We start from the raw sequence: 144,179 nt of genomic DNA, 5'->3' as shown, positions 1-144,179 counted from the left end.
AAGATGACTCCAGATACATTATAATAGTGTATACCATTGAGTCTTCTTGGAATGTCTTGGCTCCTTTGCACTTCCTCGGACTTCTTTGGCTTGAGTGAACATCTTGACTTTGCCTTCGCTCTTGTGACTTCCTCCAATCTTCAAATCATGTTGAGAGGTGCATGAGGAGTCACCAAGGCATGTTCAACTCCAAGCTTCTTCTTGACACTTGTTGGGAACTTGTGGAATCTTCATGATGAGCTTCTTGATATGGACATCTCCAAATGTTGATGTCTCCAATGTAGGTGAAAGCTCTTGGTTCCTTTGCTTTCTTGATCCATAAGCCGTGTGTTGATAAGAGTTGTGTAATGGCGATTATGACATGAAAATTCTGTATATGACACAACACCTCAAAGCAACACATTAGTCCATAAAAGCTAATCAATTTGAGTTTGCTAATCATCAAAACAAGAAGGTAAGATGAATGATTAACCCGTGGGAACCCTTGGGCTTACAAAAACCCTGGCCAGGCAGATTTGATAAAATATTTATAGGAAAGTTTTATGAAACATTGAATTGTTTTCGAATGATTTTACAAATGCATTTGGAGACCGAACACCGCTTGACCAAAATGATATACCAAGAGTGGGCCAAGGAGGTAAATGGTGTCCACCTCCCATATGGCTCAACTCAGTAGATGTGGTTACGAAGAAAGGACTTGCACAAACATGATGTGATTAGGGGTAAGATGATATGACGGTCATCTTCAGGGTTACGTCTCGATTGAGGCCACTGACCCAATGCGAGTGCAGTTTAACTACAAAGCGAGATCGCAGTGGGGCCACCCATAGGGTTCTCCAGGAATGACCGTCGGATCCCTGCGACGATCCCACTCACAATTCGAATGACCTGGTAACATCCAAATGGATCAGGGTTCCGCTTTTTATGTAATTGCACGGACGGGTATGATCCGTTAGATTAATGTGGATATTAATTATATATATATATTAATATATATATATATATGAGAAAAGGTTTCCTACACACTTGTGTAGATAAGTTACCTACACACTAGCTTAAAATACAGTGGGGGCCCACATTGTTTGGGTGATCCAAACCATTCATTTGAAAGATCCTCACATAGATAGGGTGTCCACAAAAAATCAGATCCATAGGATATGTCTTTGTAGGAAAGTAACAAAAGACATAAGGAGAATTTTTTGAAGACAAACTGGTGTCGAAATAACTCCCATTAGATTTGAGTTATTACTCGATTAAATTATTAATTAATTATTTAATTATTATACATTATTATGTATTATTAATTTGATTAATAATTATCATAATAATGTGTAATCCAAATGAGGATAGTTATTCCCAAACCGGTTTTGCAAAAGTTGCGGAATTGGAACGGAATTGGGAATTGGGATAGGACTACATATTTGAATAAGGTTTGTGGGGCCCACAACACTCTTAAATCAGTTGGAGAGCTGGGGAAAAGAGTCCCAATTGCTCAAGGACTTTGAGTTGCACTCAAACTCCTTGTTGGATAAGAATTGCTAAATTGTAGAATCTACGAAGCAAGCAATTTGTTTCTAACACCGATAAGGCCACAAGGACTGGAGGGAGGCATCCACACATGTTCTCCCATGTATCTTTAGTGTCCCCACATAGCCTTGGAGGTTTGGGAGAGTCCCATTCACTCGAGGAGTATCAATTCAAGTTGGTTTCTCAATTAGATTGGAATTGGGAGAGAGAAACAAGGATTTATCAAACCAAAACTCTACTTTATATAAAAGAGAGGGGGAGAACAAAATTTCAAGTGTGGAATACTCAAAAATTCATTCTTCCTCGCTCTCTCTCTATCTCTCTTCCAATTGAAATAGTTTCAAAGGGAAAGGCTTCAAATAAATTTCTCTATTCTTTACAACAAAGGTACCGATTAGATCAGACCTTAAATATGTGAATAAGAGTTATTCGCATTCACAATAGTCTAAGCAAAGAAAAAGAATCCATCGGTTCAACTTGCGGGGTCCGCGGTGTTTAGAACGATCGCAACCGTTCGAGGAGTAGATCAAGCAGTGTGATTCCTTGATTTCTTCTTCAAAGAGGTATTTATTTATGTTTGATTAACTTAATTAACTAATCTAGACTCCAGCATCTTGGGCAAAAGCAAGATCAAAAGAAATTTTTAAAATTCTATGCGATTTTTGTTCCGCTGCGCATAGCGATCTTGCCGGAAGGGGATAACCCTCCTTCACAAATAGGCTTAAAATAACATCTAAACCCTAGCTTTCATTATATTGATTATTTTAACGAGGGTTAGATTAACTAGTGCTTAATTAACAAATTAATTTCTAATAATCCAACTAATTAAGCCCAAAATTTTAAATTGACCAATTCACCCCCCCCCCTCTTGGATTGTCACACCTACATTTTATTTGGTATCAGAGCAAAGGCTCTTAAAGAGATTTTCAAATTTAATCTACAAGAGAGATCCGTGACAATCCAAATGGATTTCGAGTTAGGCCAATCCGCTCTAATTCCTCCATTCTTTGATAGAACGAATTATAGGGCTTGGAAAGTAAAAATGCTTGCATATCTCAAATCCATAGAATTTGACATTTTAAATGTCATTGAAAGGGGATTTCTATTTCAAGGAAATATAATAGAAATGATTTAAAATTATTTTCCTTGAACTCAAAAGCAATGATTTTATTGTGTTGATGTTTAACCCCAAGCATCTTTGAAAAAATTTCAACAAGTTTAAATACAAAGGACATTTGGACCACACTTGAAATTATTTTTAAAAAAAATATTTGTCTCTTTTCAAATGATAAAATTTTTGAAGAAAAAGAGAGTCAAAAATCTTTTACAAATAAAGATAATGTTGAAAATTCAATTTTCAAATTCAAGAATCAAATTGAAGATTTAAAAATAGAAATTGATGAAACTTTAAAAGAAATGAAAAATTAAGTCATTTAAGCGAAATATTGATAAATAAAGATGATGACTTAATCCAAAGATGCAATGCTTTTGAGAAAGAAAATAAAGGCTTTGAAAACACAAACAAGGATTTGAATGAAAATTTTAAACTTGGTTGTTAAAATGAAGAAAAATTAAAGGATAATTCTTCTCAACAAATAAATCATTTTAAGAATCAAATAAATGAGATTGAATTAATAAATAAAAAGCTCTCTATTAAGAATCAAAGACTACAAGAAGAAAAAGATAAGCATCTTTGCTTAATCTCAAAGTCTTATGATTCTATTTGTTCCTCATCTACCAATCATTACTCATGTACTTATTGTGGTAGATTTGGACATCACAAATCTAGGTGTAAGCATAGATTTGTGAAATCTAATAAGTTTGTTTGGTTAAGTAAAGATACACTCCCACAAACAAATTTAAGTGGAACCAAAGTGATTTGGGTTCCAAAGTCCCCCATTCAAATCATTCATTGAATATATTGATATATGGGGTTATGCTTAACTGTCATATCATATGAATTTTTCATTCTAGATACTTCATTTCGTAATTAATATTTTTGTATCTAGTTTTCATGAGCTTAATTAATATATCTTGTTATTCATGAATATAGATATTCATAAGTGTGAAATTCTAACTTGAATATATCTATGTTCATAAGAGCTTAGTGATCATATCATTTATTATCTATAGTCTATAAAGAAAATTATGTAATATTTATTTTTAGACTATATTTGTGCTTTAATGATCATATCCTTTAGAAAATCCATCTAAGTGCAAAATCACATCATTATGCACTTAGTACTCATCAACAAAGAAAATCCATATTAGAAAATTCAATGTGAAAACCATGTTTGTGCTTTCATGAAAATCAACCCCACCTTTAGCCCTTGAGTTCAACCTAATCTATCAAGTTCATTTCTTTCATATTTGAACTCTATTTTGGACAAATCTGGCATTTGCTAGATCTTAGAATATTTAACTTGTCTAGTGTATTATTTCTAGTAAAATTAAGAAGCTAAAAGCCATGTCTAAGAAAATCCACTCAAAATCCTTTCTTAGACATCTCTTGTGCCTTAGGTGAGTACATATGTCTATTTCTTACACCTAGTTGTCCTTCAACCCATTCTTGTGTGCTTAATGATTATCATTAAATGTATAAGAAATCTTAATGGGTTAAAGTAGATGTGTTCCAAAAGCTTAAAGTGGATATCCTCTCATGACTAAGATGAACTTTAAAATTTAGACGAAATTATCTAGTCATGATAGTTCATTTTGGAATGCATGTGTCCAAGGTGTTTATCACTTGATATTCTCAAAATCCTTGAATCATTCGCTAAGTTCATATAAGAATATATTATTTAGGGAAGTTGAAAATGAGTCTAGATTCAATATATGATACGCATTTGAGTAAAATTAAAAATCTCATATGAATCTAGTGTCATTTTTGGGCATTTACCCATGATGGTGTTTGACATACAATACATTGTGATGGGAACACTTATCTCCCTCACACTTTGGCTTAGTGCCTTATCTTTAGAGAGGTGGTATGTGGATATAAAACATAGATGTTTGGACCATGAACCTTATGTGTCATGTTCCTTGTGTCAAAACATGGTAGACTATCCATGAATGCTTTAAAATGCCATATTTTGCTCATGATTACCCATAGTGGTATGCTCTCACTTACATGAGCTATGGATGTCTCTCTCAGACATAGTCATCTATAGTCAAATTTCTCTATTGTCTAAGTCCTATAGATTTGAGCTAAAATAGCTTATCTATATAATCTATAGGTTTATCTCCTTGTAAGGCATTAGCTACACGGTAAAGATGGTAAACCTAAAGTTAAAAGCTACTCAATTGGTACTCATAGTCCTCTTACCTAGTAAGTTGGAAAGTGTACACTCATCTCTTTAATTAAAACATCAAATCTCTTTGGCTTCTAGCCAACATCTTAACCATGATTAGCCATATGTGCCTAGTTAGGGGAGGATGGTATGCTAGGCTGTCATTTCTTTTGGTATTGCTTGATTACTCCTAGCAATCATGAATTTGTAGCCCAAGGGTTGATTGTAAATCATTCACCTCTGAATCTCTTGGTGCTTGTGTTGGACAGCCCTTTGAATTCATACTATATATGAGTCCTTAACAAAAGGGGGAGTTTTACATGTAAATATCTGTCCATCTATCTTATCATATGTTGTTTGATATGTATACAACATCACATATTATAAGTGCACCCATTTGGAGCCCCATTGCTTCATTTGTGGTGCAGTTAGGGATTGTCTTGTGTTTTCACTTTGAGATAGCTTCTCTTTTATGACAAGTTCCCTTAACCTGAGCCTTAGTGTCATATCCGTAAAGGCTTTATACTTATCATGGATGAACCCATGTGATTTCATTATTTCCAATGATAAGTATCTTATTCTAGAGTTTGAAAACTCTCTAGAACTCTCCTTCATAGGATAGGCTTAAATTGATCATATCATTGCCTATGAAGTTGTCTCTTATCATGTGATTTTGAAGATAATGATATCCTTCATCATGATAAGATTTTGTGGCTATACATTCACAGTCATATCTATAGCCACTCTGTATTGTCATGCCTTACATTATAGGCTTTACCAAAGGCTACGACAAATACTTAGGAGGAGAGCTGATGGCCTGAAGAACTTCAGTAGATTGATTTGCTCATCAGCAGGCTTGTCTGTAAAAGAAAAGACCAATTCAGATAACCGGTCCTTCACAGCTTGTTTAAGGTACTTGTCTCCCTCCGTCATGCCAGATATAATAAGATAGTCGATGTACACAATTTTTCTCTGTCCAACTCGACATTCTTTCCACAGTGAAGGATGAACAGAGACTAAGAAAATTAATAATGCATGACTATAGGTTAGCATGTGCATTTCGTAATTCCTCTCAAGGCTGGCTGACCTTTTGATGAGGAAGAAAGATTTAAAACAAGTACCCAATCTCTCAATCTGGGAAGATTTGTTAAAAATGCTCTCTTACATGGAAGAAAGGGTTAAGCATTGATCTAAGCTCTTCTAAACATTCATCAATAATCTTGTATCACAATCGTTTGAAGAAGAGCTCCGGATAGATTCTTTCGAGAGATTTCCAAATACCACTTTATCATTTCAAGAAGTAATAATTGAAATGTGGTATCAATCTTCCATCTTTTGTTCATGTATATGAAGCTTTATGGTTCTTATCTATATATACATGTTTCTTGGTTTCCATGGATATGTACCTCATTAGTTTGATTATTGTGTCCATGTGCTTATTAGACTATACTCTCTTCATTATCATATCTTAAGTCTAATAATGATCCATTCCTATTCAAATTGTAATTCTTATTTGAATGGAGCAAAGATTTTGAATGGTTAAGGTGATTTCAAATCAAGGGCCTATGTGCTTGGAACTCACATTTAGACTGGATGCACATAGTCCTAAAAGTTATATTATACTTCAGAGCATATCCATGCTCTGGAAGAGACTTGTCTGCTTACTGTCCAGAGATTCCCTCATGAAGCAACTTGTGAACCTAAATGGTTGTGTCATAGATTTGAGCATATCCTTGCTTAGGTAGATACTTACATACTTAAAAAGTTGCTAATTAAGCCCAACTGTTCAAATCATTCACCTTTGCCATCATAGTGTCCTGTCATGCCCTATCGTATAGGTTTCACCTAGGGGCCTCTGACAAATTCACAGGGGAAGCACAAAATGGTTTCTTCTTCATATTTATATAGACCATTGTGATGTGCTCACATGGTTTATTGCCCCCATACTTGTGCTAAACTTATAAAATCTTAGATCAAAATAAATAAATAAAAACTGTTTATCATACACTGTACTTGATTTTTCCTTGCAAATCTTTATGATAAGCATTATATGAGCTAAAATGTCATATCATTAGTAGATTCATGGGCTATAGAAGTAATGTGTAGTATATATTCTTCATCTATACCAATTCCCAAATATAGAAGTATTTTACACTGTCATTTCACATGTCTATGTTTGGTTAGGCTTATCAAAGCATTTCACTTTTGTTTTCTACTTTGATAAGCATCATGAGAGCTTAAATGTCATATCATATACCCTATATATAGCTTATATAAGCTATCATTCATCTTGACACCCCACTTGCACTTTCACTTGCATATCCCAACCTTTTTGCTGCTGCCAAAAGGGGGAGAGTTTGGGAATTAATTAAGTAGTCAACATTGTATGTGCACCATATGCTTTACATTCATTCATTATACATGTGCATATAGTGAGGGGGAGCTATGCTCTATTGTTTATATCATATCATGCTTATTCATCTATTTGATTGACATCTCCTTCATCCCTAATCAATTTGTTTGCCATCTTCAAAAAGGGGGAGAATGTAAACCCAAGGGTTCCCATGGGTTAATCATTCATCTTACCTTCTTGTTTTGATGCTAGCAAATTAAATTGATTAGCATTTATGGACTAATGTGTTGTTTTGAGGTGTTGTGTTATATACAGGATTTTCATGTCATAATCGCCATTACACAACTCATTTCAACACATGACTTGTGGATCAAGAAGCAAAGGAACCAAGAGCCTGCACCTACAGTGAAGACATCCTCATTTGAAGATGTTCAAGTCAAGAAGCTCGAATATGAAGCTCTCACAAGTTCCTAGCAAGTGTCAAGAAGGAGCTTGAAGTTGAACATGCCATGGTGACACGTCATGTACCTTTCAACATGCATTGAAAATTGGAGAAAGTCATAAGAGCCAAACATGTTTAAGAAGTTCACTCACAAGCTGAAGATGTCCAAGAAACTGTAAAGAAGCAAAGACATTCCAAGAAGACTCAAGGTTCTTTACTTGTAGAATGTATTTAGAGTCCTCTTGATTTTATGATAAATGCACTTTCAAAATGTTTTCAAATAGTTTTCATACTTAACTTTTTATATCTTTGGAAACCATCAACACACCCAAAAATGTGTTTGAAAACCTAGGACTAAAGCCCATAGACCATGGCCCAAAGCCCTTGAATTTTAAAACTTAAAAAGAAATTTCAAGCAAGGCCAGTTGACAGGGGCGTCCTGGGCGACCACGGAAGGATGGCTGGAATTCCAGCATACTCAGAACAAAGTTGGGGCGGTCGACGGGGGTTAGCCGGGCGACCACGGAATTGTTTCTGTCGAAACACAAACAATCCGTCACGGTTTGGGCGGGCGACCGCGATGTGTCGGTCGACCGGGATAGTGTTTTGAGCTTAGATTTAAATCAAACAGATTGCCCTCGCCGGGGACCCCCACTGGCTTGGTCGACCGCGACGGTTTGAAATTTGAATTTACAAAAGAAAGCCCGATAAGGGCAGGCCACCGCAGTACCTCGGTCAACCGCCGCGGCGTAGAAAACTAGCTGTTGGGGCTTGCGCAGGTTGACTTTTTCAACCCAGTTTTTTACGGTTTGACACCCAAACGGTCATATTTCCTTGTGAGCTATATATACGCTATCTAAACCTTTCTAACTAAGCTTTTTAACATTTTTGAAAGATCAAATCCTATCTTTTTGAGCTTCAACTTTTCAAATCAAAAGCAAAACCTCTTTGAGCTTGTATTTCCACATTTTATCAAGAGGCACTCCATAGGCTTTACATTTTATTCTTTCTTAGAGTGTTTGTGAGCTATAAAAGTTTATAATACGCCTATCTAGAGGCAAAGAGAGTTCTATTTTTTATTTTCTTCATTCTTCTCGAAGGTCTTCTCTTCGGACCTTTAAGAAAGGTGAAGACATAGAGAGGGTCTACTCTTCGGCCTGTTAGCAAAGGTGAAGATATTGTAAGAGGGTGTGATCCATCGCCAAGGCTTAGTGCAGAAAGGGTTTGTTCTCTTTGGAGATTGGAGAAGTCGGGTGTACGGCTTGGAGATTCGCCCTTTGATGAATCTCATATTTAGTGGAGCACCCAAGGAGGAAAACTTGAAAGAGTGGAGTAGGTATTGTGATAGACCGAACCACTATAAATCTTGCGCTTTGTGGATGCTTTCTCTTTTCCTTCGCTTTGCACATCTTGGTGATTGGTAAACTCTAACCTAACTTATATTTATGTTTTATCGTATAAGGGTTAGCAAAAATAGGCTTAAAATATCATCTAAACCCTAGCTTTCATTATATTGATTATTTTAACAAGGTTCAAATTAACTAGTGCTTAATTAACAAATTAATTTCTAATAATCCAACTAATTAAGCCCAAAATTTTTAATTGGCCAATTCACCCTCCCTCTTGGATTGTCACACCTACATTCCAGTAAGAGGTGGTGACGCCATAAAATCCAAGGTTGAACTGCCAGGCAAATTATGATCTAAACCCTTCTGCCTTTCTTTTACTTTTTGCAATTTACAGCTTTCTGTACTTTCCTTTACAAAGTAAGGTACAAGGTCATGAAATAAGATCTCCGGCACATGGCTTGCCCCCAGATTTTACTATGTAATCCCCTCTGCCTTTCATTTACTTTTTACACTGTCTTTTTCCGTTATATTTTGGGGGCCTACTTGGGATTAGTTGCAGTACCCCTTTGGGGTTTGTAACATATGGTCTCAAACAGGATCGAATCAAACCGCTTATTTTTAGATTTTTTTGTAAATTCATTTCATTTACATTGCAAAATTAAGCATAACCTAACAAGGGATAAAAAGACCAATTATTTTGTTTCAAATCCTTTGAAAAATACCAATCTAAGTTAAGAGACCGGATTAACCCAGGCAAGAGGGGTACCTAACACCTTCCCCAATGTAAGGACCACGCCTTAAAACAGAGCAAGATATAAGGTTCAAAAGCTCAGACCAAAAGAATCCCTTTGGTTACTGTTCTTTCAACAAAATTCGAGCCCCAATGCTCATTTCCTTGAAAGAACAGGCACGGGTCCTACGCCCTAACCTAGGTGGGCACTCTGAATTCTCTATCTCCTGAAGTTAGGACCCCGGTCCCGAGTTCGTAAGATACGCAGATCAACAATCAACACTTTTCTCTAAAAGGGTACCTTTCCATCTCCTGTGATGAAGGGGATACTATCGTTTAATCAACGGGACCTGTGGAAATGGACTGTAATTGTGATGGCCACAAAGATCAATGGCAACTGCTAATGTTTTCATCCTTTTCCATGTAAAAAGAATACGATGGCCACAAAGTAAAAATCATTCGTTGAGAGAGGAAGTTTATCTTTGCATGTTTATTGAGATCCTCTTAAAAATATTAAGCCTTCGATATTTCCCTATTTTGAAAACAAAGTGGAAACTTAAGCATCAATGAATTCCTTGGAAGCATGCCATTGATCTTTAAACAGATTGTAAAAGGAAATGCAAACATAAAACAAGAAACGTGGAAAGACAAATTGGACTACTGTAGGGACCAGAAATGAAAAGTACAGGTCAAGGGGTAAAAGTGAAAAATAGAGGAAAAGAGTATGGTAAAGGGCAATATATCTCATATTTAATTTTTCCAACTCGCAATCCGCATACTTCACTTGCAATGGAGTGGGAGCGAATGGAGAAATAAATTCAAAAATGAAATATGTTAGAATAAAAAAGAAATTCAAGGAAGACGAAAAAAATTGAAGTATGACCTCAAGGATCCTGAAGGTGCCTTTGGAGGCAGGGAAGATTAGTAGGGGTGCAACTCTGGTCGGGTTCAACCCGAATTTGGGTTAGGTAGGGTTAAGCTTTTCGCAAATCGGGTATGGTTAGGGTTGGGAGAAATCAACCCGAATTGAAAATCAGGTTGGGTCGGGTTGGGGTGTCGGGCAACCCGACCCAACCCAACCCTAATTGGAAATTTCAAATTCCCATGTGGTAGTGATGTTAATTCCAACATATACATATAATCCTAGTTTATATTAATATTACTGTATTCCATCTGAAGAAGTTCTGTATGTATTTTTGTAAGCCCAAGGGTTTCCATGGGTTCAAACATTCACCTTACCTTATTGTTTTAATGCTAGCAAACTAAATTGATTAGCATTTATGGACTGATGTGTTTCTTTGAGGTGTTGTGTTAAATACGGGAATTTCATGTCATAATCGCCATTACACAACTCATCTCAACACATGGCTATGGGAGCCAGTTTTTCCCCGTCTTTGCGGAGGACGACAGGGGATCACCACAATCGGGTTTTACGTAGGGGATGTTATTTGATCTGTGCTACTTGCGGACTCGGGACCGTAGTCCTAACTTTGCGAGTTAGAGAAACTCAGAGTCGCCACCTAGGTTAGGGCCTAGGACCCGTGTCTATTCATCCAAGGAAATGAGTAACGACTCGAATTTTGTTGGAAGAATATTGATCAGGGGTTCCTTTGCTCTGGGCCTAGAACCTTATATTTTACTCTGTTTGCTTAAGGCATGATCCTTACAGATATCCAGGTAAGGGTTGTGGTTACAATTAGGGAAGATTTTAAGCACCCCTCTTGCCCGGCTTAATCCGGTCTCTTAACTTAGATTGGCATTTTGGAAGGATTTAAAGTAAAAGGATTTGATCTTATTTCCCTTGTTAGATCATGCTTAATTCTGAATGTAAATGGAGTGAATTTACAAAAGAAAACAAAAATAAGCGATAATTAACTTGATCGGTGTTGTAATTTGTTTACGGCTCGAATGGAACTCGCAACTACTCACGATCAGGTTAACTTAAATCAAACGAAAAATGACTGTACAGAAAGTAGAAGTAAGGCAGAGGGGTTTATGTCATAAGTTCAGGGAGCAACTTGTGCGGCCGAGATCCTATGATGTCAGCACCTCATACTTTACTGTGCAGAAAGCTGTAAATTGTAGCAAGTAAAGAGCAAGTCAGAGGGAATAATGTCTCAAGCGCTCGGCCGTAGTAGAACAAGTCTCTTTGACACCTCAACCTCGTATCTTACTTTGCAAATGTAAGAGTACAGAAAGCAGTAAAGTACTGAAATTAGTGAAAGGTAGGTAAAGGGGCTTTCAATCAACGTGATGAAACCCACAGTACCCGTTTTGGAAATACCCAACAGAAAAGTAAATGAATTACTTTTTTAGGTTTGTATCGTAAGTTGCTTTCGGCAGAGCCTGATTTTGCAACTTACTTTACGACAGAAAAGTAAATGGATTACATTTTTTAGGTTCGTATCGTAAGTTGCTTTCGGCAGAGCCTGATTTCGCAACTTACTTTACGACAGAAGAGTAAATGGATTACATTTTTTAGGTTCTTATCATAAGTTGCTTTCGGCAGAGCCTGATTTCGCAACTTAGTTTACGACAGAAAAGTAAATGGATTACATTCTTACCACTGGAGAGTTGGGCGGCGTAACCGCACTTGTTTGAAGAAGGAATTTTCAGAGATTGCCGAAATTTTAGCAGAACCACGGCGCTATATTGCGAATAGGGCGTTAGGTTTTCTGAAATTCGGCAGTGCTACCGCGCTTGTATTGAAAAGGGGGGGCTTTGAGGCTATGGAGAAATCGGTGGCGCAAAGGCGCTGTATAGCCGAGTTGCCTCCTAGTTTACCGAGATTTTAGCAGAACAACGGCGCTACTATGGAAAAGTAGCTCGTAGTTCTACGAAATTTAGCAGAACAACGGTGTAAACAAAAGAAAAGACGCTCTCAACGTTCATAAATTCGGTGGAGTGCCGACGTCTGAAAGGAGCTATCTAGTGTTTCTCTACTTTCTCTCTTTTAAAGAAAGCTAACTAGGGTTTCTGACTGATTTCCTACAGGGGTTTGGGGTTTTGAAAAAAGAGAAATACACCGAAAGAAGATGTATATACTTAAGGGGAGAGAGAGAGGAGAGGAGAGATAAGTGTTAAAAAATATCTGGGCTCGATCCAAATTCGTCTCAGACAAATTGCAATTCGTCTGGAAAGAATTTGGTGATGACATCACCCATAAATATCTAGGTGATGTCATCCCTAGTTGCCATGATAGTTCGTCTCTTCTCCGTTTTGTTTTGTAGTATTTTCGTCTTTTATCGGTACTTTCGGTCATCCATATCCCTTCCGATTGGACTCCGATTAGCACGCGGTCAGGTCTGTTGGATTCCTTGTGCTCAGGGCTTTCCAATGAACTAGAAATCGGGTGCTTTCGAAAAACCAGGTGCCCTTTGGATGCCAAAAGAGAGTTTCAGACCCAAAGTTAACCTACCGTTTGGGAATGTCGTGTGCAGATGGGGTCACCGACGAATGCCGTAAATGGCGGGTGCTGAGTGGACAGGCTTCTGGATTGACGACAATAGCGTTTGCTGTGTTTAAACAGGCTTATGGGTGGTGGTGGGTTTTTCTCTTGCTAATGCATTCGGTCGTCCATATCTCTTCTGATTGGACTCCGATTCGCACGCGGTCAGGTCCGTTAGATTCGTTGCGTTCAAGGCTTTCTAATGAATCTGACATCGGGCGCTTTCGAGAGAGAGGGTGTCCTTAGGGTGCTAAAAAGAGAGTTTCGGACCCTAGGTTAGCCTACCGATTGGGAGTGACGTGCGCAGACGGACTTACTAGTTTAAGTCGTAAAAGACGGGTGCTGTGTAGACAGGCTTTCGGTTTGCCAAAAAGGCGGGTGTTGTGTTAAAACAGGCTTTCGGTGGTTGAAAACATTGCTAGGTACCCTAAAGAGAGATTGAGAGAAACACAACTGGTGCTCTGGAACTCGTCATAAGGTTCTTCCTTGCGTCACCTATCACTAATACATTCTTGACAAAATTGGGTATCTACAGATGCCCCTCTTTGGTAGAGGGTGCAAGGCACCTGAATGCCAAAGTAAGAAGACAGCAAAATTTTGTCAATGGAGACTAATGATAAGCTTGCAAGATTCACATCGAATCCTCAGGTGTACAACCTTCACCGAGGAGTCTTGCTGTTAGGCCATCAAGTGGAAACCTCTCGCTGACGGTTTTTTGGAAATACGACCATTAGAACAAGCCCTGGGATGGACGTCATTACTAACAGCTGGGAGGGACATCGGGAATCAGGTGAAGGATACCTGATTTAGGGAGGGACCTCTGAGGCAGGTTAAGGACACCTGACTTGGGGCGGGACCTCAGGGGATGTCATTTTGACATCCAGTGTGGACACTGATAACAAAAAATGCCAAAGCGACATCTGTTGCTTGATACTGCTGATCATACGCAAGATTTTGATACGACACTGTGTTTTAAATAGCGTATGATTTTGATGAGTTACCGTGTATAAACTGACTTACTCGGGCTTTCATTTGATTTGCAGGATCATTGTAGGAGCAAAACACTTTTGGTTTGGAAAGTATTGTGTAAGAAAATAACAAACGTTTCCTAGAGAGCTACCATGTTATTACGGGTTGGCTCGATTTGGATACCGTGTGATAACGAGTCGAGCTGGGAGACCTAGTGCATCAGAACAGGCTTGCTCAGATTAGATACCGCGCGGGAACGGATTGACATTGGCTTAAAAAGGGCTACCATGTGTGGACGGACTTACCCTGGAGAGCTAACGCGTCGTAACGGGTTAACTCGGGTTAGATACAACGTGGAAACGGATTTACACCGGCTTGAAAGGGTTACCGTGTTTGGACGGACTTACCCTGGAGAGCTAACACGTCGTAACGGGTTAACTCGGATTAGATACCCCGTAGAAATGAATTTACACTGGCTTGAAAGGGCTACCGTGTTCAGACGGACTTACCCTGTGTAAGCCTAAGGGTGCACATGGGTTCAATCATTCACCTTACCTTCTTGTTTTGATGCTAGCAAACACAAATTGATTAGCAATGACAGACTAATGTGTTGCTTTAAGATGTTGTGTTGTATACAGAACTTTCATGACATAATCGCCATTATACAACTCTTCACAACACATGACTTATGGATCAAGGATCAAAGGAACCAAGAGCTTGCATCTACAGTGAAGACATCCTCATTTGAAGATGTTCAAGTAAAGAAGCTCATCATGAAGAAGATCCCACAAGTTCCCTAAGCAAGTGTCAAGAAGAAGCTTGGTCTTGAACAAGTCATTGGTGACACCTCATGCACCTCACAACATGCAGTGAAGATTAGAGGATGTCACAAGAGCCAAGACAAAGTCAAGATGTTCACCCAAGCCGAAGAAGTCCAAGAAAGTGCAAAGGATCCAAGACATTCCAAGAAGACTCAAGGTTCTTATTTTTAGAATGTATTTGAAGCCCTCTTGATTTTATATAAAATGTACCTTCAAAAGGTTTTCAAAATGATTTTTATTCTTAACGTTTTACATCTCTGAAAACCATCAACACAGCCAAAAATGTGTTTGAAAACCTTGGACTAAAGCCCAAAGACCATAGCCCAAAAGCCCTTGAATTTTAAAGTTAAAATAGAATTTTACTCAGGGCCGGTTGACCGGGCTAGGCCGGGCGACCGCGGGATGGAACCTGGAAATCCAGGCCATCTTAAATTCTATCGGGCCGGTCGACAGGGGCAAGCTGGGCGACTGCGGATACGTTTCTGTTTTAAATAGAAACAATCTAGTATGGTGTGGGCGGTCGACCTCCATGGGTTCGGTCGATCGCGATAATGTTTTGAGAGAAAATTTAATTCAAACAATAAGCCCTCGTCGGGCGACCGCCATTGGGCTGGTCGACCTGCCGGTATGAATTTTGAATTTCAAAAGAAGAGCCCGATAACGGTGGGCGACCACTGTGCCTCGATCGACCGCTGCGACTAGGAAATAGATCCGTTGGGGCTTTCGCATGTTAACTTTTTCAAGCCGGTAAATTACAGTTCTACCCCCAAACGGTCATATTTCCTTGTGGGCTATATACACTATCAAAAACTTTTCTACACAACCTTTTGCAAGATCAAATCCCATCTTCTTGAGCCTAAACTTTTATTTGAAAGGTTAAACTTGTAATTTTACATTCTATCAAGAGGATCTCCATAGGCTTTACATTTGTATATATTCCTTGGAGAGTTTGTGAGCTTTAAATATTGTAATCAGTCTATCAAGAGGCATTCAGAGTTTCATTCTTTTTATTTCTTCATTCAATGTTTGAGGGTCTCCGATTTAGCCCGAAAAGAAAGGTAAATCAATTGTAACAGGAAGGTGTCCTCGGAAAGGCTTCGTGCAGAAAAGGGTGTGATCCCTTTGAAGAAGGAGTTGGTGTAAGGCTTTGAGATTCGCCATTTGAAGAATCTTATTGGTAGTGAAGAATCCCAAGGAGGAAAACTTGGAAGAGTGGAGTAGGTCAAGTTGTGACCGAACCACTATAAAACTTGTGCCTTGTGGATGCTTTCTTCTTCTCCTTCTTATTTGCACATTGTGGTGATTGGTAATCTCTAACCCAACTTGTGTCTATGTTTTAATCAAACAAGGGTTAGTAAATGCATGCTTAAAGTAATATCCAAACCCTAGCTCTTAATATCTTTATTGATTAATCAAGGGTTAACTTCTTAAGGCTTAATTTGTAAATTGATGTTAGTAATCCAATTAATTAAGCCCCAAATTTTTAATTAGCCAATTCACCCCCCCTCTTGGGTTATCACCTTGTATTTCACTTAGTATCAAAGCTAACGCTCTTAAAGAGATTTTTAAATTCATAATCTACAAGAGATAAAGATCCGTGACAATCTAATGGATTTGAGCTAGGCCAATCCGCTATAATTCCTCCATTTTTTTATGGAACAAATTTTAGATGTTGGAAAATTAGAATGCTTGCCTATCTCAAATCCATAGACTTTGACATCTTAGAAGTCATTGAAAGGGAATTTTCTATTCCAAGGAAATGCACTAAAAATGATGCAAAATTATTTTCATTAAAAGCTATTATTATAATATGTTGTGGACTATATCCCAATGCTTTTGAGAAAATTTCGTCATGTTCCAATGCAAAAGATATTTGGACTAGTCTTGAAAATTTTTATCATAAAAATACGGTTTTTGAAAAAAAAAGAATCAACAAAGATCCTTTGCAAAGGAGAATTCTTTCAAACATTCAATTTTCGATTTAGAAAAACAAATTGAAATTTTGAAATCAGAAGTTAATGATTGCTTGAAAAGAAATGAAAAATTAAGTCATTTGAGAAAAATTTTGATTAACAAAAATGATGACTTAATAAAACAATGCAATATCCTAGGAAAATAAAAGGAAAGCCTTGAAACCACAAATAAGAATTTAAATGAAGAATATAAACTTGTTTGTGAGAATGAAGTAAAATTAAGAGCTAATTTATCTCAACAAACAAATTGCTTTGAAAATCAATTAAATGAGATAAAATTTGTTAATAAAGAACTCTGTATGAAGAACCAAAGAATACAAGAAGAAAAGGACAAACATGTTTGTCATCATATGTATTCTTGTGGTTCTAGTTGCTCTTCATCTACCCACACTTATTCATGTTCATATTGTGGTAGACTAGGGCATCACAAATCTAGGTGTATGCTTAGATTTGTGAAATCAGGCAAGTTTGGGTGGATAATGAAATTCCAAAGGTAGGCCCGAGTACTATTCTAAGGGCAACTTATGAGGAGGAAAAATTAGGTTTCTAACAAGTTTTAAGCTTTTGAAAACTCTAACACAATTTTGAAGATTTAGGAGATCAAAAAGGCAATTAAGCATACAAGTTAAATTCTAAGTGCAATGCAAATGTAAAGCAAGAGATAAGAGAGAGTGCACCCGAGATTTATAGTGGTTCGGTCCTCAAAACGCGAGGCCTACTCCACTCCACCAACCAAACTCGTTGATGGCTTCACTATGTTGATCTTCTTAACTTCGGTGAAGATCGGTGCCAATTACAATTCCAATTGCCTTTAACCTTGGTGGCAATCCTCACCATGGAGAGTGGGCTTCGCTTCTCCGAACACTCGCCCGAATACAATCGTTTGAATAAGAAAGAAAGAACAAAAAATCCCTCACAAGGGTTTACAAGGTTTGTAAAAGATGTACAAATTTGAGCCTAATGATCCAAATCCTAATTCCAGAGGATGAGAGGCATAAACAAGCTTGATTCACTCTTAAAATGTTCAAATAGAGTTTTTGAGTGTTAGGATTCATCATTGGGAAGTTTAGAATACCCATATATATAGAAAAACCAAAATATGACCGGTTGGGGGCATAGTCGTAATTCTGGCAAAGTTCTCAATGGATATATTTTTTCCCGTTATAGTGTTCTCGGAGTTCCGAGAGATTTTCTCCGAGTTTCGAGAAATTCTTGGAGAGAACTTTCTCTCGGAGTTCCGGGAATTTAAACAGAAGATGGAAAATGTTACTGGACAAAATCTTGGAGCTCCGAGAAATTCTCTCGGAGTTCCGAGAAGCCTATTTCCAGCAGATTTTCAATTCTTGTTTCTTATTTGTGTTGGGCTTCCAAATCTTCACCAAGTGGGATTGTTATGAGGGTTCCAAATTGTTGGAACACCACAAGGACAACCATTTAAGCATTTAGGGTGTGTGGATACTTATTTATGCCTCTTAAACTTAAGCTAGGATTGAATCAATACAAACTAAAAAAAGACTTAAAATGGTCTTCACTTGCAATGCTTCAAGTCTTCTAGAGTCTTGGATTTTCGACGACCTTGACCTTCCGAATGTGGTCAAATGAGTGCTTCTTGGCCTCAATCCAAGCAATCTTGTATTAACACAATCATAATCTACAACTTAGACATTCAAACACATTAGTGATATAAAATCACTTGTGTATTGGAATCATCAAAAGAAGATGGGAATGCCAAGGTGAGAACCATTGGGCTTACAATCTCCCCCTTTTTTTATGATGACAGGCACAAGAGATTTTCCAATAAAAGCATACATATATTTTCTTACACAAGATTTTTCTCCCCCTTTGGCATCAATCAAAAAGATGGGGTAAAAGAAAATCAAAGGGATAAAATTTTCAATTTTAAGCTCCCCTTTTTCAAGGAAAAAAACAAACATAGAACTCCCCCTATTTAAAGTTTTTATTCAACACAAGAGGGGATATTTAAACAACCATACAAAGATATTCAATTTTAAGTGTAAGCCCCTAATCTAAACACATATGAAGAGAATCATATGGGGGCTTTAGGAACCCAAGCTTTCTTGGTTCCACCACAATCCCTAATCTTAGATGCACATTGGAATTAGTAGTCACCATTGATTCCACAATAATGGCATCTAACATGAGGGTTAGATAGACTAGTCCTATCATAAAATACATGATTGGATCTATGACTAGCCTTTTTTAAGATTATGTCAATAATTTTATCACCATTTAAGAATCCATGGAGACATAATCTTAACCTTTCATTTTCATTATGAATATGGGTTATTTGATTTAGAAAATCATTAGTGTCATCTTTATAAGATTTGGAAGAGCTTGCTACATTATGAAATTGTACTAATTGGCAAGATTTCTCATCCAAAATACCCTTAAGGGTTTTAATCTCAAGTTTAAAATTTTCAATTTGTGCTTGAGATTTAGATATGGAAAAAGATGACTCATTTTTAAAACATCAAGTTCATTTTCTAATTTTGACTTAGATTTTTTAAGAACTTTATTTTTTGAAATTTGAGAATGCAAGGTAATGCACAATTCATCATAAGATATGTTTTCACTATCACTACTTGATGAATTACAAGAGGGGTTAGAATTTACCTCATCTTCATGGGTGAGTGCCATGAAGCAAAGATCATCCTTATTAGCTTCCCCTTCACTTGAGCTTTTTCCCAAAGTGCTAGAAGCATCCCAAGCGGCTACAAGACCCTTGTTCTTCTTCCAATCCTTCTTCTTTCACTTGTACTTCGAGAAAGATGAGTTGAGAAGAGGGTACTCCGGTCTTTTGTGTCTCGCCTTCTTACAATTATAGCATCTTATACCACCCTCAACTTCACTTTCTTCTTTCTTCTTCTTTTTATTCTTTTTGTGCTTCTTTCTCCATAAGCTTTTAAATTTTCTCAAAGCTTCTTCTTCATCACTATCCGCCTCACTTGAGGAAGATGAGTCCGCTTTCACCTTGAGTGCTAAGGATCTACTCTCTTTTTCTTTCTCTTTTGGCTTCTTCTCCTCTTGTCGGCTACTGAGGAGCATCTCATGAGTGATAAGAGATCCTACAAACTCCACCATAGTTAGCGTCTTGAGACCTTTGATTCTTGTATGGCGGTGACCTTTGGATCCCAATGTAGAGGAAGTGACCTAAGCAACTTACCCACAAGCTCATCAGTAGGATAAGATTTACCAATATTAGCTAATTCATTTGATATTTTAGAAAATCGGGTATACATTTCGGCAATACTTTCATTTTGACCCATTCTAAACATTTCATATTTGCTCTTTAACAAGTTTATTTTGGAATCCTTGACTTGTGATGTTCCCTCATGGGTAACGGCAAGAGTATCCCAAATAACCTTGGCGGAATAAAAAAGAGCTACTCTATTAAACTCCTCCGTAGATAAGGCGCAAAACAAAGAGTTTATAGCTTTGTAATTTAAATTTGCATGCCTTTTCTCTACAACATTCCATTCTTTAAATGGTTTGGAAGGCAAAGTGTATCCATTTTCAACAATATGCCAAAGCTCCACATCTATAGAGAGAAGATAGATGCGCATCCTTGTCTTCCAATGTCCATAGTTGGACCCATCAAAGAAAAGAGGTCTAGTTGTGGAATGGCCTTCCGGAAGTCCAGTTCCATTTATGTTTGCCATTTCACAATTAGAAAGTTGCCAATGATCTTATGATCTTTCCCTTGTTAAAATTTTAAAAAAATTACCTAAGATTTTAAGAAAAGAAAATCTTTTAAGAGCTAAGGCTCTGATACCAAGTGAAATTCCAAGGGTAGGCCTGAGTACTATTCTAATGGCAACTTATAAGGAGGAAAAATTAGGTTTCTAACAAGCTTTAAGCTTTTGAAAACTCTAACACAATTTTGAAGATTTAGGAGATCAAAAAGGCAATTAAGCATACAAGTTAAATCCTAAGTGCAATGCAAATGTAAAGCAAGAGATAAGAGAGAGTGCACCCGAGATTTATAATGGTTGGGTCATCAAAACGCGAGGCCTACTCCACTCCACCAACCAAACCCGTTGATGGCTTCACTATGTTGATCTTCTTAACTTCGGCGAAGATCGGTGCCAATTACAATTCCAATTGCCTTTAACCTTGGTGGCAATCCTCACCACGGAGAGTGGGCTTCGCTTCTCCGAACACTCGCCCGAATACAATCGTTTGAATAAAAAAGAAAGAACAAAAAATTCCTTACAAGGGTTTACAAGGTTTGTAGAAGATGTACAAATTTCAGCTTAATGATCCAAATCCTAATTCTAGAGGATGAGAGGCATAAACAAGCTTGATTCACTCTTAGGATGTTCAAATAGAGTTTTTGAGTATTAGGATTCATCATTGGGAAGTTTAGAATACCCATATATATAGAAAAACCCAAATATGACCGTTTGGAGGCACAATCGTAATTCTGGCAAAGTTCCCCAACGGATATATTTTTTTCCGTTATAGTGTTCTCGGAGTTCCGAGAGATTTTCTCCGAGTTCCGAGAAATTCTCGGAGTTCCGAGAATTTCTCTCGGAGTTCCGAGAATTGAAACAGAAGATGGAAAATGTTACTGGACCAAATCTCGAAGCTCCGAGAAATTCTCTCGGAGTTTCGAGAAGCCTATTTCCAGCAGATTTTCAATTCTTGTTTCTTATTTGTTTTTTGCTTCCAAATCTTCACCAAGTGGGATTGTTATGAGGGTTCCAAATTGTTGGAACACCAGAATGACAACCACTTAAGCATTTAGGGCGTGTGGATACTTATTTATGCCTCTTAAACTTAAGCTAAGATTGAATCAATACAAACTAAAAAACGACTTAAAATGGTCTTCACTTGCAATGCTTCAAGTCTTCTAGAATCTTGGATTTCTGACAACCTTGGCCTTCCGAATGTTGTCAAATGAGTGCTTCTTGGCCTCAATCCAAGCAATATTGTCTTAACACAATCATGATCTACAACTTAGACATTCAAACACATTAGTGATATAAAATCACTTGTGTATTGGAATCATCAAAATAAGATGGGAGTGCCAAGGTGAGAACCATTGGGCTTACAATCTCCCCCTTTTTTATAATGACAAGCACAAGAGATTTTCCAATAAAGGCATACATATATTTTCTTACACAAGATTTTTCTCCCCCTTTGGCATCAATCAAAAAGATGGGGTAAAAGAAAATCAAAGGGATAAAATTTTCAATTTTAGGATCCCCCTTTTTCAAGGAAAAAGACAAACATAGAACTCCCCCTATTTAAAGTTTTTATTCAACACAAGAGGGGATATTTAAACAACCATACAAAGATATTCAATTTTAAGTGCAAGCCCCTAATCTAAACACATATGAAGAGAATCATATGGGGGCTTTAGGAACCCAAGCTTTCTTGGTTCCACCACAATCCCAAATCTTAGATGCATATTGGAATTGGTAGTCACCATTGATTCCACAATAATGGCATCTAACATGAGGGTTAGATAGACTAGTCCTATAATAAAATACATGATTTGGTATATGACTAGCCTTTTTCAAGATTATGTCAATAATTTTATCACCATTTAAGAATCTATGGAAACATAATCTTAACCTTTCATTTTCATTATGAATATGGGTTATTTGATTTAGAAAATCATTAGTGTCATCTTCATAAGATTTGGAAGAGCTTGCCACATTATGAAATTGTACTAACTGGCAAGATTTCTCATCCAAAATACCCTTAAGGGTTTTAATCTCAAGTTTAAAATTTTCAATTTGTGCTTGAGATTTAGATATGGAAGAAGATGACTCATTTTTTAAAACATCAAGTTCATTTTCTAATTTTGACATAGATTTTTTAAGAACTTTTTTTTTGAAATTTGAGAATGCAAGGTAATGCACAATTCATCATAAGATATGTTTCCACTATCACTACTTGATGAATTACAAGAGGGGTTAGAATTTACCTCATCTTCATGGGTGAGTGTCCTTAAGCAAAGATCATCCTTATTAGCTTCCCCTTCACTTGAGCTTTTTCCAAAGTGCTAGAAGCATCCCAAGCGGCTACAAGACCCTTGTTCTTCTTCCAATCCTTCTTCTTTCATTTGTACTTCGAGGAAGATGAGTTGAAAAGAGGGCACTCCGGTCTTTTGTGTCTCGTCTTCTTACAATTATAGCATCTTATACCACCCTCAACTTCACTTTCTTCTTTCTTCTTCTTTTTATCCTTTTGTGCTTCTTTCTCCATAAGCTTTTGAATTTTCTCAAAGCTTCTTCTTCATCACTATCTACCTCACTTGAGGAAGATGAGTCCGCTTTCACCTTGAGTGCTAAGGATCTACTCTCTTTTTCTTTCTCTTTTGGCTTCTTCTCCTCTTGTCGGCTAGTGAGGAGCATCTCATGAGTGATAAGAGATCCTACAAGCTCCTCCATAGTTAGTGTCTTGAGATCATTTGATTCTTGTATGGCGGTGACCTTTGGATCCCAATGTGGAGGAAGTAACCTAAGCAACTTACCCACAAGCTCATCAGTAGGATAAGATTTACCAAGATTAGCTAATTCATTTGATATTTTAGAAAATCAGGTATACATTTCGGAAATACTTTCATTTTGACCCATTCTAAACATTTCATATTTGCTCTTTAACAAGTTTATTTTGGAATCCTTGACTTGTGATGTTCCCTCATGGGTAACGGCAAGAGTATCCCAAATAACCTTGGCGGAATAAAAAAGAGCTACTCTATTAAACTCCTCCGTAGATAAGGCACAAAACAAAGAGTTTATAGCTTTGTAATTTAAATTTGCATGCCTTTTCTCTACAACATTCCATTCTTCAAATGGTTTGGAAGGCAAAGTGTATCCATTTTCAACAATATGCCAAAGCTCCACATCTATAAAGAGAAGATAGATGCACATCCTTGTCTTCCAATGTCCATAGTTGGACCCATCAAAGAAAGGAGGTCTAGTTGTGGAATGGCCTTCCAGAAGTCCTGTTCCATTTATATTTGTCATTTCACAATTAGAAAGTTGCCAATGATCTTATGATCTTTCCCTTGTTAAAATTTAAAAAAAAATTACCAAAGATTTTAAGAAAAGAAAATCTTTTAAGAGCCAAGGCTCTGATACCAAGTGAAATTCCAATGGTAGGCCCGAGTACTATTCTAATGGCAACTTATGAGGAGGAAAAATTAGGTTTCTAATAAGTTTTAAGCTTTTGAAAACACTAACACAATTTTGAAGATTTAGGAGATCAAAAAGGCAATTAAGCATACAAGTTAAATCCTAAGTGCAATGCAAATCTAAAGCAAGAGATAAGAGAGAGTGCACCCGAGATTTATAGTGGTTCGGTCATCAAAACGCGAGGCCTACTCCACTCCACCAACCAAACCCGTTGATGGCTTCACTATGTTGATATTCTTAACTTCGGTGAAGATCGGTGCCAATTACAATTCCAATTGCATTTAACCTTGGTGGCAATCCTCACCACGGAGAGTGGCCTTCCCTTCTCCGAACACTCGCCCGAATACAATCGTTTGAATAAGAAAGAAAGAACAAAAAATCCCTCACAAGGGTTTACAAGGTTTGTAGAAGATGTACAAATTTGAGCCTAATGATCCAAATCGTAATTCTAGAGGATGAGAGGCATAAACAAGCTTGATTCACTCTTAGGATGTTCAAATAGAGTTTTTGAGTGTTAGGATTCATCATTGGGAAGTTTAGAATACCCATATATATAGAAAAACTCAAATATGACCGTTTGGGGGCATAGTCGTAATTCTGGCAAAGTTCCCCAACGGATATATTTTTTCCCGTTATAGTGTTCTCGGAGTTCCGAGAGATTTTCTCCGAGTTCCGAGAAATTCTGGGAGAGAACTTTCTCTCGGAGTTCCGGGAATTGAAACAGAAGATGGAAAATATTACTGGACCAAATCTTGGAGCTCCGAGAAATTCTCTCGGAGTTCCGAGAAGCCTATTTCCAGCAGATTTTCAATTCTTGCTTCTTATTTGTTTTGGGCTTCCAAATATTCACCAAGTGGGATTGTTATGAGGGTTCCAAATTGTTAGAACACCACAAGGACAACCACTTAAGCATTTAGGGTGTGTGGTAAGCTAGGAATGAATCAATACAAACTAAAAAAAGACTTAAAATGGTCTTCACTTGCAATGCTTCAAGTCTTCTAGAGTCTTGGATTTCCAACGACTTTGGCCTTCCGAATGTGGTCAAATGAGTGCTTCTTGGCCTCAATCCATGCAATCTTGTCTTAACACAATCATGATCTGCAACTTAGACATTCAAACACATTAGTGATATAAAATCACTTGTGTATTGGAATCATCAAAAGAAGATGGGAATGCCAAGGTGGGAAACATTGGGCTTACAGATAAGAAAAGATACACTCCCACACACAAACTTGATTCGAACCAAATGGATTTGGGTTCCAAAATTCCCCACTCAACTCATTATTTAAAATTAATATATGGGGTTGTGCTTCAATTGCTATATCATATGAATTCTATCTAGATACTATTTCAATAGTGCATTCAATGTATCTAAATCACTTGTGCTTTAATAACATATCATTTTATAATCAAGCATTGATACATATCATTATTTATGTATTTAATAGAATGTATCCTTGCTTGTTGAGCTTCATGATTACATCATATGTATCTCATAGTTTATGTAGAAAACAAGAAACTACTTTTCTAGACTATGCTTGGTCTTTATTGAAAATCTTTTAGTAAAATCAATGTAAGTGCAAAAACACACTCATATGCACTTAGCATCCACAACTAGAAGAGCTAACAAGTCAAACATTGCTAGACATAGATCAACATGTATCATACTGTGTATCTAGCAAATTCATCTAGAGCATCCACAAAGAACTCCATTGAAAACATGTCCATTCACCCATTTGAGCTTAAATGATAGTAAAATAGTAATGAATTTTTAGGAGTCCTCACATTGTCTTGGGATTGAGTTTACACGTTCATTAGAATCCCATGAAGGTGAGAAAATAGGAGAAAATCGATTTGTCCACAAAATTCCTTGAAAAATATTAAGAAATTGAAAACATGAGTGTGGCAGTTGACCGAGGCTCGGAGAGCGACCGCTGAAGGCAATCTGGACAAAAATAAAAAGGAAAACAGATTTGTCGCGGCGGACGACCGCTGATGGTCGCGAGTGAAAAATAAAAATAGACAGTAGCATCACGGAGGGCGACCGCGATAGCCCTGTCGACCGCGACGATCGAAAACTGCTTTTATAGATGGTTTTGAACGGGGTAGACTTTAATTGAACAGTGCTTTGCTGTTTTGAAAAGAAACAGCGAGGTCTGACAAGACTGAAACTGAGATAATCTGGTTTGACGAATGATTGAGGGATTAACTGAAATACAGGTGTGACAATCCAAGAGGGGAGTGAATTGGTCAATTAGAAATTTTAGGTGTAATTAAGAGAGATTAAAAATTAATCCGTTTAATTAAGCACTAATTAATCTAACCCTTGTTCAAATAGGCATATCAATAAAATCTAGGGTTTAGACTTTCTAATCATGCACATTTAGCTAACCCTTGTTCAAATAGATATTAAAATGCAATTTAGGGTTTAATAGACATTTAACTTAAGTTCATTCACTAACCCTTGTTCAATTAAAGCATATAAACATAAGTAAGGTTAGATATTACCAATCACCACACATGCGAGAGAGAGAGAAGAGCAAGCATCCACAAGGTAGCAGATTTATAGTGGTTCGGTCACAACTTGACCTACTCCACTCTTTCAAGTTTACCTCATTGGGATCTCAACTAAAATGATGAAACCGTACACCCGACTCCTTCATCTCCAAAGAGAATAAACCATTTTTTACTTCAAATAATCAAATCACATTAAAAGGGGAGCGCATTATCCTAAAGTGGGGGCGAAAAACAAGAAATCAGACAAAAGAAGAAAAATCTCGTTATAAAAAGGCTCCTCAAGAGCGCTTTCTACCTTGCGCCCATTTTCCTCTCTCTACCCTTCAGATTTTATACTTCTTTCAATCAAAATAAACCATAGATTTTATATATCGTTGAACGATTTCTTTAAAAACCTAAAAATTTCACCCTATTTCTTTGCATTTCTCCGTTTCATCAGTTTAGATCTTCAAATTCAGTTTTTTTGTTGTTGTCTCGATTAGATCTATATCTGATCTTCATCTCGCTCAATTGATCTCTCTACAAAATGCCTTCCTATGGAGATCGAATGACAACATTTGAGGATTCAGAGAAGGAGAGCGAGTACGGATATGTCCGTAAGGTATATTTTTTTAAACACTTTTGTTGAATTTTTAGGTTTTGGTAAATCGAATTTGATGAAATTCACTGATTTGGCTATTTCTTTTTGCTGTCTATCGATCGGATTGATCGATTTTGTTTTTTTAAGCAAGTTGTAAATGTGATCTTTATTGATTTTTTTTAATGATTGCGAGAAAGATTTGAGTTAGGTTTTTTTTTTTTTTTACAATTTTCGAGTGTTATAGTATTTAATCAAGTAGTAAATGTGATTTGTATTGATTTTTTTAATCATTGCGAGAAAGATTTGAGTTAGGTTTTTTTTTTTTTTTTTTATGATTTTTGAGTGTTAAGTAGCTTATTCTTCCTGTTTTTTTTAAATGATTGCATGAAGAATTGAGTTAGGCTTTTTTAAATTTTTTGAGTGTTTAGTAGCTTATTCTTCCATTTTTTTTAATGATTGTGAGAAAGATTTGAGTTAGATTTTTTACGATTTTCGAGTGTTGTAGTAGCTTATTCTTTCGTTTTTTTAATGATTGCGCGCATAATTTAGTTAGGTTTTTTTACATTTTTTGAGTGTTTAGTAGCTTATTCTTCCATTTCTTTTATGATTGCAAGAAAGATTTGAGTTAGATTTCTTACGATTTTCAAGTGTTATAGTTGTTTATGCTTCTGTTTTTTTTTTAATAATTGCGCGAAGAATTGAGTTAGGTTTTTTACGTTTTTTTGAGTGTTTAGTAGCTTATTCTTCCTTTTTTTATAATGATTGCGAGAAAGATTTGAGTTAGATTTTTTACATTTTTCGAGTGTTATTGTAGCTTATTCTTCCGTTTTTTTTAATGATTGCGCGAAGAATTGAGTTAGGTTTTTTACATTTTTTAAGTGTTTAGTCGCTTATTCTTCCATTTTTTATGATTGCGAGAAAGATTTGAGTTAGATTTTTTTTATGAGTGTTATAGTAGCTTATTCTTCTATTTGCTACTCTTGTGATCTCCATTTCTGTTTCTATTTGTAAATTCAAGTTGAATACAGCTTAATTTGTGTGTAGAAATGGATAATTTATGATGCATGTATTGGCATGCTTTATGCATGATTTTTTGAAGACATCTGAGGGAGTGTTTCAGTAGGAAGGCTTATTTTTTCAAATAAAATGACTAGAACTACTACCTATGCAATTACTGAATGCAGTCAGATTTTACTATATAGTTATATTCTACTTTCTGTTTTGAGCTTCATATACATCCATTTGTGGTTTCATACTGAAAAAGTTAAGGTGGTTTATTATCTATGAGTATGAGCAGGAATTTAAAAGCAATGCCTTTTTGTATGTGTATTGGTTAAGAACACCTGGAATCTATCAACATGAATTCATAGGTAGTTATATTACTATCACGATCTGTTTTCTCCCCAGCATTTCTGATTTCGAATATTATAGTGAAAACTAATTGGTATTCTTGTATTGAACTTTGGGATCGAGTTCTAGCATTCCTTAGTTTATTAAATTTCTCATTTAGTTAATAGCTATTAACGTTCCTTAGTATTAGTTTTTTATTTGTAAATGTATGTTTCCTGGTACAGGTATCCGGGCCAGTTGTTGTGGCAGATGGAATGGGTGGTGCTGCTATGTATGAGCTTGTTCGTGTTGGTCACGACAACCTTATTGGAGAAATTATTCGGCTGGAAGGAGACTCTGCCACGATCCAAGGTATCTGACATTTGTGTTCCCTGCTAATGACTTTTTTTGAAAGGTAACAATTTTGTTCCAAGAGTTGAAAGGTAACCATTTGTGTTCCCTGCTGATGATCTGTGCCTCGTTTTATATTATCCAATCCCTATCTTGAGTTATTATTCTTTTATGAATCTTTTGGTGCTCTCAAGTCTTTCTTTAATCTTAATATCAGTTCTCTTTTACCTTTTGATGTTTTTTTTTCTAGCCTTGTTTTTTGAAACTGTTATCTGGTCAAAAGAGAGGGGGGGTTGGGGTGGAATCAAGCCTTGCTTCATTAAATTCTTTTGGCAGTTTTTACTGAGTTGAAATCTGAGAATCTTAAATTTAATGCAATTGCCTTTCAGTTTATGAAGAAACTGCTGGATTAATGGTAAACGATCCTGTTCTACGTACAAGAAAGGTACCTTTGATTGGTTTTCTCTGCCTTTGTTAGAGGTTGATTGTATTAGGAGTTTCATTTACTAGTTGTGCATTCTTGTTGTTGCAGCCTCTTTCTGTGGAGCTAGGACCTGGAATTTTGGGCAACATTTTCGATGGCATTCAGGTTTACTTAAATTCAAAATGCTAGGAATTTCATTCTCTTGAATCATACTGTTCCACATGATTTGGTTTGAATAACAGTTCTGTTTAAGTCCCTGTTAACTATTGAAAATACTGTAGCTATCTGGCTTGTCAACTGGAAAGTTTTTAATGTCTATTATATGTATGTGTTTTCATTCATTCATATGATCTCTTATTGTTTGGTACTTCCGCTTTGTAAGTATTAGATGTCCTAGTGTCTTTGCTTTATGCATTTCTTACAATTTTTCTCTTTGTTTGCGTGATGACCACTTTCCTTTTCTTTTAATGCAGAGACCCCTGAAAACTATTGCTATAAGATCTGGTGATGTTTATATTCCTCGTGGTGTTTCTGTCCCTGCCCTCGACAAAGATGTATTGTGGGAGTTCCAACCTAAGAAATTAGGTAAGGCCATTAAAGTTCTTGGAATTTTATTGTAATATGTCTTCTATTTTCAGTTCTCACTTAAGATAAGGATGGCTATATTAGTAGTGGCCACTGGTCCTTTTTTTTTTTTTGAAAAGTCAGTAGTGAGTGGCTACTATTTGTTATTGATCTTAGTTGGTAATTCCATTGTAATGGGTGTTTCATTTTGTCCACCGGAATGGAACATACCATTGTTTTATTCGTTCCAGTGTTCTATTTCGGAAAAGGCGCTACAACCAGTATGTTTTAAGCAGTTATAAAATTTTAAAATTAAAAAATAAGTAACATTTAAAAAAATAAAAAAACCATTACATCAACGAAATTTAACAAAAAGACATTTTTTACTTAAAACATCTACCGAATGAAATAGGCTCTTGATAACCCTACTTAACATCAAATTCAGTGCCAAATATCAATAAAACCCACCATCATATAAAATGCCAACTATAAATATTTCAAATATAAATTAATTTTCAAAAAAAAAAATTTCAAATATAAATCAAGTTTGAAATTGTTCAAATCTCTCATATCATCTCTTATCTTCTATGGGTTTTTGTAAGCCGGATCATCATCATACTCAATTGATTGGTACCCCTCCTCATCAACACAAAAACTCCACCGACTACAGTATCCACATTGATGTCCTCTTCCTCGTCCGTGGCAACAAGAGGTTGTTCCACTTATTGCCTGAATCCTCCGTGGTGAAAACAATAAGAACATCCTCTGCTGTCCAATCCATCATGACATTAAGACTGTCTAGGCTGATGGGGTGGTGAAAACAGCAAGAAAATGCTCTATTGTCCAGTACATCATGACATCAAGGTTTTTTAGGTTGATGGGGTCGCTAGTGGTTGGTGTCTTTCTCAATAAATTTCTATTAAAAATATTAAAAATTGTAATTTGTTTAACTTAATGTGTGTGCCTTGATAAGTGAGAACATTAATAAAAAACATTATAGCTCTGTCGAAACTTCAAGTTGTACATTTCAAAATAAATAAATAAATTATAAGTTGTATTAGACAAATGCCAGATCTTTAAATCATTAGTGTTCCAACCTGTTCATCTTTGCTGAGTGGATGTGCTTGGAAGTTCTCTAATTCCTTTTGTATCGTATCACACTGCTAAATATCCTAGTTGCAAAGCTTTGCAATTCTATAATGTCCTTATCAAGCTATGTTTACCATGCAACTATAGTGATAAAATTCTCACGGGCAGCAGTGCATCACTAAATTTTCAAATGAAATGAATGTCAAAACATTAAAAAAATTACTTTACCTAGAATCAGCTTGCTTTGGTTGTGGATTGCCATAATTATGCCGAAGTAACCTAAGACTTTGTGATATTCCTCAACCCGAGCAATGTTGATATCATGCATACTTTCACCAAGTATCAATTAAAGATGATCCTCTGGAAGGTCCTGAATCCATTTTGGACGAGCGGTTAATGTAAAATGCAAGATACGGAAAAAATCCTAAATAAATGCAAAGAAAATCCTTAGGGTATGTTTGGTTGTGCGGGAGTGACTAGAAAAGTAGTGGAACAAGAAGTCAAAAGGGAGGGGACAAGCATTTTGATTTGTCTGGAATTACCTCAGAGAATAGTGCAAGTAGTGTTTGTTTGCATAGCATATACTCGGAGAGTAGGAGAATAAATAGGGGGTGTCATTACTAATATAGGGAGAGAGAGAGAGAGAGAGAGAGAGAGAGAGAGAGTCATAAGGAGGGGACAAGGAATCCATGTCAGCAGACAAGCAAGGAATCCATGTCAGCATATAAGCAATTATTACATGGGAAGCATCCAAGGGAGTCAAAGGGGTGTCCAATGCTATTTTGGCTACCAAACGTGAAATGGCATTCCAAATCCAAGCCAAATTCTGATGGCTGGCAAGCTTTTGTGCCACCAAACACACCCTTAAATAGTGTACCTCTTTCAAGTCACCTCTTTGATGGGAGTAAAGAACCCTCCCCTTGGTGTACTGCGATGTACTAAGAGATTGCACAAGAAAATAGTAAAAAAAAAAAAAAACTTGGTCTTTAAGCTTTAGTTGGATTTTAAAGAAATGGGTTTGCAAGTGTGTAAAAATGAGGAGCTTAATTTTTTAAACACTCCCATTCGCATGGGAGGGTTAAAAGAACAATCATAAAATGGTCACTAAAGGAGGGTAAAGTTGGTAAACGAAGAAAAATCCCCACAAAAATAAGGTTTGGAATTTTTGTAGAAAATTTTACAGTTTTTTTTAATGGAGTGTTCGGCATTGTTTCTTTCGGAACGATTGAAACAAAAGTCAACACAAGTAAACACACTGAAACTGGACCCAACATAATGAAATCCTAAATGGTACGGTTCATTTTGTTCTTTGTTCAGTTTCGTGAAATGGTACGAAATGTCTGTCCATTCTGGACTAGAAGAAACGAAATGGAATTAATAATTCTGTTAATATATGTTCCGCTCCTAGATGGGCTGCTTGCCCCAGGGTTCTGGAAGCTACATTTTGACGGTTCCTGTTGGGGGAATCCGGTCCTTGTGGGAGTTGGTGGTCTTCATTGCAACTAGGAGGGCGTTATGTGTTAAACTTACTCGAGGCCAATTGGAGTTTGTGACTTCAATGAAGTAGAGGTACATACTTTGCTCAGAGAGATTCATTTTACTGACCATGAGTTGTTGGGCTCGCTTACTTTGAAGGGGATTCTCTCAACGTGGTTCAGTGGGTTAGAGACGGTGTCCCTTATCCTTGGAGATTTGGTAATTTTAGTGAGAAAATTTTGTATGTTGTTGAGGTCTCCATGACACGGTTTTGAAAATCGGAATCGAATCGGAGCAAAACTAAGAGCACCAAAGAAGGCTCAACGTTAGATGGAAGCATGAGTCTTCTTTGCTGAACCAAAGATGCAATTCAAATAAAGGGGAAAAACATGATGAATAGTCCCAAATCCCTAACAAATCTAACGGGATCCTTGTTTTAATAAATGCTACAATAGCGATGGGGAGAATGGTCGGAGGATTGGCAATGTTGTAACTGCTCCTATCACAATTTTAGATGGAGGAAAAGGTGTAGAATATGTTCGCGGGATAAGCTAGCTCTAGCTTTCCCCCATCATCAAGCCGGGATACGGAAATCATTCAACAATAGGTTTCCCTTGAAAACAAAGAAGGATCCTGATGGGTGGCTGTGCTCTCCGTGTAAATATGTTAACTTTATATGGAGAGATAATGTCGATGGTGCCTACGGACTGAACACCCATCCAAATGGGTTGCCCGTGATAGTTTAAAGTTGGATCTGTCGGAAAAAGGGGAGGCGGATACTTGTTGGCCAGATTCAGGAACAGTTTCTTCTCATAAAGATAGTGGAGTCTGGCCTTCTCCATCTCAGGCAAGGAAGTGTTTACTCGCATGGACTCCCTAAAAGCTTGTCTAATAGGAAAAACAAATGGTAAACTCCAATCCTTGAAGGCCCTTTGGTCCTGGGCACAAAAGGATTGGGACTTCCCTTCTCTGCCTTGCCGTTGTACTCTTGCGGAGGACTCAGTTCTTTTTATGTTTGAATCCGAATCCCAAGTATCTAAAATCCTCGGCATGGGATCTAAAGCCCTTGGAAATCAACTAATTTCTCTCCCACCATGGGATAAAGACTTTATTCAAGGGGAGGAAACTCTCTGGGTCAATTTTTATGGTATTCCTTTACATGTTTGGGTTGTCTCAACAGTGGAAGCCCTAGGAAGTTTATTTGAAAAGTCCTGGAAACCAAAATGGAAGGTAAGAATAAGCATTGCATGAGCTTTGAATCAGCCACAATTTTGGCCCCTCGGTGGCATTTCAATGGCTCATGTGTCAATAATGGCGATTCTCAACCCTTTAATTCTTCGGGTCTTGCTGCTCCGTGTGCTTCTCTGCTGGGAGGGGACTTATCGCCGATTGGGGTCTCCGGGCCGGTTGCGGATGAGCCTCCTGTGGATTCAAATTTCAAATTTTCAAAAGGCGTCTACAACGGCTCTAAAAAAATCCACGTGAATCCAGTATTGATGTGTTTGGGTCAGAGGAGCAAAAACCTAGACTATGTTGCCCCTAGGAAAAAAGTTTCTCGAACGGATCTTTCTGGGGTTTTGGAAAAGGAAATCGCATCTCGATCTTCCCCACGATTCAGGGGCAGGCCCTTAGGAGCTGAAGGTGAGTGCTTGTCGATCTCCCTTCTCCAAAGCTTCCTTGATGAGCTTGGAAAATGTTCGTATTAATTTTTGAGGGTAACAAAGATAGTTCGGGCTAGGGCGATGAAGTTGCAGTCATGGATCTTCAATGTAATTTACATTTGCGAGAATGCTTGCAAGATACTGATTAATGGCCGGCGAGACCAAAAGTTAACATGGAGAGTCCATGCTTTTTCGCCCCTGTTTAATTCTCTTGAATTTATCGGTTGAGGATGGGTTTAGGAGGGTTTGGAATTCTTGGAAAGGCTGGGTGGTGGTGGTGGCTATTCGTAGCTAGGTTTTGAAGAATTCTCGGACTTTCATGCTCAGGGATATAATCCTGATTCTTATTTGTTGACTCTATGTAATGTATGTAGGGACTTCTGGTCCCCACTGTAAGCTTCATAGATTCAATAAAATTGTCATCTTTCAAAAAAAAAGAATTGGAATCGAATCATAAATCGGGTCGTAAATCGTAAGATTTTTTTCCGATTTATATTAAAAATAAGATAATATTAAAAAATAAAAAAAAGGTAAAAAAATAAAAATAAAATGAGTAATTATCTATTTTTCATTCAAAAACTTTAAATTAAATATAAAATTGTATGATTATTAAACCAAAGTACGAACTATATTCATCATACAATAAAGCATCATATAATTTATCACAATAGTAAACATAGCACATACTCAATTCTATAGTCTTCATCATACAATTAATCATCATTCAAACAAGTGTGAACGGTAGATAAAGCATATTGAAATGATTTCCATATTGAAATCACAATCAGTTCTCAAAATCCAAAACAAACAAAATCTAAATGATTGAAACATGGGAAAAAACAAACAGGGGCTAAATCATTTAATAGATTTCCATATTAAGGCCTTGCTTGTGTTGGATTAAGTAACCATCAAATGTCCCTGTTTGTTTTAAATCTTGAGGACGAATTGTGAGTCCAATCAGTTCTCAGAATACATAACAAATAGGACCTAAGTCATTGTTGAAACAGGAAAAAAAACTTGTAACAGGAAAAAACATGCGACTAGTATTGGTAAGTAGTAGGAAGGATGTAGAGAAGGAAAGAAGAGAAAAGGAAGAAGGAGTAGAATAGAATTAGGGTTTTCTTTACTTGTTTTTAGGTTATAAGTTGGGGTCTTGGGACTTGAGGTAAAAGGTTTATATACGATTTATTTCTAATCTTAAAGGGCCCACCATAGGAAAATGAGTAAAAAAAAACGAATCGTAAAAATCATGCGATTTTTAGGGAAAACGATTCTTCCTTATGGTTTGAATCGTTCAACCCTCGATTTGATTTGAATCGTACAATTCAAATAATGAATCACTCAATTTTAATAACTATGGTTTTCAATATGTCTTTCGTTTGGCCAATGGGAGGCAGATCATTTGGCTCGATTTGGAGTTGAGAGAGCATCTCTTCTGAATTCCGTTTATCTTCCCCCTTGATGTATGTTGTTTTTTTTTTTCTAATGTTTATTTTGAACTTTTGATCAGCTCATTCATGGAGGCTTCCTCCATTCTTTTTAATTTATTCATCACCGTTAAACAAAATATGTTTCTGATTCATTTCAAAACTATTGTTCTTTCTTTTAAACTCATTGCAGGTGAGGGAGATCTTCTTACTGGTGGAGACTTATATGCTGTAAGTTTAGTGGAATAAGCTTCTTTTGTTGGCACTGTAAAACTTTCTTATGAAAAATATGGTTTATTACATATGTACCTGTTCTGCGTTGCATAATTAATCCCTCTTTGGGTCACTTTGCAATGCAGACTGTCTTCGAGAACAGCTTGGTGCAGCACCGTGTTGCACTTCCTCCTGGTTCTATGGGGAAAATCACTTATGTTGCCCCAGCTGGTCAATACAGCCTAAAGGTTTGTGTGTTTAGTGGTTTTACAACTGTAATGGCCATTGTATCTACTGTATTGTGGGCTTGCAAATAGCATCAGAGTTGGGTTTTCTTGTTCATAGGTTTTCCTGAAGTGTGTTGGTTCTTCTATTATTTGATTTAGGGTATGTTTTTATGATTTTACAAGTTCTAATTTAAGTAGAGGAAATTGGAACTTCCTTTAAAGAAAAAGTAAATGAAGCTGGAAATTAGGTTTATAAAAGCAGAATTTATTGCCAACTGTGCAAGCCAAAAACCTGGGACGACTCTGAGTTTGTAGACCTTTGCCAAATTTTTGTGATTTTTTTCTTAGAGGGAGTAGTCTCTATTGGAACTTGCACAATTATTGTGCGCTTACCCTCTGCCACCATTTTGACTCGACTGAGTTGAATTTTGTCTGTTAATGTTTTAAAATTTGTACTCCACTAATTTGGGTTTGTCATGTTTCTTTGTGTGTTAGTTGGGCATTGAACATGGGTGTTGATTCCTGATATGGATGTTGGTGTATTTTAAACCTTTAATGCGAGTTAATTTTTTTTGAAAGATGACTTTATTGAATAACCAAAACAGGAAGGGGAACAAGATGTCACCCTAACCTGCAATTACAAAGCCCAAAGGCTTACAAGATAGAATATAAAAGCATTCCACTCCATTATTCCCCAGTGTCTCTTGCCAAAAAATAGACACCGAGTCCCTAAAGACGCCTTCCTTAGCCAATTCTTCTGCCAATTCATTTGCAGGACGCCTTCTGTTCTATAACATGCTTGACAATCCCCACCAAATCTTTAATTTCTGAAATAAGATGTCGAATCCGCCACGGTCCTTTCGAGCCAGAAGATGCCCAAGTTATAGTGTTTGATGAATCACCCTCAGCGATAAATGGATCCCTTTTATTTGAGGCAAACCACTTGAGTCCGAAGAGTAGTGCCCTTACTTCTGCCTCGTTAGCATTGCAAATTCCCACCGGTCCCGAGTATGACATTAATATTGTCCCTCCCGAGTATGACATTAATATTGTCCTGCCTGAGTTCCGAACCACACCACCGATCCCCGCTCTTCCTGGGTTGCCAATTGAGTTCCCATCAAAGTTTAGCTTCAGCCATCCATCGGGTGGTGGCTTCCATTTGGGGGTCACCATTTCTTTCATTTTCCTCTCCCAAATGATTTCATTCCAATTTCTTAGTATCTCCCCAGTTCCATAGTGGATATGTTCTCTTTGCTTTGATCCAAGAAATTATCTCAATCTTGGTTTGAAGTGAGACCCAAGCCGCTGTCCTATCCTTTTCTTCGAAGATCCTCCTATTTCTTTTCTTCCAAATATTCCATATTACCGCAACTGGTAGTAGTTTCCATAGTTCTTGTCCCGTATTCCCGAAGATTCCACCTCGCCAATTTAGTAATACCGGTCGGATACCTTTTTGAAATACCCATGAGATGCCAAACGAACGCAAAAAAATTGTCCAAATGTATCTTGCAAAAGGACATTGTAGCAGTAGATGATTTAAATTCTCCTCCGCTTGCTTACAAAGAACGCACCGACTTGCCAGTTGAAAATGCCTCTTTTTTAATCTTTCACAAGTGTTTATGCTCTTAAAAACCATTGTTCAAGCAAAAACCACCACTCTTGGTGGCACGCGAGACTTCTATATAATTGCCCTTCGCTTGCCTTTTCTTTTTCCGTTGTTGAGGACATTGAAGGAGGACCTCACCGAGAAACAGCCATCCGGATCAGGGACCCATATTCTATCATCTGGTACAAAGGCAGGGCAATAAGTGGCGTTTAAAGTTTCAAGCAAAGTAGTGAAACACGCGATTTCCTGGTCTTTGAGATTCCTTCTCAATATAATGTTTCAGAATCCCCGCCCTTGATTGATGCAAGTGAGCGTTCGCGGAAGCTTTGGTATAAGAAGGCAAGAAGTGGAGCACTTGGAAGCTCGGGTACAAGGTAAAGATTTGTTGTTAAATTAAGGGGAGGTTCGAAGTTGGGGTTTTAGGAATGAGGTTCAAGATGGTTCCAAGAGTTGGGGTCAAAGTGGTTAATCCATTGATGGGTTGATTGGATTGGGTGAAGAATATCAAGAAAAGAATTCAAGTTGGGTTTGAGTAGCTATAAAGAATGGAATGGGTAATGGTGAGGAGGTTAACAAATCAAGGGTATGTTCAGTTGTGATTAAGGATGGGTTTGCTGTGGGAGTTTCGAAGGCTGTTATGGGCTGAAGTAGGGCGTGAGTGGACTGTTAGAAGATGGGAACAATACTAAGGCTATATGATTCTGGATGGCTTGGGAGCAGGGTGCTTATTTGCAAGATGGCCAGCAACAACGCACAGTTGGGTGAGTAATTGTGTGGCTGATAACTGGGGGCTGAAGTAGGAGTTTTTTTGTAGGTCCAAAGGGGCTGAGGTTAATGGGAAGAATAGAGTTTCGGGTGGTTGTTTTGGGTGTAGAAGATGGGGAGGCTGTTAGGGGTGTTGGGGTCTCGGATGGTATGGGAAATAAAGAGTTTGCTAGTGGCGTTGAATTGTTTTCCACTAGTCGTAAATCATGTGCCACAAGCTGCTACAATGGAGATTGGTAGAACTGATCAAGGGGATGATCAGTTAAGAAAATAGCATAAGTTTGCATGAAACAAGCAATGGTGAAAAGAGAAGAAACACAAACAGAATCGTTCAAAATCCTGAGATTTGCAATCTTCAAAGAGACAAAACCACATACACATTGATAGAAAACGAATCAATTGATTTACTTGTCCAAGGCTTCCTCATTTCATTTCTTCATGTCCTTATATAGAGTTGCATCCTTACAATCTCATTAAAAGCAAGTAAAATAAAAAAAGGCCAATTAGGCAACGCTTAAAGTCTAGCATGGGTGACCGTTACAAAGCTTTTGAAAAATAAAACTAGCTACACCAACTTGACATATTGGCACCTCTTCCCTATGATTTGTAGCAGCAAGACCTTTAATTATCAAATCCTTTGAAAGGAGAAATAAAGTACCTAATTTAGCACCCATGATATTAGCATTGTGCATCACGGTTACAATTCTTTTTCCCCCATCATAGCTAAGTCAACATGCCAATCCCAAGTAATATCCTTGTTGGCATATTGGAGATATCAATAGTCAACTTTCAAGCCCAACCCTTTTGAACGTTTTTTTCTTTTGCCACTTTTATTATCTCCATAATTCCAACTAGCTCCCTAAAATGCAAAAAGTCCTAAACTACCCTTATTTAATTGAAGATGGACAATTATGTACACCCATTTCGAGTGCGCATTTGACGAAGCCGTTCGGACCGTCGGATGGACTTAGGATGATTAAGTCTTTGATGCACTTCCTCGGCCATGGATTCCGCTACATCATCTTCGGGAGATGCCCCTGCATAGCTCTCTCCTTCTTGGTATGAACTTGGCCTTGAGTTCTCTCCATCGTCATCATAGAATGGAAAAATGTGGCTAACATTGAAGAGGTTGTCAATCAACCAACCTTCTGGAAGAAGTACTCGGTTAGCATTGTTTCCAACTTTGGTGAGGATTTCAGAGGCGAATTTCTTACTTTGGAGCTTGTTATAATGGCCGGTGGGGAATCTCTCTGGTGGTACATACACCCATACTTTGTCTCTAACTTCAAAAGTGACATCCTTCCGCTTCAAATCTGCTTTGTCTTTGTATTCGGCGTTGTTTTTCGTCAAGTTGGCCCTCACCTGGGAATGAATTTGTTGCAAACTTTCCCATAGTTCCTCCACCTTCTTGGGAGCTTTTATGGCTGTAGTAGGTAGTGGGAGTAATTCTAATGGGCCTTTAGGATTTTTTCCGAAAACAACTTGGAAAGGTGTGAAACCGGTGCTTCGGTTCTTGGAGCTATTGAACTCGAATTCGATCTTTAGCAAGACAAGGTCACAATTCCCAAAACTTTTTACTGTGGTCCTCAACGTGTTCCCAAGAGAGCGATTAACTACCTCCGTTTGTCCGTCACTTTGAGGCTACGGACTAGAGAATTTCAAAGTAGTGCCAAGCCGATTCCATAAACACCTCCAAAAATGACTTATGAACTTCGAGTCACGATCCGAGACTATGGAATGTGGAAGACCATGATAACGGACCACCTCTTTGAAGAATAGGTCAGCAACTCTTGTGGCGTCAAGAGTCGTTTTGCATGGTATGAAGTGAGCCATCTTTGAAAAGAGATCAACGACAACACAGATGCTATCCCATCCCCTAGGTGTCTTGGGTAGTCCCAACACAAAATCCATGGATATATCCACCCAAGGGGCTGCACGAATAGGTAGGGGTTGATATAATTCGGCATTTGAAGTGTGGCCCTTGCTACTTTGGCATTTCCAACACTGTTTCTCAAACCGGTCAACATCTGTGTCCATGGCCGGCCCATAAAAACTTTCCTTCAAGGCCGCTAGAGTCTTATCCTTACCAAAGTGTCCCGCGTCATGAGTTTCCTTCAATACCTTCAAGCGCAATGAAGTGTCCGGTAGGTAGCCATCAAGCAACAAATAATCCATTCTCTTCCCACTTTCAACTTCCTCAATAAGTGTGCTTAAATGTTGGTCTCCTTTCAACTCTTCTTTTCACATTTCGAACCCTAGGACTTGAATCTACAATACGTTCAAGAGAGTGTGTCTCCGGCTCAGAGCATCAGCAACTTTATTATGAACTCCGGCCTTGTGTTTAAGAAAGTGAACTCTTGGAGATATTTCACCCACTTTGCATGCCTTGGGGGTGATTTTTGCTGCATATTGAGGTACTTGAGGGCTTCATGATCGGAAAATAGGATGAATTCTCGTTGCACCAAGTAGTGCCTCCAATGGTGCAACGTCCTTACAATAGCATATAACTCTAGGTCATATGTACTGTAATTCTTCCGTGCTCCATCAATTTTCTCGCTGGAATATCCCACAAGCCTTTTTTCTTGGCTAAGAACGGCACCGATCCCAACCTTGCTTGCGTCACACTCCAACTGAAGTAATAGATCGAAGTTGGGCAGCGCAAGTATCGGGGCTGTGGTCAAGGCTCTGTCAATGGTTTCAAAACTTTCTTGGGCGTCCTTAGACCACTTAAAATCCCCCTTCTTTAAGCAATCTGTCACTGGCGCCATGAGGGTACTAAACCCTCTAATGAATCGATGGTAGAAACTCTCCAATCCATGAAATGCTCTAACTTCCCTGATGGTCCTTGGAGTCGGCCACTCCACAATGGCTTGGATTTTGGATTCATCAGGTTTTAGACCTTCATTGGAAACCTCATAGCCCAAGAATATCAGATTATTAGTGCGAAACTCACACTTCTTTGCGTTGGCGAACAGATGGTGTCTTCTTAATGCGTCAAACACTTGTTGCAAGTGTTGCGAATGGCTATGGACATCCTTGTTGTACACCTATATGTCATCGAAATACACTGCTACAAATACTCCTATAAAGGGTCTAAGTACCTCATTCATGACTCTCTTGAAGGTACTGGGGGCGTTTGTCAAACCGAATGGCATAACCAGCCATTCAAACAAACCTTCTCGCATCTTAAACACTGTTTTCCATTCATCGCCGGGTCTGACTCTAATATGATGATATCCACTCTTCAAATCAACTTTGGAGAATATATTTGCACCACTCAGCTGATCTAACATGTCATCCAATCGTGGGATTGGAAAGCGGTACTTGACGGTGATGCGATTGATGGCCCAACTATCTATGCACATTCGCCACGTCCCATCTTTCTTTGGCACTAGGAGAACAGGAACAACACATGGACTGGTGCTTTCTCTAATGAATCCCTTTTCAAGTAACTCCTCCACTTGACGTCGCAATTCCTCGTTCTCGTTGGGGCTGATCTGATAGTGTGGGCGATTGGGCAAAATTGAACCTGGTTGCAACTCGATTTCATGTTGTATCTCGTGTAGAGGCGGTAGTGCATGAGGAAGGTCTTCTGGAAATAGGTCAGAAAATTCCTCAATGAGAGGCTTGACAATTGGTGGAGCCTCCTTTACTTCACATATCAGCCCTCTAGCTATTAGAGACAACACAATGTCATTGGCACCATCTTGGAGTTCACCTTCCATCTCATGGCGGGATAAAGAGAGTATGCCCCTGTTCTTTTCATCTTTTGGATTTCCTTCCTTGACCTTGTCTCCCTTGGATGGCATCAAAATAAACTTCCTTTTGTTGATGTAGAATGTATACGTGTTTGAGAACCCATCATGAATAGCCTTCCGGTCATTTTGCAACGGTCGGCCCAAAGAAGATGACAAGCGTCCATTACCACAACATCACCATACTTCATCTTTATATACATTTCCAACAGAAAAGGAGACCAAACAGTGAGTGGAGACCTTTACCTCATTTGTATTGTTGAGCCATGCCAACTTATACGGATGAGGATGAGGAACTTCTTGCAAGCCTAGGCAGTGGACTGCATCACTTGCCACGACATTCTCGCAACTCCTCGAGTCTATAATGACTTTGCAAAGCATCCCATTGATGGTACAGCAGGTGGAGAAGATGTTATGTCGCAGCCATTCTTCCTCCTTAAACTTCGGAGTCAAGTAAAGTCTACGGGAAACCAAGTTTTGGCCTATCTCATCCTCTTCTAGGACATAGGTCTCTTCTGTGTCATCAAAAGTCTTATGCTCTTGATGCCCCTCATCTTCTTCTTCCGGAGTCATATCTTCATGGATGTACATTTGTTGTTTCTGTTTTGGACAATCCCGAAGGTAATATCCAAGATTTCCACACCCATGGCAATGCACCGGAGGTCTAGGTGCTGAAATTTGGCCTTGGGCACTTTGCATTGCCCTTTGAGAGCGCGTTACTGGGCGGTTTGGATACGTGGCAGCAGCTTGGACCGTTTGTTGAGGCTTGGAAGGAGTGAAGGATAAAGAAGCACCTGGTGCCATAGGTCGGGAAGGCGCTTTATAGCCATTTGTTTGCGAACCGGCCCTAAGCGGTGTCCTTTGAGATTCCTCCACCAATTTTGCTTTGGAAAACACCACTGACACCGACGTAAATTCCTGCACTCCCAGCGTCGGTGCTTCAAGGCTTGCCACCAACCGGCTACCCTTCCTTCAAATCGAAGTGCCACTAGTGGTACTTGTTTGTTGGTGGGCACCTCTTGAATTCGAATAGTTCTTCGACTATGTTGATCCAATCTAGGACCTCTTCGGCTTCCATTCCTCCATAAAATTCCGGAATTTCAAGCTTGATGCCGGATTCCCATCGTCAGTCCTCGTGCGACTGCGCATTCGGCCTTGTAGCTGCCCTCCTTGGCAATCTTGCTTCCAAATCGACCGACTCCCCTTCTTGGAAATCTTCCTCTGTTCTTGTCCGCAGGCTATTCGGCTGTAACATTATCCTTTCCACCTTTTGATTCAAGCTACGGATCTCGGCAAGTAGATCATCTTGTTTTTTTGTCCTTGAACTAGGAGTTCAAGTAACTGAGCAGTATCAACAGTCCCCATGGTCATTTCAGGTACGGCTTCCGTGGTTTGAAGTGATACACCCAATGAACTGATCCACAGGATTAGCAAAGTTGAGTAACTTCGCAGCGTGGCTCTGATACCACTTTGATGTAAGTGAGCGTTCGCGGAAGCTTTGGTATAAGAAGGTGAGAAGTGGAGCACTTGGAAGCTCGGGTACAAGGTAAAGATTTGTTGTTAAATTAAGGGGAGATTCGAAGTTGGGGTTTTAGGAATGAGGTTCAAGATGGTTCTAAGAGTTGGGATCAAAGTGGTTAATCCATTGATGGGTTGATTGGATTGGGTGAAGAATATCAAGAAAAGAATTCAAGTTGGGTTTGAGTAGCTATAAAGAATGGAATGGGTAATGGTTAGGAGGTTAACAAATCAAGGGTATGTTCAGTTGTGATTAAGGATGGGTTTGCTGTGGGAGTTTCGAAGGCTGTTATGGGCTGAAGTAGGGCGTGAGTGGACTGTTAGAAGATGGGAACAATACTAAGGCTATATGATTCTGGATGGCTTGGGAGCAGGGTGCTTATTTGCAAGATGGCCAGCAACAACGCACAGTTGGGTGAGTAATTGTGTGGCTGATAACTGGGGGCTGAAGTAGGAGTTTTTTTGTAGGTCCAAAGGGGCTGAGGTTAATGGGAAGAATAGAGTTTCGGGTGGTTGTTTTGGGTATAGAAGATGGGGAGGCTGTTAGGGGTGTTGGGGTCTCGGATGGTATGGGAAATAAGGAGTTTGCTAGTTGCATTGAATTGTTTTCCACTAGTGGTAAATCATGTGCCACAAGCTGCTACAATGGAGATTGGTAGAACTGATCAAGGGGATGATCAGTTAAGAAAATAGCATAAGCTTGCATGAAACAAGCAATAACAAAAGGAGAAGAAACACCAACAGAATCGTTTAAAATCCTGAGATTCTCAATCTTCAAAAAGACAAAACCACATACACATTGAAAGAAAAGGAATCAATTGATTTACTTGTCCAAGGCTTCCTCATTTCATTTCTTCATGTCTTATATAGTGCTGCATCCTTACAATCTCATTAAAAGCAAATAAAATAAGAAAGGCAAATTAGACAATGTTGAAAGTCTAACATGGGTGACTGTTAGATAGCAGCAAGGCCTTTTTTTAATTATCAAATCCTTTGAAAGGAGAAATGAAGTACCTAATTTAGCACCCATGATATTAGCATTGTGCATCACAGTTACAATTCTTTTTCCCCCATCATAGCTAAGTCAACATGCCAATCTTAAGTAATATCCTTGTTGCCATATCGGAGATATCAATAGTCAACTTTCAAGCCCCTTTTGCCACTTTTATTATCTCCATAATTCCAACTAGCTCCCTAAAATGCAAAAAGCCCTAAACTACCCTTATTTCATTGAAGATAAACAATTATGTACACCCATTTCGAGTGCGCATTTGACGAAGCCGTTCGGACCGTCGAATGGACTTAGGATGATCAAGTCTTTGATGCACTTCCTCGGCCATGGATTCCGCTACATCATCTTCTGGAGATGCCCCTGCATCATTGATCCCCTTCCTTGCGTAAATAGTCTGAGATCTTTGCATCACAGTTTGTCGCTAAACTGTATAGATTAGGGAATTTCAAGTATAATGGCATGTCCTCAATCCAGAGATCAGTCTAGAATCTGATCTTGTCTCCCTTCCCCATTATGAAACGTACCTGATTTTCAAATTTATCTCGAGAGGAGCAAATTGACCTCCACGCCGCCGAACCCATCTTGCCTCTCCCTGGATTTTTTTTTTTTGCATTCATTCCATTGCCCCCATTCGTGACCATATTTTTCCGCAACTATTTTGTGCCACAGTGATTTCTTTTCCTCGCCATATCTCCACAACCACTTTCCCAATTGGGATTTGTTCCGCAGTCTTATCTTTCCTATCCCCAGTCCTCCATGTTTCTTAAACCTTGACACTCTCTTCTAGTTTATCAGATGTTTTGATTTTTTCTTGCCATCCCATGCTCATTGAAAATATCTCTGTAAATTTTCAATTCTTAGAGCAATCTTCGCCGGTATTTTGTAAATTGACATGAAGTATATGGGCATGTTTGCGTGAGCAGCTTTAATCAGCGTGGTTCTTCTACCTAGTGGATATGTATCTCTTCTTCCAGGCATAATATTTCGGGTTGCGGACACGTCCGAAACGAAATTTTCATGAAGTCGTTTCTTTACAAGATTTCGACTAAATTTCACCGAAATTCTGAAATTTCATTGAAATGTCGCCGAAATTTTGGTTGAAATTTCATTTTTAGCCCTTTTTTTTACAAAATTTCCACCAAAATTTTAAAAATGTCCACCAAAATTTATGAAATTTCCACCGAAGTTGTCAAAATTTACACTGAAGAGTTTTAGACATTTCAGTCGAAACTTTAAAAAAATGGAATCATTATCATATTTTTTACATGGTTTCGGCCGAAACCAAAATATTTCAGTTTTGGAGGTGGTCGAAACCGACACCAAAACTGAAATTTAAAACCTTGCTTCCAGGTAGCCAGCTTTCATTCGATCCGCTCTGCCACTGGATCCCACTGTGCTTCCTTTGGTACACCAAAGCCCAGTGACAGTCCCAGGTAGGTGATCGGCAATTTCTCCTCTTTGCATTCAATACTTCATGTAAAGGGACATGAAGTATACGGGCATGTTTGCGAGAGCAGCTTTAATCAGCGTGATTCTTCCACCTAGTGATATGTATCTCTTCTTCTAGGCAGCCAGCTTTCGTTTGATCCGCTCCCCCACCGGATCCCTTTGCACTCCCTTTGGTAAACCAAAACCTAGCAGCAGTCCCAGTTAGGTGATCGGCAATTTCTCCTCTTTGCATCCAATAGTATCAGCGTATCCGATCACCAAACTGACGTCCACATTAACGCCCGCTAGTGAGCTCTTTGCAAAATTTATCTTTAAGCCGGACGCAATTTCGAACCATCACAACACCCTCTTTAAATTTTCTACCGTTCGTTCAGCTTCCTCAATAAACGCAATAGTATCATCTGCAAATTGAAGATGGCTAACCGGCTGTGAATCAAGACTTGATTGCATTCCCTTATGTACCCTTTCCTCTCTGCTTTAGATATCATGAGGCTGAGCGCTTCCACGATCATGATAAATAAGTATGGAGAAAGAGGGTCCCCTTGCCTAAAACCTCTAGAGCTACGGAAATAACCTTCCGCCGTGCCATTCAAGAGAACAGAGAAACAGGCCGTGGAAACACATTCTCTCATCCAGCAACGCCATTTTGGCCCAAAGCCCATCTTTTGAAGTATATGATCCAGCACCTGCCAGTCCACATGATCATATGCTTTTTCAATGTCTATTTAAACAATCAAACCTCGTCTCTCATCCCTCTTAGCTGAGTCGAGGACTTCATTTGCTATAAGGATTCCGTCCAATATCTGCCTCTTTTCAACAAACGCTCCCTGAAATTCTAAGATGATTTCCCTCAGTGCTCCCTTTAGTCTTGATGCCAGAACTTTTGCCAAGATTTTGTACATGCTATGCACCAAACTGATCGGCCTAAAGTCCATAATTCCTATAATTCCCTCCTTCTTAGGTATGAGAGTGATAAATGTAGAGTTTATTTCTATACATATAACCCCCGCTCGTGAAATTTATGTAAGAAAGCCATAACATCATCCTTGATAATACTCCAGTAGTTTTGAAAGAAGGCCATAGAAAATCCTTCCGGTCCCGGTGCTTTATCTTCGTCATAGAGAAGATAGCCTTTTCTACTTCTTCCTCGTCGAACGGCTTTTCCAACTCTAACTGTCGCACATGGGAGATAGAATTGAATTGAAGTCCGTCCAACTTCAGTCTCCAGTCAAACTCCTTAGCATATAGGTTTGAAAAATATGTGATAATTTTGTCCTTGATACCTTCCGTGCCTTCTACCCGTGTCTCGCCCTCCTTTTAGCAGTTGATTGTGTTGATTCTTCTTCTTACGTTAGCCATCCGGTGAAAGAACTTAGTATTGTGGTCCCCTTCAACCAAATAGCTCTAGATTTTTGCCTCCATGAGATCTCCTCCCTTCGCAGGATTTCTTCATGTTCCCCCAAAAGGGGCAGTCTTTCCATTTTCTCAGCATTTTCCAATACCGATTCTTCTTCTTTACATTCCAAAGCGTTGAGACGGACTTGGACTCCTCCTTTCTGAATCTTTTGGTTTCAAGGTCCTTTTGTGCCATTCCTTAACCCTAAGCTTGATGTGTTTAAGCTTCTTGTATAATACAAAGCCCTTCCATCCCTCAAACTTCTCCTTATTCCACCATTTACAATCTAGGTCTTCGAAGTGTGGGGTAGTCACAGAATGCTAGATTGAATTTGAAAGGCTGCGGCCCACCGTTGAACTCCAATACCTCCAACAGCAAGGTGTTGTGATCTGATGTTGGCCTTGGCAACGCTCGTTGGAATATCAACGGAAATGCCTAATCCCACTCAGCCGAGATAAGAACCCGATCAAGTCATGATAAAATTCTCTTGATTATTGTCCACGTAAACCCCTCCAAAGGCAGATCAACCAGCTGACTATCTTGGATGAAACTGGAAAAATTCTTCATACTAGCAGTAATTCTGGAGACCGGGTAAAAGAGGAGGCTTAGCGTCAGGTTGGTAGCCGGCCGTAAACTTTGCCGCTTTTCTATTAGCCAACCCCAACTAGTTTGGGGCAAAGGCTTAGTTGAGTTGAGCCATAATTCTTGAGACCGTGTTTTTCTCCGCTGGGAATCGAATCGTATCTAAGTCCCCACCCACGATCCAAGGACCTTGCAATTGCCCGCTTATCTCCCTTGGCTCTGCCCATAACCCACTTCTTTCCCTAGCTCTAGCAGGTCCATACACAATCGACAACATCCAATTCTCTGTCCAATTAGTGGATATTTTTTTTGAAAGATGACAAGTTTCATTAATATTCAAATAACAATCGGGACCAGGGGTCCCATCCTGCAATTACAAAATATTAAGGTGAATTAGCACGGGCATACCCAAAGCCAATTACAAAACTCAACTATTCCTTTCGTCTATAATACTGCCCGTATCCCTGTATCTATACATGATTCTATTGTATACGTAATCCTTTCCCTTGTACATTGTTCATTTCTTTCCTCAACCCTTTCTCCTGTACCTTTTTGGACTGCACAAAATTCTAATTTTCCCAAGTACTTCTTGAGATTATATGAAGTTAGAGTTCATGAAAACCACCAGTGCTACAAGATTCTGAACCAGTACCCGAACTATTTGAGATTCTAAGGCTCAATATTTATCATAGAGTTTCAAGGGAATCAGCTGGTTTGGCGCATACAAACTGGATAACCTTAGCGAAAGAACGAATCTCTCAAGCTTTGGCTATTTGGAGGTCAAAAATGTTGGATGGCAACCAGTAATCACATTAATTCTTAAGCAAAACAAACCAATTAGTGGATATTACCACCATTGATACCGAGAACTGTTTAATGCTTACCTCTTCAACCTCGAAGTATTTGCTTTTCTAGACAATGATTATCCCTCCCGCAGTTCCTACTGCTTCCTTCGCCACCCATGTCCTGTTGTTTCTGCCCCATATTTTGTTTATTACGGACTCAGTTACCCCCATTATCTTTGACTCCACAATGGCCACCATATCCACCTTTCTGCTCTGGACCAGATCCTTCACAGCAAGGCATTTTCTATTCGACCCTAGTCCCCTTACATTCTATATACATATCTTCATTTTGAGAAAATTTTCTTATTCCCAAAACCCGTCCATAGTGTAAATCTAACTACGGACCTCCCGACCCCCTTTCGAGTGCTCCTCCTTTTCGGCACTTTAGTTCCATCCCTCTCCTCGACAACTTGCAGCATATTCCATGTTTTTGACTCATTCTCTTAATAGTTTACCCCCAAGTTTTCCCAATTTCCGCCATCTTTTCTTGTTCTTGTGAAATCGAGAGGCCGTGCACTTCCATTTCAGTGTGATAGGAATCCTTTGATCATTCATCAGATTGCCCCACTTTCGCCATAGCCTCATCTATCTTGCGATGGAGATCCTCTTCGAGGGAGTCCTGAAGAGTTTCCAGTATTCTTCTGTTGTGCAGATGTCTTGTATTCTAGCATAATAGTTTCCAGTATTACTTCTGTTGTGCAGATGTCTTGTATTCTGGCATAATACAGGGTGCAGATGTCTTGTATTCTGGCATAATACAGGACCCTGACAGACTAATGTGCGCGACGCACACCTTAGAAAAATTTTACTTTCTGTTTTTTTTTCACTAAAGGGTATTTCGGTAAATTTCTCCATGTAGCGGCGTTGATATATAAGCCACATGTTAGGGTTACATGATTAAGGTTTTCTTTGTGTTTCTTGGCCAAGAAGAAGAGAGTTTTGTAACCCTAGACCGAAATAGTGAAAATATTCCCCCCGTGGACGTAGGCAGTGCAGAACTACGTAAAATCTTGTGTTTCTTGTGTGATTGTATTCTTTGCATTGTTTCTTGACTTTTTTTGCTGCATATCGTGTTTGATCCGTGTTGAGAAGATATTTCTCGGATTTTTCTACAACTTCATCCCCTTCCAGGATAACGGGCTGATGATGCTCCATTACCTCCATAGTCTCCTTGTCCTCCATGTCAATCCCGTGGTCAGACGTGCCTTTGACAGCACAGTCATCAGCGATGTTACCCGTGCCATTCATCACTTTCGGAAGTTCACACCCTTCCTTCAATTGCATCCCTTTATCAACAACTTCTTTCTCTGGCTTATTCCTTTTGAACTCCGCTTCATGCTTTTTTTGCTCCATCTTCCCTCTCGTATCAATAGCCATGTCTCCTTTCGTGGGTTTTGAGCCATCTTCGTTTGATTTTCTCCACTTGAGCCATCTTCCTGAATAATTTCATCCCTCGAGGGTGACTTATCATTCTCCTCCCAACATTTCTGAGGCTTCCCGGCAAGTTGGATAGTTTCAGATAATAGATCATGAAGGATTTTTTAATACTTCTTCCTCATCGATGACAAACTCCGATCTTTATCTCCCCGAGATCTACGCAAACCGACACCAGTTAATTTCTCTCTACTTTTTCTCCATTTGTAAGTTTTAAAGTTCCTTCTTGAAATGGCCATCTTACCAGCTGTAGCTGGTCTTCGGTAGAAGAACCGTCTATCATTCAGGTGTCCCGCATGCACAACGCCTGATCTAGATGATCGCCTTTTTTTCCATCAATTAGGGACGTGTGGCTTTTGTATGTCCTCCTTTACGTAATGCCTCACAGCTGTGTTGCACCTTTCATCTCGATCAACAACGTGTATGCTCTCATTCATCGATGAAAGCCATTTGTCCTCTTTATCTTCTTTCAAAGAAATACGTGGCTTGTTATCCCCATGGTAACTTCTTCTTCTTAGAATTAATGCGAGTTAATTTTGGTGCTTGATATTCCATTTAGCTGGGGTCAAGATCTTATTCTTAGAATTGGCATGCCCTGTTGAAAGTTAATATTTGATGTTAGATTTTATCTATTTGGTTTGCTATGATTACTTTTGCTTGATTATTTACAAAAAGCCTTTTAATATATTTACAGGACACAGTGCTAGAGCTGGAGTTCCAAGGTGTAAAGAAGCAATTTACTATGCTCCAGGTTTGTAACTTGCTAATTCTGTTCATTAATATCGAAGCTTGAGATGCATTAAGTATTATTCTGAAGTAATGAAAATTTATTTAACACTGGTACCCGCATTTTTCTGCAGACTTGGCCTGTGCGTACACCAAGGCCTGTTGCATCAAAGCTTGCTGCTGATACACCCCTCTTAACTGGGCAGGTAATGCAGCAAACAAGGTCTTTTTTTGGGAAATGATATCAGCACAACCATGTTTTGATATTCTCACTAACCCATCTTGTCTTTTTGTATTTAAAGAGCTGTCAAAAGGTTATTACATTTCCCAAAAAGCTTTCACGAGCCAATTAAAAAAGACAAGACAGCTGGGTTTGTGCAAATATTAAAACATGGTTGTACTGATATCATTTCCCTTTTTTTCCTTCTAATGGTTTATCATATCTGGCTGTTGTTTTTCCCTTATCTTAATAGCACAACATTTGTTATAAAAGTGTTTTGAATTTTGATCCCGAATGTTTGTTTGGATACTGTCTGTAGCGTGTACTTGATGCTCTTTTCCCCTCAGTGCTTGGAGGAACTTGTGCTATACCTGGAGCATTTGGTTGTGGGAAAACAGTCATTAGTCAAGCTCTTTCAAAGGTAGGTTTGTAATTATTTACATAGGACCTTATTTGGAGATCCAAATGTTGAAATGTTCTGATTAATGGAGCTCCTGTACCTAATATTTGTGTTTGAATGCAGTACTCTAATTCTGACACTGTGGTTTATGTTGGTTGTGGAGAAAGAGGAAATGAAATGGCAGAGGTATTTGGTAGTTTTGTCTTTCTTTATCCTGTATCATGCCTTTTCTGGTTATCTTGTCATGTTAGATTTTGAATTACTTAATTTATCCAGGTTCTTATGGATTTCCCTCAACTGACAATGACATTGCCCGATGGTCGTGAAGAATCTGTCATGAAGCGCACAACACTTGTGGCAAACACTTCTAATATGCCTGTGGCTGCTCGGGAGGCATCCATATATACAGGTATGTCATGAATGTGGCTTATTGGAAACTATGAAGAGAAATCCTTAGATTCACTCAATCTTAGGTCGGTAGAAAGACCCTTCTATGCATTCTTGAGATGTTTTGCTTTTCTGGCTTGCAAATATCTTGGGGTATGTGCAGTAAAGTTTTGGGAAGACCATCTTGCACAAGGGTTTTTTTATTTTTTTTAATGGAAATCAAGAACTTTATTAAGAAAAAAGAGAAAGGGAGCAACATTGACCAAGCTGGTCAAGTGAAAGGAAAATAAAATAAAACAGCAAAAATTAAATCAGCATCCTCATGAGGAAAACAAAGGTTATGGTCTCTCTGATCACACCCCTGCAGGCTAAGGAATCTGCCTTGGCATTAGATCTGCCTTGGCATTAGATCTCCATTTAGAGGCCCATTGTTGTAATTGTTGTGCTTAGCAGTGTGTGGGTAAGCAACTAAGCTTTCTATAATAATCTTTTGAGCCAACTGAGACTGAATGTACTCAAGTATAGCATGTGGGTTAATAGGCATGACAGACTGAGCTTCTGATTCAATTAGAGAAAGATAATCTGACTCAGGAATTACTTATTTGACTTCGGCATAAGCAGTGTTTAAAAGTGCAGATGCGGCTGAAGAAAATCCTAGTCAACTCGGCACAATGCGGCTGAGTACTCGGTTGACATGGTCATAATTTGGGAGAGTCAAAGGTGTTTTTATTGACTCTGTAGGGCAAAACGTGGAACGTGGATGCGGCGCAACACTGAACTAGGCCAAGGTAAAAGGGAGTCAACTCGGGGAAGTCGAGGTGGACGTTGGGGGAGTTTTAAAACTATGGGCATGAGTAATCTTGCTGTTGGAACACTTAAAACAACCTAAATCCTTGATCATTCCTGTTGCTATCTTATATTTTTTTGGGGAAAACGAGGGCAGGGGAACTCCAAGGTTTTGAAAAAATCAGTTTGGTCACAAAGGTTTCACAAAATCAGGGTGTGAGAGAAGTGAGGATCATTTGATTAGTGCAATATTTGGGTGTGCTGGTCTCCAATCGTTTGGGAAGTCCAAATCAATGAGCTCTGTGCCGCTTGTTAGTGATGTCTATGTCAAAAAGTGTCGGCAAGTTATAATTTTTATGAGCTGCGAAAATCATTTCCCATACCGCAAAATATAATTTATTGTGTGCATTGTGCACATAAACACTCCAATATATGTATGGTCCATCACAGCATGTTAAGGGTGCACATTTGGTGTGGTGCATGTCTGCTGGCATAAATGATAGCTCACGGTGGCTACTTCTTGGCATGGTTTGAAAATTTGGTTTCGGCCTCAGCCGAAAACAAAATCTCGGTGAAAATCTTATAATTTTGAAATTTCGGTTCCGGCCAAAATCTGAAATTTCAGTCCGAAATTTCAGATTTCGGCCGAAATTTAAAATCATGCTTCCTAGTTGCGTATCTTGCTTCCCGATTCTACTGAAATTTGATCGGATGCTTATCATGAGTGGATTCACTGGATACTTATTTTGGCACATATTTGCTTCTTGTAATCTGAAGGAGCTCAATCTTTTGCTTAATTCCTGAAAACATCATTTTACATCCCTTGGACATGTAACTCTAGGGTCTCTAGTGCACCAGTGTGGGCTTATGAGTGCATGCTGTATCCAGTAGCCAATGCTCAACAGTTCCTGTCTCATTTATTTTCTTATGCAGGATCTCATCTTTCTGGTATTGTGGTGGCTATTTTGTTTTATCGAATGTAATAATTTTGGGTTTAATTCATGTAAATATGGTATTTTTCAGGCATCACAATTGCTGAATACTTTCGAGATATGGGTTACAATGTTAGCATGATGGCTGATTCGACATCTCGTTGGGCAGAAGCATTGCGTGAAATATCTGGACGGCTGGTAATGTGTATTATTTTATCTAATCAGTGCGATACATCCTTTTTCTTTCCCTTTTTGGTCAAGGTCTTCTATTTTATTTCTTTTGATCAAGGATTTAAATGTCGGTTTCTGTGTCGAAACCGGTGGAAATTTCGGCCGAAACCATGTAAAACCTTGATAAAAAATTTTGGTTTTTTTAAATTTCATTTCGGTGGAAATTTCAGCGTTTTCTGTGGAAATTTTGTAAATAAGGGTGAAAAATTAAATTTCATAATTTCGAGGAAATTTCAAATTTCGGCTAAATCTTGTATTTTCCCGATTCAATTTACTTTCGGTTTCGGTCCAAACATACACCGAAATATTTCGGCCGAAATTTAAAACTATGCTTTTGACATCAGCAATTGAAGGATGTTATTACTGATCTTTGTTCCATTTACGGTAATGCCATTCATCATACTAGTGTTACCTTTGGTATTTTTATGCTTTATTTGCTGAAAAGTTTTGCCGTTTGTATTTTGTCTCCAAGATTAATATGTAGACCATCTATTCTTGCCTTTGTTTTATAAATTTACAAAACCTAAGAGAGAAGAAAAGAAAAGAAAGCCTAGAAATTATGGGACGGGCAAAGACTGCATACAAAATAGTGTTGTAAAAATACCTTCATTAGAATGAGAGCCCTCTCGTCACCCCTCTCTAACACATGATGAAAAGAGATTTCTAGCTATGGCTACTCTGTTAGATCTATAACCTCACAAACCGTGGAAGATAATATATATCTTTTTTGAATGGTAACAAGAAACTACATTGAACAAATGATGCAACTTTTACAAGAAGAGCTTGAAGAGTTAGGTGGTCTTACACAAGAGGAAAATGAAACAGGGAAGGAGGGAAGTGCCTCAGGCCCCCTTATAATACATCGTCTATAGGGAAGGAAACAGAAATAGTAATAGACTTCCAAGCAAGAGAATCTGCAGTCTCATTAGCAGATCGAAAATGAGACACTAGGAAACTTGATAGCCAGCGCTACCATCTATGATATCCTCTTTGGTATCTGCAAATCTTTAAGAGTAAAGATCCTTAGATTGTAGCCATCAGGTGATGTTCAAGAGTCCCCATCAATAATGAATAGCTTGAGATATAGGGCAGAGGACAACTTGAGTTCCCCACTTTACACCAACACCTCCGCCTCATTGGAGTCCTTTATCCCAATAGGACCTGAAATGCCAACCTTCTACGATTTCCCTCTCCTTAACTGTGGTCTAATGATCCTCCAATGCCAGCAGGGCTGAGAGGATTTTCTCGGAGCATTTGGTTGCACTACGAGAGTCTTCCTATGCAATAATAGGCCTCAACCTAGACAAAGAAACAATCCTTAAGCCCTCTATGAATGTCCTTGCTTTGTTACTTGGATACATGGGAACATAAACTTTCTGAAGACAACCCAAATATTGTGCCAATTGAGTGTTCCTCTTCTAGAGTTCCTCATGAAAACAAGATTTCTTGCTACCTCCCCTTGCCATTTCACAGCTATCCTCCTTTGAGACATATATAGATATCCATAAAGGCAAACGATTGAATACGAAAACCTCTAATTCTGATCATCACTTCACCCATGTACCGCCTCTTCTTTTGTTTTTTTGTTTTGCCTTGTATCCTTTTGTGCATCTTGTCCCCTCTGGTTTCTTTCATTTTCAATAAAGCTTTACCACATAAACCTTAAAAAACAAAACAAAGGGGCTAGATACTCAACCCCACCCCCACACACCTCCTCGCTCTCTAACATGCCCCCAATAATTTTAACAAATAAACAAATAAAATACACACACACACACACACACACACACACACTCTCAATATTTCCTTTCAAGCTAAAGAGTTATCAAATTTTGCTCACACACACACACTTGGGACCACAGAAAGCTCCAGTCTCAATATTTCCTTTCAAGCTAAAGAGTTATCAAATTTTGCTCCATGGAGAACACAATTGAACAAAACCTTGGCTTAGCGTTACATTTATGAATGATATCCTGCAAAGTATCTTCCTTCAACTGAAATTAGCTGCACTCCTCACCCAATAATAACATTTAATGAATCCCCTTCGACCACTAGAGGCTCGTCGAATTGTTGGAGAAATCTGCTACGCCTTGGAGAAGAGCAAGCATTTGCATTCATTAGGGACTGAGTGGATAAAAAACAGCAGATGAATTCACAAGTACCAGGCACTCTGATAGGCCTAAAGCTCCTAGCAGACATGTGCCTTTTTATAGTGGACCGATCCCTCAAGTTTCTTTTATAGAGAGTTGCAAAGATCCTCAAATTGTTTTGTTAAATCTGGTCAGTTTTTTTTTTTTTAAATTTTATATGGAGGATCTAGAGTTACGTAAGTCCGTAATTGACATTTTTTTATTTTTCTTCTTTTTAGTTATTAACATGGTTGACTTGGCGTGCCAACCAATGACCAACCAGAGTCAATCTGATTCAACTACGGCTTGTAGTCAATTTTCAGTGACTTATATAACTCTTCTCCAAACATATTCAATTAATATCTTTGTGCTTTTGACAATGAAGCAGGTAGTCAGGTTATAACCGAGGCTTGTCAATTACTGGTTGAAAACTAGTTTCAAACTTGTTCAATTCATTTAACTTCTATGCCATGTTTGATTATCCCTTTGTTTCTGTTAGATTCTATTCCGGCACATCTTGATATTCTGTTTGTGATTTATTTCATATGACCCTTTGATATTTTCATCAAATTTCATGATTGAAATATCCGCTTTGGATTATTTTCCTCGAGTTTCTTCTGCTATTAAATGAGTAGTTTCTGAATCTATTGTCATGAAATATTGTTGACTACCTATTTATCCTCAATTCAACAATAATGATCTCTGTGCTGGTTGATGGTTAACCATAACTTCTTATCCAGGCCGAAATGCCGGCAGATAGTGGCTATCCAGCATACCTCGCAGCACGTTTGGCATCCTTTTACGAGCGTGCTGGTAAAGTAAAATGCCTTGGTGGCCCGGATCGTAATGGTAGTGTAACTATAGTTGGTGCTGTTTCCCCTCCTGGAGGGGATTTCTCAGACCCTGTAACATCTGCAACCCTTGGTATTGTTCAGGTAATAAAAATGAACTGCATTTTACGTTTCTCTCTTTTCTTTCTAATCATTTTTCATTAGCCTTGATACAAGTCTCGACACTCTGTTGCAATCAAACATCAGCCTTCTTTACTTATTTATACATTTTGCAGGTCTTTTGGGGTCTGGATAAGAAACTTGCTCAGAGGAAACATTTTCCATCTGTAAATTGGCTTATTTCTTACTCAAAATACTCAAAGGTTTGTTAAATGATTCCTGAAATTACATGTTAGATGCTATTGTTCTCTCTATGTTTTTCTATTTATACCATATATCCTCCCGATGTTTGTTCGTTGTATATATTTCTTATTTCTGACATATCATTTTGTTTCATTGTAGGCCTTGGAGTCTTTCTATGAGCAATTCGATCAAGATTTCATTGACATCAGAACAAAAGCTCGCGAGGTTCTTCAGAGAGAGGACGACCTGAATGAAATTGTCCAAGTATATGCACTCTCTTTTTGAATTCTGTGTTGGCAACATATATGTGTTTTGAACCATCCCCTTAGCATTTGGACATTCCTATAATTTAGTTAAAGTTGTATGGACTGCTTTCACCATTACTGCTAAATTCTGAAAAAAAATTGAAAGATCTTATATCTCTAATCATTTGAAAATTTGTAATATTTCAGCTTGTTGGTAAAGATGCCTTGGCAGAAACTGATAAAATTATCTTAGAGACAGCAAAGCTTCTGAGGGAGGATTATCTTGCTCAGAATGCTTTTACTCCGTAAGTATCACTTACTATTTCGTCATCATCTGTCAAGGAAAAAATCTAGTTTCATCACATATTTGTCAACTGTTTCCTTGTTTTTATATTGACTATTCTACATTGCCTTATTTGTTTGCTTTGGTTGGAACAGATACGACAAATACTGTCCATTCTACAAGTCTGTTTGGATGATGCGTAACATTATCCATTTCAACACTTTGGCGAATCAGGTTGAGTCTTCTATTTCAACTATTATTTATTCTTAACAACCTTTTTTGAGATCCAGGTGTATTCTTTTCTGAAGATTTAATCCCATTTTTCAAAAACCTGCCGGCTTGGATTTGGGGAATTGGCCAAGTAAATCTTTTGATGAGGGTTAAGTGTTGCATTGAAAACTTGGAGATTTATGCATCATTAAGAAGAAAGAAAATGAGAGAGAGAGAGAGAGAGAGAGAGAGAGAGAGAAAGAATTGGCCAACTCTCTCTCTCTCTCTCTCTCTCTCTCTCTCTCTCTCTCTCTCTCCAGCATTGTGTCTCTTCTATTAAATAGGTGACTTTTCAGAAACAAAGATGGCGAGTTATTTAAAAAATTAGGCAAGTTGAGACAGGAACATCTCTCTCATTTTTCCATTGTTGTGTCTTTTCTATTAAATTGGTGACTTTTCAGAAACAAAGATGGTGAGTTATTTAAAAAATTAGGCAAGTTGAGACAGGAACATGCAGAAGTTTGGCCTTTAAAGGGTTGGTTTACCCTCTGATAGGATGTGTGAGTGAAATCTTACAGAATGATCACTCTTAATGTTTGAATTTGATAAGTTTCAAGTAAAGAATAGTTTAAAGTACAGAATTTTCTTGGAAATAAAACCTTGTTCTTTAGTTGTAAGATTATGACGCTCTGTGAACTCTGTAACATTGTGATATTAATTTTCTTTTGCACTTCCAAATTCCCAAGCAGGCAGTGGAGCGAGGAGCAGGAGCAGATGGCCAGAAGATAACATACAGTATTATCAAGAATCGATTGGGTGATCTCTTCTACCGTTTAGTGTAAGTATTCTACATGTTCGCTCATTTGTTTTGTAACTAGTGCTCTTTTTCCTCATATTGGGTTTCCTTCTTGTTAGTCGTTTATCTACGGTTTAAATTTCAATATCTGGAACTCAAAGAATGTTTCATGGTAAAATTGTACTTTTGTCGGCATATCTCCATCTTTTCCAAAATGGCATATGTACATTTGTGATGTAGCACAAGCAGTGAGTTTACAAATTTCCAGAAAGAAACAAGGGAAGAAAAAAAAAGAATGGTTGGGATGCGTTGGTAGCAGCTATATAGGTTGCTATGCTCATCCCTCATATAAATCTTCGAATAAGAAATCTAACTTTCATAAAAGTCGAAGTTCTCACGGTTAAATACTTATCTAGACCTCTATGAGGAAGACACGAATATGTTTGCTATCATATAATGGCCAAACTTAATGCCTACATGAAGTTTCTGTGCTGAATATCTTACGAGAGGAACCTATCGGAAAATGACAAAATCCACCCTAATTATGAATTTTTGTCTCCTTTTTCTGAAAATGGTGTGGTTGACACCTCTTCGAGTTATTTTTGTTATCTTATAATATCAAAAATCAATGTCAATGCCTCTAAATGTCGAATACCTTTGCGACTCAGAATTCCATTTGTGTTTCATTTGACATTTTCTTAATTTCTATGAGAGATAGTCAGAACTAGAAGACATCTTGTATTTGTTCATGTCAATTGGGTAGACTTGTATAATTTGAGAAGCACACCATAACTTAAATCTGGTAATCACTGAATTTCAGATCTCAGAAATTTGAAGATCCTGCCGACGGAGAGGAAGCTCTGGTAAAGAAATTCAGTAAACTATATGAAGATCTCACTAACGGTTTCCGCAACCTCGAGGATGAATTACGGTGATGTTTGAAGTCCGATAAAAGTTGCCCGAGGAAGATCATAGCCTTCTTGAGACCCATGTTCAGTCCGGCAAAAGATTAGGGGTTACTTCTTTTCCTTTGTAGTTTTGGTGAACTGCGCTATTTAGCTGGTCAACATTGTGACTTTGTGCCTGTTTAGCCTTTGCTTTGTTTCCTCTTTCTTCTCTGCGTTCTTTGCGAAATAAGTTGGGAAATGGTTTATTCCTTATTTAATTTTGAAATACAGATATTATTGAGTTCTCTTTGCTTTTTGAATTTTAAACTGAGTGACTGAGATATGTATTGCCAATACACTGACGAATACAGCTGATTATCTTTATATTTCAGGGCTTACATGAGACATTCCATTGTAGTTTGATCTGTATCATTTTACAGTCTTTGTCCTTTTGACTTGCTTATGATGGTCGCCTCTCGCAGGGTCACCATTTTCCGGCAGATCACCAATTGTATTCGAACTCGTCAAAAAAATCGAAATTTCAGGACTTTCTTCCAAATTTGGGATTTTGGCCAAAATTTCAGTTCAGCCAGGACTGAAATTTTACCAGAATCGAAATTTAAAACCATGTCTATGATACACATAGTTTTAAATTTCGGCTGAAATATTTCAGTTTCAGCCATGGCCAAAATGAAATGCACCATGAATCGGGTCTTTCCAGGATTTCACCGAAATTTTATTTTGCATCCTTATTGGAAATTTTAAACATTTCTACCGAAATTTAAAGATTTTTACTGGATTTGCTGTAATTTCCACCAAAATTCTAGACATTTCCAGGGAAATTTAAAAGGGAGATTATATCACACACCCCCCCCCCCCCCGCCCCGCGCTCCCCTTATAAGGTGATTTGACGTGAAAAGTGTGCAACTTTAACGCTTTTGGACGTCAAACCACCTTATAAGGGGAGCGTATGTGTAATGCAAGGGGTGAAAATATCATCACCCATTTTAAAAATACCAAAAATTTCAAACTAATCTTATATGATTTCGGCCGAGAACCAACGTACAGTCTGAGTAGAGGTGTGAAACGGATCCTCTTTGGATCGGATCCACCTATGTCTTATTGGAGTGTGCTAGGTTTGTCTTACATTGTTGTATACGGTTTACATTCTCAAAAGAGGGTGAGGCTCAGAGAAGGAAGAGAAGAGGATGCTTGATAGGGATCCTCGTACGCTGCAAATAACCAAATTCCAATTGAAATGAAATTTGTATATATGAAATAGGAAATGACATCAATTCAGATTCTTGATCTTTGAATTGAGAGACATATTAAGAGATCCAAATTCCAATTGAAATGAAATCTTTAGAAAGAATCAATGAAACAAGATGGAATGAAATAGGAATCAATGTAACAACATGAATTCAAATTAACTTGAGAGAGATGAATGACAAAATAAAAATAGGTCAAGTGACAAAGATCATAGAATCGAGATGGGGTCTATGGAAATGGGGCAGACGTGCAGTTGCCAATCAAATTAACGGACCCAATCACATCTACATGGCATATGTGGGGTCCAAAATGTGACTTATTGGCCCGGCCCGGCCCAACTTGTATCCCCAAACAAGTGAAATGATATGGTGCAAGCCCTTTGTACTGTGTCACGGGGGCATCCTCATTCCTCAATGTATTTTTCAAGTGGATAGATTTCTCCAATGATCGATTTGGACTGTTTGTCTGTTGGGCCCACTACAAAATTGCATGGGGCGTTTTTAACCATTTGATCAAGAGCTTGCAAATGGATTTCATCAGTGTAATTTTTGAACTATAATTAAGATGGGGTCCACACAATATGTAGGGAAAGATTACTAGCAGACAGAATTCCCCATCACACAGGAGCTTCAGCAGTAGAATACAAAAACTAATTGCACCGGATCATTACATTATATTAATATAATATATTTATACACTATGCACGTAGTGGGATTACGACATAGTTGCCGGCTTGCCGCCCTTATAATTTATAAAGTAGGTTTGATCTAAAAATATCCTCCTATAAAATAGGATTTAAAAAAAAATAAAAATTGACTAGTATATTCATACCATGGAATATACATGGGACTAGGGGTGGCAATGGTTCGGTTTCGGTTCGGTTTGACCCCCAAACCGAAATTTGAATCTGTTTGGTTCTACGGAACCGAAACCAAACCGAAATTTGAATTTTCGGTTCGGTTCGGCCAATTTTGCCACCCCTTACTCATAATCATTGAAAATCAGGGGCAACGGTTCGGTTTGAAATTTGAATCGGTTTCGGTTTGGTTTTGGTTGGATTGCCACCCCTACATGGGACCAGTAGGCCCACCAGATTTACATAGTATGAGGGTCGAGGAGCATACTCCAAGACTAAAAAGTACAAAAAAAAACCTAATGATCTGTAAAGAGACTCCCACAATCATCTAAAACTTCCTCCTGCATTAACAATGGACCCGGACGGTCTGATGGATCTCATGGATCCGAACATAAAATGCACAGGATTTGGGAACAGCTGTTGGATCTAAATCGAGTCCATTGGATCTGTATCCTAGGGTCCAAAATTATTTTGGATCATAGCCGAGACATAGCCAGCAAATCTGATGGAGCGTCCTGAATCCAAATGAAGAGTCCCGGTGCCAAAAATACGCTCTGTATTTGCATTTATTTATGTCTTTATTACTACACTCTTATGGACGGTCCGATAAAAAATGGATAGTGACCCAAATTCAGAAAGTAGGATCCGAAAAGCACCCCTAAAAGAAGTGGATCAATTGGCACCCCTATATATAAAAACTCTATATAATTAAGTGAAAGCAACTTGTGATTAGTAAAAGAAGATGGTAATACCACTCTTAATATTAGATTCTAAGGCATCCCACTAATATTAGTAAAAGAAGATGGTGTCCCATGTGCAGAGGAGAAAAAAACCAATTCACAGGAGACAAAGGTTGGAAAATGCCTATTTTGAAGAGTAGTGGCATACCATTTCTTATGTGAGTTGAAGAGAAAAGATTCTTAGGCCATGCTTGGCCACCATAAAAAAAATATTCCTGGAATATCTGTGGGGCTTGTTGAGAGAGATTGGTGGGAGTGAGGGGAGTATGAAAAGCTCCTTCAAACAAATTCTAAATAGATATTTTTTATTCCATGGAATAATTTTTCATGGTTGCCAAACATTACCTTAAAATAGATGGCTGAGTAAGTTTCATTTGGACGGCACAAAGGTTAGAATAGCAACAAGTAGTAAGCGTTCAACAGATAAGAAGACCAATACCTAGTAAACCCCGTCCACCTTAACTTTTATTGAATGACTTTTCTCGTACAATAAGATGTACGATAAGACGGGATGCTCAATCCCTGTTAAACTTATAACAATGCTAATCTCTTTATAATATAGGAAAACACTTCCACAGCCCCATTTTGTTGAATTCCACATTTCCACAGCTCTATCTTTCTTTTTTCTGCACGTTGTCTGAATAGGAGCTCACTTCCTTGTATGTTACGCATGTGTCACAACATGGGATTTCGTCTTTATTTTCCAAAGGAAATCTCGGGTATGTGGCATACTTTAACTATTAACCGGTTAGAGTGGACGTGGGTATGTGGCAGACTTTATCGCTGGAGTTGTTGATTCCCTTTAAGGCTTTATTTGGATGCAGATGGTTACCATGTAGATTAGTAGTACAAGTAGTCAATAAGAAAGAGACAAACTTTTGTAATGTTTGATCTACCAAGGATTTACCTGGTAGAATAGTGATAAGTAGTGTTTGGTTTTCAATCTTGTAAGTAACGGGAGGGGGTGTCATTACCAATATATAGAAAGATAAGAGAAAGCAAAATTCTACTTGAAGAATTTTACCATTTTAGAGAAATGAGGCATGGAGCATATAAGGAGTGCTCATGGGTGCCACATCACTAGAATATGCAGCCTGACCCCTATTTGGTAAGGAGTGCTCTGGGGAGGGCTATATTATGCAGCCTGACCCCTACTTTGGGGAGAGGCTGTTTTTGCGATTCAAGCCTGTGTCACAGTGCTCATCCATCAAATAAAAACCCATATTAGGAGTACCACTTGTCACAACCCTGACCCAGGTGTATGTCTCCGTACTATTTTTTAGGAAAAAAGAAACATTAGATATGACTAGACTTGGCAAAAAGTGACCCGGACCCGCGGGTCCACCCAGCCCGCCCGTAAATTACGGGTCCGAGTAACCAATCAGTGACCCGTCTGAAATTGACCCGCGGGTCCACCCGGCCCTTCAAAACTGGGCCGGGCCGGGTGGACCCGCGGGCGCCCGTAGAGAAGTGCAAAAGGTTTTATTTTGGCACCTTTTGGTCTTTTTTCCTGTAATTGTCATAATTTTTGCTTTTTCTATGTAGTTTTTCTTGTAATTGTCATATTTTAGAACATTCTTTTATTTTATCTTTCGTAATTTTTCTACTTTGCTACCATTTTTTCGTAATTTATCATTTAAAACTTAGTACCCCATGATTATTATTTATTGCTAGCCACCTTTTCACAAATCGTACTTCTGCCAATCTTTGCAGTTTGCACCACGTCGACAATAAGACAAATCTCTCAAACAATCAACATAAATAGTTGGTGAACTTGGCTAGCAAATCTCTATACAAACAAAAAACATCTTAAAAATATGTCAAAAATCCGGGTGAACCGTGGGTCGACCAGGACCGTACTGGCCAGGTGCGGGTCCAAGCTCAGTGACCTGTAAAATGTTCTGGGTCATTTTGATCCGGCCTGTTTGACTTGGACCTGTACGGCCAGGTCAAACCCGGCCCGGCCCACCCGTTCGCCACGTCTAGAGATGACCCTAAAATCTGACATCCTTATGGGGGCCACCAGATCAATGGCTCTGACCATTCCACATGTGCTAGATATCCTGTCGGGTCAAACCGTCAAAAGCGAAAAAGTTTCTGGTCAATTAGTAGGTAAACAATGCATTCTGTCCTTTTCTTCCTGGGCCACCCCTTCCAGTAAAAAAGTTGTCATAATGGACAGGAAGAATATAATAAATTATGAGAATTGCTGGCGTTCGTCGCAAAAGGGTTTTCGCGGCTGGTCTGTCCCACATCAGACCAGCCACCTCGTTAATGAAGACAACAACTTTTGTCTCCATTAACGAGGTGGCTGGTCTGACGTGTAACAGACCATCCGCGAAAAGCCTTTTGCGATGGAGATTAGCAAATCCTTTAAATTATTGATCCCTTTTCTCATTAAAAGGTGGGGCCCATTATCCTATTGGGGGTTTGAAAAAATCATCTCCCTATCTTTTTCGGATCTATATTCCCGAGATTTCCTCGTGTCTTAAATTGTGTTCTTTTTCTCTTCTTCAGAAAATCCGGACTTCTTCCTGTACAGCTTTGAATCAAATCATTGAGGCGGGCCCTCTATTACATTGTGGGACCCTACCTTTGGTTGATCTAAACCGCCTATTTGATGAAATTATATCTCATCTCTCAAACGGCATTTCTCGTACCGGTTTAGCATGAGAGAGCAGCCACACATGCTCATTTTTTGTCCTTTTCAGACTTTGTCTTTTTAGGGATAATTACATTTACACCCCCATCTGACACATCCACTTCAACCCCTATAGTTTAAAAAATGACAAAGACATCCCCTCCAGTTTCGTTTTGTTTAAGGTTTGCCCCCTCAGCTGAAGGTTCGTCCATAGATTGAAGGGTTAGGATGATCCGATGGATCTGATTTTTTGGGCACACCCTATCTATGTCAGGACCCATCAAATGAAAGCTTTGGATCATCCAAATAATGTGGGCCCATACCCGAATCCAAAGCGTTTGGTAGTGTTTGGATTCGGCTATGGGCCCACATTATTTGGATGATCCAAAGCGTTCATTTGATGGGTCCTGACATAGATAGGGTGTGCCCAAAAATTCAGCTCTATTGGATCATCCTAACCCTTCAATCTATGGACGAACCTTCAGCTGGGCGTCAAACCTTAAACAAAACGAAACTAGAGGGGATGTCTTTGTCACTTTTTAAACTATAGGGGTTGAAGTGGATGCGCAAAAAACTAGAGGGGGTGTAAATGTAATTATCCTTTTTTTTTTATTATCAAAACATGAGCAAAACGATGTTTATAAGTGCCCTAAGCAAAACCCTTTTTAGATATTAATTTTTTTAAAAAAATAATAATCACGTGACACTTGGATTATCAAGGATCCAACATGATCATATATCAGACGGTTGAGATCATCCTATGGAAATGATTTTTGGGACACAACCTATTTACACAATGGCCCGGACAGTTTGGAGTGTCTCCTTTTGTGAAAAATATGGGGTGAATTCATCATGGAAGGGGCTGAATTTATCATCCCTATATAAGTAAATAATATAATATTATTCGCCGGCTGCTAAAGTAGAAAACAAAAACTTTTCTTATATTTTCTTCTCCCTCTCCTCTCTTCTCTTCTTCTTTACTTTGGAGAAGCTACAGTGGGTCAAGACATCTAACCCAGGTATTCTTTTTTCCTTTCTACACATTCTAATATTTTTTTTCTTTTTTTTTTTTAATGAATTCGAGTTGTTGATTCGTTGAGGCATTGGATTTTGGTTTTTTTTTTTTTTTTTAAATCATTAATCGGATTTATTTTCCTGTTTTTGATGGAGTATTAGTGGTTTTGTTCTGTTTATATGTTTTTCTTTTGGTGAAGAGGCTTATGTTTTGATTGATTTTGGGAGAGTTTGTGCTAAAAAAAAGAAAACAGTTCTTGAATAGTTTACATTGGTGTTTGCTTTAGTTTCTAATGTTTTTGAGCGGAGTTTTTTTAGTTTAGGAACTAGAAAAGTAAAAGTGAATTAATTTTGTTCTAAACCTCTTTTCTACTTCTTTTTCCAATATTGGTTTGATTAATCAATATCAGTGTTTGATCTTTTTCCCTTTTGCTTGTTAAGAATCTGATTTGGACTTTTCAATTTTCTAGCTGAAATGTTTGAGGAATGGACTTGATTATTATTATTATGATTATTGGTTTGTTTTTATTTGGTTAATGAATATTAAGTATTTTTCTGATAGTTTTTTCGGTCTTAACTCTTAATTCCTTTAATTCAATTTTTTTGATAGTTGTTTTGGTTGAAATCAACATCCATTTTGAGTAGGGATGAAACTTTGTTAGATTTTTAGTAATTCGGGTTGAGCTTTTAGCTTAAAATAGGGTCAGGTTCAGGTTGATTCCAAATAAGTTTTTACCAAAAGCTCAACCCAACCCGACCCAAGTTGTGGCCCTTATTTTGAGATCCTTTTCCATTGGATTAATAAAATCTTTTTATCCTTTTTTTTTTCTCCCTTTTTTTTTTTATCTTGGAATTTTAAATGACCAAATTCACATCTCATTTGATCTTGTAGATGGTTTCATGGTCGACTAGGGTTGTTTCCAATTGAATGGCGGATAGGACATGTGTTGATTATTTGCTCTTTCTTTGGGCTGGGACTTGGAATAATGCCTCTGCGAGTCTTTATCTTCAAATAAGCTTTCTATGTTCTTATGTTTCTTCATGTCAAGGTTACATTTTGCTAATTTAATAGCGGGTATTAGAATTCTGCCATTTATCGTTTTGGGTTTAGTTCCCTTTGAAATTTGACCCTTTTTTCAATTATTATTATTATTATTTTTTCATTTTGAAGAGTGGGTTTTGCTCTACCTATTCTTTCCCATCCCATGATAGAGTGAGACTCGTGCCAAATTGATGGAGTAAAAAGAGGTAGGGGCACACCGAAAACAACTTGGGTAGAAACAGTGAGGAAAGACTTGATAGCTAGTAACATAACAGAGAACATGACCTTGGATAGGATAGAATGGAAGAAAATGATCCACGTAGAAGAACCCAACTAGAGCCAAGATTAGAGCCAGGTAGATTCCTTCTTCATGAAATTTTTCTAAAGGATTCATGTAGCCGACCCCAACTAGTTTGGGACAAAGGCTTTGTTGAGTTGAGTTGAGCTGAGTGCATATGTTTTCAGGGGCATGTGCTTCATCTGAAATTGAATGTGTTCTCCATTTGTCCTCTTGTCCTTTTTTTCCTTTACTTTATTGGACAATAGGAAGCTCGTGACTTGAATCCACAACTCATAGAAGTTAATATGAACTGTTATCCATCCTGTGTATCTTTGTGCAGAATGAATGTAAATCTGTGCATCAGATTTGCATATCCAGATCATTTTTTTCCTTTTTTTTTTCAAATTGTTAGGTTTCCAATGAATTGCCATCTTATTTTAATTGTGTACTCTCTTGGTTTTCAGAATGAATTTTTTGGTTTTAAAGGTGCAAATTTACAGTTTCACCACTGATAACAAATGCATTCTCTGTCTCGTTCTTTTAGATCTTTTGCATGTCACTTGAGGGAAATTCAACAATTGAATTCATTGGATGGTAACCAGTCCAACTTAAGTCAGCTGGCTCAAGGATTCAATGACAAGGAATACAAATTGAGTTACTTCTTTGATGGGCTTCATTAGATGAAGATACCTAAGGCGTGGCGGCTAGGCATTTCAGAGATGCAGATCATGCCGGTGCTGCGCCACAGACCTCCTTCTCGGAGACCACTATGGATTATTGTGTTGGTTTCTTTGGTTTGTGTGTCTCTCATCGGGGCTTATGTTTATCCACTCCGACACTATGCCACTTGTTACTTCTTTGATTCAAGCATTTGTAGTCCATTTACACAATCGCTTCCACCTGCTCCTGCCAAGGTTCTTACTGATGAAGAGATTGCAGCTTATGTTGTCATTAGGGACATTTTGGAAACACCTTCTCTTCAGTCAAAAAATCCCAAAATTGCATTCATGTTCTTGACTCCGGGTTCACTGCCTTTCGAAAAGCTGTGGGAGAAGTTCTTCCTTGTAAGATGTTTTTCTTTATTTGATTATACACCTAGTTGCATATTCAAATTCTTATAAGTTTTTTTTTTTGCATTAATAAGGTTCCATTTTTTTTATGTTTGCTATGTAGATTCACATGGATGTTTGTATGCCTTTATATGGAAACAAACCTGTGATAACAGTATATGTTCAGTAAATGTATGTGGAATTAAAGCAACTTAGCAACAAGCACAAAAGTAACTTAGTGATGCGTAGCATAAACACAATATATGATAGAATCTCATGTTTGGGTTCTCCCGGCCATCCTTTTAGAAACATCATTCATAACATTTGTTTAATGTATAGGATCATCCCTTTACGTCTTCAGTACCGATCTTTTCTGTATAATAATAGCTAGCTGATGCCATTATTCACATTTTGAACTCAAATTTAGGTGGATGGAACATCATTGTTAAGCCAAATAAAGAGGCCACAGGTTCCATTGTACCTTCAATTGATCAATTCAATGCATGAACAAGTGGACACAGAGTTGAATGAGCAAAGCAACAATGTTTGGAAAGCAGAAAAAAAATAAAGGTCGATAAGGGAGTACTGCTCATCATTTCGAGGTTGTCAATCCGGAATTCAATGTTAAAAAGTTCAATGTTTTCACACTGAAACTAAACTACCCCTGGCAATTAATAATCCGTTACCCAAAGTTGCATAGTAAATAATGAAAGCCCAAACTACCTTAGTACATCATTTTTTTTCTTTTTGAATGGTTAAACTTCCCAGGAGGTCACCAAACTTAGTACTTCATTACATTACAAAATAGTATTACCATGCTTCCCTAATGATATACAAGTTTTTAAATCTCGGTCTCGGTTTCGGTTTCAGTACGAAATTTCGGACGAAATCTTGTAAAAATTTCACCGAAATTTCACATTTCAGAAACGTTTCACCGAAATTTCAGAAATTTCGGGTGAAATTTTGTACTTCACCAAAACGTTTCACCGAAATTTCCGAAACATTTCACCGAAATTTCCTGCGAAGTTTGGTACTTTTCCGACTCACTGTGAATTTCGTTTCGTTTTCCACCGAAACCGAAATATTTCGGCCAAAACGAAACGTTTCGGCCGGAAATTAAAACCATGATGATATAAGCTAAGGTTCGAAGATCAATTTTGGGACTTTGGAGCTTAGGAATGGTTTCTAATTCAAAATAATAGCAAAATGCATTCCCAAATCAAAATAAACAGCACACAATAACCAACAGTAGCTAGAATTTCACAAAGATCCAAAGCTTTAGAAAAATCATCAATGGAAAACAACTCATCCAAATAAAGTTCCAACAATAGGTTATAATCAAAGGAAATTCAACTAACTAATAAAAAAAATATCTCTATATAAGTCTATCAAACAAATTAGATCTGCTAACTATTTCCTATTGCCCAAAAGGTGTCTAACATGATACAAGCCTAATGAGGGTTGATAGGTTCAGGGTATGAACCAAGGGAAATAAGATGGGGATGATTTGGAAGGTTGAGGGAAAAATTCAAGGGAAATATGGGTAGGCTAATTAGGCTAATAGGAAAAGAAATAATTGATCCGTATCCTTGACGGCGTATTGGGCTCGGGCGTCGTCCTACTGCAAGTGGTTTCCAAGAGAAGGGAGAGCGATGCCTAGAGCCAAGAGGCAAGGGTTGGCCTTAGCTAAGATGAAGAGAGAAAAGAATAGATAATCAAGATCAAGAAAGAAGGGAATAAAGATCATGAAACCCGAAAAATAGGGGTAGAAATGCGAGCAGTTTATGAACCTAATCAGGAAGGGTGAAGGAAAGGAGAAAAGGAGGGGAAAAGAGAACTAGGACTAGAAAGAAAGAGAGAATAGAAAAAGAGGGGAGATGGTGAAAAGGATATAAGAAGGGAGAAAGATGAGAGAGGGGTGGTTTAGGACGATAAGGAGAAGATGAGGGGAGGAAAGAAAGAGAATGGGAGTGAGTGGGAGAGATCAAGCGGAGACCGTTGCGTGCGTGCGAGTGTGCAATCATTTTCTTCCAAGTTGGGGCTTAAGTGAGGGGGTTGTTGGGTATTTGTAAAGATGAGGGGAGGAAAGAAAGAATGAGAGTGAGTGGGAGAGATGAAGCATAGACAGAGAAAGAGGAGGGGGGGGGGTGTGCATTCAATCATTTTCTTCCAAATTGGGGCTTATGTGAGGGTTGTTGGGAATTGTAGGGAGGGTTATGTGTTTAAGTGGTGGGCCCTGCGGCTGGCTAATCAAATATAAGATAAGTCACTAAAAGGTTAGGGTTTTAGCCAATAAGGAACAAGGCAAGTGGGCCACAGGTAAAAGGTTATAAATTGTGGTTTTAATAAGGGTAAGTCGGTCTTGGGAAAAAGGCTTATGATGGGCCATAGACTACACCTAGGCTAAATAAATGCATCTAGATCAAAGTAAATCCTGCCTAAAAAATAACAAATGTCCCATAAAGAAAAGGAAAACTAAATCTAATGGCTAAGTTGATTAGATCACATAATGAGTACTTGTAGTTCTAGTCAATTTTACCAAGGGCTTTGCGAAACATATGGTCTTTTGATTTTACATATAGAGTAGAAGTCTCCCCTGCTGCAACTGATTAGCTGACAACATTCTCGATTGTTATGAATATTAAATTTGATGAGATGTGAACTTGTGAAAAAAAGAAATTTAATGAGCTGTGAATGGAATGGTTGCCTTATTGTCACAAATTAACATTACAGTCATTGTCAGGGTCAATTCCTCTCCTATACCTAGATACAAGAAAAGAAACTTCAGCAATGCATAATTGAAACTAGATGCAATCTTAAAAGAAATTTAGCAATGTATGTTAAATAGAACGAACAGGAATCAGATAAGCTGGAATTTGCAAATAATAAGATTGTACCAGTACGCTAGCATCACACCACCAAAGCATGTACATTGCACCATATTGATCTTGAGTTGCACAGTGAGCAAAAAAATCGTAGTCCTTATACGAGCGCAAAACCCCTTAAAGCCCTACTTTAATGCTGGTAATTGATTTTAGATTAATTTCAGCCCCTAGAAGAACTTATACAAATTAATTTTTAAATTAGGGCATCCCAAAATAAAATATCAAGTGATTTGCGTGTTGCCGCTTAAAAGCATAATCTGCTGCCTTTTCTACGAAATACTGTCTAAATTAACTTTCTGCACTTGCCTAAATGCTGCCCTTTTCTACAAAATACTGTCTAAATTAACTTTCTGCACTCACCTAAATGCTAAACCTGTAAGAAATCTAGCAATGTACTTTCAATAGAACAAATAAGAATCAGATAACCTGTAATTTGCAAAGAATAAGATCATACTGGTAAGATAGCATCACACCACCAAAGCATGTAGCATTGCACCATATTGATCTTGAGTCGAACAGCGAGAGAAAAAAAATCATAATCCTTAAATGAGCGCAAAACCCCTTAAAACCCTAGTTTAATGCTGATCATAATTTGCTACCGTTTTCTACGAAACTGTGTCTAAATTAACTTTCTACACTTGATTAAATGTTAAACCTGTAGTTATCAAATATGATCCAAGGACATCTTTTTCAGATCTTAGAAACTTTTCAATAGGAACAATTCTATTTTTTCCAAAAAATATGATTCACATTTTTTGTTTGGTAGTGACGACTAACACCTACACTTTATTAAAACTTTAATAAAATTTCTAAGAACCATCATAAATCATAATTAATGGGCCGGCTAAATTTTGTTACTAATGGATCCCTCTAGAACCCAATAAAGTCACTCAAGTTACCTGTTAGAAAGACTCCAAATTTCCTTCATTTATTTCTTCATTATTTTGCTCTTTCCCTTTCATCTTTGAACCTTGAACCTTGGGCATCCATGAAGGTTTTCATACATCATTCCTCTCAATAGTTATTTCAATGAAGCTTACGGATGGTATGAGCTATAGCTTGATCTTCTACTTCTACATTGGATTTTGCAATAGTAAAATGTTTCTAACTTTTTAGTGTCACTTTTTCAAAAAAAAAAAAAAACACTTTTTGGTGTCACTTGATTGGTGTTAAACAGATGTTCAATATCTGTGAGTAGATAGTCTATCCCAAGAATACTTAGCAGATTTATTTCTGAATAGGTGTCTATTCATAGAGCAAAAGGATCCATCTGCTAGGTGATACCTTCAGATATTTAAGGATGTTTTGACAATTTTTACTTTGGTCAATAGGGTCATTTTTTCCCTCTTAGATTTTCGTAAATTAGACGAGGCTCACCTGGTTATGTTGCAAGTTTTGGGTTTTTTTTGGTCTAAAGTCCATGTTAGTTGCTTTTTGATTAGAAGTTAGTTTCTATAATTGAGTTAGTCTAAGTTAGGAAGTCAAGGTCTGCTTGGATTTGTTTCCATTTCAGTTTTAATTAATTGAAGAGACCATAGAGTAGTTTTCCTATTTTTTAGTCCAACTAGAAGTTGTAGAATAGGATGACAACCAACAGTTGGCGTGGGATTTTTTCCCTGAAATGGGGAAGAGACACACAACGTAAGCTAAAGGAAGCCTCTAGAATCGTTGGGGTGCTATGGAATGTGATATCCCTTTTTATCTTGGTGTGATGCCTTGATTGACCTAGAGGTGTGATGCCCTAGCCCCTAGGATCCAATCGTGTGATGCCTTGGTAAGTTATGTCTGTATCTTCTTTATTAAATTCTATTATTTTCTGTTGTCTTCATTCTATCAACTCTCTAATTTTGAATTTCTATTGCTTACATTATTGGGATTATTTTCACTGTTTCTTTCAGTTTCAAGATTCAATCTTGATCTTGAATCTGATAGTTAGATCTGAGTTTGATTGATGTTCTTTATTATCAAACACTTGAATTTGAGGATTGTATTTGTTATTTCGAGAACTACTAAGTGTTTCTTATCAAACACTTGAATTTCAGAATTTTCACCCAAGAAAATTTTTGGTGGGAAATTTTGAAAATTTACATCAATGGAAGAATTTTCGTTGAAATATTGCAGACGTATTGGTTAATATGTACTTCTTGCTGGTAAAACCTTCATGGTGGCACTTCCAACTCTGGTTTATGAAATATGAAGCGCAACAATTGTCAGTGTCAATGAACGGTTCTGATTAACTGCTAGATCCCATGTCATAATTGTTCTGAACATGCATGATTTCATCCATATTTCCAGGGCCATGAGGAGAGATTCTCCATCTATGTACATGCATCTAAGGAGAAACCTGAACATGAGAGTCCATTATTTCTCAATCGAGACATTCACAGTGATGAGGTAGATTTTTTCGGCTCACTTAATTGTCAGATTATTTTTGTGCCGACTTCCATGAATTTTGTTAACTAACCAACTTCTCCAAAAGCTTAAGCTGTTGGAGAAAGGCGTTATTTATCTTTTATATTTTGACACTCCCCCGCACGTGTGGCCCACTTGGCAAACACATGGCACATGTGGTCCCACTTTGGGCCGACCATTGCATGTGGATTTTTTTTGCTATCCGGGAGGTTTGAACTCGAGACCTTTGGCTCTAATACCAAGTTAACTAACCAACTTCTCCAAAAGCTTAAGCTGTTAGAGAAGGGAGTTATTTTTCTTTTATACTTTAACAAATTTATTTATATGAATTCTCTGATTTGCACATTAACATTTCTGTATTGTTGAACGCATAAGTACTAGATGAGTTCTAGTGCACATTAGGAACCTAATCCTATCAAGTCTGTGGTGTGATAATCTGTAGTTTAGATGAGCCATTTCCATTTTATGTTATCTTTGCATTGTTGAATAAATAACTTTGAAAAGGTAAGTGACCTGTTTGTGTTCTATAGCAAATAAGATATGTTGTTAGGACTGAAGCCACAGGCTACTGTCTTTATAAAACTCTGGGAGGTAATGATTTCCATTAAATGTTTTGATCCATATGATGTATCATTTCACTTGCATCTAATTCATATTTTCCAAGAAAGGCACAAACATATGTTCGAAAAGGCACAAGATGTTACCGTCTTAAGTGGGGGCCTACTTAGGTATGGGACTAGGTGGGACACAGCCTGGTATGGGACAGGTTTAAAGGGCTTTGCCTAACGCGTTCCATCAGCTTTAGAGCCCTTGGCATATTAGTAAGGTACCTAACATTTGGTATCAGAGCAGCCACCACGTCCCGTGTTCGAGTCACTAAAGGGGCGACCTGTGGAGATGACTACTTGGAAAGGGCTACCTGGTAAACAACCAGAGTGAAAGCTACCAAAGTGAAGTTTCCACAGTGGGCCACTGCGGAAGGGGTGACCTGTGGAAAGAGCTACCAGGAAAAAGGCTAGAGTGAAAGCCATCACAGAGTGGGCCGCCGAGGATGACAGATGCAGAAGCATGGTGGAATTTTACGGTCCTGAGTGGGGGCTTACGTAGGTATGGGACTAGGTGGGTCCAAGTTTGGTATGGGACAAGTTTAAAGGGCCTTGCTTAACGTGTTCCATCAGCTCTAGAGCTTTTGGCGTATTGGTAAGGTATGCCAAGCTGTTTATCTATATGTCCTTTTTGAAGTTTTGGCTCGAAAGTACATGATTCAACGTGACATGTCAGGCCTTGTTACTTTTGCAAACACAATTGATGCACCCTATCTGTGCTATGCCCTTATTATCCAACTCTTTTCTTTAATGTGGTTTGGGCTTTGTTGGAGGAGCTCGCATATCTCTTACTTTGTGGGAATATATTGGCTAATGGATTTGTAGTAGTTCTTCTTTCTTTAGTACCTTTGTGGTTTCTATACCTGTCGTGTTTCTTGGATTATTCACAAGCGGGATTCAAGCTCTTGTTTTTGCAACTTTAGCCGTGGCTTATACAGCTGAATCCATGGAGGGTCATCATTGACTAGCAAGAATGTAATATCAATATCAATATCTACTAGGATGATATGCAAGCTCAATCCAAATTGGAATCTTGGAGAGGCAATTATTTTATCTCTCAAGCCTCATGGCTGTCATCATATCGACCATGGTCCGTGGGTAATATGCAAGGATATTACTTCTCAATCAATGTTATCAATTTTGTTTCGTTTTGTCCGACAAGGGGAAACGTTTCGTACCGGTAAGCAAACCCGTACAAAACAATTGAATGAAACATTTCGGTCCAGATTTTGTTCCATGCCATGCTATTTTATTCCGATTCATTTTTTTTTGAACGAAACTGGGCGAAACACCATGCTTCGTCAAAGCATTTTTTTTAATTTACAGAAACGCCCATCACGGTTCCTTTTATTTTTGTCCATTTTGACCGTTTTATAGCTGTTTGAAGGGTATTTTGCATCTTTTTACCTCATCAAACAACAAAAGCCTATAAAAACCCTTCCAATCCCCCAGTTTCTTCACTGGTGTTGCTGCTGCAGACAAGAAAGATGAGGGCGTTGGTCCTAATGATGTTCGTGGAAGTGTTGACCGTGATGACAAGCGATATCATTCAATTGAGTATGATGATTCGACTTATGATAGCCCTTAAAAGGAGATGACTTACGTTTGAGAGATGAAATTTGATATATGAGAAATTTTAATAAGAACCACCACAAGTTGTCAAACTTTTACAAGTCGTACGAGTCAAATCTCGAGTTAAGTCGAGTCACTGGGCTTTCGAGGCGAGTCGCATGGGTGACTTGCCTCTGTTGAAGATTCTAATGAGTCGTCTGGTGACTCTTACGACTTGCTGCGAGTCAACTTGAAAAAATAAGACTCTCACGAGTCGCTAAGCCTGGCTTTCTTGTTTTGATGGTTGAAAACTTGAAGTTGGAACTTAGAACTTAATTATTTTTGTGCATGCGAGTTTCAAGCATGTAGTTATTTGCTAGTATTCAGCCCCGTGCTATGCATGGGTGTAAAATGGTGGGCCCCATGCCATCAAAACATGAGATGTAAAATGGTGCTCTCCAGTCAAATGCATAGGTTTGGGCAGGGACGGTGGACCCCAACTCCTCAATAACATTAGGGTTAAAATGGTGCGTCCCACCTTCTGCATTGGTTTGGGTAGAGTCAATGAGCCCCACCCATCCTAGGCATGGTCATTATATATTGGGCCCCACCCCATCATAGCATGAGGTGTAAAATAGTTGGTACCATGATATATGCATGAGTTTGGATAGAGTTGGTGGGCTCACAGAGTCAAGTGTAAAATAGTGGACCCCACCTCTGCTATTCTTGGGTGTAGAATATGGGCCCCACCCCATCAAAAGTTCAAATCATGGTGTAGGGGAAAATACTTTCCAGGAAAAAGATTTCCTGGAAAAGGCGAATGACATTTGGAAAGTTACGTGCTTAGTATATATTATAGATAGATAGATAGATATTTTTGGCTTAGTGCTTTTTCTATGTGCTATTGGGTTATATTTTTTACATGCTTTATTTTTTGATATATAATTAGAGAAAAGGGTTACTGCGCTCGAGCACAGAAACAGGGGGGTGGGGCCATTGGGGGGTGATCCTAACCATTCATTTTGAAGGCCCCATCATAGATGGGGTCCTACCAAAAATCAGCTCCATTGGATCACCAATGGGTGTCCGTTTGTGGGGCCAAAAATGGACAGATACTGTTTGTCCAATAATCTGTCCATTTTTGGCCCCACAAAATGTACACCCTAAGGTGATCCAATGGAGCTGATTTTTGGTGTACACCCTACCCATGAAAGGGCCCATCAAATGAATGCTTTGGATCCCACCCACAATGTGGCCCCACGCTGTTTCTGTGCTTGAGCGCAACAACTCTATCCTCATATAATATTCTGTTCTTGTAAAAAACTCTTACGAATCACGAGTCAAGTCGATTCACGAGTCATAAAATTAAGAAATCGAGTCACGAGTCGAGTCACAAGTATCTTTTTTTTATTGTTCATTCACACACGATGAAGAACAATGTAGTCTTTGAAGTTTCGGAAAGGATATTCAATTGACTCAGCTACTATAAACTGAATAGGGGATAAAGGGTTCCTTTCTGGGGACCCTGGAAATCCAAAATAAACCAATCTGATACAGGGAAATTCTCTTGTTTAATCTGAAATCCTTTCTCTCCCTACAATAAGATTGGCCATTGGTTCAATCATAGGTCTTCTCTAAATCCAATTTCAGAATCATTGCCATTATATTGAACTTATTGATTGTATCAATCAGTTTGTTGGTCGTTGCAATCCCATTAAGAATGTGAAGTCCCAGTAAGATTTTTCTGGTTTGTGGGCCACTAAAGAAGCCAGAACATGTCATACTAGGAGAGCCTTGGAAGATTTTATAAACTCCCCCAATAAATCTAGATCTTTGAACTTTGAACTATGAATGTCTGTGCCATTCCTATGTTTTAGAATCAAGGCTGTGAGGGAGGCATTGTGCACCTCATCATACCTTTCGACATTAGTCAAAGCCATAGTGGAACTATATTTCAGAGTAATGGACAAGTTTCACCTCTTCCTTAGAGAAGGAGATCCCTAGCTTTATCAAACCAATGTGGTAAATCACTTGAAATCCAATACTGAGATCTCCATTCTGATTTTCGTAGTTTGGAAAAAAAACTGCATACAACTTCTTCATCAAACTGTTGCTAGCTTTGGCAGAGTTACTAAGGACCTGGATTTCTCTTCTACCTTTAGATGTTGTTACTGTAAACGTGTTGAAGAGGATAAAGTAGAAGAAGAAAATGACCAACGTGTTGCTAGCTTCCCCTCAAGCTGATGTGTTTTTCTAAACATTTCCAGCATGTCAATCAAAGATAATTGACGTTATGAAGTCTACCCTTTAGTGAATACATCTGCTACCTAGTCTCTACTGGAAATGTGCATTGGTTTTACCTCTCTAGTTTCTACCTCTTCCCAAATTAAGTGAAAATCAATATATTCTTATTTCTGGCATGAAACATTGGTTCTGTGACATTTTGACGGCACTTTGATTGTCACAAAACAATGTATGAGTATGAACTGATGTGTAGTGATAGATCCTACCTTGTAGGGTTTTCAGTGGTGCGAGAATGGAGAGATTAGGGTTTTCAAAGGTGGGGAAGATAGTGTGAAATTGGGTGCGGGCATGTAAAGAAGGATTTAGGGTTTTGAGTGGATTGGAATGGAAGCAAATGAAGGGCTTACGGTTTTAGATATGGGGTGTGAGTTTGAAGAATTCAAATATAGGAGGGAGGAAAAATAAGGTTTTGAATTGAAGAATTTCAAGAGTATGATGTTATACTTCTGAACGAAATAAAGGAAGTTAGATAGTAGTGCAAACTTGCACTAGTACCATGTAAAAATATTGAAGCAAATGGAATATAAGAAGAAAAAGAGAGGGGGCATACATTTCATGCAGTGTGTTCTATTCAATAATAATGAAAATGACCAACATACCCTTAAAATGTTTAACAAAATCTCCAACCGTTTGAGTCCCTTAGACTTTAGTGGTGGAGGAAAGAAGTCAACCGAAGCTTAGTTGGAAATTCACTAAAGGAATGGCCCCCATTTGGGAGTTCTATGAGTGATTAGAGAGTGTTTCGTTAATTTTTAAGTCATATTGGTACTAGGGTCATTTCTCCCATAAATCACTTTAAGTTTGATAGTGTTTAAAATTGGCCCCACGCATGCTTTAAGAAATTGTAAAATGGGGAGCTTATTTTCGTATGCTTGGGGGTGTCGCAGGTTTAGTAAAGATTATTTTGGTCCAAAGTGTTAGGGGTTTTTCTAGGGTTATGAACTTTCTAGTTCTTTTTCTTATACATTTGTAGTGTTGGGGCACTTCTTTTATGTTATGAATAACCAAGTTTTGCTTATGGAAAAATTTTCTTCTCTCCTTTATCTTGATGTTGCTCTCCTTTATCTTGATGTGATGTCTTGAATCTTCATCACCGGATGGTGTTAGACCTTCGGTCCAGAGGTGTGAATCTCTAGTTTTATCCTTCTTCGTTCTTTTCAAGGAAATATATTCACTGTTCTTTCTTCTCTAGATTGAAATTTTTGAGATTCCATTGATATGATTTCTTTCATCTTAGATTTGCTAGTCTGATTCAATGGTTTTACTAATCGCTTAAATTGGAGTAATCGGATCGAATATGATCCTGCATCCAACGGCTGGATAATTTGCTCTCAATCGTGAATATTGTGAACCCTTCTGTTTTTAATGATTTTGAAATTTAAAGTTCCTGTGAATATTAGGGTTATACTATTGTCATTAAGAGGATCAGTCTGAACGGATCTGATCTGAAGTTCGACAGTTGGTTGAGTTATTTTAACCATTGAATCGTTATATCTCAAGATCCAACAGTTGGATTGGATTTAATTGGATTCAACTTTGTTTGATCAGACTTAACCCTAAGTGTTAATTTAAATGCATTTTAGAAGCGTTGGATCTGATCTATTTTGGACAATTGTTTAAACCCTAAATTTCGATCATATTTTTAGTGGGTCTTTTGCTAGTTAAAGATCTACTTGGACTTCCTCTATGAATCCCACATAAATTTGGTATCAAAGTAAGGCTTGGATGGCTATTAAAAGTAGTGGGTTTTCTATAGGGGAGGTTAACTATTGATACACAAGATTAGGTTCATATGTCTATTCGAAGTAGTGGGATTAAAAAGGGAACATTGAGTGTTGATGAAGACCTTGATGAGGAAATAATACCCCACAGATCAACGTAGTGAGGCGTATTTTGATGAGTCCACATATCACTACAATCTGGATTTGAGATGACCCCACATATCGGTTCAAGGAACCTACAACAGTACTGATAAAGGAGTGAGAGGCTATGTGATGGGAAGTAGAGCAAGTTCATTATGCTGCTCATTTCTCGAACCCAACATGTTCAAAGCAGTTGTTGATATTACTGTTTGTGGATTTGAAGGGCCAACTTTCGAAATCTGCTACATGATTGAGAATGAAAAAGATGAATTAAATGATTCTACGGAGAGGCATGGGCATTGACAAACTTTTTGTTTACTACCAGTGTCGAAGCTCAATGAATAAATCGAAAATGAGTTAAGCGACAAGATTATATCTCTTAGAAGAAGCAGCTGCCAAAAATATCTTGTCCGATGGAAGCATCTTGTTGGGTGGAAATGACAATCATTCTCTGATTGCACGTGGATCCCTATCGATGAATTCTAGTCAGTTAATCGTGACTCCTATGGTCACTACGATTCATAATACGTTTTTTTGAATTTGAAAGGGACGATTTTGTAGACACGACTACGATTCATAGTACTTGACAGAGCTGAGTTTTTTTTTTCAAGTATGGGAGAACAATGGTGACTATCGATGAGTTCTAGTAAGTCAATCATGACTTGTATAGTCACTACCATTCACCATGCTTGACATACCCAAGTGTTTTTTTCCAAGTAGGGGAGAATGATGGAGAACCATCCTCACAAAAATAACAGGGGTAAACAGTCATTTTCAAGGAACCCAAGGTCAAAGAAGTCAACCTCAAGCTTTGTTGGAATTTCATTGAAGGAATGGGCCCCCGTATGGGAGTTAAGAGTGAGTGATTAGGTAGTCCCTCATTAATTTTTTAAGTCATAGGGGTTGCAGGGTCTTTTTCTACTATTCACTTGTCACTTACATTTAAGAGTGTTTACAATAGGACATACCTATGCATTACAAAATTGTAAAAGAGGGAGCTTATTTTCTTACGCATTTTTTTTTTTTTTTTTTGGGGGGGGGGAGAGGGGGGATTGGGTTTTTATTTCATAAGTTTAGTAAAATGTATTTTGGTCCAAACTCTCGGTTTAGAACTTTATTGTTCTTTTTCTTTCTTATATATTTGTAGCCTTTGTAGGCTTCGTTATGTTAAGATATGTTATAAATAAACTAGCTTTGTCTGCTTGATCTTGATGTGATGTTTTGATTGCCGTTGGTATGAGGCCTTCGGTCCAGATATGTTATGCCCTGGGTTTATCTTTCTCCCTTTTCGATCTTCTCAAGGTAATCTATTTTCCATTCTTTCATCTACTGATTAAATTTTTTTAGCTCCCACTTGTGTAATCTCTTTCAAGGTGGATTGCTAGTTTAATTTAAGGTTACTAAGAGCTTAAATTGAAGTAATTCGATCAAATCTGATCTTGTATCCGATGCCTGAACAGTTTAATCCCAATTGTGGATATTGTAAACCGTTCGGTTTTTATTGATTTTGAAATTTAAAGTTCTCATAAATGTTAGAGTTTTACTATTATCATTTAGAGGATCAGTTTAAACTTTGAACCGATTTGGATTCGGAGCCTGAGTTGTTAATCCAGAGATTTTCCCTGCACATCTTTCTGTCTTTTGTTATTAGAAGTGAAGTTCTTTGGTATGGCTCTGCCGCGGGTGGCTACTGGTGCTAATCTGGTTCCGCTTGGTGTTGGGGTTTCGGGGAGTAGGTCCTTGGATGATAACCTAGGTCTTGATGGTAATCTTTGCTTTGCTTCTGGAGCTAATCTGGTTCCTTTAGGGCGCGGTGGGGGCTTGGCTGGTAGGTTCTTAAGTGAGAATTTTGAATCTGGTGGTGTATCTAGGGATGTAGCAGGGGTAGAGTCCGGTGCTAACTTGGTCCCTCTGGGTGGTGCTAATGGAGTACTCAGTAATGTTGGTGTTTTTTCTGATGGAAATCCCAATAGAGTGGATTCTCATCAAGGGAATCGGTGGGTAACAGTTAAGAGCAAGAAGGCCTCCAGAATCGATCGGGTTTCTCAGAAGCGTAGAAGGAGCTCCTACGGGGATTGGAGATGCTGCAGGTGTGGTTTCAAAAATTTTCAGAAACATGTGGAGTGTTGGAGTCATGGAAAGATTTGGTCGAACATGGATTTCAACTTTCCTTCTCTGCCTAAACGGAATCAACAGAGTTCTATCAACTCGTCTTTAAACCCGTCGTGCTCGAAAGCTGGCTCGGTTTATCCTCTCACTTCGGAAGGAGCTACCTTTAATTTAGAAGTGGTGCCTCTCAAATCCATTAGCAATGCTGACTTGGGTTTATGCGGAAATATTAAGTAAGGCTGGTTGGGTGATCTGTGGGCTCTTGAGAAATGGCTCTCTCGAAAAAGTGGTGTTTTCTGTGAAGTGGTGGTGTTCAAAGTTTCTAAGTTGGAGGTTTTAATCATTCCTCTTGTGCGTATTAATAGATTTCATCTCATGGCATCTTGGAAATCAGCCATTAACTCTCCTTTCTCTGAGTTGTTGTTGCGGAACTCAAAATTTCCTAAGGGGATTTTTCAGTGGTGGAATGTAGCGAGTGTGCCCCCTGAGGCATGGTGTGAGGACAATTTTAGACGGATTGGGGAGAAGATTGGAACAGTGGTGGAACTCGACCTTCCTGTTAGGCTGGTGAAGCGTATTCTAGTGCAAGCTTTTTGATTTCTTCAGTGGGTGAAGTTGGAAATGAGTTATCCTTTCAAGTTTCATTGGATGGTGCAATTAGATGGGTTACTGTGAAAAAGGTTGAGCAGATGTCTGCTCTGGGATCTGTGAGTGGATCACCTAATTCTGGGAGGGTGGGGACTCTGGAAGCGAATTCGTCTGTTGATCCTGATTCAAGAGATTTAGATTCGTGTTTTGATTTGTCTCCGATGGAGGTTGCGGAGGAAGAGGTGCTCCCTGGTTCTGTTCTGGGAGAGACGAGGGAGGCGGCTCACGATATCGGGGATTGTTATCCTACGCTGCATGTGGTGCAGGATAGCATTCCTCCAGATGGCGGTATTTTTGAATTTCGAACTGGCGTGTCTCCAGTGGCTTACAGGTGGCGAAATGTGTGTGGTGTGAATAATGTGGCAGCTGCGGGTGTGGACCCCACTGATTCTATTAATAGTCTTTTCGATATTATGGTGGTGCTCTCCCCGAGATCTTCTCCTAAAGAGACGTTAAGTGATACATGTTGTCCTTCGGCCTCACCAGATGAATCTTCTTTGATCCTTGTTGGGCCCTGGGCCTTGGCCCATGAAGTAGATGGGGTTGGGCGTGGGTCTTGAATTATTCATAAGGGTATTGTCACTTCAGGTAATTTTACGGCTTTTTTGGATTCTCCTGAAGGCTCGAATATGGATTCATGAATTTCTCCGGTGTCCTCCTCATTCTGCTCTTGTTGGGAAGGCGATGCTGGATGTATAGTGAGTTCCAGTCTTTCATCGTTATTTCCTTTGGGGGAGAGATCAGAGGAGGCTTCCTTGGCTAGAGATCACAGAGTGGAGAGTTTTTCAGCAAGGTTCTTTCTGTCTGGAATTGCTTCTTGGCTAGACTTTGGCTCAGAGGAGGAATTGGATGATCCAATTTAGAAGGACTCGGGAGTGGAAGGAAATAATTGTTTAAGGGAAGGAATTGTGTTGATTGGCCCGTGTGGTCGTGGAGATCTACAATCTTCTCAAATGTTCCTTCGTATCTCTTACCAATCCGGCTCGTGTGGGATAGTCTCAAGTGTTTCTGAATCTTGCTGGCTGAATATGGTTGATGAGGGGCCTAAAATGGAATATTCTTTAGCCAACCTCGCTAAGATTTTTTTGGAGAATGTGGGTTCTCTTACGCTCCCATCTGGTTGTGTCTCGAGGTTGAGCCGCATAAAAATCTTTTCTGGTGTAGCACAGAAGGGTTCTGTAGGTTCCCTACATCGGAAGAGATTCGATCATTGTTACTCCATAAAGCAAAATTCTAGTCTGGAGGTTGATTCCCATGTGCCTGTTGATTCTCTTTGTGAAGAATTTTTCATCTCTTCTGCTTCCATTGCCGATTTGCAGAATCCTTTTTCTGAAACGTCAGGTTCTTCTAATGGAAGTGGTCACTAGGAGGGTTCTCAGAAGTGTGACATTGATTTCTTTGCGAATCACACATTGGACGTTAGTAAGAAATTAGGGCTGGTGTATGTTGGGCCTGAGGATAAATTCTTAGCTGACATCAAGCTTGATGAGTTGAGGGACTCGGAGGATCAGGGGCATTTAAAGAAAGAGTCAGAGGAGTCTTCAAAAAAGAAAGCTAGGGAACTGCAGAGACTAAAGTCGGGAATTAATTATGATAGTGGAGTGCAGGTTGGTTCCTCATCGGGGCAGAGTGGGAGGCTGTCTAGTAGAAGAAAGGGAGGTCCTCTGTAAATGCTATTTTATAATGAAGATAATTTCTTGGAATATCAATGGCCTGAGGCATCAGGATAAAAGAATACAAGTTAAGGACTTTGTGAAGAAGTTAAAGCCTGATCTTATCTGCTTTTAAGAAACGAAGATGGAATCCATAAATAGAAGTGATATCAGAAGTTTGGGGGTCCAAGCGGATTGGGATTTTGCTTTTGTGGTTCAGTGGGTGCTTCTGGAGGTATTTTAGTAGCTTGGAATGGGAGTATCTGGAGTAAGCAGGATGAATGAAGAGGTAGATTTTCTTTGTCTGTGGCTTTTAGTAAGGTGGAAAATAATTCCAAATGGCTATTTTCTGGTGTGCATGGTCCGGTTCTTAGAGTGGACAAGGGGTTATTTTGGGAGGAGTTGGGTAAGGTTAGAGCCTCTTGCTCTTTACCACGGTGTATCGGGGGAGACTTCAATGAAGTTAAGGAAGTGGGAGAGAGGTAGTGATGCCAGAGACCAAGTCTTCATATGAGGGCTTTCGCTGATTTCATAGCAAAATTTGAACTTGTTGATCTCCCTTTATCTGGTGGCTTCTTCACTTGGTCAAGAGATCAAAGTCGTAGTCGTCTTGATCGATTTCTTATTTGTTTGGGTTGGATGGACTTGGTTTCCGAAGTGTCTCAGAAAGTTCTTGCGCATTCGGTATTGGATACTGCCCTATTCTTCTTGACCCGAGGTTAGAATCTTGGGGTCCTCCTCCTTTCAGATTTGAAATTGCATGGCTGAACTATCCTAGTATGGAGGAAAAGTTAGGAAATTGGTGGCTTTCTTGTCCAGCGGTGGGTCCATCCGATGTGGTAATTGGCCTCAAATTAAGGTTCGTCAAGAAGAAATTGAAAGAATGGGTGAGTATCTAGAAGCTGCAGTCTGGTGGGAGAAAGTTTTGGTTGGAAAATCGGATTTTGGAGTTGGTTGCCTTGGAAGAATGCAGTTTGGGTTCTGAGGAGGATTGGGAGGAATTGGGAAAAGTCAAACAAGAACATAAAAGCTTGCTTCTTCATGAAGAGATTACATGGCGGCAAAAATCAAGAGTGAAATGGTTGGAGGAAGGAGACAAAAACACTGCATATTTCCATGCGATGGCTAGTGCCAATAGGAGGAGGAACAGAATTGAATCTCTCAATGTGGAAGGCATTGTGGTGTCTAGCAAGGAAGAAACTTCTAGTTCCATTATAGAATTTTATTCTTCTTTATATTCTGCTGAAGATACTTCCCGTCCTATTTCGGAAGATGTGGCGTTTAATAGCTTGAGTTTGGAGGAAAACTCTAAGTTGGAAAGACCGTTTGAGGAGGAGGAAATTGAGAAAGGGTTATTTTCTTTAGCAAAAGATAAAGCGCCTGGACCAGACGGGTTTTGCTTAGCCTTCTTTCAAGCTTGTTGGTCTTTTGTAAAAGATGATATTTTAAGATTCTTTAAGGAGTTTCATGATGGCTTGTCTCTTGATAGGGGCACAGGGGCTACTTTCGTATCCTTAAGTCTGAAGGTTAAGGGAGCTTCTAGAGTGTCTGATTTCAGACCTATTAGCCTGGTGGGGTGTTTATATAAAGTGCTAGCAAAAGGATTGGCGGAACGGCTCAAAATGGTTCTTCCCTCAATTATTTCTGATAGTCAAAGCGCTTTCATCAGTAAGAGACAAATTTTGGACTGTTCACTTATTGCAAATGAAGTCATTGATTGCTACCTGAAAAATGGTGAAGCGGGTGTCTTGTGCAAACTTGATATGGAAAAAGCCTATGAGTGGATTGGGATTGTCTGGATTACTTGCTTGGCAGGATGGGTTTCGGTAACTGCTGGAGAGGGTGGATTATGAATTGCATTTCTTCAGCGTGGTTTTCCATTCTTGTTAATGGTTCTCCAAAAGGTTTTTTTAAGTCTTCCAGGGGTTTGAGACAAGGGGATCCTCTTTCTCCTTTCCTGTTTGTTATTTTAGCAGAGACCCTTAGCAGGTTGATTCATAAAGGAAGTAGTAGGGGGTTGATTGAAGGTTTCACTGTTGGGAGAGATAGAGTGGTAGTCTCGCTACTCCAATTTGCAGACGACACTCTTCTCTTCTGTACTCCTGATATTGATAAGATTTTGAATCTCAAGGCAACTCTTAGATGCTATGAGATGATCACAGGTCAACGGTCCAACTTTCTGAAATCTAGATTGTATGCATTAAATTTATCTTCCCTTGAAGCTAATGGCTTTGCTAGAATTTTGGGATGCAAATTGCAATCCTTGCCTACTTTTTTAGATCTTCCATTGGGGGTGGGAAGACCGAGCAAATCCCTTTGGGTTCCTATTGTAGAAAGAATAGAGAGAAGATTGGAAACTTGGAAAAGGAACCAAGTTTCTAAAGGGGGGAGATTGACTTTCATTAAGGCGGTGTTGGCTAATATTCCGGTTTACTTTCTATGCTTGTTTCATTGCCCTATCAGTGCAGTCGTGAGAATTGAACAAAGATAGCATAGGTTCCTTTGGGGAGGTTCAGATAGTAAGAATGGTATATCTTTGGTGAAGTAGGAAAAGGTCTGTGTTCCAATTAAGAATGAAGGCTTGGGCATCAGAAGAATTAGGGAGTTTAACAGTGCTCTCTTGGATAAGTGGCTTTGGCGCTTTGGGGTGGAGCAGTCTTCTTTGTGGGTGAAAGTGATAGGGAGCAAGTATGGTTTTCTAGATGGTAAATGGGTCTCAGATGATAAATTCATTAAGAAAGGATTAACAATTTGGCGTGACATTTTAAGGTTGAATCATGTCTTCGGTGAAGGTATTCGGTTTAAGGTATACTCGGGGGATCGCATTAGATTTTGGGTGGATGCCTGGTGCTCGGTTGAGCCACTGTGCGTGCTTTTTCCCACCCTGTTCAGGGTAGTGTCGAATAAGAATGCTCTTGTTAGCGATTGTTTCGACCGGGTTGATCATAAAATAATTTAGAGGCCTAGCTTCAAGAGGAATTTCTTCGATAGAGAATTGGAGGCGATTTCCCAGTTGTTAGAATTGTTAGAAGGTTGCTACATCAAAAGATGTGGGGTTGATAGAAGGATTTGGTTATGGAACCCTTCAGGGTTTTTCTCGGTTAAATCTTTCTATTTTCATTTGGTTCCTTCTAGTGGTGAGCCCCTTTCTGCCAAGGTTTGGAAGTATCACTGTTCCCCCTCAGTCAGTTTTTTTGGTTGGGCAGTGCGTAGTGGCCGAATTCAGACTATTGAGTTCCTTAGAAAAGGGGGCATGTGGTTAGTGGATCATTGTCCTCTATGCTTGGAGGATGGAGAGTCTATTGACCACCTTTTTATTCATTGCAGGCTAGTGAGAGAGATTTGGGGGTTGTTATTGTCTAGGTTTGGTATATGTTGGGTGTTTCCTAGTTCGATTCCTGACTTAATGAAGTGTTGGGAGTTTGTTCCGTGGAAAAAGAAAGGGAAAGTTTTATGGAAAATGTCTCTCCTGGCATTGTGGTGGGTTACTTGGAAAGAGAGGAATTCAAGGGTCTTTGAGGGAGTGGCTAAATCTTCCTACTGGCTTTATCTGAAAATTATAGCTTTAGTTATATCATGGCTAAAACTCTGCCGTTGTTTCGGCTTTTGACCTTTGGGAGGGGTGGCATATAGTTTGTTTTGAAGTAGAAAGAAGACCTTAGATTATTCACAAGTGGGAAGCCCCGCCTGCAGATTTTTTCAAAATCAATTTCGATGGGTCTAGTTTGGGAAATCCGTGTCCGGCTGGCGTTGGAGGTCTGTGCAGAGATTCTTTAGGATCAACTTTATGGGCCTTCTCTGGTCCTATTGGCATAACTGATTCGACTGAAGTGGAGGTTAAAGCGGCATTCCATGGTATCAAGCATTTGGGTTCGGGTCTATATGATAAGGTGATAGTGGAAGGTGACTTGTCAAATGTGATTAGATGGGTTTCGGGATTGGTTGCTCCACCTTGGAGGTTTCTTAGTTTCTTTGAGGAGATCTCAGATTTGACTTCAGGTTTTTCTATTGTCTTTAGGCATGTTATGAGATCAGCTAATGATGTAGGTTGGATTTGGAGTGGTTTGACTTCCTTCCTCCGTGAGGCTTTTGTTTTTCTTCTTTTTCCTTTTGTAATCATTTTGGACCATCTCGGTTCTTTTTCAATATATCATACATATTACCATTTCAAAAACTAAAAAAAAAAAAAAAAACTTTGAATAGAACTTATCTTAACTTTGACGGTTGGTTGAGTTGATCTCAACCATTGGTTTATATATTAGGTAGATCTGAAGACCCATTTGTCAGATTGGTTTCATTTCAACTTTGTTTGTTGAGAATAACTCCAACTATGAATTTCAAATCATTTAGAAGGGTTGGATCTGATTTGATGAGAATAATCCTAACTGTGCATTTCGAAGCATTTAGAAGGGTTGGATCTGATCTATTTTGGAAAGTTACCTAAACCCTAAATTTTGATCATATTTTTAGCAGGTTTTATACCAGTTAAAGATCGGCTTGGACTTCCTTTATGAATCCTACACCACTTACATTGTTCTTGACCCAACCTGCTGCTTTTTGATTGGTAACTCCGATCACTGTTGCTTCAGGTTGATTTTAGTTTCACTTTCAGGGCATGATATCAAAGATATTTATTTCCTCATGATCCAACATCCATATCACATTTTATTTATTTCCTCGTGATCCAGCATCCATATCATTTTTTTTAGAAATCAGCTTGTCATGATTTAATTTGAGAACTACTGTCATTTTCAACAACAAAAAAAATGAGAACTACTAAATCAATGTAACATTTGTGGGTTGTGATCATTCCTATGATTGTAATTAGAGTACTATATGAATGATTTTGTTTTGGGTAGGCGCGCGGGGAGAGGGGGTGTTGTTGGCTGGTTTGAAATTCTATTTTTTGCTTGTTTGGTAACTACCATTTCGTTGGCAGATTGATTAAATAACCAAAATCTCTGCAGGTGGTCTGGGGTAAAATTTCTATGGTTGATGCAGAGAAAAGACTTTTGGCAAATGCACTAGAAGACACTGACAACCAGCATTTTGTCTTGCTTTCTGACAGGTGACCGAGCTTATATAAATTACATAGAATCCGTCACTTCTTGTTGAATTGTCGGTATGATGCTATGATCAACATGTTGAATATTTTTTTTCCCTTTCATGGCAGTTGTATACCACTGCATGATTTTGATTATGTGTATAACTATCTGATGGATACGAAAGTCAGCTTTATTGACTGGTATGCCCGCTTTTCTTTTGACACAGAACCTTTCTTGGTTTTATTTGTACTTGTAATGTTTGCTGGCTCATTGCAAAAATTTGGTTCTGCAATTGGCGTCCCTGCTCCCAATTAATTATATTACATACTTCCATTCTTTATGATGTTTGGGTTATTTCAGTTTGTTTAGATCAAATTTATCCGGTTTTGATAATTTTGGATCTAAGTAATAAAATTATGTTTCCTCTACTTGAAAAATATCTCTTTTCAGCTTTGAGGATCCCGGTCCACATGGAACAGGCAGGTATTCAGACGGTATGTCGCCTGAGGTCGAAAAGAAGGACTTTAGGAAGGGCGCACAGGTAATCATACACGGTTACTTGTATTTGATATAGACACCAGTGGCTGCTATTGTTCCAGAAAAATCAATATCTTTATGGTGTTAAAGTATAAAAGATTAAATATTGCCCTTCTCCAACAGCTTAAGCTTCTGGAGAAGTCGTTAAGTTTCTAACATGGTATCAGAGCCAAAGGTCTCGAGTTCAAACCTCCCCGATGTCAAAAAATAAAAATAAAAATTCACATGCAATGGTCGGCCCAAGGTGGGACCACATGTGCCACGTGTTTGCCAAGTGGGCCACACGTGAGGGGGAGTGTTAAAGTGTAAAAGATTAAATACTACCCTTCTCCAACAGCTTAAGCTTTTGGAGAAGTCGGTAAGTTTCTAACAGTTATTATCCAGTTGATCATTTCCATAATACAAATAAGTAGATGGCTGAAAATATATTGAACAAAACAGAAAATTAAATAATTGTTTTTAAAATTTTATGGAAGTTTGACTAGAGTTGCACATGCAAGTTGCTCTTAACTCCCATGCTTTATTTACTTTGTGAGGCAATTGTTAGTCTACTGAGTACAAATAAGATATTCTTCAATTCATGCATGTCTACTTATGTTGAATATAGTGTCTGGAAGTCCGATGCATCAAAATGTCCATGTAGATCACTTATGTATGCCTGCTAGATAGTTGATTTTTTGAAACAAGTACAAGGAGCGTTAAGGACCAAACATGAAATTTTGAGCAATTTAGCAATCCTATATAGTATCTTATACCCAGCATATAATCCAGTTTGCCAAATTTTTTTTTAGATGACACTTTTTTTTGGCCAACACCTTACATTTTATTGATGAATGAAAAAAAAATACATGGGGGGACATAGCACCTCACCTCAAACCCTACAAACAGAAGAAAAAAATCTACATAATTCGAATGCTAAGAATACCTAGAAAATCACACCTCATAGCATCCCTAGCCAATCTAGGGAGGTCTCTCCATTGATAGAACATGTTATGACCTTTATTGTCACAAGCAAAATTTGCAAGGGAGTCGGCTACCTGGTTAGCCTCTCTATATTGATGAGATATCCTTGGCTTGATATCTAGAAGAAGACCTTGAAGTTCCTGCCAGTAATATATAATAGACCATGGTGGATCCCTCTTGGTATTGATCACATCTACTAGCACTTTACTATCTGATTCAAGCCAAACTTTAGAAACTCCCAGGGCCTTGCAATACCTAAGTCCGTCAAGCATACTTCTCGCTTCCGCTTGTAGGCTAGTGCCGACATCATAATAATGTGAAAAGGCAAAGATCATCTTACCCATATAATTTCTAATAACTCCGCCACCACCAGAAATTCCGGGATACCCTTTAGATGCACCATCAGTATTTAGCTTTACCTCTCCTCTCCTCGCTTTAACCCACACCACTTCCAATATCTTGGGAAAATTGACCTTTTTAGGAATAATGTCTATAGCACTTAACACCCTACATTCCCAATGTGAACACTCTAGCGACGGCATGAAAGATTTAGATAACATCTTACACCATATCAATATATCATTAATGATTGCATCAGTAGGCTTGGCAATTCCCTCCATACGCCGTTTACATCTCTCCCTCCAAATCTCCCAAGTTATTAGGGATGGGATGACTTTCAAGGTAAAACCATCATCTGAATTTCTTTTCCTCTTTGATATTTCAAACCATTGCAAAATCCTGGCACATAGAGTGGATGCGTATAACTGGAACTTGTAGAATGTTGGCAAAATGAACCCATAGAAAATTTGCCAAATTAGAATGTTGGCAAAATGAACCCATAGAAAATTTGCCAAATCACTCTCAACAAAAACATGATCCAACTCTTCTTCCTTAGGCACAGCGCAACATGTGAGAGTTGTTCCCATGGATAGCAGACTCAAGGACATATTCATTCTCACCCCATCTACAAGTTGCGTATAACTAGAACTTGTAGAATGTTGGAAAAATGAACTCAGAAAATTTGCCAAATCACTCTCAACAAAAACATGATCCAACTCTTCTTCCTTAGGCATAGCGCAACATGTGCACATAGATGGGGTGGGAATGAATGTCCTTGAGTCTGCTATCCAGGGGAACAGCTCTCACAAAAACTTTCCATATAAAACAACTGATTTTAAGAGGAAGATCCTCCCAAATATAATTTGGCCATCTTTTCTCTGGAAACTTGCTCCTCACCATATTCCATGCAGAGCTAATATTAAATTGACCTGAGTTATTAAGGACCCAAAATAATTTGTCTTGTTTATTGGATAAATTCAAAGAAGAAGCTTTGATGTTGTCAATCACACCTTGAGGAATGTAACTCTCCACTCTCGCTAAGTTCCATACTCCAGCCTCATCAAGCACATCTTTTACACACAAATTCAAGTCAATATTCGCCCTATTAGTTACATAATCAACAAGAGGCTGATTGCCAAACCATACATCAGTCCAGAAAGAAACAGTCGCTTCTCCAATGAAACAAAAAATATTACCATAAACTCTTGCATTTAAATTTATTCATTTATGAGACAAAATTTTATGTCATTATGGACTGATATATTGATAAGAAGCACACTTATTTATGTGTAAAAAAGAAAAGAAAAGATAACATAAGGAAAGAAACTATTTCATTTGGTCTTCACGCCTGAATCCATTTACTCCTTGGTGCTCAAAGGTTCCTCTTTTTTTGTGATTAAATCAACCTATCTGTTCGTTAATAATTCTTGAATTTCTTCTGCATCAGAGATCATAAAATAAGCATTAATACTTTTTTTTAACCAAAATACCATTTATTGGTACTTCAACTGATATGCTAGTATAGGATCTTTTTATTTTTTTCATTCGTGATCCTATTGGAACGGGATAATGAATCTATATCTTTGCTTCCTAAAATAAATCATAATTCTTGGCAAAATGGTAGGAAGTGTAGAATCTAGTCCCCATTGGCGTGTCTGTCTTAATCATTAATGACTGAGGGATTAGAAAGTTGCCATTTACTAACAGATGGTGAATGAGTGCACCCTTGATCTTCAACATTTTGGAATGTGGAGTGTTAGATTGAGAAGAGAAAGAAGTTGGGAACGAGAGAATTAGAGAGTCGTGTTACTTCTCTCCCCTCCACGATTTATTATATATATGAATACATACATATAAAATGTCAGTAATACCCTTTTATGTCTAACACTCCCCCTCAAGCTGGAATGTATATATCATACATTCCTAGCTTGTTACATGCGTCCTTTAATTTTGTAGGCCCTAAGGCTTTGGTAAACACATTAGCAAGTTGATCTGTGGATCTAGTAAACATGGTGCAAATCTCTCCTCTTTGGATCTTTTGATGAATGAAGTGACAGTCAACCTCAATATGCTTAGTTCGCTAGTGGAAAACTGGATTGTTGGCAATATAAATAGCTGACCGGTTATCACAATCCAGCCGTGATTGTCCCGAATGAGGAAAACCAATCTCTGACAAGAAGGAACGAAACCAAATTAACTCTCCTGTTGTAAAGGACATAGCTATGTACTCGGCCTCTGCACTAGACTTAGACACAATATCTTGCTTTTTACTTCTCCAAGACACCATATTACCACCAACGAATGTACGGTAACCAGTCGTAGACCTCCTATCTGCTGGAGAACCTGCCCAATCAGCATCAGTGGATCCTTCTATAGTCTCATGTCCATTTTTTCTAAAGCATAATCCCTTTCTTGGTGTGCCTTTCAAGTATCGGACAATCTGGAACACTGCAGCCCAGTGAGATGTGTGAGGAGAACTTATAAACTGACTGACCACTCCTACAGCATATGAGATATCAGGTCGGATAACAGTCAAATAAATCAACTTTCCCACTAGTCTCCTATATCGACCTGGATCTTCCAATAACTCTCCTTGTTCAGGAAGAAGTTTGACATTCGGGTCCATAGGGACAGATGCTGGTTTTATTCCGATGGAACCTGTCTCTTCTAGAATATCTGAAGTGTACTCTCTCTATGATAGGGAAAGACCACATTTAGAGTGAGCCACCTCAATTCCAAGAAAATACCTAAGAAGACCCAGGTCCTTTGTCGCAAATTCTTCTTGAAGAAACACCTTCAATTTATGTATTTCGTCTTGATCATTTCCAGTAATAACAATGTCATCTACATAAACAATTAGGACAACATATCATGTACTGGAGTGAATTCTAAACACAGAATGATCAACTGAGCACTCTTTCATACCAAACAGCATAATTGCACCACTGAAACGCCCAAACCAAGCCCTCAGAGATTGCTTCTACCCAGATTGCCTTCCAAAAGCGACACACTGATGAACCCATCTCACCCTGAGCAACATACCCAAGATGTTGCTCCATGTAAACGTCCTCAGTTAGGTCGCTATGAGGAAAGGCATTCTTCACGTCTAACTAATAAAGAGGCCAACCACGATTAACTGCAATGGAGATCAGCACTCTGACAGAATGTATTTTGGCTACTGGGGAAAAAGTCTCCTGATAATCAACACCAAACGTCTGAGTATAACCCTTTGCAATTAGCCTCGCTTTTAGGCGCTCAATTGTTCCATCAAGCTGATACTTAATAGCAAATATCCATCTACAACCAATTGTCTGCGCACCAAAAGGTAGTGGAACAAGTTGCCATGTTCGATTTAAGTGTAGGGTATCCATCTCTCATCCATTGCAGCTCTCTAGCCAGGATGAGCCATTGCCTCTGTAACTGATTTGGGAATAGAAATAGTAGAAACACAGGAAACAAATGAGCGAAATTTGGGTGAAAGATGATCATAAGAGACAGACTTTGAAATAGGATGAGCAGTCATATGCGAACGAGTACGAGAAGCAATAGGAGAATAAGAGATAATAAGGGGATTACCTGAAGGCATGGTTTTAAATTTCGGCCGAAATATTTCTGTTTCGGCACAAACCGAAACGAAATTCACAAGAAGTCGTTTCTTTACAAGATTTCGCCGGAATTTTACCGAAATTCCGAAATTTCGCCAAAATGTCGCCGAAATTTTGGTTGAAATTTCATTTTTGGACTTTTTTACAAAATTTCCACCGAAAATTTAAAAATGTACGCCAAAATGTTATAATTTCCACTGAAATTTATGAAATTTTCACCGAAATCGCCAAAATTTCACCCGAAATCGCCGAAATAAGAGTAAACGAAATCATAATCATATTTTTACATGATTTCGGCTGAAATTTCAGCCCGAAACCCATACCGAAACCGGAATTTAAAACCTTGCCTGAAGGATGGTCATCAGACAGAGAAGTAGGATTGGCTGGTTGAGGAGATGAAGGCAGAACTACCTCTTTTGGACGTCGGCTGTATACTTGTGGTCCCGGCACGATAGGAACTGCCTAAGATTCTTGCATAGGTTCAGCCGAAGAGGAAGAATCTTTCATAGGCTCGGCCGAAGGGAATTCAAGACTATCGGTAATAACATCCGGAGCAGGAAGAGGTAAAATTAAACTTGGCGGCTCTGCAACAGAAACCCGAGAGTCTAAAAAATAGGGAGTATCCTCAAAAAAGGAGACATCTGCCAAAACAAATATTTTTTGCAGGCTAGTACTATAATATTTGTATCCTTTCTGAGTCCGTGAGTACAAAAAGATACATTTTTCCGAACGAGGGTCTAATTTATCCAATCTCGGGGCTAACTTGTGAACAAAGCAAGTACATCCAAACACACGTGACAATAAAGGGCAAGGATTACCCAGAGGATAAAGAACTGAGAATGGGATCGAACCAGAAAGTACAGAGGATGGCAGTCGATTCCTTAAAAAACATGCTGTGAGTATGGCATCACCCCAATAGACCTTTGGAACTCGCATTTGGAACATGATAGTGCGAGTTATATCTAAAAGGTATCTAATCTTGGGCTCGGCAACCCCATTCTGTTGAGAAGAATAAGCACATGAAGACTGATGAGTAATGCCTCTAGAGTCTAGAAATTGATTGAAACCACTACTACTGGAAAAATACTCTGGGGCATTATCAGCACACAGGTAAGAGATAGAGCATTTAAATTGATTTTCAATTTCAAAATAAAAACTACGAAAAGCAATAAACAAATCAGAACGCTTCTTGAGAAGATATAACCATGTCGTGTGATAAAAATCATCAACAAATATAATAAAATACTAATGACCATATAAAGAAGTAGTTCATGCAGGACCCCATACATCTGAGTGAATAAGCTCAAAAGGTCTAGACGACCATCGACCACCACTCAAAGGAAAAGACACTCGATGGTGCTTTTCCAACTCACAAGACTCATATGAAAAAGACTCAATAGATTTATTAATAAAAGGAGATTTTCATAATTTGTTTGCAGGAGGATGACCCAAACGACAATGCTAGTGAAAAGCGTCGACAGAGGTACGAAGAGCAGCGCCATTAAGTACTGAATCAAGGTAATATAAGCCACCCATCTCACGACCCCAACCAATCCTCGTCCTAGCCTTCAGATCCTGAATGTGCAATAAGAAGGAAAGAATGAAACAAAGCACTTCAAAGTTTGTGTCAAGTGACGCACAGATAATAGATTAACCGGGAAGGAAGGAACATAAAGAACAGAGGATAATAAAAGACCATTAAAGATGGACACCACACCAACACCAGAGAGACTGGTGATGTAGTCCCATCTGCTAATGTAATAGTACGAGGCGCAGTAGGTGGTGCTGACTGGAAAGAAGAAAGAAGTCGAAAATTACCAGTCATATGATTGGGCGCCCTTGAATCAATGAGCCATGATTCAGAGGATGGACGAGAAAGGAAACAAGACGAGCTACCTGGCTGGGCAAAGGTGGCAGCAGGTTGCTTGCCTCTATTATGCATGCGGATGAGATCTTCATATTCAGCACGACTGACTACCATCTGATCAGCAGTAGGCAAAGTGGCAGGATGCAAACATGCAGGATGCAAACATGTAGGAGTAGTAAGAGCAGAACCAGAGCCATCAGATGTAGCAACAGAAGCAGTAGGTCGTGAAGGGCGAAGCTCTGGATATAAGTCATAACAATAATCAATGCTGTGGCCCTCCAGCCTACAGTGGGTACAAAAGCGAGACCCATGACCATGACCATTCCAAGAGTCCCGACCACAGCCTCGTCCAGTAACATCGCGACCACGGCCACTGCCACGACCCCAACCACCACGACCAACATGGCCAGATCCTCGGCCACGATCAGTACCATAAGAGGTAACAAGGGCAGAGCTATCAAGAGCATTATTTGTTGTCGGAGGAGCCCTCATATGTTGAACCCGAGAAAATGTCTCCTGAAGAGATGGTAAGCTACTAGAACAAAAAATCTGCTGGTGGAACTGCAGGAGATCTGGCCCTAAAGAATCCATAGATATCGAACAATGCGCATCTCCTCCTGACGGCGGGCAAAATCAACAGAGTCGACAGTAAAGGGCATGAATAAATCTAACTGTTGACAAAGAGCATGATAAGAGCTAAAATGGTCTGAAAGAGACATGCCATCACGCTGGAATCCTAACCAGTCAGAGAACAGGTCACACATTCGGGTGACATTATTAGCACCAGAATACAAGGTTGCAGCATACTCCCAAACTTCCTTAGAAGAGTCAAGAAACATCATATTCACTGCCACTTGAGAATCCATACAACTCCAAAGAAAAGATCTGATGATGGCGTCCGCCTGTTCCCATTTTTCAAAGGAAGGATCCTTGATGGGCGGAGGAGGACGCTCCAGAAAACGTACTTTGCCACGACCAAGAAGATAAGTACGAACGGCTCTCCTCCTGGGAGGATAATTCTTCCCATCCAGACGAATCGAAGTCATCGGAAGAGGGGCTTCCGCATGCGAGTAGTCCATATAAGAACTAATTGCAGAAGAAGAAACCACATCAGTTTTCATGGAATCCATCGGCGACAAAGAGGTGTAAGTCGGTTCAATAACCAATGACTGAATGGGAGAGACAGTGGAAAACAATAAGAGATGAACAATGAAATAGCCAACAATGCAACTTCAGGCCACCACAAGTATAGTTGAAGCAAAAACCCGCAGAATCACAAGCAACACCATACTAGGAAAAACCACCACTGAGTATCAACAACACAAACCATCAATAGAACTGTGAAACACACACATCGATAGGCACAAAAATCATCAAAATACTACGACCGCCAATACGAACAATCATCAATCATCACTAACACACGACCATCAATAAGAACAATCACAACGAGCCAGCCAACACCCAAATATCCATGACACCAACCAATCATGAAGAGCATCGATCAACAATCACAATATACCATCTATCACCAACAAACAACCATTAATATCACCACGAATATGAAGCAACCCCAAACTACGCAGAAACAATCAAGAAACAACTACCCTTCTATAATTAAGTCATAAAAGGGTCGTGGGTGGAGAAAAGAAAAAGGCCACAACTCAGAAAGAGGGATAAGAGGAGGAGAAAACCCCAATATGCAAGGTTGGGTGTACGGGAGTGTGGGAAGGGGGGCGGGGGTGTACGGCAACACAGATTGGGGGCTGGGAGTGTAGGAGTGCGAGGTTGGGGCGTACGGGAGTGTGGGAAGGAGAGCTGGGGGTGTACGACAACACAGATCGGGGATGGGGGTTGGGAGTGTCGATACAGAGAGAGAGAGAGAGAGAGAGAGGGGGGGGGGGGGGGGGGGCGGGCGGCTGATGTTTTACGGAAAAGGGGGTATAGGGGTTACAGCATAGAGGGAGGGAGTGGGGTGTCGGATTTTTTCCGGCATACAGGGAAGGGTTGAGTTAGGGTTAGGATTAGGGTTAGTGATTAGTGTCTTGAGGTTAGTGGTTAGGGTTTGGGTTGAGATAGATTAGGGTTAGGGTTTTGAAGATAAAGAAAGTAGATTCATCTACATGGCTCTGATACCATGTTAGATTGAGAAGAGAAAGAAGTTGGGAACGAGAGAATCAGGGAGTCGTGTTACTTCTCTCCCCTCCACGATTTATTATATATATAAATACATACATGTAAAATGTCAGTAACACCCTTTTATGTCTAACATGGAGCGTACAAGATCTACCCAGTTCCCTTGCTGATATTCATAAATGAATTTTCTCTTAGTATTAGTTATTGTGTTTTGCCGCAAAGTATTCATTAATGGACTGGCAATATTCAAATCATATCATTGTGGCAGAAAAGGGGTCTGAAGAGGTACACATTATGAAGATATCATACTGTTTAAGGACTTATGAACAGTTACGTGGTCAATTGTGGGACAAAAATGGTAAAAGGACGACATGACATGTAAATAGTCAATCAATATGAAAGACTCATTCACGAGACAATGCTGCACCAATGTGAGATATGGAGGCCTTGGTATCTGGTTATGTCAGCGTAATGGCAGGGCATTCACCTCTTGCTTACATCTACTGCAATTAGACATGATTTATGATTCAAGGAATAGTATGTTAAAGTAGTTCATTCTGGAGCTTATCTCACATGCAAACGGGGCCTTAATCATGGTATGGGTTCGCATGAATAGCATTTAAGCTGATATATGTATAATCTGTTTGCAGTGTGCTATATCATTGGATTTTATGTGGGAACTTATCCAATATATTTTCTTCTATTAGATAATTAAATTCTTTTCCTGAGTTCCTGTTATAATGATCTAAAATATAATTTATCTTTTTATGCATGAATTCTTCTGTCCATATTGTTTGCAGTTTGAAGATAGTTTGTCTTGACAATAGTCCTACCATCTAAAAGAATATTTGATTGCAGTAAGGTTTTGATTCTCAATCGATCGTTGATTAGTGACATATAAATGCAGTATTTAGAAGATTCTCTACATCCTCTATGGCAGTTGGTTCTTATACATATCTGCATTGCAGTGGTTCTCCATGAAGCGGCAGCATGCTTTGCTAGTATTGGCCGACAGCCTTTACTACAATAAATTCAAGCAATTCTGCAAGGTATGATTATGCCCATGGTTTAAATTTCGACCGAAATCCGAAATTACCTGAAACCGAAATTTCAGTCAAGACCGAAACTGAAACTACCTGAAACCGAAATTTCGGCAAGAGTCCCAAATTTCGGCCAAAATTTCGGAAATTTCAGATGAAATTTATTTTTTCCAAAATTTCGGCACAATTTTGAAATTTGTTTTTTCTTTTACCAAATTTCGGCCGAAATTTCGGTTTCAGCTATGTTTGTAACCGAAACCGAAACCGAAGTTTTAAACCTTATGCCTAAGTATGGTATTGTGCTGTTCCCTAATTACTGACAGCTTGTTATGATGATATATTATTTGCCATGGATAATTACTTCTAATCTCTATATCTGAGTAACAAAATGGTCAGCAATGGTCGTTTTTAAATTATACTGTCCTGGGTACTCTAGAAACATATGTTATACAGAATGCTTTCCTTCATGGCTCAAACATAATTCCCTGAGTACATTGCTGAAGTCCTCAGATCTGAGCCAGACATTGATACAGCTGACAACTGGATAGGGTTTTTCATGGCCAAAGGGTGTGAATAGCTTATGCTCTGTTTGGTTACTTATTTTTGAGAAGAATAAGGGGGAATGATCTTCTCTTAATCTGCCGAAGGTTGTTTGGTTGTCATTTTAGCAATTTTGGGGTCTTTGACTACCGGGGTTGTCGGGATCCGGTCGGGTGACGTTGCCCCCTCTAAATCTTCTCGCCAAATTTTACAAAAACGAAGAAATTTCAGGAGAAAATCTCGGGGAGATCTCCTATTTTAGAGTTGAGAAGATGTCTGGGAGATCTCCTACAAATCTTCAAGCAACCAAACAACCTTCCCTACATCCACCACTAATCTCCATATTGACTGATCTTCTTTTCATCTCCCCGTTGACTTCTTCTTCTCCTAATCTCCCACCCATCTACAAGCAACCAAACAGAGCATTATGGTTTCTTTTCATGTTATTCTCAAGGGATGCTTTAAGGCCTGTACATTGATGAAGTCCACAGATCTGAGCCAGACCTTGATATAGCTGACAACAAGATAACTATAGGGCTATGATTTGTGGACACGGACACAGACACGGGTGTCGTGTGTCGACACGGACACGGAGTGTCGAACACGGCAACCTCCGAAAAAGTAGAAAAGGGGACATGGTTACCAACGACGACATGGTTCCCTAGAAAAGCTCTCAAAAGCTAGTTTACAAAGAAAAGTCAAGCAAAATTTTGTGCTATTATTAAAACAGTGCAGTGCCAAAATCAGTAGCTAGGTCTATATTGAAAACATGAAAAATTTCTCTTGAAAAATTGTCACATAGGTCACTTTTGATGATTTTCAAAAGCTACGTTTGACAAGTTTAGTGGTAATTTCAAGTGCCCTGTTGTTGCTGTACTTTTCCCCTCTTTTATTTATGCTTAACAATATAAAAAAAAAATGCAGTGTTGGCAGCTAGATGTTGACAACTTAGCACATGACCTACAGCTGCAATAAGTATAGTCAGAACCAAGGTTGCCAGAGCGAGAATCGAAAGCGGGAATCGAAACGGGGCTCCCGGAATGGTCGGAAGCGAGAATCGTGAAGTCCCCGGAGAGTCACCTGAGAGTCGCCGGGGAGTCACCGGAGATTCGCCTAGGACTCGCCGGGAATCTTTGGGGAGTTGGGAATCATCAAGAAATCTCCAGGCAATCGCCGGAAAATCGTGTTTCATATAACATTAAACCGCGGTTCCCAAAAGTGGGAATCACGTTTCCGGGGAATCATAAATCGCGATTCCCAAAAGTGGGAATCGGGTTTCTGGCGAATCCAAAACGGGATTCCCAGTTTTTGGGGATTCGAGAAGAATCCCATTTCGGATTTGAGAACCGGGGAATCACGGTTCCCCACTCCCAGGGAAGAATCCTGCTTCCTTGGTCATAACAGTGACAGTACAAAAGCTCAGTCTATCTGATGCAGTCAGCTCATTCTGTCTGCTGCAGTTAGCTAAGCCATTGTCAGTCAGTCATTGTATATGTCTTGTCTCTCTGATGATGTGCATTGTAATAAAAAACCGTTAGAATAGAGTTATAGAATCTGGCAGTTTATACTTTATAATGCTAATCTGGCAGTTTATGCATTTTCTTTTTGGAATAACATAGGATACAATACGATACAATTAATAAACACTTAGAAATCTCGCTAAAGTTATGGGCGTGTCGAAACCTGTGTTGACACGTGTCCATACACATGTCCGTGTCGACACGGGTCAATGGTAAAAATATCTTGTGTCCACGAATCATAGCTATATGCTCTGTTTGGTTGCTTGTGGATGGGTGGGAGACTATGAAGCACGAGTACGGGTACGGGGTGCTGGTACAACACGGGTACGTGTGTACGTGATTTTTAAAAAAAAACTGGGTACGGGTACGCCGAATATAATAATATATTTTATTATTTTATTATATATTTATAAAAATTAAAAAAAAATACTTGGAGAGCAATCAAATAACAATAACATCACCAAAATGGAAAATTCTAATACTACTCTTCATTTCATAAGTGATTAAGTTCCATATTTCATAACATGAGGCATCAATACATCATTCATTTGAAAAAAAGTCTGTCGCCAGTGTGTTGACCAGTGCCTGACAAGATGAATAATTTTTAGAGACCAAATTATGAGATTTTTTATATCGGACTTTTAGGATTTAATAATGTTTGGACATCATAGATTTTATGAATTTTTAAAATTTGAAAAATACCCCCACCGTTTGGAAGTTAAGAAAGTTAATATTTTGACCCAACCCTTTTTTCTACAAATTTTGTACTAGAACAGGAGAGTTGACTTTTTTTTCCTTTTAGATTTGGGTCTTGAAACTATTTTTAATAAATCCAAATGGGGGGTATTCTGTTATTTACATGTAAATCATAAGTAAATGGACAATAACATAGTAAAGACATTTACTTAAATGGTTTACGTACAGGAAAGGAGAGAGAACAAGCAGGAAGAGTTTACAAACCAAATTAGAGAACTAGGACGTGTCGGGTACGCATGGGTGCACACCCCCAACGCACTCGACACGCACCCAGTACAAGAAAAATGTTTTTTATTTTTTTTACTTATGGGGGTGCCTACCCAAGACGTACCCGAACGTACCTGCACCCCATACTTTACGGGTACGGGAGGCCCGAGAGAGTACCCGTACTTTCTAGGTGGGAGATTCGGAGAAGAAGAAGTCAACGGGGAGATCAAAAGAAGATCAGTCCACGGGAGATTAGTTGTGGATGTAGGGAAGGTTGTTTGGTTGCTTGAAGATTTGTGGGAGATCTCTCAGACGTCTTCTCAACTCTATCTCCTCGAGATTTTCTCCTGAAATTTCTTCGTTTTGGTAAAATTTGGGCAGAAGATTTAGAGGAGGCCACATGACCCGACCGGCTCCCGACAACCCCGGTAGTCAAAGACCCCAAAATTGCTAAAATGACAACCAAACAACCTTCGGCAGATTAAGAGAAGATCATTCCCCCCTATTTTTCTCAAAAATAAGCAACCAAACAGAGCAATAGGGTTTTTCATGGCCAAAGGGTGTGAATAGCTTATGGTTTCTTTTCATGCTATTCTCAAGGGATGCTTTACGACATGGGCCTTCCATATGACGTCAGCTGTACCCCAAATCATTCCTTCAAGGATGCGGGCAGTGAATGCATTTATCAAATTGAAATTAATCCAGCATGTACAATAAGCATTCCAATATATATATTAGGAAACGGTTTCTGAGCTCGAGCTCAGCCTGAGCTACAGCTCAGAAACAACATCTCCCATAGTTGTTTGGCTCATCCAACCCATTCATTCTATAGGTTATGATTAGGATTATGATTTCTGGTTATGGTTAGGATTATAGGTTATGGTTAAGGTTGTGATTTGTGGAGGTTTAAAATGGATGGCTAGAAGATGGGCTTCTATAGATTGAATGGTTAGGATTATGTTATGGAGATGGTTTGTTAGGAACACCCTATCTATGTGAGGTCCTATGGATGAGTCAAACAACATGGAGATGGTGTTTTTATAGTGTCTAGCTCAGGCTGAGCTAGAGCTCAGAAACCTCGCCCCTTATATATATGAGAGAACATTTCCTACACACTTGTGTAGGTAAGTTACCTACACACTACCTTAAAATACAGTGGGGGCCCACATTGTTTGGGTGATCCAAACCATTCATTTGAATGCTCCTCACATAGATAGGGTGTCCACAAAAAATCAGATCCATAGGATCATCCTAACCATTCAAACTATGGAGGCAAAAAATAGACTAATTTGTGAAGGTTTATACACGTCCATTTTACCTCCACAAATCGTAGGGTTGGGATGATCCTATGGATCTGATTTTTTGTGGACACCCTATCTATGTGAGGAGCATTCAAATGAATTGTTTAGATCACCCAAACAATGTGGGCCCCCACTGTATTTTAAGCTAGTGTGTAGGTAACTTACCTACACAAGTGTGTAGGAAATGTTCTCTCTCTCTCTCTCTATATATATATATATATATGAGAAAACTGTTGGTGAGCTTAAGCGCACCATTTTTTTTGGTCCGCTTATAACGCCTCCCATTGGTGTGCTTAAGCGGGACCCAGCGGGACCCAAACATTTAAACGAATGGGAGGCGTTATAACAACTTAAGCGCACCAAAAAAATGGCGAGCTTAAGCGCACCAACAGTTTTCTCTCTCTCTCTCTCTCTCTCTCTCTCTCTCTCTCTCTCTCTTATATATATATATATATAATTGGTTGGGAAAGTTTTATAAGACAGATGTGAGGCCAGCCATGTTGTACGGCTCAAAATGTTGGGCCAGTAAGAAGCAGCATGTGCATAAGATGAGTATAGCGGAGATTCGAATGCTTAGATGGATGTGCGGCAACACAAGGTCAGATAAAATTAAAAATGAAGACATCCGTAAAAAGGTGGGGGTGGCACCAATTGAGGAGAAAATGAGAGAGTACCGCTTAAGATGGTTTGGGCATATCCGATGTAGGCCTTGGGATGCTCCAGTGAGAAGAAGTGACTCGTGCCAAGTTGATGGAGTAAAAAAAGGTAGGGGCAGACCGAAAACAACTTGCGTAGAAACAGGGGGGAAAGACTTGATGGCTAGGAACATAACAGAGAACATGACCTTGGATAGGTGAGAGAATGGAAGAACATGATCCATGTAAACGAACCCAACTAGTGTCTGGATTAGACTTAGTCATTTGAGCCGGGTAGATTCTTTCACCTTCGTCATGAAAATCTTCTAAAGGATTCATCAGCCGACCCCAACTAGTTTGGGACAAAGGCTTAGTTGAGTTGAGTTGAATTGAATAAATATATAACTGGTTGAATTTGTCTTTTCTTAGAGTTTGCCATCTGGTTTTGGCTTTAGGATTTCCATACACTTGATTGGTTCTCTGATCTATTGAATCGTTTCTTCTTCCTCATTTTTTATATCCACTTGCGTCACAGCATGCCTGTACTTTTAACTATTAAACATGAGCTTCTACTGTACGTCTGTACCATTGCTCTTTATGGAATGGCGTCATGTCCATCTTGTTGTTCCTTTTGTTTTCCTTAGTCATTTATTGGTATGTGTAGAAAAACGTGTTCTCAATCTCTTTTTTTCATCTTAATCCCAGTTTAGCTTTTATGACGCACATAGGCAAAACTTCCAATTCTTGGATGTGGTTTTTTCCAAGGGCTTTGGTAAATCTCTAGGACTAATGTCCTGAGGAAAAAAAACAAAAGAGGGCAAAAAATGCTTACATCAGTTAACTGCCTGTGAAACTTATTGCTGGGCAATAAAGAATGAATACAACCCCTAAGGCATCCCTGATTTGGACCAATGATAATTAAAAGAGTACCATTTACAGAATGGTAGGAAAGTGTATCAAAGAAGTTGGCACCTGGGTGGGGGTGCAGAATTCATGATCTCCTTAGGTATGTATTCCTCTTTATACTTAGTGTACCTGAATTAGCCGAGTGTCACTTTTGCTTGGCCATATGACAAGGATCGCATCATTTATACTTAACTCATTAATCATTGTGATGTAACTACTCTGCAATGATTCTTTACTACAGGAGTAGACATGGAGGAAAGCAGGGTGTTTGTCTTGGCGAAAATGTTGTGTGTTATTCTTTCTTAATAAAGTTTTGATACCATGTCAACAGAAAAACAAAGATTCTTTGCTTCGTGATCAATATTTTGGGTAGAATCTCAGATAATAGAGAATGTTAGGTGTGGCTTTTGAGTTTCAATTAGCATCACTCTTCACTTTTCCGTGCTTTATGTTGTTGAATATTACAATACATGTTGAAGGTTGTTATAGATTAACTGGGTTTCTTCAATATTGTACCGTTGTTGCTATTTTTACTTTATTTTTTCGCAGCCAGGTATGCACGGCCGGAATTGCTATGCTGACGAACATTATTTGCCAACTCTTTTTCATGTGAGCTCATAAGACTTCGTACAGTATTTTTCACCAAGTCAATCTGTTTATGTAACATTACAACCAATTGCTGAATCATTCTGTTTATATTTTCAGATGGTTGATCCCAATGGAATCGCGAATTGGTCAGTTACTCATGTAGATTGGTCCGAAGGAAAATGGCATCCCAAAGCATACAAGGCGCAGGATGTTACATTTGAACTCCTTAATAATATTACAGTATGATTCTGCTTTGTCCTCGAAATATTCTATCTTGTTGCTTGATAAAATTTGGTTACAGGTTATAGATTTAGTTTCTGATATTATTATTATTTGCAGTCTATTGATGAGAGTATACATGTTACGAGTGAAGGAAAGGTACGCATTACACTTTCAATTCGAACATAATGCTTTCTCCAGCACCATTATTTCAAAGTAATGTGCATCAAAATTTTCCTTTGAGTGTGTGTGTGTGGGCGCTTGACAATTAAAAAGTTGCTTGACAATTAAAAAGTTCGGATGTTTGGAGATTTCCATTTGTACAAGTGTTTTTCACTCAAACTCAACCACGATGATTGTTGAGATGAAAATATGTTTGGAATTCGGTTTTTGCAATATACATTAGAAAAAGTTGTCAAAAGCACCAAGTTTTAAGATTCAAGCCCTAATATTCAATCTAACTTCATGGAAAAATATTTGCAGTTCAACTAAGGTTTTAAATTTCGGATGAAATCCGAGGTGAGGACTGAAACCGAAACGTTGCGAAACCAAAATATTTCCGAAATTTCGAGGCGAAATTTTTGATAAAATATTAATTTTTTATTTCGTTACAGAATTTCGGTAATTTCGGCCCAAAAAAAATGACTTTTCGAGCGCCTTTTCCGAATTTCGGCCGAAATTTCGGGATTTCGTTTTCAGTGAGGACCGAATTTACCCCCGAAACCGAAATTTAAAACTTGAGTTCAACTAATATACTATTTGATGAAATCTTCTAATCTTTTAAAAAGAACTCCCTTCAATAGGAGTTTCGAGAGACTAATTTAATCCTAAACCCTAATCCTCCCTTAAAGTTTGAGAAACTTTTTGGCCAATAGGAACATGCCAGGTGTTCCTAATCACTAATCTCTATGAATTTGTCCCACACTATAGATAGATTTGAGCTTTATCACCTCGTCCCCCACAATATCAAATCGTCATTGCAATTAACAGTAATTAGCCATTTTAACTGCCTCTGCTTCTTTTCATGAATGTACTTACTGAATACAAGTTTATTGTATTCAACTGCAGAAGGAAGTCCAGCAGAGACCGTGCTTGTGGAACGGGGTGAAGCGGCCATGTTATTTATTTGCGAGAAAGTTCAACCCAGAAGCGCTAGACAACTTGATGCAGCATTTCTCTAATTACACAACCATCTGAACCACCCCATGATTATTATTCTTTGGTCGATCATCGCCTTTTGACCAACCTCGGTTCTTTATATTGTTGTTGTAAAATGGAAATTACAGATAGCTCAGATGCTGGCCGAGTTTGCAAAATGGAAGGTGATCGGTAGAGCGATCGGCGTGTGTTACTCGACTCACAAGTATTTAGCAGGGCATATCCTGACTGGGCGTGATTTGCTTCTGGTCATTCTTGGACGTACTTATTCTCTGTCTTTTTTTTCTTTTTTTTTTATCTTCTCTTTTTTGAGTCTCTTGTTTTGGGTTTTTCTATTTTTCCTACCATATGATTCTGCATTTGAAACACAAAATTCTGGGAGCATCTTTCAACTGTATTGTAGTCTTGATTTTTATTTTTGTTCCTAAGAGAAGGAAGCAAAACTGTAAACACTCCTTTCCATTTACTTATTCTGGATTTTACTATGTGCACAACAGTAGCATGAAATCTTTTCTTTGGGAAATAATGAATTAAAAGTACTTCTGAGGCAGTGGAGGCATAAAAAGAAAATAGTTCAATACCAACTGATCTTACTTCTCTCAGTGAACATCTGGTAATTTTTCACTCATTTGTTTGTTGTTTTAAGGTATTTCAAGCAAAGTGCAGATCATACTGAGGTGCAGACAGTTACTTCTGCCTCCTTTTTTTGATAGATAGAGCCTCCTTTTGTTTAAAACCTTTTCCATTGCTTGTTCGAACTCCTAACAGGCAATATAGGTGTGTTTGGTTGCATAAAAGCCGGGGTGGCTTAGTGGTGTTGCTTGGCATTTGGGTGCCACGTCTGGGTTAGGGTTGGCCATCTTCAACCCGAGGCTCAGGTTACTATCAGCTGGATTTATTTGTAGAGAAAAGTGTTTATACGCACGTGCGCAGGGCGTACAAGTGGCTTAAAAAGCCACCGATTGGTTCGTATGGCGGGTCCACCTCTCCGGGATCCACAAAAAAGCGACCAATCGGTGGCTTTTTAAGCCACTTGTGGGCAGAAACACTTTTCTCTTATTTTTATACCACAGGTAGGGGTGGTTATTCGGTTAAAACCGAACCGAAAAAACCGAAATGTTAAAATTGAATTTATTTTGGTTTCCCAAAATTCGAACCGAAACCGAACCAATTACAAATTCGGCTTTTCGGTTAGTTCGGTTTGAACCGAATAATTCGTTTAACACACAACACAGTGTTTCTCTCCAAATGAGAGAGGTAAAAAAAGAAAGAAAGAGGTAAAAAAAGAAAGAAAGAGGATGACCTGATTCAAAAGCAAGTCAAGCTTGAAACCCAAATACCTGGATAGAGATCGGAGAGGGATCTCTTGAATCTTGATTCACTTTTGTCCTATTCCCTTCCTCACCAAACCCTAAAGAAACTCAAGATCTGGAGCACTCTGACTCTTCTTCTTTTTTTCCCTTCTCCAGGCTCTTGTTTCTCTTCTCCAAGCTCATGCTCATGCTCAAGCTCTAGGAATAGAGAGCTCTGTTACTTCTTCTTCTTCAACTTCTTCTATTTTTTTTCTTTTCCCCAAACCCTAAACTAGTCCCCTTTTCCTTTCTTCCCTAAACCCTCGTCTCAGATCTTGAGAGAGATCTCAGATCTTTTTTTTATGGGTAAGAGAGAGATCTCAAATCTTGAGAGAGAGAGAGAGAGAGAGAGATGTCAGAGAGAGAGAGATATCAGAGAAAGGCCCTTTTCTACATTTGTCTTTTTAGTAAGTAGCACTCTTTTGTACATTTGCTTTTTAGGAAATGGCACATGGCAACAGACAACAGCTGTCATACACTCATACTCATACTCATACACCAAAATTTTAAAAAATGTCGCACATTCCCCAAGAATTCACATGCAAAGCCTTTTTTCATTAAAACAAATGAAAAAGAAAAAGAAGAAGGTATGTAACGTATATTAACCAACCCGCCACTTCGATTTTTTTTTTGGATAAACCGACTTTTTCATAACAATAACCGAAGCCGAAACCGAAATCCGAAATTTTATGTTTTTACTAACTGAAACCGAACCGAAACACTTACAAACAGAACCGAAATGGCCGACCAAATTCGGTTCGGTCGGTTATTTCAGTTTTAGCCGAATAATGCACAGCCCTAACCACACAGGGACATCTTGTCCCTTGTGCCTTTCTGTAATACCTTCAATTATGGAATAAAATTGTTATCTTTCAAATAAAAAGGTTGAGGGAATGCTATCTCGGGTTAGGTTCAGCCCGACCCAAGTTGTACCCATAGGAAAGAGCATGCCACAGCAAGCCAAAGGCACAAAACAAGACAGTGCCAAAGAAGCAGAGTGCGCACTTTAGCAACGCATGTGAGTTTTACAGGAAATGGGCACCAAATCCAAAGACCTCAAAAAGAATCTACCGACGACAGCAAAGAGATACGAATTTTCGTGGCACTTTCCACCTACAGTCAAAACAAAAGAACGCTGTCACTAGTCTCCTCCCCAGTTCAATATAAAAACAAAAGAACACAACAACTATTCTCCTCCCCAATCCAATATAAGAACTCTCTCTCTCTCTCTCTCTCTCTGAACAGAGAAAAATATGGAGTTCTTGGACTGGAAATCTATTGGATCTCTACTAGCAACCTTCATGTTCCTCCGAACTGCAATTCGAGACTTCCTCCCTCCTGAAATTTACGAGGCGATAAAACGCTTCTGTTTGAAAATCTTTGCCTCATTCCAATCCAATATCTCTATCATCATCGAAGAATTCGATTCTTCTTACGACAACGAACTCTACGAAACTGTCAAGAACTACTTAAGCTCCCGATGCTTTTCTTCTGCCAAAATCCTCAAACTCTCCAAACCCAAGAACTCCAAAATCCTCACCTTCACCATGGACACCAACCAAAAGGTTGAAGACACCTTTCATGGCTTCAAACTCAAGTGGTCTCTCCAATCTGTCAAGAAAAAAACCAGTTACAACCGATCTGAAGAATCCCGTCATTTTGAACTCACCTTCCATGAGAAATACAAGGACAAGGTAAACAACCACTTACTCCAAGATCTCAACCTATTAGTGTTGGTGTTATTTAAACATTTATTTACGCTTCAACACCCCCCTCTCATGTGTGGCCCTTTTTTTTTGGGGGTTTTGAACCCAGAGCATGTTGCGATACCATGTGAAAAGAATCAATTACTCCAAAAATTTAAGGCCCTGTTCATTTAAGATTATGACAACCAATTGTGAGTGCCAAACCGATTATTGGACTCAAAATTTGGTTGTCATAATCTTACGAACAGAGCCTAAGCTATTAGAGTTGGTGTTATTTAAACGATTATATATATACCTCAACAGGTCCATTCCCTCTATCTCCCTCATGTCATAGAACAAGGCGCCATGATTAAATTCAAGAACAAACAGCGGAAGCTCTATACGAACCGCTCCTCCGAAGACAGAGGCGGCGGCCTCTGGTCTTCGGTACTCTTTTCGCACCCCTCGACTTTCGATACGGTGGCAATTGATCCCGTACTGAAAGAAGAGATTAAAGCTGATTTGGTGAAATTCGTGAATCGGAAGGAGTTTTATAGCAGAGTAGGGAGGTCATGGAAAAGGGGTTATCTTCTTTATGGCCCGCCAGGTACAGGGAAGACGAGCTTGATCGCAGCCATCGCGAATTTCCTCGGATTCAACATCTACGACCTGGAATTAACGGCGGTAAGGTGAAACAACCAATTACACCAAAAGAGACCCTAAATCGATTTGCCCTATTTTCTTGCAACCCATCTCTGTGTAAAATAAGTAGAAAGAGATGATGGACCAAATAAAAGTTGAAGTAAAATGGAGTCTAACCCAGATTTGAAATACCCATTTTGTCCAAATACTGCAACGGATGCTTTCGTGATATTACTCACAATTTCAACTCTAATACCAAGTACTCTCTGTAGATTGTATGTTGTTACCTGATGTGTTTTGGAGAGGAATGCCTAAGTAAAAGAGTCTCCTCCATCCATGCCCGAGCTTTTCTTCACATCAGCTACTCATTTCTTTCATGATTTGTAAGGTCTTACACCTATAAGACCTTAGGCTTACAAATTAAGAAAGAAATGCCATCTAGGGAATAAATTGAACACTAAAGATAGAAGTCCGAAATGTGGGCGATGGACATCCTTGGACTAAAAAACATTTGCTTCAGTGGGGAATGTAATCCCATTTCCATTTTCATTCTTCAAAATTTGTATTTTTCTTTTTGGGGTTGAATTTAATGATAATCTTACCTTTTGGGGTTGAATCCTATGTGAACTTCTTACTTTTTGATGTTTTCATAGCAATTGACACACCCGTTTTTTTAATCCGTTTTTTTTTAAACCGAAACGTATTAAACTCGTTTTTTCCATTAACCAAAACGTATTAAACTCGTTTTTTCCATTCAACGTATTTTTGCCGTCTCCATTTATTTGACCGTTTTTTTCACCACGTATTTTTTATCCAAAATCGTATTAAACTTGAATTTTTCCGGTCCCTTTTTTTTGCCGTATCACATTTTGCTATGATCGTACCATCAATACCGATCTACATGCCCATTCACCATATAATTTCTCGGTGTTATTTAATCATTTATACTTCAACACTCCCCTCACGTGTGGCCCCTCCTTCTTGGGGGTTGGCTCACGTCGTACATGTAGCGCTTCTTTTGGGTTGGTTGTACATGTGGATTTTTAATATCAAGGAGTTGTTGGATTTTGATCTGAAGACCTGCGAAGAGGCAATAGCTCTACACCATGTGAAAAAAAATCAATTACTTAAAAAGCTTTAGGTGTTTGAGTTGTTGTCATTTAATTATTTATAATTCATCACTCCCATCACGTGCGGCCCCTCTTTTTTTGGGTTGGCCGAACTCGACGTGTTGTGAGGCAATAACTCTTTAGAGGTGGTGTTGTTTAATCATTTATACTTAAACAGGTAACGAGCAATTCTCAACTTAGGAAGCTTCTTATCGCGACTTCGAGCAAGTCGGTGATTGTGGTAGAAGATGTAGACTGCACGCTGGATCTATCTGATAGAAAGATAAGAAAGAAGAAGGAAAATGATGGGGAAGAGAAGGAGGAGAAGAAGATGGAGAAGGAGAATAGCAAAAGTGGGGCTTCTTCGCCGTTTAGTACTGTTAGTCTTTCAGGCGTGCTTAATTTCGTGGATGGGTTGTGGTCTTCTTGTGGGGGGGAGAGGGTGATGATTTTCACAACCAATCATATAGAGAAGCTCGACCCGGCATTGCTCAGACCTGGACGGATGGACAAGCACATCAATCTGTCATACTGCGAGTTCAAGGCGTTTAAGACACTAATGAAGAACTATCTCTACATTGAAGAACACCAACTTGAGAAGGAGGTGAAGGAGTTCTTGCCTTTGGTGAAGATAACTCCGGCTGATGTTGCGGAGGTTTTTATGAGCTGCAATGACGACTCAGATCTTGGGATGAGAAACGTTGTGGAGGAGCTGAAGAAACGAGTGGCCTCTGATGCTGAACCCAAAGAGGAAATCGAAGAAACAGAAAGAACGGCCCTAGATGAGAAATTGAAAGAAGTGGAAAATAGTTGAAGGAGATGATAATTTGGCATTTGTTTCCAAATTAAAGAGCGTAGAAAAACCATCCGAGAGGGCAGAGAATCACAAGGAAGAGTCGCAGATCTTGCTGCTGCAAAAGCTTAAGCTCTTTTGGGTTGGTCATACACGTGGATTTTTAATATCAAGGAGTTATTGGGTTTTGAACCAGGACCTGCCGTGAAGCATTAGCTTTGATACCATGTCAGACTACCAATTACTCTGAAAGCTTAAGCTGTTAGAGTTGGTGTTATATAATCATATATACTTCAACAGGCTTGAAATAATGGTGCCTGGCCCATCTGAGGCTGCACCACTAGGCTGACCACAGCTCGATTTGCTGCTAGTGTATGTAACCAGGCACCTTGTTTTCAACATATAAGACTATTCTCCCTTGTTTTTCGATCACTTCATTGCTATGATAATATTATTCGTACATTCTGCTCCTTTGTCTTCACCATGAAATTCTAGTTGTTCAATTGTGGAGGACTTTTACGTTTTGTAGACTCCATAATCATTTCTTTGCAGAGAGTTAAGGTTTGTCGGGCAAGGTTTCGCTTTCCCATGTGGACAAAAGGGCGGAAACATGAGCATGAAAATAGCCAGAAACGACTCCATGTTGCTTTGAAAAAAAAAAAAAGATGAATTTTCAAAGGCAGGATTTTGAGAAATGGGTGTTGTGGGTCAAATTCGCCGGGCAAGTTCTTGTCACTTTTTGTTTCATTATTCTCCCCTGGAAAAAAAAAGTCCAAAAGCACCGCGGAGAATGGTTATCGAATGACCTTATTTGCAAAGAAGTCTGTAAAGGAGGCGTGCCCACTATTACATAGTAGGCCCCATATTTGATTGATACCCTCACAGAAGGCATTTCACGGACCGGCTGTTGCATGAGAGAGCAGCCACAGACTCCATATTGTTAAAATCGTACGATTTACAATTTGAATCTGCGATTGAAATCGAATCAGGGGTTGAACAATTCAAATAGGAAGGAAGAATCGTTTTTCGTAAATATCATACGAGTCAAGTACGATTCAACTTTGAATAGTGCAATTTTTACGATTTTTTTAACAATTCTTTTCTGTTTGCAAATTTTTTGTGGTAGGCCCTTTATGATTAGAAATAAATCATATATATTCCCCGACTTCAACTTATAACCTAAAAACAAGTAAAGAAAACCCTAACTCTATTTTTACCCTCTTTCTTTCTTTTTCTTCACTTTTTAATTTCCTTCTCATCCTTCATATTTCTACCGATACTAGCCGCTTGTTTGGATTACTAATAATGGAATTTTATATTTAATGTAAATAGTTTTGAATAAAAATAGATAATTACTCATTCTATTCTTATTTCGACTTTTGATATTTAAAAAAAAAAATCTTATTTTTATATATAAATCTAAAAAATCTTACAATTTACGATCCGATTTACGATTTGAACCCATGTGACTATTTACAATTGGATTTCGATTTTCAGAACCTTCCATAGACTCATTTTTCAAGCTGGACCAAGCTTAATAGGAGTAGAGAAGAAGGACATAGACTCAAAAAAGGTAACATCAACCAAGACAAATAGGCGACGAAGTCTCGGGCTGTAACACTTATAGCCTTTTTTAGTATGTGAGTATCCCAAAAAGACTCAACGCTCAGCTCGAGGGTCTAATTTATCCAACTCCGGGGCAATGTTGTGAGCGAAGCTAACGCAACCAAAGACCCGTGGGGTAAGAGGGAAGGAGTCATCATGAGGATGTAGAATAGAGAAAGGAGAATGATTTTCTAGGACTGAAGATGGAAGACAGTTAGCTAAGAAACAGGCTGTAAGAATAGCATCACTCCAATATAACTTGGGGACCTGAATCTGAAAGAGCATGGTGCGCCCCATATCTAGAAGACCCAACTTCCTCTCAGCTACACCATTCTATTGGGAGGTGTAAGCACAAGAGGATTGATGAGGGATGCCATGGGATGATAAGAACTCCTGAACTCCATGAGAGGTAGAGATCTATTCTCTAGCATTATCAGTACGCAAACATTTAAGAGGAAAATCATATTGATTTGAAATTTCAGCATAGAAAGTGCGAAAAGCAGTAAAGACCTCATAATGATCTTTAAGTAAAAATAACCATGTCATCCAAGAGAAGTCATCTACAAAATAATAAAATATCTATATCCAACAAGCAACTTGGTTCTTAAGGGACCCCATACATCAGAATGAACTACTCAAAAGGTCTCAATACCCGACTAACAACCCGAGAAGGAAAAGACATGCGATGATGTTTCCCGAGTTCACATGACTCGCACTGAAAGGGCTAAAGAGGCGAAGAGAAGACAAAAGTCTGTTGAATGCGCTGAAAAGAAGGATGACCAAGTCGGCAATGCCACTAATAGGCATCTACTAAAGTGTGCAAAATAGTGGGTGAAGGGTACACTGAAGATGATAGAGACCGTCCACCTCACATCCCAAGCCAATCGTCCTCCTAGTTGAGAGATCTTAAAAAAGACAGTAAGAAGGGAAAATGAATCAGAGCAATGAAGGGCTTTAGTAATCTGACTAACAGATAACAAGTTAAATGGAGACTTTGAAACACAAAGGACAGAGGATAAAGTAAAGTCCGAATGTGGGGAGAGAGTACCAACACCAGATATGGGAGCCGTAGTTCCATCAGCAAGAATAACTCACTTAGAAAGAGAATGAAAAGGCTAAAATGAACTAAGAGATAAAGCGTTACCAGTCAAGCGGTTGGAGGCCCCAAATTCAATAGTCCAGGGACTGGATCGAGTGAAAAGAGTGGCAGGTGAACTACCTGGCTGGGTAGGGCTCGCATTGGTTGGGTAGCTGCTAAGACGAAGGCGCTGAAGCTCCTCATAATCTGCTCTGAAAAACTGAAAATGCTCATTTGGAATAGTGAAAGTAGTAGACGGGAATGTGGCATCAGCAGGGCCCGCTACAGAAAGATGTGTAGAGTGTGGTGGGCGTAGCGCTAGGTGGAGGACAAATCAGGTGTCAACACGGTGGCCCTTTCACTGACAATGAGTACATAAGGGGCGACCACGACCATCAGTACCCCGACCACCGCTAAAAATATAGCCACGGTGACACCGACTACTGTCAAAGGAGCCAGTGGAACAGCTAGACGAATCACCATCATCATATGCAACAAGGGCAAAGCCCTCACTAGGAAGAGCACTAATCGAACCGCCCGGAAGACACTATAGGGCGCGTGAGTAAAGCTACGTGAGAGAGGATAAAGAACCCGAGCCAATAAGCTAATACAGGAAAGCTAGAAAGTTCGGAGCTAAGGACTCGAGAAAATAAACCACACGAAGGTGATCCCGCTAGCGAGTAAGAGTCGTCAGGTCTGAAGTGAGGGGCATAAATGTGTCAAGCTGTTGGCACAAAGAGACGAACCGGTTGTAATGAGTGGAGAGGGGGGTATCACCGCTCTCGAGACGTATCCACTCTGAATAGGTGGCACTGATACGCATGAGGTTATCAACCCCAGAATAAAGAAGACCGGTGTGATCCCATATAGCCTTGGTCATCGCCAAGTCCATCATCGGCCGAGCAACATGAGGAACCATGCTGTACCCCAGTAAGGTGTGAACCATCGTATCATCCTGACGCCACCTGTTGTAGGTCGAGTCAGTGGAGTGAGGGGGTTCACGCTCAATGAAAGTGACTACCCCTAGCAAGGAGGTAAGTCTAAACTGCTATGCACCAGCTAAGATAATTGGAGTCATCTGGACGCTCCGAGGTCATCTGAGGAAACGACTGCTCAACAAGAGCATAGACAGTCGGAGTGTGACTCAAGGAAGGTGCCGATGGGGGGGGGGGGGGGGGCAGTAATGCTGTCAACTGGAGAGGGGCTGGCAGGAAGGTCCGTAGTGATGGTACAATCCATAGGGATACCTATTTCTAACAATAGCCAATCAAAATAAAGCCTATTTTTGTCTAATTCAACCTCTTTAACTTTTCACCTAAAAGATAAGGTAAAAACAAATAATAACTAATAAGAAACAAAGATATAAAGATAAACTGAAACTAACCTAATCCTAGGCCCCACTGGCCCTAGTCCTCCGATGGAATTAAAGAGTGCCGATGATTCTCAACATACACCATATTGCCCTCTTTATAATATTGATGAACACATTTATGTCTGAATGGTAGTGATAGGAAACATGCATATTTTGTCATTTAAAGCAGTGCTACTAAGGTATTTTCTCGTTTTTGGTGTTTCAGGGGGGTACTTTCAAATTTTCATGGAAAATTTGGGCTAAGAAGAAGAAATTTCAAGGAAACTAATTAAAGCTTGGAAATTCCTAGCTAGAATTTATTTGTGCAATATCTTTGGCCAAATTCACTTATGCCTCGTATGGGTTAGTTTTGTTATTAGCACCCTCACTTATTTTTACAGACTTAAGAGCTTGGATTTTGCCGCAAGCAATTTGAATGGTTCGGATCAGCTATAGACATGATTTAGAGGGCTCACTTGATTAGTACCATGACCTACTAAATGAACAGTTAGATCAGCCCATGGTAATGGTTTGGTGGCACGATTAAGTTATGATGCGGCCATCACTTGCACGATTTGGATCAGTCCACAATATGGATGGTTTGGATCATTTTAGGAAAACAATGGTGAGACAACCCATTTACAGTGAGGTTGTTAATTTGGACCATTTGGATTATCTTAGGGGAATAATGATTCTACAATGCTTGAAGGGGTATAATAGGCATTTCAACTTATTCCCAAAAAGTCTGACTTTTATGGCAACAAGCCATATTCTATACTTGGGCGACGTCCTGCACTTTTCCTCAATATATCATTTCAGTTTTAATGTTTTGGGCAACACATGTGGGACCCGCCATGTGTTAAATTTTGGATTATATATGTGGGACCCACAAGGGCTGATATGGAAACGTAAAGCAAGAACTTTAACGATTTTGGCACCTTGCCTATTCCTTTGCATCTATTAAATGAACGGTCAGGATCATCAGCTGAGTTGATTTGATACACGTCCAAGCTGAAGGTAGCCCATCTATTAGACGGTCCAGATTCATCCAAGTCTATGCTCATTAATAGCAAGTTGTAGAAAAGATGGGACGTTGGCTCTTTATTTCTTTTTCTTCTTCTTGATAAAAATAGCAAAGTGGAGGCAACTATAATGAGATGGCAAAATTCAGAAAGTGCAACTTTGGGATGTGCTTAGAAATATCCTCTTACCAATTGGAGCAATTCCCTTATCCCACGATTGGCATCTTTCTTCTCTTACTTAATTGATATTAGCAGCCCTCTTGCTCTATTACCTTGTTAGAATATCATATAGCAGTTCTCTTTTATTCTAATTGGATACATGCTAATTTGGATAAAAAGAGAAGGGGATATATAAAAAGGGGCACTCTCATGCCAAGTCTGTCTCCACGTTTTTTTTTCTTCTCTCCCTCTCTTGAAATTTCTTCCAATACTCCCTTTTCTCCTAATTTTTGTGCAAAATTCTCTCTACTTTTCTTACCCCTACATACCTTCTTACACTATACTCTCCCTTTGTCTCTAGATTCTCTACACACTCTCTCATTCTCTCATTCTCTATACACTCTCTAATTCTCTAATTCTCTACCACTCTCAATCTCTCTCTCTTAGGTTTTCTTGTTCTTTCTTTTTCTTTTCACTCCAAGGCAGCATCATCCACCATTCAAACTCAAGGTGACATTAAAGCTTGAAAGAGGAAGATTCAACCAAAGATTGGAGGAGAAAAAGAATAAGTTCTTTTTATTTTCAAGTTCAAGTTAATGTACTTTTGTTTCAATTCAAATTAGTGGAGAGTTTATTTTTCTTTTAGTTTTCTTTTCAAGTAATTATATATAGCACTCTTTCTCCCATCTATCTCTTTTATTTTTAGTTTTCTTCACTTCTTCATGAATAACTAAATCCTAATTACTTAGGGTTTAGTTGAAGCCATGGGGAAGGAGAAATATTTATAATTAAATCAATCTACTCAATTGAAAAATTGTGTAGGATTTTGTGTTTGGAAAATCCCAATCATTCATGCCATTGGCTTTCCCCTTTCGTATGAATGATTGTTGATTAACAAATATAAAGTTCTATATAATCAATGTAAATTGGAGAGTGGATTTGATTAATTACTTATAAGGAATGACATCCCTTTGATCTTATTCCTTATTGACTAGTTAATCGAATTTTCAACCCAGTTCAAGAGTTATTTTAATTAATCAATCTAATCCGAACCCATGGTGGATTCTAACCCTAAGTAATCTTTTATATTGAATTAAGGTTTTTACACTATTCCAAATTACTTTTGCAATTTTCCAATTAACTTAGGCCCTTAGAATTTTGGTTATCTAATTAAATTAGATAAGTAGTTAATAGAGATCATTAAAATTTGGTACACTTTGCCTAAATTAGGATTTTAAATAAAAAAGATCTTAGTTGAATTTGATTCTTAGATTGAATAGAATATACGCTTATATATAGTGTTGGCTCCGAGGTCTAAGTCCACGGAAATCCTGAGTCCATTCCAGGCAACATTATATCATAGCTAGTATTCTAATCGCTAAAAGAATATGATTGACAACTAGATTTCTCTTCCTTGAGTTCGACCCGTATTTACACGATCCGTGCACTTGCGGTTATTTAATTTCTCTACCAAATATCGAAGCCCAAAACCACAAAGAAGGTGAAATTTTGCTTGGATTTCTTGGAAATGGTGTGTTTTCTCTCTTCGTCTCTTCCCCTCTCCTCTCTATATTGGTAATGATACCCCCTACCACTCTAAGAACTTGACAACCAAATAGTATTGTTTGGTTCTCAAGGTAACCAGGTAAATTCGAGGCAAATCCAATGCTTGTCTTCACCCTGCTAATGGAATATCATGACCAAAGCTCATGCCACACGTAGTCAGCTAGGTGTGCAACTCATACAGGGGCGATGCCTGAAATTTTGCACAGGGGGGGCAAAAATTATCGTAATTTTTTTTCTCCAAACAAATGAAAGCAATATTATAGTTTCTAAAAAAAACCTCATATATATTCCATGACCAACATACACTGAGGTAAACAAAAATGACATCTTACAATTTTAGAGTGCAAAACCTAATAACATGACCCCATAAGAAAATTTTATAGGCTTCCTCGACGTGGACTCATCTTTTGGAAACGACACATGATTGTCTCATCATCGATGTTACCAAAAATATCCTTCTCAACATATGGAATCAAGCAATCAGCCATAAATTGATCCGACATTCTATTGCTTAATCGATTCTTCAAGAACTTCATGGCAAAAAAGGCCCTCTCAACGGTTGCAGTTGCGACTGGTAAAATTACTACCAATGTGATAAGCTTGTAAACAAGTGAATACAAGGCATGCTTTCCCTTCTCATCCATTTTTTCAGCAAGATCTCCAATTCCTTTTAAATTCACAAAGTGAGTATTGGACCTCATATCAAGAATATATGTTTCAAGTTGGTTGTCTAATTCTTTTGTAGAATACTGAACTTCTGGAAATTCATTTAGATAAAACGTAGAGAGTTGAATCAACTTCTCTTTATCAAATGCATAAAATGAATCACTTGGATTCAAACATGCCACACATAGAAGCAACTCTGTATTTGCTTCATTGAAATGACTATTGAGCTTTTGAAGTTGCAAGTCTATAACTTGAAAAAATAACTCAACTTGAAAATGGTGCAAGACCGTTCTTTTCTCTACATGCCGTCGCACTCTTCCGGGAATAACATAAGTATCATCCATGTTAGGGACTTCTATGTCATGTTTGGCACAAAATGAAGAAATATCATCTAACAAAGAATTCCATCCATTGTCTCGCATCAATTGTAGCCGTTGTTTTGATATTCTCACTAATGTCATGGCATTCACAATATGTTGATCCTTCCTTTGCAATGCTTGCGACAATTCATTTGTAATTCCCAATAAACTTATCATCAAATGAAGGGAAAATGCGAATTCAAAAGTTTGCAATGATTTCAAGAGATTATGTGCTTCATGTCTTTTATCCGAACTTAACTTTATATCCTTGACAATAAGATCAAGCACATCAAGAATAGAGGAAAACATATATTCCAAACTGACCAGTGTTCTATAGTGTGAGCTCCAACTTGTATCCCCCGCACGTTTGAGTGTTGTCTCTTGATTAAGTCCTTGTCCATTTGAAAGCTCACCATTTTCAAGTGCTTCCTTAATTTTGGCAAGTTGAATCTCCTGAAGAATATCATAGCGCTTACAAGAACCCCCAACCACATTTACTACATTTGTAACTAAAAAAAGATATCGGAGATGTTCATATTTTTCTTTGCAACACCAACTAATGCCAACTGTAATTGATGAGCAAAACAATGAACATAGTAAGCATATTCATTCTCCTTCAAGATTAGTCCTTTAAGACCATTAAACTCCCCTTGCATGTTACTTGCCCCATCATATCCTTGACCACGAAGTCTCGATATGCTCAATTTATGCTTGGCCAATAATGCTTCAATTTCTTCCTTAAGGGAGGTAGCAGTGGTTTTGGGAACGTGAGTAATATCTAACAAACGCTCAACCACATGCTCAAGCTTCTCTACATAACGTATAACTACAACCATTTGCTCCTTGTTAGAAACATCATGAGCTTCATCAACCAAAATAGAAAACAATGAATCCCCGGAGATCTTTAATGATTGAGTTAGTGGTTTCAATTGCACAAGCACTCACTATATCCTTTTGGATATCTGAAGTCACTAGTTTGAGATTCCCAGGACACTTCTCCACACAAACCCTCTTTAAATCTTCATTAATCATGGTTATGAACTTCAAATGCTGACGAAAGTTTCCTTGGTTAAGCGAGTCACAAGATTCATCATGCCCGTGAAAAGGTAAACCTTGTTTTAAAAGAAATCGAGCATTGACAACTGAAGCATGCAAGCGAATTTGATAGTCACATCGTTGTTACTCTGTTTGCTTATTTAGCAACGCTTCAATATGTTGCTCTTGATTCCTAAAAGCTTCATATTTACTCGAAGCTTGATTATGAGCACTATTAGGACCCATATATGTTTTCCAAATCTTTCTACTTTCTTCCAATTAGAGAACCCCTCAACAACAAAAGCATCACAACTTCCCCCATGCTCCTTACTATCCGATTTAAAAAGATAGCAACACAAGCAATAAGCCACGTCTTTTGCAATGCTATACTCTAACCAAGTAGAATAATCATCAAACCACTTTGGATTAAACCGCCTATTCTCTTTTCCTTGCATAATTTGAGGAAAATCATGATTACGTGGTTGAATTGGACCCATTCCTAAGTATATTTGAACTTTTGCCCTATTATTAGGATGATAATCAGTTATTGACCTTCGTAATCCGGGATCAGCGGGAGGATTTGTAGGATCAAGTTCCAATCAGATTCTTTTAGAATTTTCTCGTTCTTTGGTGGGGACAATTGAAGTTGTAGGAGAGGTTATCGACTTTCATGACGGTACTCACGGAAAATATTTTTCCATACCTTAAAAAACAAACAAGAAGACAAAGAACTTTTATCATTATATCACAAAAATATTTAATTATCAATCACTATATCAATGTAAAAGAATGCTAAAAAAAATTATTCAGTAACTATTGATTCAATAACAATTAGTAATGACTTACCCTAAAGAAGGCCTAATTTGTGGTGATTTTTTTGTGATTTATCTCAATCTATTTCTCCCTAATTTTGCTGATTTTTTGTTGATTCCAGTCCTCTTTTTTTATGATTTTGGTGATTTTTTTGTGATTCCAGGCCTTGTTTCAATCTACTATCAAGGCTTATGTTTTTGTAGATTGAAACAACTCAACAAAGCCTGGAAATCACAAAAAATCACGACAAAGAATTAACAATCACCAAAATTTTAAGGGTCTGTGTGGAAAAAAAACCCTATTACCCATTTAAAAATCAGTTACAAAAAACTGATTGCAATCAGTTAAAAATAAAGGAAAAAAAAAACCTTAGAGGGTCTATTGGAAGGAAAAAAAACAAAACTCCATTTAGAAAAAAAAAATCCTAAACAAAGCCTAGATTCGTGTGAAAATAAAAAATCAGTTCTTTTGATGAAAAAATTGTAGATGTTAAGGGTCCAAAAAAAAAAAAAAAAAAAAAAACCCTAGAAGGTATAAAATGAAAGAAACCCTTCAATCTTATGAAAATTAGGTTTCCATACACCTCTAAATAACACAGAGGATTTACGGAAAAAAAAATGAAACCCTAGATTAGCATTACACCAAAAATTAAAAATGAAAAACACGTATATGTAGGTTCTAGGAGGTGGCGCCCGTTGGAGAAGGAGGTAGCGGCGTAGAAGATGGTCAGATGGGCACTTGATGGCTTGAGAGAGAGAGAGAGAGAGAGAGAGAGAGAGAGAGAGAGAGAGAGAGCTTCGGTGAGAAAGGGTTTTACACTTTTACGAGAGATGGATGCTTCTGCCGAGAACCCTATTTGGGTTTTTTATTATTTTTTCATCGCAAACACAATGCAGTGGGGCCCATTTCATTGCCAATAGAAACCCACTTAAACTTTCAAGCGCACCAAATTTACGCTTAAGCGTTCGATCTTTTTTCTCTTTTTTAAAAAGGGGGTAAGTATTAAAAAATAAAGGTATATTTTTTTTCCCAAAAAATTAAGAGGGGCAATTGTCCCCCTTCCCTTTCAAGTGCCATCGCCCCTGAACTTAGGTTGGGTTGGGTTGGATTGAGGCCTACCCGAGGGACCATTTACTCAACCCGAACCTTTCCCAGCCCAAGTTCCAACCCAACCCTAGTTTAAAAGCTTTAAATGTACATACTAAAAACTAAAAAATATGATAAAAAAATGTCGGGTTTCACTAGGGTCGGACCGTCTCAACCCGAAAGATATCAACCCCAACCCGACTTTTTTCATTTTTTCGGGTTGAACCCAACCTGAGTTGCACCCCCTAGCCACAGCAAGCCCAAGATAGGCCGTGTGTACTTTAGCAACGCACGTGACTTTTAATGGAAATAGACACCAAATCCAAGGACTCTAAGATGAATCTCGTGACGAAATCACCTACCCAGCAAAAGCTTGGGTAGGTGACAATGCGAAAGAGAGGCAATTTCGTGGCACAAAACGACGGTCAGAAAGAAGCGAGTAGGAAAGAGATTGGTGATTTCTTGCAATTTTCATTATGCGCGCTTATAAATTCACCTCCTTCTAGGATGAATTCACCACTATTTATCAAAATGGACTATACAGCCCACCGCATAAAATGATCCAAACCGTCCATTTGATGGGACACAACATAAATAGGTTGTGCCACAAAAATCATTTCCATATGATGATCCTAACCATCCAGTCTATAGAAGTTTCCATAATGTGATTCCTTCTTTAGATCGGAGGGTTAGAATCGTCTTATGGAAATGATTTTTTGGGGCACAACCTATTTACGTTGTGGCACATCAAATGGATGGTTTGGATCATCCTATGGTGTGGGCTGTACAGTCCATTTTGAAAAAGACGGGGTGAATTCATCCTAGAGGGGTGAATTCATTAACATTTTACAATCCTACTACTAACTCCCGAAAGCCACCAGTCAACAGCCAAAACAAAAGAACACCACGACTAGCCTCCTCTCAGTTCACTATATATGATCTCTTGTTGTAAAAACAGATTGGTCCAGCAAGGTCTGATTTATGGCTAGATTGAATCCATAAAAGATATTGGTTATTCTGTCTCTAAATTAGCACTGTTTTAGATTTCTAAAGAAATAAAAATGAATTTGTGTAAAATCAGATTTGAGGAAGAAAGGCTGAGTCGTGCCACATGGTCACTCTCCTTAAGAATTGTATTCGCCCCCTACGGTGCAACAGGATCCGCGAACCGACGCTCCAAGATAAAACAGCCAGAAACGCTCCAGTCCACTTGCACTCGCTGACTGGTCCACCCAGAACCACCTTGGAATAGTACTCAAATACAGAGGGAGAAGGTGGCAGAAAACAGAAGCAATTCTTTGTAAAAGCTGTGTCCTCCAATGGTGCTGTTTTCTCCTTTTTATAGATGAGAAAATGACTGTTGGAGGATGATTAATCACCATTATTGATGCCTACCGTTTCTCTCCCAACAGTCACAATTATGACTGTTGGATATGAAACGGTTCACACACTTAATAGGGGTATTAATAAAAAAAACGTGGGGAAATTAAAAATTGATTTGATTTTAATGGGAAAATAAAAAATATTTTGGGCACTAAAAAGATACTTTATTGTACCCAAACCCAAACCCAACCCCGGACCATGGGCCACGACCACGGCCCGGCCGGCTAGGCGAGGCGCGCGCGTGTGTGTTTTGAACATGGATTTGTTCTCTTCTAAAAGCCTAGGATCCAACAAATTTTAAAGCCCCTTGAAGGCCCAAGCCTTTCTCCAACTCTCCATCTTATATGGATGAGAAGAATTTTGTTCCAAAGCAATGTGGAACTATTTGTTTTTTACTTGTAAATGAGAGCTCCCTTTTCAAATACACAGACCAAGGTCTTGGGTTCAAATCCATATTCAAACAAAAATCTTTTACTTTAAAACAAGAGAGGGAAACATTAATTTGAATCTTCCCTCCAAATTTTTTAAACTAAAAGAAAAGGTATCTTTGACTTTTCAACTCTTTTATTGTTTTAAAATTTTCTAACAATCCCCCACAAGATTCAAAATACAGTTGAAATGTGAAAACGGAAGTATCTGAGCACATTAGAAAAATAGAGTGGATTCATACCGGTGTCTTTTGGACTTCAACCGATATTTAGGATAAACAGATTACGTTACTGAGTATGGGTAGAGTTAGACTCCTTCAACCTTTCCTCGTATGTGTAACCGACTAACCTGTTACCCACACCCTATCATCGATTCCTTAGTGATTCAATCACAGTATTGGAACATTTTGGCCTTGTTCCCCTCTTGGTTCTCATGAATGTTCTAGAGAATTACCCGTTAAATTCTCATAGGAAGCGGCCTCACCTCCACATTCACTTAGGTCAGTCTCAAGTATGCACTGCAAGTAACATACCACCTAATACAGGTAATGAACTGTAGACACCCCATTTTGACCGGACCCAAGTTCGCTATGCTTGGGCGTGTAGACACCCCATTTTGCTCTGCCTTAAGAAATTAGGGTTTTTCCATCGGTTTTCCAATGTCCTTCCTTCCCGCGTCCGTTTGTTACATTTCTAAATATTTTTGGTCGTTTCCGTCATGTTTCGTATTTTTCCGTTGAGTATTGAGAAGGGTTATTCATGAGAATCCGAGCAAAAGAGAATGTGGGACCCGCTGGTGTGGGACCCGTTTGTGTGGGACCAGCTAGTGTGGGACCCGTTTGTGTGGGACCCGCTGATATGGGACCCGCTGGTGTGGGACCCGTTTGTGTGGGACCCGCTGATGTGGGACCCGCTGATGTGGGACCCGCTTGTGCGGAACCCACAAAGTGGGACTCACCACTAGCATGACTTAACTTTCTCTACCATTTCCACTAACTTCATTTTTCCCTTTAAAATAACACCATTATCTCCATTACCATTATATATTCCATTATTCCCACCACCATTCCCACCATTACCATTATATATTCCATTATCCCCACCACCATTCCCACCATTACCATTATATATTCCATTATCCCCACCACCATTCCCACCATTACCATTATATATTCCATTATCCCCACTACCATTCCCACCATTACCATTATATATTCCATTATTCCCACCACCATTCCCACCATTACCATTATATATTCCATTATTCTCCACCACACCCACCATTCTCATTATTTATTTCCACCTCTCCACTAAGTTTTTCACTATATAAAGAGAGGTGATGAGAAGAAAAAAAGGGAGAGGAGAAAAAAAAGGAGAGAAGGGGAGAAAGAAAATAAGGAGGAGAGAAGGAGAAAAAAAAAAGAGAAGGGGAGAAAGAAAATAAGAGAGGGAGTGAAAATAAGAGAGAGAGAGAGGAAAAAAGAAAAAAACAAGGAAGAAAGCGGAAGCGATCGCACATAGCGGGATTTTTGAGTCTTTTTTCGGCTTTTGGATTCGGCGAGGAACTCATCACAGGTAGGTACACTGTTTTCAGAATTTTTTAGAATTATTTGGTATATTTTCGGATTTTTGCATGATTTTTAACGAAGAAAACTAAAAGATATACTAAACAGATTCCAAAAATAATGAAATTTTGTGGGAAAATAATATGATAATGATACATTCTACCATGAATTTGTGAGAATTTTTGGATTTTGTTTGGTATATTATTTTATGCATTCTTTGAAAATTATCAGATTTTGGGAGAATTGTTACTGATGTCAAATCACAGATACAATTCTCCAAATTTTTACAGTAGTCTTAAATTCTATACTTCTTGCTTCTGTAAAATTTTCAAGTGATTTTGATCTTATTTCATATGAGCTGTGGTGTTAATTCATAATCTGGTTTGAAATTTGAAAAATCCAAAAATGATAGTAAATAGTTTTCTAAATTCATGGAAATCTCACAGAATGCTATTTTCACTTATATCTTACTACTGTAGAAATTTCATGGAATTTAGATTTCTATATCTAGTAGTTTCTGTGTTATTTTTGCAATCTGGTCAATTAATTTTTAAATCCAAATTAAATATGAGTTTAATGTAATAATCTGTAAAAATATTCCAGTAAGTTACATCTCATCATATCTTGTTTCTGGAGAAGTTTCAACTCATTTCGAGTTCGTTTGCAACAACTTCACTTGTAAAATCACTCATATGATTAAAATTGATAAAATTCATTGAAAATCCGAAATTAATTGAAAATCATCTTAAAATCTTTAAAGGACCTTAAATTCTGTCACATCTTAATTCCTTAAGAAGGTCTGCTTTGCCTCATTTGTAGAATCCTCTCTGAGGTTGCACCTCAATTTGTGCCTCTGTTAATTAGAGACCAATTTGGTCAATTAGTTGTCTTAGCCTTGCTTCCCCCTTGCAAGGGCAATGATAAGGTTACTTGGAGCCCATCTTTGTGTTTGTTTGGGAGACCCGCCCGGTCTCATTCTCTCGTTAGTCCTCTTTGTGCGCCGTTTGGTTTTGAGAGAACACCCTACTCGGCTTGGCTTCATACCCCTACCCTTATGGGTATTGGGTTGCACATTTGTTGCACCCTAGGGCTAGGTAGCTGTCCGGCCCGGCTGGGTGTTTTACCTCTGCCAAATGTTCAAATTCGTTTTTCCTTTTCTCTTAGAGAGTCTTTGACTCATTTATCTTTAGTTGGTGTTAGTGGAGTCTTTGACTCATGTTTCCATTTCTTTTAGAGAGTCTTTGACTCATCTATCCTTTAGTGGGTGTTAGTGGAGTCTCTGACTCGTGTTTTCTTTTCTTTTAGAGAGTCTTTGATTCACTTCGTTTTCTTAGTAGGTATTATTAGAGAGTCTTTGACTCATTCGTTCTTTTGTGGTATTACTAGGGAGTCTTTGACTCATTGGTTCTTCTGTTGGCGTTTTTTGGGAGTCTTTGACTCATTCCTCCTCTAAGTTGTAGTATTAGAGAGTCTCTGACTCATTTGTTCCCCTCTTTAGTGTTGTTAGTTCGGAGTTTCTCCTTTAGAGTTGTTGATTACTTCGCTTTGATTAGAGGCTAACTCAGTCTTATTAAAGCGTTGCTTGCTTGGGATCTTGGATCGTTTTCTCTCTTCTTGGGACGCTATCTTTCTTGTTGTGGTTCGTCTCTTTGAGGCGTTAGTTGCTTGTTTGGGGTTTCCCCTTTTTGCTTTAGGGCTTTGCCCTAGTTTATGGTTATGCTTGTTTGTTCTCTGTAAGAGTGAATTCATCTAAAGGTCCTGAGCATTGGAAAAGCTTTAAAATCCAAAAACATTAGAAATTTAAAACTCAAAAACATTTGAAAACTTTAAAAATATCAAAAACATTTGAAAATATAAAAAAACCTTAAAAAATCTGAAGTGTGAGTGTTTCTTTTAGAAGCGTAGTTTGAGAGTTCGTTTCGAACTACGTTGGCTTGATCCTCTTCCGAGGTACGTAGTGCAGCTTGGGATTTACATCCCAAGTCCAGCCAAACTTTTTTTGTAAATAAACGTTTTAAACCTTCTTCAAAAACCTTTAAAATATAGTTTTCAAAAGACCTTCCTCTAGAGTTAGGAGTTTCTCCTCGATAGAGAATTTTAGAGTTAGGGTTTTTCTTTTGATAGGTTGTTTGATTGATTGTTTGCTGTGTGCTTGTTTTAGAGTTAGAGGTCTGTCCTAGAGTTATAGGAGCGCCTCCGTCCGGTCAGTCGGCGATCCATATCGCCGAGTGATGACTAGAGTAGGATACGCTAGTCCACCCTTGGTTTTCCGTAGGAAATACAGCCTAGTCACACATAGGTTGTAAGAACCACCTGCATTAGCTTAGGGCTAATCTGCATTTAGTTAGGGCATATAGGGTGTCATAAAATCCACAATTCACTGAAATTTAAATAATCGTACAAGAAACTTTAATAACCGGTTCGGTCTTTTAGATCGAGTCTAGGATAGAAGTCTAGGTGTCTTAGGCATCCTAGCTTAGAATAGGCGCGAAGAACTACGTTGCCTTGATTCTCGTGGAGGCGGGGATACGTAGGCTTCTTTGGATGAATACCAGATCATCTGAGGACTCGGGCTAATCACTTTTAAAACTGTTGAAACAATCAAATCACTTAGGATTTTCCATGAAATTAGAATTTTAGGAGAACTTTCACTTAGATTGAATCCAAACCAATTAAGAAATCAAGATACACATTTAGGATTCACATTGAAATTAGATCATAGGATGCATGTCACATAGATAGCACATTAACAGAGAGTTGAATGAGCCATTAAAAATGAATTTAAAAGAGTTAACTTTTGGAATTGAAGACCGATTATCGGGCAGGAATGGTGCATGTGGTGGATAAATCCCCATACCTTCCATTCTTGTAACCAGGTAGCGAGTCTAGATTTCTGGTTAATTATGGGTCCTAGATCCCACATCTAGGTGGCGACTCTGTCAGTCTCTTTTGTGTGGAATTCGGATTGCCTTAGTGATCCCAAGTTCACATAAAAGATGAATTAAAATTAATAATAAAAGGCACACGCCAATCGCGTGGGTACGAGAGACCAAGAGATAGTGCGTGGCGGCTCGCGCCACCACCCCTCTCGCGGGATCGGGTCCCACAGACTGGCGACTCTGCTGGGGACCACCTAACTTCATTACAATTCCAAAGGATAACTCATTTGAATCTATTTTAACTGGCTCATGAAAACTCTATCTCTTTTATGCTTGTTAGATTAGTTTGTATGCTTTATTTTCTCATCACATTTACTCAAACTTAATCTAACAAAACCTGAAGGCATCATAGATTGCGCGAACTTATTGCACACACTTACATCACTTGCATCTAAACCCTTGCATCTCACATGCACACACGTCCCATTTTAGGAACCCGGAGTGTTATCTAGCATGGTTGACTGGGATTTCATCACCTGGTGCCTCTGTGCTAGAGAAGCATTCCACCCTTAGCCTAGTACCTTTATGGTACGTAAACGGATCTCTTGTTCACGTACTGATACGCCGGACACTGGTACAGTATATCGAACATGGATTCGCGCTAAGGGAACTCTTGGCCTTACCCCTAGATTAACCCACACATGCATGTAGTATACGAACACATGTGCATCACGTGTGTAAGCCTAGTTTAGGATATCTTACCCAATTGTGTGTGTGAGCCTAGTTTAGGATATCCTACCCATTTGTGTCTAGATTAGGCCCATTTGTGTCTAGATTAGGCCGTAGTCCATCTTCCAATGGCTACGATCGGTCCTAGGTACACAAACAAAGTCATGAGTCGAGATCCTCTCTCCACTCCGCTAGATTAGGGTTAGGGTTGATGCCTTCAGGTAACACTGATAAAATGTGCGAAGATTAAAAAACTTTTCCTTTGGGGTTAGGATGTAAATCATATTCATTTCCAAAGATCTCATAGGATTAGTCATTCATGATCCATCCGTTGAAAGCAATCTTATGCTATCTCATCTCATATTGATCGTACAGTTGTTGATATCCATCATTCAGATTTTAGATCTGGTCTTTGACCCTACTTTTGTCATTCTTATGGCAATGGTCTATTATCTGAGCCATTGATTTTTCATTGATCCATGTTTACCTATCATATATCTTTTACCCTTGGATCATATCGAAATCATTAATGGGAAAGTTTGATCTTACCTGTATTCTTTGAGTGCTTGATCATTGCTGAGATCGAAATTTATTTTGATTAGGGATGTTTATCGTTCCTAACTCTTTCATTCCCAAAAAGAAGAGCAGTTATACTCAAATGAGACTTCAAGGTGTGGATTGAGAATTCATTGAAACCCTGTTGATGTAGGTCATAATATCACTGTCTATTTTGCTTTAACCTTCATAGACAGTATCTCTTTGATTTTCAGAATAAAATACCCTGTGGTGTGTTTCAAGATTACTCATATCTCTATTTGTTCAGAATCTTTATCCCATGACTATTGATCTAGTGTGTGCTTCCAAGTCAAGAGTCTATGTTTAGCGAAAGACCATTTTTTCTAAAGACTGACTATTTCTAATCATACTTGATCCAGGCAGTCTATTGTTTTACCCACATTGTCAACATAAGCCTTTTGTTGCCCCATTTAACCTAGACCTTGTGGAGTTGCCTTTTCTGGGATTTCTACTCCCGGATTGAACTTTATAGTTATCATTATCATGAGGAAAGGTGTATCACCTATAAGCTTTCAGTACCAGTTCACTACCTTGGAATAAGTGTCCTGTGTTTTTAGATTTGTCTTTCATTGAGCGTACATCAACTTTCTTCTTTCTAAGTTGAAAAAGTTCAGTTATGTTGATGTTAAAAAAAGAAAAGAAAATGTGTCATGTCAATCAGTCTTTCTCGTTCAGAGTCGGTGTTTAGCTTTTTGATTAAATTCAATGTAGAGCCTACTGAGGCGCGTTCAAAGTCATCTATGTACTTCAAAGTATTTCAATTCAATAAAGCATTTGAGTCTGTATCTTCAATTTTTTATGATTCACTCTTGGATTAAATGTTTAAAACAACTACAAGACCCCCTTCTCGGATGAGAATGCAGACGAAATTCCCCTCGAGATTTGAAAGATTGTCAAACGAGAGGAAGAGCGTCGAGCATAGCCACTTGAAGAAGAAATCGAAGCCATTGATAGTGGTATCGAAATTCGAAACTCGGGAGAAATGGATTGGAAAAACTTTATCTCCTAAGGAGCGCAAAGAATTGATAAACCTGTTTAGAGGGGTTTGAGGTAGTCTTGCTTGATCCTATAAGGATAAACCAGGGGAATGCCCTGTCGTTGAGCAAAGCAAGACTTCATCTGCTTTAGGCATCCAGTTGAAGAGTACAATTTTAAAGAGATAAGTATCAGATATCCTGTGGAGCTGATGAAGAAGTGAGAGAAGACTTTCTCGAAATGAAGTCATAGATTTGAGCCCTAAAAGAAAAATTGGGCTGTGTATTTTCATTATGATTTCAAGGCAAGATGGGAGTGAAGCACAATGGTTGAAGTTTTGCCAGAAAACCGCCAGACTCCTCGAATAAAAATTTTCAAAGGCTTTGAACCTTAAACAAAAGAGCTTGTACATCAAATACATCAGGAGGCCATCATTGGACGTTTGAGCCTTAATAGCCAAAATCCAACGTTTTAAAATCCTTTTGAGAACCCTTTGGGTCAGCAATTTAAAGCCAATGTTTCTTTTCAAACACATTATAAACCCGGGGCATTTATGCACCCGAACTACGTCGGACCTGATCCCCATTTCTTCAGAGGTACGTAGGCAACTTGATTAATTCAGGTCCGGTCAAACCTTGGGATAAAATCCCTTTTCAAAATTTTGAAGCTAAATGCTAAACCATTCTTTGAAAAATCCTTAAGCGAACTACGCGGACCTGATCGTCCATTTTTGGGGTACGTAGGTAGTCTGGCTAGACCAGATTCGGTCCAAATCCTTAGAACCTTAGGTATTCAACCCTTTTGAACCCGAGCCCACCTAGAAAGTCCTTCTGGTGAAACAAGTAAAGGTTCGAGGCGAATGAAAAGAAAAACAGAAAGAAAAGAATGAGAGTCTGAAGATCCGCTAGGTTGAAAACCCGAAAGGGCGGCCTAGAGAAAGGTGAAAGTCATTTTTCTTGCTAAGTCAACAAGCAAAATGATTGACTTATCAGAAGGTAAGGGTAGTGGTATGCTGGATTGAAAACTTGAAGAGACAATCTAGTCAGAGGCAAATACTTCCCATGAAAAGTTGAGTTGAATAGAAGCAAAAGGAGTTCCTCAGTTATGTAGAATTCCCAAGTTTGAGTACAAGCAAAAATTGAGATAAGTAGTCTTTTAGACTGAAAGCTTGGAAAGCAAAAGTTGAGATAAGTGGTCTTTTAGACTGAAAACTTGGAAGACATTAATTTTGACTTCTTCCGAAAAGACAAATCAAGGAGACCGAGAAGCAACCTCTATAGGGCAGGATCCTGGAATCCGAATAGTGTCAGCAAGGCTTACTTTGACACCTTTTTAAACTAGGGGCATTAAAACCGAGCAATCCGAAGGGGTATAACCATGACGGATGTCCTGATGGAGGAAACTAGAGCCTTTTGGCATGGTTTTTGAGACTACTCTAAGAGTGGCTGACCTTACCATTTAAAAATAACACATTTGATTTAAGAGTGAATCAAAATTTAGTCAAGTCCCATGAATATTGTAAGTCTTCTTTGAAAGAGTCCTCAGGAGTCTGTTCCTTGTTTCTCATTGTTTTCTTTTAGAATCAAAAGTGTTTGGCACTGGAGAGAATGGGTGTACACCTTCCGAAATGTAAAGAAAAATCTAGAGTAGATCCTGGTTTAAGAATCAAAGAAGGGCAAGAGATTTGTTATTCAGACCTGCCTGAAACATCAAAGCCTCAAGCACTGAGCAAAATGAAGAACTCTTACGTTCAGCCTTTGTGAAGGTGGTCTTACCATTATACCAAAGAATTCTGCTTTCTTAAAACCTTGTCATGGAAGCACATCATACTAGGGGCATCTTTTATGACTTGCGTCATAAAAGATATTACACAATGATAACTGGGATATCTATTCTTAGCAAATAGAAACCAGAGAAGCTTGAACATACTCTTTGAGTTGAATTCCTTGATCAAGTTGTTTCTTTTGGAGTCAAAGTTTCATAAACTTCAACTCCCAGCGGGGTATATAATCTACTCCTGCATCCTTCAAACCTCATTAAAATGCTTTTCATCTGTTAAAGAGAGTCAGCACCTAAAAATCTCATCAATCTACTTGAGTTTTGCTTTCAGCAAAGATCATGCACTCCCATTTATTCTCGGCAGGAGATCGCTATGCTATCAATGAACTCGATATAAGATCGATAAATATTTTTGTGTTGATTTGAGACTCTTTGAGTAGTTAAGGCCCTTTGAGTGTTACAGACTCTTCGGGTAGTTGAGACTCTCTGAGTATAAATGTTTTGATTTGTTTTGAGACTCTTTGAGTAGTTGAGACCCTTTGAGTGTTACAGACTCTTCGGGTAGTTGAGACTCTTTGAGTATAAATGTTTTGTGTTGATTTGAGACTCTTTGAGTAGTTGAGACCCTTTGAGTGTTACAGACTCTTCGGGTAGTTGAGACTCTTTGAGTATAAATGTTTTGTGTTGATTTGAGACTCGTTGAGTAGTTGAGACCCTTTGAGTGTTACAGACTCTTCGGGTAGTTGAGACTCTTTGAGTATAAATGTTTTGTGTTGATTTGAGACTCTTTGAGTAGTTGAGACCCTTTGAGTGTTACAGACTCTTCGGGTAGTTGAGACTCTTTGAGTATAAATGTTTTGTGTTGATTTGAGACTCTTTGAGTAGTTGAGACCCTTCGAGTGTTACAGACTCTTCGGGTAGTTGAGACTCTTTGAGTATAAATGTTTTGTGTTGATTTGAGACTCTTTGAGTAGTTGAGACCCTTCGAGTGTTACAGACTCTTCGGGTAGTTGAGACTCTTTGAGTATAAATATTTTGTGTTGATTTGAGACTCTTTGAGTAGTTGAGACCCTTCGAGTGTTACAGACTCTTCGGGTAGTTGAGACTCTTTGAGTATAAATGTTTTTGTGTTGATTTGAGACTCTTTGAGTAGTTGAGACCCTTTGAGTGTTACAGACTCTTCGGGTAGTTGAGACTCCTTGAGTATAAATGTTTTGTGTTGGTTTGAGACTCTTTGAGTAGTTGGGACCCTTTGAGTGTTACAGACTCTTCGGGTAGTTGAGACTCTTTGAGTATAAATAGTTTTTGATGTATTTGAGACTCCTTGAGTAGTTGAGACCCTTTGAGTGTTACAGACTCTTCGGGTAGTTGAGACTCTTTGAGTATAAATAGTTTTTGATGTATTTGAGACTCTTTGAGTAGTTGAGACCCTTTGAGTGTTACAGACTCTTCGGGTAGTTGAGGCTCTTTGAGTATAAAAGTTTCTTTGATGTGTTTGAGACTCTTTGAGTAGTTGAGACCCTTTGAGTGTTACAGACTCTTCGGGTAGTTGAGGCTCTTTGAGTATAAAGGTTTCTCTATGTAGTTGAGACTCTTTCGAGTATAAAGGTTTTTGCATGTGTTTGAGACTCTTTGAGTAGTTGAGACCCTTTGAGTGTTACAGACTCTTCGGGTGGTTGAGGCTCTTTGAGTATAAAGATTTCTATGTGTTTGAAGCTCTCTGAGTGTTTGATTTGAGACTCTATGAGTGTTACATACTCTTTGAGTAATTTGATTTGATATTCTTTGAAGGGTTGATTTACGTCTGCATCGATAGTGGTCTGCTTTCTTTGAGGTAATTTTATTGGGTTCGTTTTCTTAAAAGCTTTGTTTTAACAGAGTATGTTTGAGTTTGCTTTAATAGAGTCTTTGCGTATTGATTTAAACAGTTGAGTCATGAGTATTAGGGAGAGACTATCTCTTTGAGTTGTCGTTGCCGAGTTAAGAGTCGGTGAGAGGCTATCTCCCTATTGTTGGTAGAGTTTTATCTCTGTGAATATCGTTTTAAAACTGAAAACCCAAAAATTTGCTTTGCTTTCGGGTCAGTCAAAATGTGTCGTCTGTTCAGCTTTGCCATTCGCGTGTTACACACGCTTTGCCAAAGAGGGGCATCTGTAGACACCCCATTTTGACCGGACCCAAGTTCGCTATGCTTGGGCGTGTAGACACCCCATTTTGCTCTGCCTTAAGAAATTAGGGTTTTTCCATCGGTTTTCCAATGTCCTTCCTTCCCGCGTCCGTTTGTTACATTTCTAAATATTTTTGGTCGTTTCCGTCATGTTTCGTATTTTTCCGTTGAGTATTGAGAAGGGTTATTCATGAGAATCCGAGCAAAAGAGAATGTGGGACCCGCTGGTGTGGGACCCGTTTGTGTGGGACCAGCTAGTGTGGGACCCGTTTGTGTGGGACTGTGGACCCCGATCCTGAGGACGGTGCCGAGGGACGCGAGATCCCTCCTGCAATCCTCTAAGATCTCCACAACGTGAAGGAGAGCTCTGCCAAGGAACTCTCGAAACGGATGCCACCCTCACAGCATAGCATGAGTGGCGATATAAAAAGAAAGAGATACATCCTGATCCGGAGCCAGGGCTCGAAACCAAGATATATCTGAAAAATAACTCAGAGTCGCCATCCATGGACATGCCATGGAACCAAAACAAATGCTCTGTTTGCAATGGATAACCAGAGATACAAAAGGTCCGTACCTGATGACGAATGGGGAAGGGGTTAGGCGCCCCCAATTCGCCCAAGTGCAAGCACCTGGTCTCTTATGCCATTTATTATTAACTCCAAAGAAGTTTGGGTAAAAATCATGTGAAATGGGAACAATCCTCAGGATTCGTCTACCTAAGCATGCATTTCCTGAGGATAAAATAATAAGCACACATAAAATAAAATGAAAGATGTGGCACCTAAGCATAGCTAGGTTATGAGTGACATGCCTAATGGGTGTCTAAGTTCTGATGTGCAAACACATGCAAGCTATAGCTAAAAGGTATAGGATCAGTACTAGAAAATAAGAAAAACACATCAAAACACACAATAACAATACAACAAATCCTAAGACTCTAAATTATTAGCCCGAGTCCTCGGATGGTCTGGTATTCATCCAAAGAAGCCTACGTATCCCCGCCTCCACGAGAATCAAGGCAACGTAGTTCTTCGTACCTATTCTAAGCTAGGATGCCTAAGACACCTAGACCTCTATCCTAGACTCGATCTAAAAGACCGGACTAATTATTAAAGCTTCTTGAACGATTATTTAAATTCCAGTGAATTGTAGATTTTAGGACACCCTATATGTCCTAGCTAAATGCAGGTTAGCCCTAAGCTAATGCAGGTGGTTCCTACAACCTATGTGTAGCTAGGCTGTGTGTCCTAAGGAAAACCAAGGGATCGCTAACGTATCCAAGACCTAGTCATCAGTCGGCGATGTGAATCGCCAACTGACCGGACGGAGGCGCTCCTATAACTCTAGGACAGACCCCTAACTCTAAAACAAGCACACAGCAAACAAACAATCAAACAACCTATCAAAAGAAAAACCCTAACTCTAAAACTCTCTATCTAGGAGAAACTCCTAACTCTAGAGGAAGATCTTTTGAAAACAAGATTTTAAAGGTTTTTGAAGAAGGTTTAAAACATTTATTTACAAAAAAGTTTGGCTGGACTTGGGATGTAAATCCCAAGCTGCACTACGTACCTCGGAAGAGGATCAAGCCAACGTAGTTCGAAACGAACTCTCAAACTACGCTTCTAAAAGAAACACTCACACTTCAGATTTTTTAAGGTTTTTTATATTTTCAAATGTTTTTGATATTTTTAAAGTTTTCACATGTTTTTGGATTTTAAAGCTTTTCCAATGCTCGGGACCTTTAGATGAATTCACTCTTAAAGGGAACACGCAAGAACAACCACAAACTAGGGCAAAGCCCTAAAGCAAAAGGAGAAACTTTGAATAAGCAACTAGCGTCTCAAAGAGACAAACCACAACAAGAAAGATAGCGTCCCAAGAAGAGAGAAAACGATCCAAGATCCCAAGCAAGCAAAGCTCTAATAAGACTGAGTTAGTCTCAAACAAGGATGAATGACAACAAATCTAAAGGCGAACTACTAACTAACACACTAAAAAAAGGAGCACAAATGAGTCAGAGACTCACTAAAAACACTACCAAGAAAGGGGTAAAAATGAGTCAAAGACTCGCCAGGAGGAAGGGTTATTCTAACATGAGGCTAGGTAAGCCTCCTAAAGGGGAAACTCTCTATAGGAGACAAGGCTTGTCTCCGAGACACAAATGACGTAAAAAGGAATAAGAGACCCTGTGCATATTTGGCAAAGGTAAAACACCCAACCGGGCCGGACAGCTACCTAGCCCTAGGGTGCAACAAATGTGCGACCCAATACCCATAAGGGTAGGGGTATGAAGCCAAGCCGAGTATGATGTTCTCCCAAAACCAACCGGCGCACAAAGAGGAGGTTAAGCAAGAGAATGAGACTGGGCAAGTCTCCTATATACAAAGGAGGGGTATGCTACTTGGACTGAGCAAGTCCCCTAAGGATGGGCTTGGGCTAGCGCCTTCATCGCCCTGATACAAGCATTAGAATCAATATAGGCTCAAAACAATCTAAAAAAAAATAGAAAAGGTAAAATTTCCACCTAACATGTAATTTTCACCAAAAATGGTCAAAAATGCCAAACAAATCATGGGAATGATTCAATATACGATTTGTGACTTGCTAGCAAACTCAAAACATCCCGAACACTCATTAAAATTAAATAGAGCTCATGTTGTCCATGATTTTCAAGAAATAGCACAATTATGACATATAGTGTGAAAAATGCAACTTTGCACCGATTTTTGGACCCCTCAAACATCAGAACCATCAAAAACTCTACCAATCAAAATTGTAGATCTCAGCATGAATGACATTCTCTCAGTTGATCAGTTCGTTCGGATCTGGCCAGAAGTGGCCGGAAAATGGCCTCTTCCGATCCATCGCCATTAAAAGACATATTAGTGTTTTAACTGAAAGTTCGGGCTCAGTTTTGACACTTAAAAGATCGCTTCTGGAAAAATTCACTCAAGGATAAAGTATTAGAAAATCTTGTGAAGAACATTTTTTCTTTGTATGGCTTCGGACGAAACAGATCTGGAATAGCCTAAAAATGGCCAGCAAGCTGCTGTTGCAGAAATGACATTGTTTTCAGAAAAACTGAAGCTTGCAAGTCGTTTTTGACATATTAAAAAGCATTTATGGAAACATTTACTCAATAAGACAGTTTTAGGAAACATTATAACAAACACTTTTCCAGTTGACAGTTTTGAACAATTCCGATCAGAAGCAGCCCAAAAATTACTCGACACGATAATTTCTAAAACACTTAGAACAAAAATATCATTATGGACTAAACTTTAAACGAGCATAACTCACGTCTTTTGGCCAAATTTGGGCCGCCATATGTCGAACTGGCCGGCTTGACGAGATCTACAAGATTGATGATGTTTGTTTTTAAAAGTTTTGAGCATTTGAGATCGAAAAATGAAAATTCAAAACTAAAGATCACTATACCTATGAGAACACACACACATTCAAACACATACATCTATTTATAGACATATGTTCACATATATACACAACACACACTCACACACACAGACATACATACATTAGCCACTGAGAAAAACGAATTCCTAAATGCATGCAAAACCATTCCACAATTCTCAATTAAAGGCAAAGCATAGGACCAAAACTCATTTGACAACACCGTGGAAATCACAAAGTGAATCACTCAAGGACAGGCACAATATAAGTTTCTAGATGGACCGACCTTGATTTTGATTTTCAGTTCAAGCACAATGGAAAGGAGATACAGTACTTGTCAGTTTAAGATAATGAAGATGAACGATAACAGTTTTCCTTTCAAACACAATAAAAACGAACTTCCAGTAGGTTAACAAACAGCCCTTACACCAGTGTAGTAAACTAAATATGTAAACGAATGCATTACCAGTGACTTATTCACCCCTTGGACATAAAACTGAATTGGTGGAATAAAATGAGATGAGTTTGGTTGATGGGCTAAATAGTGCTTAAGACAGGGGTTGAAATGTGTTTAGGAATGTGCATAAAACCGAGGCTGAACTATGGGACAGATTTGTGCCAAAACTGGGACAGCAACATGGAATGAATTTATCCCAAAACAAGGGCAGCAACATGGACTGAAGTGGGGACATAATTTGTGCTAAAACAAGGGTGAGTTGTGAACAGATTTTTGTGCTAAACATGGCTGAATATAGGGACAGATTTGTGCCAAAACTGGGACAGCAGCATGGACCGAACTGTGGGCAGAATCGTGCCTCAAATTGGGGCAGAGATGCGCTTAAAAATGGGGTGAATCATGGGTGAAAACTGTGCTGAAACAGGGAGCAGCAGTATGGACAGCATTTATGCTAAAACAAGGGCAGCAATGGGGCTGAAATAGAGGTGAATCTGTGCTGAAACGGAGGTAGCAATAGGGTGCAAACCTGGGGCAGCAACATGGACCGGGTTGTGAAAGAACTGGGACTGATTCGGGAGGGGAACCATGGACAGAATTGTGCTAAAACAATGGGGCTGAAATGAAGTGAATAAACTGATTTTTATACACAGAAATAGGAGCTGAAATGATGTGCAAACAACTAGTCCTCCCTATAGATCTGCTATACACAGTTCACACGTATGAGAACAAATAATGCACAAGTACCCTACAAACCAGTACATGCAGCAGAAATCTGTTATAAACAGTCCATACATATGAGAATAACTCATGCACAAGTACCCTACATACCCCAATATGTGCAGCAGACTAAACGATGAAGTAGTCGCTGTGAATAGAGATTACCAGATGCACGGAGTCTCGCCGGAGTTAGATCGGGTTGTGAATTTTTTGCCGGATTCAATCAGCCCCCTAGTGATGACAAAATGGTGGAGGACCGGAGGTAGGAGTCGGAAGTAGAAGAAGAAGAGGCACGGTTATGGGTTGGGGCAGATTTCCAAATTAGAGGGTAGCTCAGGTGGCTGTTATGGAATAAAGTAGAAGAAGAGGGTTTTGGTGTTAGAGATGAAGGTGGAAGAGATGGTGGTAGAGGGTTTAATGGATATCGGTTGAGATAGTGGGTTTCGGGCTATGCTAAGGAATGGAAGGGAGCCCAGTTAGGCCATATGCAAGTGGGAAGGGGATCAAATTTTTCTAAGGTAGGAGGGAGTGGGAATTCCTTTGTTTGTTTTTATCTCCTTTCCTCTGTTTTCTCCCTACGAGAATGAGTTCTCTCTTTTGTGTTCTATCCCTCTCCTCCATCCTTCAATTAAGGGTAGGTTCAATTAAGAATCAAAGCCTCTTTCCATAAAATATTAGTTGTTCCCTAAATAGTGTATAGAAGATGCCATCCACATTTTGCAAAGCAATTTTTTATTTTAGCAAATGTGATGCAATCATTTTAAAATTGATATTTTAAGCATGCACTCATCATTATACTATTTCTCAAATTGAAAACCGTATGGCTCCATGCAAGGGAAGAAGAAAAATACTACCTTTCCAATCACCATGCTTCTCTTTTCTTTCTTTTCTTTTTTTTAAATTGCTATTTTAAACAACACCACACCCATTCCCATGTTCAAAACCATGTGGCTCCATGCAAGGGAAAAGAAAAAATGCTACCTTTTCAATCACAACATGCTTCCCTTTTCTTTCTTTTTTCCTTTTTTTTTTTAAATTGCTATTTTAAACAACACCACACCCATTCCCATGTTCAAAACCGTGTGCCCTCTTTCAATTTTTTTTTTTTTATATTTAGCTTTAATTAATAAAATACCCCTCCATGAAGTGTTTGTACAAGCAACCCTTTTCTTCTCTTAAATCATTTGCCATATGATCTAGACCGTCCAAGCAATATGCCATTGCCTATATGGATTGCGCCCCCTTAAATCATTCCTCTATGACGATCCAGACCATCCAATTGATGGGTCCCAACCTAGGCAGGTTGTGTCCTCCTAAATTATTTCAATGGGCTGATCTGATCTGTACAATTGATGGGCTGAAATGTAAGTTGGTTGCACCCTCGAAAATCTCTTCTATGGGATGATCTGAAGCATTCAAATAATTGGCTATCAAGTGATAGGCTTGGATCACTCATAATGTGGGCCCCCTGAGTCTCTCCCATTGGATGATCTAAACCATCCATTTGGATGATCCATATTGCAAATTAGTTGTGCCACAAAATTAATTCTAATTAGAATAATTTCAACCATCAATTTGACGATCCACAACTTCAAAAATCATTTTCAAGAATGGTTCGGATCGTTTGGTGGGCCTCAACATGGAATAGATGTGGACCCAAATTATTTCGATAGAATGGTCTGAACTGGTTCATTTGATGCAACATAATGTAGATTGGCTGCGCCCCTCTAAATCATTTCTGTAGGCTTATCTGAATAACTCAACTTGATGATCGTAACAAAATTGGTTGTTAAAACGACTTCTCTGAGATTTTGACCGTTCTCTTGATGGTCATCTTTAGGCGTTGGATCGAAGTAGTTCAAAACTCATTTTTCACTAAAACAATATGCGGGCCCCCCTGTTTGATCCAAATCTAAACAAATGCTCAAGGCGGGCCCACCAAACGGATCCAAATTCTCTTTTGCTCGGATTCTTATGAATAATCTCTCTCAACACTTAACGGGAAAAAATGCGAAACATGGCGGAGATGATTGGATGGGGTTTTGCCCAAGCATAGCGAATTTGGGTCCGATCAAAATGGGGTGTCTACAGATGCCCCTCTTTGGCAGAGCGTGTGTAACACGCGAATGGCAAAGCTGAACAGACAACGCATTTTGATCGACCCGAAAACAAAGCAAACCAATTTTTATTTTTTTTTATTTTTTTTTTGTTTTTTTTTTGGTTCTAAGAACGATATTTGCAAAAGCAAAACAGTAAAATACATGACAACAAAAATCAAAATTTAGAAGCAAATAAGGCAATGGCCTCTCATTGACTCTTAACTCGGCAAACATGACATCTCAATGAGATAGTCTCTCTCTAATACTCATGACTCAACTATCTAAACTATTTAACAAAGATGAAGGAACGATTATAAAAACACAAACACACACACTATTTTTTTTTTTCAGGCTAAGCCAAAGTAAACATAACAATTGCTCAAAGAGCACCAACCAAACAAACAAACAAATCATTCCAATCACTCAAAGAGTTTTCATTTTACCACCGAGTTTTTATCCTGGAATCGACAGCCAGAAAATACCTGACATAACAAAGTTAGAGGTCGAAGGAAGAAACAAAGTCTATAACATAGCAAAGCTAGGACGAAAGAGATACATCGAGTTTTTATCCTGGAGTCGAGAGCCAGATCATTCAAAACGGGTAAAGAATTGTTTGAGAAGACTCAAAGTTTCAATACCGGATTTCAAAACGGGTAAAGAATGTTTGAGAAGACTCAAACTTTCGATACCGGATTACAAGACGGGTAGAGAATATTTGAGAAGACTCAAATTTTCAATACCGGATTTCAA

General features: G+C 38.8%; 3 protein-coding genes across 4 annotated transcripts; all 3 read left to right on the top strand.

The window, feature by feature from the left end:
- The first annotated feature begins 26,873 nt into the window (after positions 1-26,873).
- Positions 26,874-60,073, top strand: LOC143856135 (V-type proton ATPase catalytic subunit A-like). Its single transcript, XM_077366220.1, has 20 exons — positions 26,874-27,189; positions 28,743-28,869; positions 29,238-29,293; positions 29,381-29,437; positions 29,746-29,857; positions 35,683-35,720; positions 35,849-35,950; positions 50,986-51,042; positions 51,152-51,223; positions 51,557-51,658; positions 51,761-51,823; positions 51,914-52,046; positions 53,834-53,940; positions 56,843-57,037; positions 57,169-57,255; positions 57,395-57,499; positions 57,688-57,785; positions 57,919-57,997; positions 58,723-58,811; positions 59,590-60,073. The coding sequence occupies exons 1-20, from the start codon at positions 27,115-27,117 to the stop codon at positions 59,702-59,704; spliced, it is 1,869 nt and encodes a 622-aa protein (XP_077222335.1). The 5' UTR covers positions 26,874-27,114; the 3' UTR covers positions 59,705-60,073.
- Positions 60,074-66,042: 5,969 nt separating this feature from the next.
- On the top strand, positions 66,043-108,422 carry LOC143856140 (glycosyltransferase BC10-like). Of its 2 annotated transcripts, XM_077366226.1 has the most exons (11): positions 66,044-66,181; positions 68,043-68,562; positions 73,728-73,826; positions 89,543-89,643; positions 89,749-89,820; positions 90,071-90,161; positions 100,036-100,116; positions 106,522-106,581; positions 106,678-106,800; positions 106,900-106,938; positions 107,848-108,422. In XM_077366226.1, the coding sequence occupies exons 2-11, from the start codon at positions 68,179-68,181 to the stop codon at positions 107,974-107,976; spliced, it is 1,179 nt and encodes a 392-aa protein (XP_077222341.1). In that variant the 5' UTR covers positions 66,044-66,181; positions 68,043-68,178; the 3' UTR covers positions 107,977-108,422. The 2 variants fall into 2 exon arrangements, with proteins under 2 accessions (XP_077222342.1, XP_077222341.1); XM_077366227.1 differs by lacking the exon at positions 89,749-89,820 and having other exon boundaries at positions 66,043-66,181.
- A 2,054-nt stretch (positions 108,423-110,476) lies between these two features.
- LOC143856274 (AAA-ATPase At3g28540-like) lies at positions 110,477-113,988 on the top strand. The gene is made up of 3 exons (XM_077366447.1): positions 110,477-110,983; positions 111,299-111,658; positions 112,904-113,988. The coding sequence occupies exons 1-3, from the start codon at positions 110,543-110,545 to the stop codon at positions 113,537-113,539; spliced, it is 1,437 nt and encodes a 478-aa protein (XP_077222562.1). The 5' UTR covers positions 110,477-110,542; the 3' UTR covers positions 113,540-113,988.
- Positions 113,989-144,179: the final 30,191 nt, after the last annotated feature.

This window comes from Tasmannia lanceolata, unplaced genomic scaffold (genome assembly GCF_043159265.1).
Source record: "Tasmannia lanceolata isolate RefF3 unplaced genomic scaffold, GAP_Taslan_0.1 ptg000023l, whole genome shotgun sequence".
Classification (NCBI taxonomy): Eukaryota; Viridiplantae; Streptophyta; class Magnoliopsida; order Canellales; family Winteraceae; genus Tasmannia; species Tasmannia lanceolata.
The sequence above is the reverse complement of the archived record's forward strand: the minus strand, read 5'-3'. Positions and strand labels throughout refer to the sequence as shown.

What these genes read in the sequence shown, in the direction of transcription:
- LOC143856135 (XM_077366220.1), top strand. Translation starts at nt 27,115, where the DNA reads ATGCCTTCCTATGGAGATCGAATGACAACATTTGAGGATTCAGAGAAG. An exon ending in GTTCCAACCTAAGAAATTAG is followed by an intron (nt 29,858 to 35,682) that starts GTAAGGCCATTA and finishes AACTCATTGCAG; the next exon opens with GTGAGGGAGATCTTCTTACT. An exon ending in GTGAAATATCTGGACGGCTG is followed by an intron (nt 53,941 to 56,842) that starts GTAATGTGTATT and finishes CTTCTTATCCAG; the next exon opens with GCCGAAATGCCGGCAGATAG.
- LOC143856140 (XM_077366226.1), top strand. Translation starts at nt 68,179, where the DNA reads ATGAAGATACCTAAGGCGTGGCGGCTAGGCATTTCAGAGATGCAGATC. An exon ending in AATTCAAGCAATTCTGCAAG is followed by an intron (nt 100,117 to 106,521) that starts GTATGATTATGC and finishes ATTTTTTCGCAG; the next exon opens with CCAGGTATGCACGGCCGGAA. An exon ending in ATGTTACGAGTGAAGGAAAG is followed by an intron (nt 106,939 to 107,847) that starts GTACGCATTACA and finishes ATTCAACTGCAG; the next exon opens with AAGGAAGTCCAGCAGAGACC.
- LOC143856274 (XM_077366447.1), top strand. Translation starts at nt 110,543, where the DNA reads ATGGAGTTCTTGGACTGGAAATCTATTGGATCTCTACTAGCAACCTTC. An exon ending in ATGAGAAATACAAGGACAAG is followed by an intron (nt 110,984 to 111,298) that starts GTAAACAACCAC and finishes ATACCTCAACAG; the next exon opens with GTCCATTCCCTCTATCTCCC. An exon ending in ACGACCTGGAATTAACGGCG is followed by an intron (nt 111,659 to 112,903) that starts GTAAGGTGAAAC and finishes ATACTTAAACAG; the next exon opens with GTAACGAGCAATTCTCAACT.